This window comes from Drosophila sulfurigaster, chromosome X (genome assembly GCF_023558435.1).
Source record: "Drosophila sulfurigaster albostrigata strain 15112-1811.04 chromosome X, ASM2355843v2, whole genome shotgun sequence".
NCBI classification, from domain to species: Eukaryota; Metazoa; Arthropoda; class Insecta; order Diptera; family Drosophilidae; genus Drosophila; species Drosophila sulfurigaster.
In genome coordinates this window covers 1373695-1495880 of record NC_084885.1, presented here as the reverse complement: position 1 = coordinate 1495880, position 122186 = coordinate 1373695, and the positions used below count along the sequence as shown (strand labels likewise).

Sequence of the window (122186 nt, the reverse complement as noted above, 5' to 3'; positions counted from 1 at the left end):
AAGTTCGAGGTTAATTGTTTGATTTTCTAACAAACTCAAAAACAATGCCAGCGACGACGAACGACAAAAATCATAATAATAAAAGCCGAAAAACAAAAATAAATAATTTTTGAGGCCAATCTCATGAGAGGTGAGCCGAAGCCAAAGCTATGTACCTGATGATGAAACAAGGCGACGACCCACAGGAAATGTTTCTTCTGTTTTCTGTTACAAATATCTCGAGCCGCGTTTCCGGACTGATCTTCGGGCTCTTCTTCATTCATTGTAACCGGGACTGTTCAACTGCTCAAATGGTCAACTCGAATTTATGGCCTACAAGACGCAAATTCATTTCACACTAATTGTTTGTCTCTCTCTCTCTTTCATTCTCTCTCTCTCGTTGACAGTTTATTCGAGCTTTGGTTACTCATCAACGATTTCCATTCCATTCACTTCAATTTGATTCATTCATATCACAACAGAAATATTAACAAAATTGCAATTATCCAATTGATTATTATGTTCATCGATATTCAATAACAAAGCATGGACATGATCGCTTCAAGAGGTTGTTGCTTCGCAATTTTGTGACGTCAGCAAAGCTCAAATCTTAAATCCCTAGTTCTAGTTCTCTAGTTCTTTTTATTTTGTTTCATTTTCTCTGTCAAAAGTAAAACTGATATATTTTACTTATAATTTGCACGAATATCAAAAGAAATTATTATTATTCAAAATATTCCAAATTTTGACAAATTTACAACTTTTTTATAATAACTTATATTTATTTGGATGTTAAATAACATTGGTTAATTTTCATTTTAAATGGAACCCATAATCTTTAATTCCAATTTGATCTTTCCAGATTAAACTAAAATAATTTTGGTATTCCTTACTATATATTTTACTATTTTTGCATATTTTAAAGATTTTTGAAAATAAAGAATTATACACATGTTTATTTTTTTAATATTATTTTTGATTCGATATTATATAAACTTGGTTTTCGTTAAATTATTTTTAAGGTAGTTTTAGATATTCCTTTACAATTTTAATAGACCACACATTTTTGAAATGTTTAAAATAATAAGAGTTCGTTTGTCTTTTGTTTGGCAAAAATATATCTGTATATATTTTTTGATGTATAATATTATAACGAGTACTTATTTATATTTGTTTGAATTGTGTTCTAATTCCATAATTTCGCTATCGATCGCGATACTCGCTCAAACTGCAAAGATCCAAAATAGTATTGGAAGTACGTGTGAAATCGTTGATGTTGATATCGGCTTAAGTTTCCACTATAGAGCATCGAAAACATCAAAAAATAAACTAAATCGATTATCAATTCATTGTTTAATTTTGTAATAAATTTAAAATTAGAAAATCTTTATTATTATTAATTTTATGGTTATGTAAATGTAAATTAACAAGCAATTTTTTTTATTATCTCTTTGATTTTTTTTGATTTAACACGAATATAAATTAAATTTTTAAACACTATTCTGGCTTCCATATAAGTCTTTTGATTTTTTTTATATTATTAATAGTAACAATAACTTAAAATTATAAGAATATACATATTCGTAGTTCTCTTTAGAATTTTTTTTGAGAATTTTGTTCATTAAAATTAGTAAATGCTTTGCAAAAATAAAATGTGACTCAGGCGATCTGATTTTATTCTGTTTCTTTTTCAACTTAGAATATTACTTTAGAATTGTAATTTTTTATTCTGGTTCTTTATCAGCTTCAAATATTAATTTGACTAATTGGGATAATTTTACATCAATTCAACACCGAATTTGCATACGCGATAATATGAACATCGATAAGTCGTTTGACATCGATATCAATAAAAATATCGGCTAAGAAAGCGACGCTCAATCTTTTTACCATCATTAATAAGTTTGCATAGTTCTGCGGTGGAGTTGCGACGCAATTCAGTGCGGTAGATTCGCCAAAAAGTGATTGTGAAATAATATTGTGAAATTAGATCCTTGCAAGACGAGTTGTTTACGCAAATTGACAGGTAAGTCAAATGACAAGAATCTTCGCATAAACCTTATTCACATCTTAACTCAATAAACAAAAATGTTGGTGTTCCAATTTGTGTACAATTTCTGCGGCGTAGTTGCATTCTGGCGCCACGTGGAAAATTTTTTTTGAGAAAGCAAATGGGAATTAAGACATTCTAGGAATTAAGTAACCATCAATGAAATTTCAAATGGTAGAGATTTTGAAAAAAGAACAATCAAGTTTAATTAGAAGAAATACAATTTAAATCAGTGTTTTCGTAAAATAAATTTGTGTACAATAAGTTTTAACACATTTGCTACACTGTTCGGCGTCTTTGCATTCTGGCGCCATGTAGAAATTTTTTTGAGAGAGCAAATGGGAATTAAGACATTCTAGGAATTAAGTGTCAATCGAAGAGATTTGAAATGATGGAGATTTTGAAAAAGGAAGAATCAAGTTTAAATATGACGAATATAAATTAAAGCAAAGTGTTTTCGTTGAAATAAGTTTCATTACATTTGCTCCACTGTGCGGCGTCGTTGAGTTTTGACGCCATGTGACGCATTTGTTATTTGTGAGAAAAACAAATGTGAATCGATGAGATTTGAACGAAGAACTAATCAAGTTTAGCTGTCAGGAATGTATTATACTATACTATACTATACTATACTATACTATACTATACTATACTATACTATATATGTATATGTATTTTCTTTGTAATATTTATGCTTCCGTTTTGGGTTCTCAGAGTGTTTGTTGGCCAGTTGAACGCCCACTGAATGGCGCCACAAATTACAAAGGCGTCGTGTGCTGTGTAACAGAGTCCGATCTCAGTTTTCGTCTTACAACTGCAACTGCAATCGCAATCCTAGTCTGAGTTTCAGTCTGAGTCTCAGTAGTTGTGCCTTGTCTCCTGTCAGCATTTGCTAGCCACGTGCGCAATGTGAGAGAGAAAGAGAGAGGGAAGCGGTAGAAGGTGTTGTTGTTGTTGTTGTAGTTGGTGGTGGCTTCCTGTCGCCAATTTGCTAAACGGTCACCGCGGATTGCATTAAGATGGGGCAGAGGATGGGGCACCCAAAAAGGCGACGAATACTCGATAGGTGGACGACAAGCTGATCAAACAGTTCAGAGCTGTTTTGCATAAAACCCAACCGAAGAGAGAGTCAAATGCCAATCGCCAAAGAGAAGCGAGTCCATTGGTTATCCAATTGTCTACGAGTCAAAGAACAAAACTAAGAAAAGTGAAGAAATTTGTAAATATTTAAGTCATATTTGCTGTTTTGCTGTTCAAATTGCGCAGCTTCGATTTACATTATTGAGAAATTTTCAGGGATGCAATTAAAATCGATTCGATTGTTTGTTCAACTTTTGATGTAACTCTAGCCAAATTTTTATTTATTTTTTTCATACTTTGCACTTCATAATTACATTTTATTTGCACTTGGCAATCGATTATTTTATTTTATTTATTTCTTATTGAACTATGATTTAGAGTTTATAATAATGTTTGATCTTTTTATTTGATTCTTTAGCTCAATTTTGATTTATAGTTAACAATGATGAATTGAATTCATGATTACATTTTATTTGCACTTGACAATCGCTTCATTTTATTTATTTTTGACTCTTTAATTCAATTATGATTTAGAGTTAGTAATAATGTTTGATGTTTCTTATCGTTTCTTTAACTTAATTTTGATTTATAGTTAATAATAAGCAGTTTTGTGAAAGAATTTGAATTGTTCGAATTTGCTGATCGTTCAGTTGAAGATGCCCTTTATCTTTGGTGTAGGGTATTTCTGGTTGCTTGTTGCTGCTTTTGTGAATGACTTGACAATGTATTCGTGAGTGTGAGTGTGAGTGCGATTCGCGAGTGCGAGTGTGAGTGTGTGTATTCTGTTTTCTTGAGTTGCAATGCAGTGAAGTCCAGACTGTGGCTAGTTTGTTGCTTCGGATTGTTTATTTTAGTTGGCTTTATGGTTATGGATGCAGATACAGATACACAAACACACACACACATACGTACAGTAGCCGAAAACAGAGACAGAGACCAAAAAGTTTACAGCAGCAAACAGCAGAGTTGTTGGTGCTCAGTGGCTGCCACTGGTTGCAGCAGAGAGTAGCAACAACAGTAGCAATGGATTTGCATGTAGTACATGAAAACCGTGATCTCCAATTTGTTGTTGTTCAAGTGGAGAGGAGTGTGGCATATATGTGTGTGTGTGTGTCTGTGTATGTGTGTGTGCAGTCGATTCGAGTCGAGTTAAGTCGCATCGCATCGCATCGCGTTGCCAGAAACGAATTGAAACGCTTACAGGGCCTGATCTTGGATTCCCGCCGTACTTGGGCTACATGCCAAAAAGTTTGTAACATTATTTTAAGGTGCCGGCTTCGGGTCTGAGCTGAGCTGAGCTAAGCTGAGTTGCAGCAGCAGCAGCTTCGTTGCAAGTTGTCAAGCTTGCCATGGCAAATTTGCGATCAAGCGACAACAACAGTGACAACATGAGCCAGTGACGACCGCTGTCCAATCTCTCCTCCTCCCCTTCCTCCCCCGTTGCTTTGAGCAAGCTGTGAACTGCAAGCAAGCTCAGCTCAGCTCAGTTCAGTTCAGTTCTGCAGCCTTCTTGGGTTTCAACGCTGTACATCACGTTGCCTTGTATCGACCCAAGTGCAACACGGACTCTGCACGCAGACTCAGCTCTCTTCTTCTGTCTCTCTCTCTCTGTCTTTGTCTCTGTCTCTGCCTTTGTCGCCAAATCCAAGTGCACATCTTTGTGACTTTGTCTTGGACTCGAACTCGGTCTGTGACTGTGACTTGACTCCCTATAGCGAGTCAGCAGCAGCATCAGCATCAGCAACGGGGCCGAACTTTATTGACCATATTGATTGCTGCTGTATTGATCGCTTGTTGCTGATAAACAACAAATGGCCGGGGCATGCAGCAGCACACACAGTTGGATGCTTCACACACTGATGTTGCATGCACCTTTCGCTCTTTGCTTTATGATGATGAGCTGCAGTCTTCTCCATGAATTTCACGCGTGTTTCCACGCCAAGTGCTTAACGCGATCAGCGGGATTATATTAAGTATGGAAATATATAATAAAACAGTATTATTCTTCCTTTGAAGTGCTTTATTCGTTTGCCAACATAATTTACAACAATTATATAACAAATGATAACTATAGAAACATAAATATAGAAGTTAGTAGACTAAAGATTATTTCTTCTTATTATTATTATAGTAATTATTATTAGTGTTACAAAATAATTAAATAAATACTAAATTATACCAAAGACAATATTTGGTATATCGACATTATAATACATTTAAAATACACCACAGAGTAATAAGTATAATAAATGCTCTGAAATTTACTCTCTTTGTATTATTTTTGTATATTCAAATATATATATCATATAAATAATACTTCTTGTAATAAATATTTCAGACATCAGTTATTTCATAATGCATTCAATGCTAATTGGAGCAGTTTTTTAGCGGAAGAATTTTTGAATGTGGTTCAATTTGAAAAAGGCAGCTTTATGACAATCAATGGTATATACGAGATCAATTTAGTGTCTGACTTCAATAATAAACTTGCAAATCGTATAAATATTTATGAAAAATTCAAAATTGTCTGAAGAAAAAGTTGGCAATAGTTTTTTAAACTTGGCATTAAAGAAGCTTGATAATAGACTACATTTTTGTTTATTTCTTTTATTAATTATTACAATAAATAATAATAAATTCTTTAAAGCTTTACAACTGCCGCTATTTGGTAACATTATGTAAAAGATAAGCACACAAAGCTTTCATTATTATTGAACACAATTATCAAAAATTATTCTATTTTTAACAAAAAACCTTTGACTTCTAACATTTCCTGACAAACAGATCTTAACGCATTTTAGTTTGGGGCGTGTTTTGAAAAATCGTGATATATATTTTTCAAAGATTTATTTTTATTAACAAAGTATCATAAAATTAAAGAAAAAGGGAAAAATATCTTACTAGCTTTATTACTTTAGTTAAATATCATTTAAATTTTTTAAGGAATACAAAATCGTGATTTGTTTTTATAAAAATATAATAAAATGAAAGAAAAATGCGTTTATATCATACTACTTCATTAATTTAGTTAAATATTTTAATTTGAAGATATATTTTTCAAAGATTTGTTTCTATAAACAAAGTATTGTAAAAGTAAAGAAAAAGGGAAAATATCTTACTAACTTAATTACTTTAGCTCAATATTTTTAATCGAAGATATCTTTGTCAAATAATAATAATTCTTTCAAAAGTATTTCTACATATTTTATTACTCTAAAAAGGTGATCCGATGTTGAAGATCGATAGGGTTTTGGAATCGTTTCGGCATGCCGAAGTAGCTCGTAAAAGTGATCGTAAAATCGAGAACGTGTAAACGAACGTTGTTGTTGCTAGTGACCAGGCCCACAAAACAGCGGGTGGTTGTCTCTGTTGTCTCTTTTGGCTGCCGGTTGCCGGTTGCTAGTTGCCAGCTTCGTTGCCTGCTGTCTGATGTCTGATGTCGGTTGTCTGGTGGCTGTGTTTTTGGTCGAGGGGCACGTTTGCATATTCATAATTTTGAGTTGGATTTATCAATTGCTCATCTCAGTCATGAAAACGCATAAACATTTCAAAGTGCCTGGCGCGGGTCAATAATTTGACATGAACGAAACAATACGCAGATACAGCTGCTCAGAGAGAGAGAGAGAGATGCTCAAAGAGATACAGAAGAGGCTGCCTCAACTCAACTCAGCTCAACTCAGCTCTTCTCAGCCTTGCTCCATTCGATGAAGTGTGAATAATTGAAAGTTTGCAACCCGGGGGCGTAGAGCCCCTGAAGCTGAAGACTGCAGAAGACGAGGACCTAAGCGTGAGGTGAAGGCTGTGAAGACTGAGGTTAAGGCTGAAGCTAAAACTGAAGCTGAAGCTGAAGCTGCCTCAAAGTTGTCTACAAACAACAGGCAAGCAAACACTAGACTCTGGGCATCGTCTAGCGCTGAAGAGGCGCACGAAGATCAAGAGCAACACAGCAGCAGGTAGCTCAAGAGAGAGACAGAGAGAGAGAGAGATGAGAGAAAGGCTGGGAGACCAGAGGTAAACTATCTCCAAGTGCCCTTTCGCATAGAATTCAATTTCGTTGTAGTCGCCCACACAGACAAAAGTAAGAGAGGGAGATTTGCCCTCAGCCTTAGCCTCAGCCCACGCCCACATGTAGAGGACTTGTTGTTGCATTTGATTTTTAGCCATGGCCATAAAATGTTCGCAGTTGCCTCTGCCTCAGCCTGTTGCCTGCTGCCTGCCACGTTGGCAATTTTGTAATTAATTTATTGCCCCAGGCGGCATCAAGAAATTGTCGCAAACTCTCGCGACGTGTCAAAACTATTTTTAATTGGAATGCCCGAGACTTTTGTCCGTCTATCTGTCTGTCTGTCCGTCCGTCTGTCTGTCTGTCCGTCCGTCTGTCTGTCTGTCTTGTCTGACCTGAGCCAAGTGCAGCAGCAGCAGAAGAAAGTGAAAGATCTGCAAGTGATCGTAAAGTTGGCAAGATCAAAGTGCTTTTTGAGTGCTTTCGTTTCTATTTTCTGCGCTTTAATTGATACTTCTTTTTTGTTGTTGCACACACACACACACACAGCAATGTTGCAGCACCGTTGTGTCTGCCGCCTTGCAGCTTGCAGCATGCAGCTTGCAGCATGTAGTATATGACTAATGCACCACTCAATAGACACTAAAGATGCATTACGATCTCCGGGGCTGAGCGAATTGCATTTTAATGCAAATTTGGTGTCAACGCAATATCGACCATGACAGGCAGCGCCAGGCGGCGATCAACGACGCTCTTTTCCAGTTTTGCAGTTTTGCTGCTTGCTCTTCGGTTGCATGCCCCACAACAAGCGCAACGCAACGCAATGCAACGCTCACGCACTCACTGTAGATCGCTTTTTTTTCGTAAGTGGCAACTGTGGCAACTTTGCTTTGCCAACTGCTTGGTGTTAAAGTGACTGATTAAGTTCTGCGTTCTGCGTTCTGCGTTGTTCGTTGTTCGTTGTTGTTGCTGTTGTCGAGACTCTCGTTGTTGCTCTGGCTGCCGCTGCCGCTGCTGCTGACGCTAAACGAATTATACGCTTACGTAGGTGGCAGACACTCAGGCAGGCAACCAAGCAGACACTGCACAGCCAGCCCCTCGCCCCTCTTCCCCCTCTCTGGCTTGCTTCGCTCCTTTGCAGTCGCATAATCATATAGAACCAAATGAATTGAGACGCGCCACAGAGTTATAAATATTGTCGCCTGGTTGGGGCGTTAGTCGCATCTCAGTTCCTTGCATTTTCTTTCTCTTTCTCTTTCCCACTCCCTATCTCGCCCTCTCTCCCTCTTCTCCCTCTGTGCCTGTCTGTCTGTGTGGGCGTCACGCTTCATGCAGGCCCACTTGCATGCCACAAAATCGAAGCATACACCAACTTACAAGGCCCACAAATTGAATCGCAATTTCTGTTTTGCTAAATACCAAAAGTTGTGCCTGCTTTTTGCAATCGATCTTATGTGATGTGGAATCATTTCTAAAGTTCTCTTTCCACTTTAAATCTAACTCTCGATCATCAATGGAACAATGCTACATCGCTACTCATTATCACTGTACCAAATTAAATGAAAGATACTAAAATACACCGAAGGTTAACTTTGGTATAAAGCAGAAATATACCAGATTGTTAAGCAAAGCAAAGACCCGACTACCGAAAGTCTGTCTTTTGCAATCGATCTTATGTGATGTGGAATCATTTCTAAAGTTCTCTTTTCACTTTAAATCTAGCTCTCGATCACCAATGCAAAATTAAAACACGAAAGCTACATCGCTACTCATTTTTACTGTACCAAATGAAAAATACTAAAATACACCTAAGGTTTACTTTGGTATATGAACATAGTACGAAATATACCAGATTGTTAAGCAAAGCAAAGACCCGACTTGCATTTAAGTGATCTTGAATTATTAAAGAAGTTCTCAAACATTTGACTTGTAATTTAACTCTTGATCACCTTACAATATACCAAATTAATATATCCAAAAATATTAAAATATACCAAATGCTATAATTGACATAGTATATATTATATATACCAAGACCGACTGCCGTAAGTCGTTCCTGCATTTTGCCATCGATCTTAAGTGATGTGGAATAAACATTTTTGATTTTAAATGTGGCTCTCAATCGTCAATGAAAAATTCAAGCAAGAAAGCAACAATCGAGTGTACTTGATTTGATATAGTACGAAATATACTATATTGATTGTAAAGCAAAGCAACTAAGTTTCGACTGCAGCATACAAAATAATTTGTTAAATCACTTCTACAATTATTATGTGATCGCAACCAGATGTTAGTTATTATTGTTTAAACCAGAAATACCAAATGTTTGCATTTTGCCAACATCTTTTTATTTCTCTCTTCAAACTTTTAATATAGAAAATGGTAAATTTATAAAATAATCTTAATCGCTTATAAAATTCATCTATAGTGATCGCATTTTCAAACTTATTCAATTTACTTTTATTTGAAGCTGTTGATAAGCCAATAAGCTTATGATATAGTATTAAACAAAACTATAAACAAACATGAAAAGAAATATATGAATTGGTTTTATTCTTAGTAAAGCTGAATAAATTCAAAACTAAACAATAAAAGTTAAACTAACTGCAATAAGTCGACAAATTTTAGTGTTTTAAATTAGTTTGATTCTTAGCAAAAGAAATTCAAATTTATGTTATTAATTTTTATCCTATTCCTATAATTCTATTCTATTATCTTCCTAATAGTACGATCTAAATTTTATAAATGGTACTAATCACAAACAATTGAGTTTTCTAGTTTTAATATGGTTTTTCTTTTTATGTTCAACTACTTTATGTTTTATGCAAATAATTATTAAATTGTTTATATCTCTATTTCCACAGATATCGGAACTCTCTTTGAAAGGTAAGAAGCTAAGCCTTTATCATTTTTATATTTCACATAGTTCACATGGTTTATTGCTATATAAAATAATAATAATTACAAAGTATTTTATGTCAATAAAATAAATACTATCTCAGATCAAGAACTGCATGTAATATTCCTGTACTTTCGACTTACCATATTTTCGGATGACAACTAATAAAGTCATAAAGATTTGTTTTTGAAGATCCGGAGTCGATTTATGAGTTCCAACCGACCTCCGCGTGGTTTTTATGGCTTTCCCTGTCGCAGAAAGAACTCTTCAGCTACCGCGTTGCATAAGACTCAGTTTAGACTTGGACTAGTAGTTATTGTAGTTGGTTGGGTAGATAGGATCTCTTTGCCTCCGGGTGTAATTGAAACCTTTGCTACGTCGTCGGCTTTATGACGATCGTAAAACTATGGCCTTCGGCTACTGTCCGATTGTTGGGAATTCTTAAGAGGTGCTACCTGAATGGATCGGGCGGCTGTTTAATTGCCATTTTGTGAACTTCTTCGATTTGCTGGTCCATTCAGTGAAATGCAGTGCAGTTCGGTCATTGATGTTTATCGGTGAAAGTTTTACGACTTGTCGTTACGCTCGTTACGCCAGCCAAGCCCTCAAGTTTTACGGCTCTTTTTCGCCAGTTATCGAGTTTCGGAATCGCTCATTCACCTGACTTGGGCGTGAGAGCCGAATCCAAAGTGCGCAGCAAACCAATCGAATCCTATAAAAATATAGACATCAAAATATGTTGTCGCAACTCAAGGAGGAGGAATTTGCCGAAAGAGTTTTGTTAATTCTGTAGTTTCATCACTTTTATTATGAAGTAGTATGACTTAGAATTGAAGGGAAAGCATCTTATTTTTAATTCAATGAAGACTATTATTCTTTGATTATTAAAATAGTTATCTAATTATTTAAAATAATAGAATATCATTATAAAAAATGTAATTTTTAATGAAACCGAACCATTGTGGTAATATTCTTTCAAAATAAATAAGAAATACTAAAATATAAAAAAAAGACTAGTTCTTTAACAATTGATAGAAAAGTTGAACAACATTATCGCAATTAATCTTGTGAAAAAAATCTATATCTGGATTTCTTACATAATTTTAGCTGGTTCGTGATTTATTTTTATAAATAATATAATAAAATTAAAGAAAAGGCGGTTTATATCTTATTAACTTAATAAAGTTAGTTGAATATTTTTATTTAAAGATGGCTTTTTCAAATAATAATTCCTTCTAACGTATTTCAATGTAGAATCATTTCATTGCGAAAATCGGCTGATGCAGTTGATTTTTGGTTTGTGATAATATAGTGTATTTTATACATACTAAGTATAACCTTTGGTATATATGGGTATATTTCGGAACATATTAAGAATAATACCGCACTGTTTAGGGCAGTTCGACTGTAGCTTTCTTGTTTTTGCCTCATCTTAACGTACATCTATATGGAATCTTTTAATTGTATCCCTAGTTGATTATTTAAATACTGTTTTTATGTTTGCATATCTCACCTCTTAACATATTAATCGAGTCTTCATGGGTTTTATGCATTACTCCATTCACGATTTCAGGGCGAGCATTAAGTCGAATCTGCTGTGCTCTTAACTCTAACTCTTAGTCCTAACTTCCTTTCTTTTTCTTGTGGGCAGCTACTTAGCCCAACTTCTTTGGCCGCATCCTTGGCAGAGCTTACATCGTTAATCTATTGTCATCCCCAGTTCAAAAGGAATTGGCAGGCAAACGGTTTTCAATAGTTGGCATCCAATTTGGATTTTTATTGCTTCCTGTCGCTCGCCAGCTTCCTGTGCGACAAACCTCGTTCCTGTATTGTTCCCTCCCCAACCTGATTCCACCGCGATTGTATGCCAGTGCATTGGGTTGGGCTCCTCTCCACTCCACTCCACTCCACTCATCTGCTCTCTTTTCTTTCGTTTTTTATTATATTTTTTGTGCACTGCACTCGCATTTCAAAAGCGGGCGACTTAATCGAGCAAAATAAACCGTTTTCATATGCTCGAATTGAGGCAAACACGTCGCATTACACGGTGACAGAGGCGTGTTAGACAGCAAGGGCTGGAGAGGGGGGCGTGCTCTCCTGGGGGAATTACGTTCAGCATTTAACCAGAGGCCGGTTCAGGCTCCTCATCATCGTCATCGTCATCGTCTTCGTCAGCTTTGTTGTTATGTGCTGCTTTCTTCGCCTTTATTGCGTGTGCCGAAATGCGCGAAATCTCTCAAGTCTTTTCTTCTTCATCTTCTTTGTTGTTGCTGTTCTTGTTGTTGTTGTAGTGGTGTGTGAGCAGCCTTTGTCAAAGGATTATCGCTTGGCATATTTTGTTGTTGCTGCTGGCAGGATGAGCAGAGGCAACAGCTGAACCTTGGCTTGCTCTGCTTTTGCTCTGCTAATGAGCTGTGCATTGTGGATCGTTTTCTCTCTCTCTCTCTCTCTCTCTGCGTCTCTCTTTCGTGATGACTTTGACAGTGTGCAATATGCGTTGATTTTTTATGGCCTTCAATTTGAAGCTGGGTTGAAATGGAGTCAAAGTCGAAGTCGCAGTTGGAGTCGAACATCTTCCTCTCTCTCTTTCGCTCCGCTCTCTCTCTTCGTTGGACTCTCTTTTGGGCTTGCGCTGGTTCGGCTTCGTTTGGCGTGTTGATCTCAAAATGCAGATAATAATTATTTCAATATGTGTGACTGAGTTTGGCTGACGGACTGGCAGCAGCAACAGCAAAAAGGGAAGCAGAGAGTGTGTGTGTGTGTATGTGTGTGTGTGGTGGGGGGACGCAATGCCAATGGCATCGTTGTGTCTCTTCATGATCGTCATGATCATCATTATTATGCGAATGGATCAAAACCGTGAAGCCGCCAAGCAAATGTCTGCGTCTCAGTTCATTTTTTTGTTTTTGTTTTTGTTTTTGCATGTGCTTCTTTGGGGTTGTTGTTGTAGTTGTAGTTGTTCTTTTCGCTTAATCACTTGTAGAAAGAGAGAGAGAGCGAGAGCATCGGCTGGCGGCGGTTTTAAGTTGAAAATTGAATTTCTTAGAATTACAAAACCAAAAAACAACTACAGCAATAATATTAACAACAACGGCGAAACCGAAGAGCAATATCAACAAGCGCTCGCAGAGGAGGAAGAATTCAGTGCGTCGTTGGCATGGAAGCAGCAGTTGAAGTTGGCGAGTTGAGCGTTGAGCCAACCACCGCAAAGTTCTTCATCGGCTTCAGTTTTCACTTTTTGGACCAACGTTTCCCCCATCTTCTACTCCCTCCTCCTCCTCATCCTCCTCCTCCGCCCACGCAATCAACGACCTCAATGGGCTTCATTTCATTGCATTGCATTAATTTTGCCAATTAAAAAGTAAATAGAGCCTGCATCCTTAGCCATACAAACACACACACACACGCAGGCACAAGAAAAACAAACATGTATCCGCCCCCAAAGCTTCGCAGCTTCAGCTTCAGCTCTTTTCCCTTTATTATTCCCATTCCATATTCCATTGACTGGAACGCTACTTTTTGGGCGTGCAAAACTTTTCAATACAATTTAATCCAATCTGCACACACACACGCACACATCTGTTTTACAACTTCACATTTAGAGCAGCAGCTTCGTTCGTTGCCTGGGCGCCGCGTATGTCAATCACGTGGAGAGCAAGCGAACGTAGAAGAGACAGAGAGAGAGAGAGAGTGAAGTCCCGTTAAGAACTCTAGCTGGCAGGCCACACAAATCATTGCAATTCCCAGCGAAAAAGCACGGTGCACAGTGGTACCCATCATAAAATAAAATCTCTTGTGAAGTCAAAGCAGAAGACCACATAGATCGTTGACAATAATATTTTGTGAAGTTCAAGATAATTTTGTATATACATATATTATATACAGATATTGCATTTGAAATTTAAAGAGGTTTTATTTTACATTTTAGAAACTCTTTCTTCTAAATAATTGAATGATTGAACGTAAAATGAAATTGCTTGTGTAGTCAAAGCAAAAGATCACGCAGATCGTTAGCAAGAATATCCGCAAACTAGTTGGTCAAGTTTGAGATAATTAAAATGAAATTAAAAGCGCTTTCGTTTAGCATTCGAGAAACTCTTTATAAATACATGAATTATTTTAATTAAAAAATTACATACATTTTTTAAATTGGTAAACACTTGTATTCATTTTTATTATTTTGTTTTAGTTCGTTAGTGAATTTAAAAATAATTGAAGCAAATAAAAGTGTTTATTTAAAAACTAGATATAAGATTGCATAGGATTCCCTTATAAAGAAATTTGCGCAAACGAGTAAAGGAAAAGTTAATTTAAACTTACGTTTCTATAAAATATTTCAAATTAAATAAATTTATTATTGTTGCATTAAGTTAGTCTTTTAATAACATTTACAAATGATATTTGTTATTTTATTTGCTTATTGTAATAATTAGTGTGCAATATTTTAAGGGATTGTTATCCATCAGCCATAAATGCTAACATATTTATTTATATTATGCAAGAAATGTTGTGTACTTTCAAGACTTAGTATCATATATTTCATTTGAGTTCAGAAATGTGTCAACAATAGTTAAACAATATTTATTAATTGCGACTTTAACGAAAGTGTTTTGCAGATCTCTGTGAAATTGGTTGCATTATAAATATTAAAAGTAAGGATTTGGACAACTACTGTATAGAATTGGCAAGTAACTTTGCCTGCCATTTGCCCCACTGTGCGCACACAATTAAAACCGCAAGGCAATAAGAAGATGCGTTGCCAACGTCGTCGACGTTGTTGTCGTTGTCGTTGTTGTAGTCATTATTGGCGGTGTCAATACCTTCACAACGCCCCGCAAATTGCTTATGGCACACACACACACACACCACCTAAGCGAATGTGTGGGAGAATGAGCGAAAGAGAGAGAGAGAGAGAGGGAAGAGGAAAGAGCGCTTACACATGTCCCGTGCCCAGCAGGCCAAAGTGTTTTTGGGGCGTTCATTTTGCCGTTTGCCGCTTTCTGTTTTCTTTTCCTCTTTCTGCTGTTGTTGTTGTTTTTTTGTAGTTCTTGTTGTCGTTGGCGGCATTGACAAGCTGAACGATTGACGAGCTCAAAACTGACTGACTGACTGACAATCTTCTTGGGCGCCCAGTCGTAGCGTGGCGCAATTGTCTTAGCCGCCCAACTGCGTATCGCATATCGCACCTGATGATGGGATACGGGATGGTAGAAGGGGTGGGGTGGGTTGGATGGCCGTTGCTCTGCCACTCCGAGTGTGCCCCATTGTGGGGCGACCAACCATTCGTATAATTGTCGATGCGTTAAGGTAATTGTACACCTTGTACACCACATTCAAGCAAAGGCAAACGCAAAGGCAAAGGCAAGGCCGACCTATTTATACTAGACTATAAAATCCACTTTGCATCTCCGTCTCTGTCTTCGCCTTCGTTGTCGTTGTCGTTGTATCTCTCTATCTGTATCTATTATTTGTATCTGTATCTTTAGTTTTCGGTTTTCGGTTTTGTGGCTTTAGTTGAGCTTCTGTTCAATGCCGCGCATCGTTTTCTAAGTATTGCGATTGTCGTCGACATATTGACGGCACGCTCTGGCGCCTACAAGTGCCACGCCTCCCCTCCTCCTCCTCCCACTGAGGAAAAAGAGCATTTAAAATGTAGCCAATTTGGATTTTAGTCAGTCATCCGATGGAGTTTGGTTTTTGACTTTTAGTCTTTTAGTGTTTGGTCTGATTTGCTAGATTTGATTTCAGGAAATCTCTCACACACATGGACGAAAAGACAGAGAGAGAGAGAGAGACAGAGAGAGACTCATTCACCTGGCTGAATGGCTCGTTGCATTCGCATGCACATTCACAATCACAATCACATTCACATTCAGATTCGCATTCAGATTTCGGATTCGCATTTGCCTTTTGTGTGATTTGTTGCATTGTCTGAATGCCGTCCGTTTGTTGATGTCTTTTGTTACAATTGAAAAATTATAGCAATTAAATGCATTCTACATTGGTCTCTCCTCTCTCCCCCTCTGCAGCCCCCTCTCTTAGCTCTGTTCACGCTTATGGCTGTCAATTGATAGCCAAGGCTCAGATCGTTTAGTTGCGGGCCATGGTATTAAATTCTGTACATCTGCTTTTGTTAACCCTCTTCTCATAGATTTCATTTAGTTAAGGCTAATGATACCCGAGCACTGCATCTTTAACTACACACACACACACACACTCACATTTGATGTGCTTATTTTAGCTTTTAAACGGAATCAACTTCAATGCAATTTAACTATTTTCGAATATCATCTTACTTATCATTGCTGCTCTTCATATTTTAGTTAATCTACACATTTCATTTAAGTAAGCTATACAACGAAAAAGACAATTTCAAAACAATACGAATAGACCTATAAAAGTCCTTATAAAATATTCTCTATTGATTAGTTATTATTTTAAAGCAATAATGAAATATTAACAACTTATTCCCTATTTATTGACACGTTGATTTTACATTTATGATTAATGCAATTTTTATAATAAATCAGATTGTAATATTCGTGGCTTACAAATAAAGTTGCAAAATAATCGTTTAAAAATGTTCAAAATTTGGAATCTCGCAAATATTATGAATAGATAATTTATAAATGAATCCAGTATAATACTAACTAAATTTGTTATTCTAAAAAGATTAATGCAATATGAATATCAAATCATTTAAAAGATATAGAATTGTTTTTATTAAAAAACGATTTGCAAAAATGTTTTACAAATTTGCAATGGCCCAAATATTATTGATAGATTGAAGAGCGAGATATTTGTTATCATGAGGATGATCGCTGCAGTTGAATGCGGAATTGTCTGAAGAGGCACAAGATATCGCATCGTACTTATATGCTGAAGATATAACGTATATATATATATATATTGTATATATCAGGCAAGTCAAGGGTTTCTTTATTGCTGTTTGTAGTCTTATGCCTGTTTCGAATTATTTTTATATGCAGTCATCAACAGCTCATATATATTTTTATTGCCAACGCGCTCAGTGAGATATGCATCTGAAACAGAAACGAGTAAAAAACCGAACAAAAAAAAAAAAAAGGAACAGCAAGCGCAGCGGCTGCTGTTAAAGATGATCGCAATAATGATGTTGCAGATGATAATAATGACGACGATGATGATGATGATGATTGTGACTACTTCTACGTACAGATTTCCAATAAAAATTCTGTCTGTCTCTCGAGTTGCGATGCGATGCGATGCGAAGCGATGAGTTAAGTTGAGTTTAGAGTTAAGTCCGAGTTGAGTCTGAGCTCAGTATTTCATCTGTGTGTGCGTGTGTGAGCGAGATTTACACGTTGATATAAGAAATACACAAAAATAACAATAAAGCCAGGCAAAAGGCAGCAGCAGCAGCAGCAGCAACAAATGTTATGTGTATTAAAAACAAAATACAAAAAAAGGCAACAATGTGTGCCTTCGGTTGTCGATGGCCACATCAGTTAGTCACTCTCAATCTCCCTCTCTCTCTCTCATTCTGCCCCTCTCTCTCTCACTCTGTTCGCTCTCTTTCTCACAGAACCCCCGCACTCTGTTAAGGCTACCTTTCTCTGCCCTTTGGCCACATTGGGTGTAAAGATTTATTTCTTTATTTGGCAGCCACTTGGAGTTGACTCTTCACTCCCCGCTCCCCACTCCCCACTCCTCACGTTGCGATGTGTCTCTCTGTTTTATTACCAGGAAATTTGTATTTAATACGTTTTTTCCGCGTTTCTGTAGCGTTTCGGGTGCTCGCGCGACATTGTCGCCCTAACGCATTACAGTGGTAACGACAGCATTCAAATGAAATACGCTTCTTCTTCTTCATCTTCTTCTTGTTCTTCTGGTAAACCTGATATTGAACCCCACTGTAGAGAGGAGCCTGCAGTTTATCTGTGGCTTGGTTTATCTGTGCGGCCATCGACACGTGAGACAAGTGGGTCGCTCAACTTACAAAATAGTTGTGCCAACTGACTGGTAGCTAAACTTCGTAGAATCGAAATCAATCAGTTCGCAGAAGACCCCAAAGAAACAAACTATACTAAAGAGATTCCCTCCTCCTCCTATTAAGTGGCTGTAAAAAAGTTAGGAAGTCGAGAATCATTAAACAATGATTAATACTTACAAAGATTTCATTCCGCTGAACTTCAGCTAGAGATACACAAAAACAGATTGAGAGCATTTAGCAGAATTGAAAGTTCGTTTGTAGAAACAAACAGAGCGACGACATTATCGGCAACATGCTTTAAGTAGCTTTTAAGCTTGCTTGATTAATGACCGCAGAGCTTTTAGCAGCTTTATAAAACGTATTCTAGATTTCTATTCGCTTTTTGCAAAGAAATGTGGGTTATAGATATCAATGGTAATCGATCATGCATTAAGTAGCTTTTAAGCTTGCTAGATTAATTTCCACTGAGCTTTTAGCAGCTTTTTTAATAGATTTCGTTTTGATATTAAATGTGAGTAAACGGTTATAGTTTACTTGAAAGTCAATGGTAAATCGTACATGCTTTAAGCAGCTTTTAAGTTTGCTTGATTAGTTGCTACAGAGCTTTTAGCAGCTGCATAAAAAGTATTCTAGATTTCTTTTCGCTTTTTGCAATGAAATGTGGTTTAAAGTGTTATTGAAATCAATGGTAATTGATCATGCTTATCTAAATATCTTTTAAGCTTGCTAGATTAATTGCCACGGAGCTTTTAATAGATTTCGTTTTGATATTAAATGTGGATAAAGGGTTATATTGTACTTGAAAGTCAATGGTAAATCGAACATGGTTTAAGCAGCTTTAAAGTTTGCCGATTATTTGCTACAGAGCCTTTAGCAGCTTTATAAAAAGTAGTATTATCGATTTCCTTTCGCTTTTTGGATAAAAGATTATATTGTTCTTGAAAGTTAATGTCAAATCGATCATAATTTAAAAAGCTTTACAAGCTTGCTTAATTAATTGCTGCGGAGCTTTTAACAGCTTTTGAACAAATTATTGTAAATTTCTCTTCCTTATTGCAATGAAATGTAGGTAAAGGGTTATATTTTACTTGAAAGTCAACTTAAATGGAGTTAACTTCAACTTCGATTTGCTATTAAATCGAAGTTGAAGTTTACTTTTACGGCCTTAATCCGTCATTCAGCGAAAAGCACTTAGCTTGTCGTTTGCATTTGCAACGCTTTCAGCTTGAGGGCTTTGAAGCATTTGCCGCCCCCGCGAATGCTATCGAAATGCAGCAGGTCCGTTGATAATTAAAAGGAAAGGGTCAGCCAGAGGGGAAGTAGCGGTGGATGGCGAAGGGGAAGAGGAAGAGGAAGGCAGCCCCATCGATCAGTTGAAATTAATAAAATACTCAATAAATGCGCTCGAGAAGAAAGCTCATAAAAACGTGTGCAAACAATCGATCAATCAGCAATTTGACAGGCGCGCAAATCTCTGCAAAAGCGGGACAGACTGACTGGGAGAGTGGTAAAGAGAGAGCGAGAGAGAGAGAGAGAGAGAGAGAGAGAGAGGAACTGGCTGACAAGCAGTTGGCCTGCTGTTTGCTACCAATCTTTGAGTCAAACTTCAAAACAATTACACAGCAACATTTCGAAGCAAGGAGAAGCCGAAGCTGAATCTGAATCTGAATCTGAAGTTGTGCCACTGGCAGAGCGGCATGCAAAAGATACACAGATTGTGAATGCGTATCTTGAAGATACAACAAGGCAGCGAGAGTGGTGAGTGGTGAGTGGTGAGAGGGGGGAGCAGACAGACAGATAACTGCCACTGTACGTCTGCTGACTGCTGGCTGTTGATTCAAGCGATTAATCGATAACAAATAAAAACATTTCGACAACTACTTCCAAAGAACAATCTCCAGACCAAGTCTCAGTCTCAGTCTCTGTCTCTCTATCTCTCGCTCTCTCTCTTTCTCGCTCTGAGGCTGTCAACAAGTCGACATTGTGTGTATGAGTGGCGTGGTACGCATAAATGCCATGGAAATTTTCTTTTTAATCAATTATGAGTATTAAGCAAAGGGGCAAAACTCTCCTCTGAGCACTAACTTCACTTCTTCTGTCCAAAGGGGCAGCAGCAAACGGGTACGTGTATTCATTTCGATTCGTACGAGTGCGCGTATGAGTATTCATACGAGTATTTATGTATTTTGTATTTGTATTGGGATTCAGATTCGGATTCGGATTCGGGTTCGGGTTCGGGTGACGCGGCAGAGAGATAAAAATCGCAAAAATTCTTTATTGAATGCTGTAGATGCCAACGCCAGGCGGTCATACACACACACACACACACTCACACACACACACATGTGTGTGCTGGTGTGTGTGTACAAGTGTAATCTGCGTGCCTCTAAGCATGTGAAGTAGCACTTTGTCTGCGCCTCAAGTTGAAGTAGCTGTGGCAGCCACTGGTCGAGGTGCCCTTACCCAAAGTCAGCCTACCTCCTTCTCTTCTCTCTCTCTCTCTCTCTCTCTCTTTCACTCTAGGCTGCTCTACAAGCAGCAGATTTTACCACATGCCATCGACTGTGACTTCAGTTTGAGCCGGCAGCAATAACACTTTGCAGGCGCTACCGCCAGAAAATCCAGAAACCTAGACTTTGGAAGCTTTCGCCTTAAAATCACATTTATAATTACTGAGGATTGATTTTTATTTTTGAAAACAATCGAAATAAGTCTCCAAATAAAGAATCATAATTTAAAAACAAACTAAGGAATAGGTATAGAATAGAATATAGAATAGCTATAGAATGGTATATTTTGATTGTTGTAGTAATAACAATAATAACAATAACAAGGTTATAATATAACCTTCGGTATATTTCAGTGTTTAATTGTGTGTTAATTCGGTATATTTAAAATGTTGTAGTATATCGATATACCAGTTATAAATTTCGGCAGTATACTAATTAGGTATATTTTATGTTATATTTTATCGATATACCAAATATGACCTTTTGCATACATATTTCAATTTTTTTCCTCTGTATTAATTTGGTATATTTTAAGTGTTATAGTAACCTTCAGATATAAACTTCGGTATATTTAAACACTTTTTCTTGTGTATTAATATGATGTGTTTAGTATTTGGCATTCGTCATATTTCAGTATTTTCCCTGCGTATATTTGATATATATTGATATACCAGATATAACCTTCGGTATATTTCAGTATTTTTACTTTGCATCAATTTGGTATATTTTGAATATTTTGCACTAGTATGTCGATATTCCAAATGTTTCTTTATTCATTATCAATTATTTTCCCCACACATGATTTCATCTTTAGCTTGGCTTCATTAAGCAGCGATATTTGGTCAAATGTTTCTTTTAGTATTTTGTAATAGTATATTATATTTAAAGAATATCTTTGCACTAGTAAGTTTATATACCAAATGTTTCTTTATTGATTATTCATATTCCCCACACATGATTTCATCTTTAGTTCAGCTTCGGTAAGAAGCGAATATGCCACATTTGGTGGCGCGTAGGGTAGCATAATCAAACAAATCATAATCGGTGGATGGGCAACAGTAGACAGTAGCTGAATATGCTTCAAACGGTCGACAGTTTGTCTGTCAAATTGACATTACACGTTGCGTCGGGGGCAGCACAGATGGCGGGGGCAGCAACAGCAACAGCAGCAGTGGCAGCAACAGTGGCAGTGGCAGTGCAGTGGCAGTGGCAAAACGGCAGTGGCAATGTCAAGTGCAGCGACGTCGACGGTGGCGATGGCAGCGCCCAACAAGTTGCATTTACATGACACTTCTGGCAGGCGCAGGTTGAGACTGAGCCGCAGAGATTTCGAGTCAGCATCAGCATCAGCATCAGAGTGAGGCTCACAAGGAAGCGAGTTGAGCAGGCGTAGGTTGCACCCGGACTTGCTGCAAGCTGCAAGTTGCACTGACTGATGCGCCGACTGCGACTGCTGTTTGGCTTCTGTTTGCGGCACTGACTCAGCAAATTGCAACTGCTGAAACTGAAGCAGGACGGAGTTGCTGCCTGCAACAGCGGCTTCGATTTTCTGCTTGGCTTCTTCGCCTGCGCCTTCGCATTCGCCTTCGCCTTCGCCTGTGCAACCTGTTGGCAACTCATTAAATAATGCCGATGACTGGACAAATTTTCAGCTATACTACAAGTATATACATATGCATATGAATATATATTCTCTTTTTCTGCCGCTGTTGCTGCTGCTGCTGTTGCTTAAATGAAAAGTGATTAAACATGCCACAGTCGCAGTCGCAGTTGCAGGGACGAGGCTGAAGCTGAAGCCGAAGCTGAAGCTGAGATTTATAATCCTCGTTGTGCAGTGAAATTGCATTTGGTTTTGCTGGTCAACGTTGGCGTTATAATTCTACTCGACTCACTCCCTTCCTCCTTCCTCCTTCCTCCATGGCTGCTGATTCCGACTCCGACTCCGAGTCGGACTCTCTGCCAAAGTGACACTTGTAGAGATGTTCTTAATGCGCCAAAGTGCCACTTGTCGTCTGTTGACGCACCTCGTCGTCGTCGTCGTCCTCAGTCCTCAGTTCTCAGTCAGCTTCATCCATCCACCTCCTGCGCCTTCTGGGCGGCTGTCCTCGCCGCCAGATCGAACGAAGCCTTTGTGTCTTGCACAAAATTTTGTTAAATCAGCGCTAAATCAGTACTAAAAGCCCAGCAGAGAGAACTCTCCGACTGCGACTCCGACTGCGACTCCGACTGCGACTCTGACTTTGACTCTGACTGTGAACCACAGAGAAGCTCCAGCAGTTGTCTGTTGTCTGTTGATTTCAGTTCTAATTGCTGGCCAACGCATAATTTGTCATATGCCAAATTAATAAACGACTCGCAATCGGACTCGGACTCGGACTTCGCTTGCACCTCAAAAGGCATTTTCAGGCTCAGGCTAAAACTCTTCCTTCTGCCTCTTCTTTGCTTTTCTTTTTATTTTTTGGTCTCTGCACAGTAGCAGCTGATTTGGCTTCAAGTTGGCAGCAGACTGAGCGCTGATTGAGTGTCTGCTGCCTTCTGATGTCTGTGGCAACGTGTGGGCAGCATCTGGTCACATTATGTGGCATCCTCAACTTGCGTCTTTCTGCTTAAGATTGAACATTATTTCGCATCAATTGCAAGCATGCAATTGCAATTGTGCATAAAATATTGGCAAAAGTGACGGAAGATCTAGAACTAAATTAATTTCAAATTGTATGGTATATTAGTTTAGTTTTGGTATTTTTGTTAGTATATTATAGTATATCCCGTAGATGAACTCCGTTATGCTATGTTAAAGTTACTGTGCACAAACCACATGAAGTAGTAACAAAAATCGAATAAAAGACGAATTACTTCATTAAAATATCGTCATATACTAGAAAGTGATTTCGATGTATTTGATATTTTAGATTCTGTTATTCTGTCATAAAGCTATGGAGACTATAGTTTCCCGAAGAAATTCAATTACTCAAATTAACCAAATAGAACACTCAGCTACAGAAGAATCAAATACCAAATAAATATACATACCAAAATGTACTTAACTATACCATTCATAATATACCATAGAGTATAAAATATGTGTTATAATTAAACAAATTTATTTTATTGAATAATCGTATTGTTAATAAGTATAACATTCACTTTATTTAGTTTTTATCATAATACCATCAACGAGTACTTTTAATATAATTTCTACTAAGTAATTTCCAGAAGATTAGAAGCCAAAATTCGTATTACAAAAAATTAAATAATTAAAAACGCCGAAGTGAAGAACGCAGGACTTTAGTTACAAAAGTAAATAAGTAAGAAAATTAATGTAAAATAAGAAAATGATAAAAGTAAAGTAAATTTACTAGAAAATATAATGAAAGGTAACTTGATATTATTGGTCTATGAGATACAAATTTTTGTCAGCACTAAATAGCGAATTTTTGCAAGATCAATGCATAACCGTTGTGCAGTATTGCTCCTAAAATACCAAATACCAAATAAAGTTGCCAAAAATACTAAAATATACTATTACGTGCACTATATACCATAAAGTACAAAATATATACCAGATGATCAACTAAACCAATTTAATACAAAGTAATGCAACTAAAGAAAATTTTAGTACATATCAATACAAAGTCAGCGATCTTTTGAGACTGAGATTACTTCATATTATTAAACTATACGATACAAATATGTCAGCACTGAAGAGCAACTTGTTGCATAACCGTTGCGCAGTGTTATTTTTAAAATACAATATACCAAGAATACTGAAATATACTATTATGTTTCCAATATACCATAGAGTACAAAATTCATTGATCCATGAGAGACAAATTAGTCAGCACTATCTAGGTGTGTCCACATTTGCCGCCATTGTGAGAAATTGCGAAGAGAGAGATAGAGAGATAGGGAGGGAGGGGGAAGCGGCAATAACTGCTTCCAATCACCGAACATTTAATAAATCTTAAAAAGGGGCGTTCTCAAAAGTGCGAAAAACGCTGAGCTGAGCTGAGCTGAGCTGAGCACTGGGGCCCGACCACAATGACAATTCTAGTAGAACGACGACGAAGACGACGATGGAGACGACGACAACTCCTCTTAATTGCAGCTAGTTGTTATAGTTGTTGTTCTTGTAATGATGGCCAAAGCGGCCGGGCAACTTTTTAAGTTGTTGTTGTTCGTAGTTGTTGGTGTATTTTTTTGCGCTTGGCTACTTAATTTATTTGTCACCGAACCCAACCGAACCGAACCGAAGCGCAAATGAAGTTCGAAAAAAAAGCAAACATGCAAACTGTGAAGAGCAAATAGGAACAACAATAGCAATAACTACGGAATCGTTTGAAATTATACAAGACGATAATGAACGCGATGTGGAGGAAGAGGAAAAATGTGTATGAAGACCCCTCAACACTGATGAAGATGATGACGATGATGAAGAAGCAGACAGAAGTACATACTACGTACGTAAGCAGAAGGCACAAAAAAAAAAAAACAGCAGACGAAGACAAACAGCAAAAACGCTCAAGAAATAATTACAAATTAAAATGAAACGCGAATGGTTGTAGGCAGGGGCGGGGCCCCGACTGCACAGGGTGGAGGGCGGCAGAGACCGGGGACGGGGGGTAGGCAAAAGTATTATAAAAATAGCAGCGATGGCTTCGACTTCGACTTCGGCTTCGACTGCGACTTCGACTGACGACGATGGCCACGCATGCGCAAAGATTTGTCATAATTGATAAACGACAACAGCTGCCACAACAGCAACAGCAACAGCAACAGCAACAACATTTAAGGCTACATATGCCACATATGACAAGTCAGTCAAACGACTTCGATGCAGACAGACCTCATCAGAAGACCCCACAGACCAAGTGCGAGAGCCATTGGTAATGGCAATGACAGTGAAACGCCTCGATGGGCAGACAAATCGAAGCAGAAGCAACAAAGTGAGGCGAGTGGCGTCAAAGCTGTCGAAGATCTCAGTTCTCTGCCAATGACATTAGCTTGGACTGAGAAGAACATTACTAAGAAAGAGTTTTATCAAGCTTAGTTCGAAATACAGTAAAACTTTATAAAATGCGAGCAAAATTGAAGCTAGTAAATCAGAAATCAACATTACAATAAGAAATTCATGGAAAATATAATTCAACTTTAATGCTTTTTTTCCTGGAAAAGTGCTATGAAGAATGCGTAAGAATTAATATAATTTATGCACTTTATGCTCATATATTTCAATGACACTAGCTTACTTTACAAACGTCCTCGCGCCTTGCGATTAATCTGAGAAAAACATTACAAAAAGGAATTCAAGTTCAATAATTCTTCTAGGGATCGCTATGATTTAATTACAATAAAACAACACAAACTTGTACTTTAGAGAATAATCAGAAAATTACAAAAAGGAATCGTTCTAACTAAACTGTAAAGCTTCTAGGCTTTTCAAAGCTTCTTTTATATTCATGAAACTTACAACGCCACCAGTTTAGTAATTAACTAAGAAAAATTTAAAGCTTTTGATTAAATAATAATAATAAGATAAATATGATTACTAAATAAAATTCAATGAATATTTATCGATATAGCGTGATTACATAATCAGCCAAAGGTGAAGTGTGCTTTTATGCGTTCTAAAGATCTTATCCCAATAAAGTTATCTATCATGTCAGCAAAAGCTGATGAATCCTTTCACATGTGCTTTAAAAGCTTTCGCCTACAAAGATTATTTTAATTTATTCATTAAAAAAATAATCAAGTTATTGAAATAGTAGTAAGCTTTATTTTTATTTAATTAATTGAGCTACATTACTCTAAAGATTAAAAGCGAGAGTTGAAAACTTAAGCGAGAGTTGAAAACTTAAGAAGATATTAAAATACAGTGTAATTCATATTAAACAAGTAAGAAAATTACAACTGAGTGTGCTCGACTTTGAGATACCCGCTATTGCTAGTAAAAGCAAAACAGAGCGTTATTAATTTCAAAATATACCAGATTAATATACCGCAAAAATACTTAAAACATACCACATGCCATATTTGGTATTTTGACATATTCATACATTCTACATATACCAACAGGTGTATAATATACCAGATTTAAGCACCACAAAATACTAAAAATATACCAAATGCTATATTTGGTATTTCGATGTAGTAATACATTATACATACATATATATATATCGACGGGTGTAAAATATACTAGATTGATATATCGCAATAATACTGAAAATATACCAAAGTCTACATTTGGTAAAGAATAATTAGCATTCGATAAAGCGAATATGTTTAATTAATATTATTGGGAAATCTTATGAAGAAACATAATTGCATTGAAGTCACTTCTTACTTATTGCAATTTTAATTGTAACACAATTAATAAAACGTTTTAATTCGATTTGCGCTAGAGCTGCAAATGGGCTTTGCTAAGTTTACTTGCATCGGGTCTAACAAATCGATTTGTTAAGAAATATTTGAGATATTTTCGCGTTTTCTTTTTTGTTGCTCTGCCAGGTGGCAATGACAATGACAGCGACAACTCTCAATCTGTTTGGTGTGATTCAAGCAATGCAACTCGCCTCAAAGTTGGAGTTGGAGATGTTGGTGCTCAAGTGCAAGTCGTCCAACTGTGACAACGATGACGCCAAATTGGCAGCGTTTCTTACGAAACGTGAGAACCAATTGCTATGTATGGTCATTACAAGCCGTCCACAGTTTTGTCCAACTAACTGCCTCGATTGGGTGCTGTTTGCCTTGCGTTGGTTAGAGCGAGAGATGGCCCATAAATATTTTAATGATGATTACATTTTAAAAACGGAAAGAGTAGGAGATGGAGATGGAGATGGAGAGGGAGATGGAGAGAGAAGCTACGTTAAGATCGAATGAAAATCACAGTGAGCCAGCCCAGCCGATCAAATGAAGAAGATTCCACTCTACTCCACAGAACTGGAGTTTTGGCCTGGGATAAGAACGTGGACTGCGACTGCGACTCTGCGACCTGATGAGCTACTACACAAGTACAACGCGACACTGACGACATATTTGGAATTACATTGACAGGCCAAGTTGAAACTAAAAGCGATAATTATTGCCGGATCTTTAATTCTGTTGCGCCAAAGTGTTGGCGATCGTGTCGCGCGCAAAAGCTCAAAAGAAATCGCAGCACTTGTGGCTGTGGCAGCTGTGTTTGTTGCAGCTGATCGACTCGACTCGACTCGACTCAACTCGACTTCGTTCACGTCTTTGGCGTCTTGCCAATGTAATTTCAATAATTTTATCTGCTGGTGCGCGCGCCAGGCTCTGATTCGATTGGCAAAAGCTTGACTCGGACTCGGAGTTGGACTCTGACTCTGACTCTGACTGTGACTACGGTGGGTCAGCAGCAGCAGCAGCAGCAGCGGTGACAGATCAAAGCCTTCTTGGCTGGGCGACGAATGAGTCGGCAAAGATCAGTGATCACCTGCCTTTTTGCGGAGAGTGGGACAAGTGATGTTGCTCAATGCTGCTGCTCCAGATGTTTAGCTGCACTTTGGCGGCAAAGCTGCGAGAGAGCGATCGCAATCGGAGACGAAGTCGGAGACTGAGACGGAGACTGAGACAGACACACATAACGCAATCATCAACATCAGAGCCAACGTCATCAGCCGCTGGACGCTGGAGTTCAGCTCCTTGCTGCTGATTGTCTCCTTGGAGCACTGCCAATTACTCGGCAGCATTGTTGACATACCTTTTGCCATTTGCATCGTTTTCGTATTGATTTGTTTAAGTTGCCACGCACACGCAGCCACAAAGCCACGAACCCAATCAGCGCAAATTTTGGCCCCAAAAAGCCGCACAAAACATTCAACAATACGTTTTGTGAGCTACAACACACAACTCACGCATTTTTCTCCCACGGACCTCAAGCGTGTGAATGAGAAAATTCACCATTGAGTTGAGTATGTCAAAAATCTATCGAATCTTCGAACCGATCATTGAACTGAACCAAACTGGACGGACGGACAGCAGGATTCGCCGACGATTGATTCACACCTTTGCTGTAGGTCAGTTATCGACCCAGTTTACGTGCGGATATTTCGATGCCTTGGCCTTGGCATTTAGTCGATAAAACATTGATTGCTGTTCATTTGCTGATTATAGTTTTTGTGAGTTTTTGTTTCTCCATTTGCACAATGGAATTATAGTTGTTTTGTTTTCATTTGTTTTGCTTTCTCATGCTACATGCTAATTATGACATCCAGTTGGCCGTGTGACAAAACTTGATTTCGCTTTCTTATTTCACGTATCATTTAAATGGGAATCAAATAAGATTCGTTGTTCGTTGCACGCAACATTCTATTTTTACCCTTTTCCATTTTGCATTTTCCATTTTCCATTTTGTGTACCTAGCAATTATGGCATGTGAGTTGACACACGATGAAACTGCGTAAATAGATTTGTAAAATACATTTTATGTATAATCCAATTAAAAGAAGAAAACACAACTCTTCATTCTGTATTTTCAATGATGATTTTGTATATAATTAAAACCAATAATGATTTCATCGTTTTCAAATGTTGATCGTCCTTAATAAATGTTAATTTCTCATTTTTAATATAATAAATTGATCTTCATTAACTTTCTTCACTACTTCATTTAAATGAATTTCTACATCTTAATTATTTAATTAATTGTTATAATACTAATATAATAAAATGTTAATCCAATTATTTGCACTATTTATTCTACATCTTATGACCATTTTCATTACTATTATTTCTTAGCGTTCAATAAAATATAATCTCATTGTTGTAGATTTCGACATCTTTTCTATTTTCTTTTCATAAATAAAAGTGATTTATTTGTCTTAAGCAATATTAATATATTGAGGTTCTCTCAACTCTTTTCTTTCATACATCGACTACCGAATACTCTATACAACGCATAGAGAATTGTAGCCAGGGCAATATTAGTGAATTTAAAGTGAAACTGAGGCACTCCCTCAATTTTATAGGAAGCATTAAATAGCCAGGTCGTAAATTGTGTTATGGTCGTATTTATTGAGTTATTTATGGCGATTAAGTGAGAAAGCCATCAATGTCAACATCAAGTAATTGAACGGAATTTGAAGTTCAAGGTAGCCCTTAATACGGGCACACTTAAAATGCGATTCGACGCGATCCACAGTCACAATCACAATCGCGATCGCGATCACAATCGCTGTTTGCTCTTTGCAGTGTTTGCTATCGCCGTCGAGGTGGAGCAGCTGGACATGATGTTAATGGAAATTCGACACGCCCGGTCCCAAATCCAATTCGACAACTTTTTCCCACAGCAATTGGCAAAGTAACTGCCGAATAACTGGGCTACGAGTAAAGTACTAATGTAAGTGCGACTAGTACAGTGATACCTCACTTGTCAAACGCTTTTATTGCGATCATTATGTGGAACTGTTTCAAACAAAATGCGAACTAAGTCCTTTAATCGGAATGCAATATCTTGTGATGAACAAAAGCATCAGAAAATGTCAGATGCGGTGTAATATAGAAGAATATTATGTGTGCTGTGGTGTCTTAGACCAATGCTTGTTAAGATAATTTCAGAAAAATTTAAATACATATCTGAAAATCCTTTTTTTTATTATATATAATTACACTCGAATGTCGTCGATTGTCAGATACACTCTGGATATTTTTAATAAAAGCATAAGAGTACGAAATTTTCGTATTTTGTCGTTAAATAGTTAATTGTATAGTTTAGTATTTTGTCGACATATATTTGGCATATTTTATAGATAATACGGATTCTTTTCAGTAGTTGGTATATTTTAAAGATAATACTGAATCATTAAAATATACTAAATACGTTTGCCGGAAGAATACCAAAATATACAAGTAACTAAAAATATTAAAATATGCAAATAACATATCGATAGATATGTGACTTATTAAAAATATACCAAAAAATATACAACCAACTATATATCAATAAAATATTAAAATATGCAAATAAACAAACGGACAAAATACTCTTATATACCAAAACCTATATTTGGTATATCAATATACCACACATGGTATATTAGAAATATACTAAACAAAATAAACAAATAACTATGAATAGACAAAATACTAAAATATACCAAAAACTATATTTGGCATATCGGTATACCATATATGACATTATAGAAATATACCAGATTATCAACCAAACCAAGTCATTTATACATTTCTTCAGTTATTGTAAATACTCTAATATTTATGGTTTTTTAAGTTTTTAATTTGCGTTGAAAAATGTAAGTTTTCCAGCTTTTCTAAAATACAAAATTCCTGCAAAGAGAGTTTTCACTGTACTTCAAATATCGCAGCATATGGCATTGTCGGTAAGAAGGGTGGAGGGGGGCTCCCTATTACGACGGGGCGCAGTCGGAGAGTCAGAGGAGATTCAGGCAAAACATCAGTCGAAGATCATTTGGAATTCCATTCGCGTTTCGGTTCAAACATAAAATAAATAAAAATCAGTACAATTCGAAGAGTTGTCGTTGCCTTTGAGCTTTTGCGACAATCACTCACGCGTTGTTGTGGTTCCGTCTACGTCTCTTCGCTCTCGCTCTCTCTCTCTCTCTCTCTCTCTCGCTCTTTTTCGCTCTCTTTCTCCCTTTGGCTTGTGGTGCGCCAATCGGCAATCGTCTTTGACGCTGTCGCCCGTTCGTTAAACGTTAAACGTTCTGCGTATTGAAATTAAATTTGTGTCGCTCGACACGATGACTTATTCAATTATTCGATAACACGTGATTGAATTATTGAAATGGAAATAAGTGACTTTAACTCAAACCTGACTGCACCGCACCTCAACTTTGCTTGCATCTCTTTATCGATGCGACAGCAAATGATTGGCAACCCTTGACCCGAATGTCAAACTCTTTTATTAAGTTGATCATAATAAGTAGAATGTAAATCTCTATTTATTGTAGAAATGGATAAAAAACAGTATTTGGGGGAATCGAAGAACAGCTTCAAAGACGATCAAGATATAATACCGGATGAGGAGAACACATCGCGTCGCAGTGGAATGCGCTTCTCGACAGTTCAGGAATTTCTGGACAGCCTAAACACGGCCACCACAGCAGTTGAAGCAGTCAAGGGTCTGCAGAAGATGAATCTCGTCTGCTATCACAAGTGTATGCAGGGACACATGAACGATAACGACGAGGGCAAAGGTGATGCCGAGTCGAAGCGGCAGAGCAATGAAGCCCAAGTAGATGATCCCGAAAACTGAACTCGCAATTATTCCAAATAGTACATTATTTTACGCCAGTCGGTGGTAAAAAATTGACTAAAGAGAAGAAAAGTGTGTTGTTTTTTTTTTAATTAATCAACAGAATCAACATACAAAGCATCAATCTTTGTATTTTGTGTCTTAACATGCAATTTTTCAAGTAAAGACTTTATTTAAAATTATTGTATTCAAGTGTCATCTACGGATAAACAAAATTATACTGTATGAATTTGAAATTATAAATTGTGTGTACTAAAGTCTTTTTTTTTTTTAATAATAATGTGTCTATCAAAATAATTTATACTGTAAGAAGTTGAAATTATTAAATTTAACAACTGGACTTTTTTTTTTTTTTTTGGTATTTTTGTTCCATACTTTAATGGTTTTATATAAATACTGATATATACTTATTATCAAATCTTTTGTATTACTTACCACAAAATAAAAGTTTTGTTTCTAAAAGTGTTTCAAGTTGAAAATTTTAATGTTTTTAAGTTGAAAGCTGCATTCGACAATTCAACTAGTCTTGGAATATACTAAATGAATAAACCATTAAAAATACCGAAGCTTATTTTGAGTATTTAATGGATATATTATCTCATTCAAAATATACCAGATTGTTCACCAAACTAAAACCTTAAATTGAAAAAAGTGGAATAGCAATTATTATATTATATTATCATCTAGGCTTTAATTCTTTCTAATTATAACAACACATTTATTGCAAATATGAAATATATAAAAAGTTGAATTTCATTGTTTTTTAAGAAGAACTTGTGTTAGACGCATTAGTTAAAAAGAGTAAAAAGAGACAAAAGAGAGTGAGTAAGAGGAGAGGTAGAATTGATGTGACATCTCTTTGGCTGTCGTGTTCACAATTTCCCGTACTTGATCCCCGCCTTTAGGGGTCACCCTTGCCGTTGCGGTTAACTTGGCCAAGAGAGTCACAAATTTTGCAGGCAAGTTGAAACTTTGGATTTCCAACTTTGAGCTGTCAATTGCCAAGTTTGACAGCTCATTTTGCATAATTGTGTGGCGTACGACAAGAGCATACAAATTTATTATTGAACTCAATTTTTTATGCTTTGATTTATGATTACCATTTAACCCCCCCCCACTCACCTTTCCACCCATCACTTCTGGACGGCCAAATGAATGACTTTTTGTGCGCGTTTTGCCACGGTGAAAGGGGAAGGGAAGCGAATGGAGCGACAGAGGAAGGGGCAGGGGCAGGGGCAAGCAATGGGCTTGGGTTTGGGTTTGGGTTGGGCGGCGTAACATTCGGAACGTTTTAAGATCAAAAATGCTAATTGAGCTGTTTATCGATTTGTCAACAACAACAACAACAATAATAACAGCGAGAACAGGCCACAAAAAACTCGAACAATGGCCACATTAACAGCAACAACTTGTTGTTGTTGGTGTCGATTGCTGTGTTGTTGTTGTTGTTGGTGGAGCACTTGGAGCACTTTTGACGGCGCTCCTGTTCATTTAACGCTCTCCTCAACTTTTATTGACTATTAAAATTGTGTCAAAATGTGTTTGAAATTTTTTATTGTTAATTATTCGAGAAGCGCGCGTTATGTGGAACCAATCAAAATAATGCTCGAAACACGCCAATGGCCCAGAATTTATATACTATAATATTGTTTGTACAACAAAGCAAAGCAATACGACAAAAGAATGAAAAACAACAAAAAAAAAAACAACAAAAAACACATGTGTATCGATCTGAGAGGAGAGATAATGAAATGTCATTGGTTTTTAATTCATGTGGAAGTGAGTTGAATGTTGAATGTGGAATTACAAATTTAGTTAATGCTTGAAAAGCGGAAAATCAATTAAGCAAGACTCCAATTGAATCATTTGAGAAATAATTCCGAAAATGATTCAATACAAAAGTTATTTCAATTGAAAGTTCAATTCATATATTATTGAATTAGTTTTTATTCGTTTTGTTGTTATCTTTCTTATTATACACAATCTTTGAGATCATTGATCTTGACAGTTAAGCTCACATAGTGATTAAAGTATTCACTTAGTTTATGATCGCTGCTGATCTTTGAAAGTTCAGTTCACATTTAACTAACAAGCAACTATGTATGGGAAAGCATTTGGGATCAATGATCTTTGATAATGGATCGCAATCAGAGTTTGCTCTTTGATCTTAATAGCGACAAAGTCTATAAACACTAAAGTATCTATTTGCAAATTGAATTATACAAATGTGTGTTGTGAGAAGCTTTTGCTTTACAAATAAAACTGAAAGCAATTTGTTCAAATTAATTTCAAATGGGGGAGAATGTTTGTGAAATATTTGAAAGTTTATATAATAGAGTTTATGAATAATTTTCTAGGAATTTGAATGTTGCCAAGTTAATGAGCTGCAACTAATCATGTATTTGATCCATCAATGGATCTTCTCTTCTTTTCTTTTTCTAGGCAACCAAGCAAGTTCTCAAGGCACTGATAATTATTTCGATACTAAGAAAACAGAAGCGATCGACATCGACGGCACAATTAAGACCAGAGCTGCTGAGTAAGTCACTGGGGATCTACAACAGCAGAAAATACGAAAATTAACAGCAAAAAAAAGAAGCGATCTACCTTATATACTAAACTCAGTCCCCAGTCCCCAGTCCCATCTCATCCCGTTCCGTCTCCGTCTCCGCCCCGCCCCGCCCCGTGTGTTTCAACTCCGCCCGTCAAGAAGCAACAAAGCGTGAAGGCAAAATGCCAAATGCCAAAATGAAATGAAATCAAAATCGAAAACTTTTAAATGAATAGACATGCAGATCGGACACGCCACAAGAATTCCACAAAAAGAAGGAAAACAAAACAGAGAATGCTAAGAGAAGACAGAGACAAGAACCGAAAGACGGGGAGGAAACAGTGAGCCAAGTTTGAATAATGAGGCACTGGGGGTAAAACTGATTTACTACGTGGCCGGATCGCGAATACGCTGAACTGACTGACTGTCAGATAAAAAGACAGCCAGACAGACGGAGAGACAGCGAGACAGTCAGAAGAACTCTGACTGACATTTGATTATTGGCTTCCAATTTGTTGCAGATGTGTCTTGCTCGATTTTTTCTTTCTTTCATTTTCTTTTTGCTTTTGTTTTGTGCTTTTTGCAAATTGCGTGCCAGGCAGTCAGTCGAAGCTAAAGTCGAAGCTGAATCCGAAGCTGAAGCTGAGGCTGAGGCCGCAATCACGGCGCGCAAATTGTGGCAAAATGTGGCCAAAGCAGCAGCGAACAGAAGTCAAATTGTGGCCAACATGGAAATTAGTGGAGCTCTCGTCCATTTGGTTGCTGCCTGATCGAAGCTGCAACAACAACAACAACAACAACAACAGCAACATCAACAACAGCAGCAGCCGTGATCTCGATTTGAAACTTGTGGCGGCTGCAACTTCGACTTCGACTTTGACTTCGACTGTGGCTTGCTACAAATCGGCGGCAGGAAAGGAGTTATTAAAGTCTTGGCGCTTGTGCCAGACAAAGACAGCAGCACCGCAGAATGAAAGAGACGCACAGAAAGAGAGAGCGAGAGGGAGCTGCGTTTAATGAAGGCAGTTCAATCGATTTGCGCTCTCTCTCTCTCTCTCTCACTCCGCGCGGTGGCTGCAACTCGTGGCCGTGCCATGCCACCGCCTGTCAAGTCAAGTCTCGACCAGTCCTCGGCACAATTTCAGTTGCTGTGGCTGCTGCTGCTGGCTCTGTGGCAACATTTTCGATCTGTCTGTCAGTCAGCTGCCATTTTTTTGCTTGGGCCACAGGTTCGCATTGCTTTTGGGCCCAGAGAGTAGCCAACCAGCCAAGAGCCACAGAGCCAAAGAGCTAGTCAGCCAACCAATTGATTGACATTGCCCACAACGCCCTTTTCTTAGCCTTAGCCACATACTATATAAAGTAAAGTATGCCGTAGTAGTATGTAGGTAGTTGCTGTTGTTGTTATTGTTGTTGTTGTAGTAGAGCAAGTACACCAACACGAGCAGAGTTTCAGTTTCAGTTAACTGGGCGGACCATGGCCCATTGGGCAGCATTTTTATACCCGCTACCTACATATAGGCTAGAAGGGTATTATAATTTTGTGGAATTTCAGGAAATGTATGTAACAGGCGGAAGAAGGAATCTCCGACCTCATAAAGTATATACATTCTTGATCAGCGAGATGATATAGCCCTGTCCGTTTGTCTGTCTGTCCGTCTTTTCGCATGAACACCTAGATCTCTGAGATATTGATTTTGAAGCTAGACTTTCGAATTTGGGTACATAAAATAATACTGTTTATGATTACAAAATGTTGAATTTACTTATGAAATTCTTTTGTATGATAAAAAACGTCTACTTACTACAGTTCTTAGTAGCTTTGGCTAACAATCTTGTATATTTCGACCTCTGTGGTATATTTTAAATGGAGTAATACATCGACATACCGAATATAACATTTGGTATATCTTTAGTATTTTTGTGGTATATTAATTTGGTATATTTTTATTCTGCTTTGATTGACAATCCGGTATTTTTGTACTATATACTATATTTTGATTGTAGTACTACTTAATATACACAATTTGGCACGTGGTATTTTTTTTTAAGTTTTTTGACGGTGCATTTATATCATTCGGTATATTTTAGTATTTTTGTGATATACTCATTTGGTATATTTTTAGACAATCTGATATATTTTACACCATTTTAAATGTAGTACTACTTGAATATACCAAACATAGCATCCGGAAAATTGTTTAGTATTTTGGCGGTGCATTTATTTTGTATATTTTTCGACCGACAATCGGGTACAATTTTGTACGCTTTAGTAAATTTTGAATGATGTTTTATCTGAATATACCAAATATAACATTTGGTATTTTTGCAGAATATTAATTTTTAGCAAATTTTGAACGATGTAATACCAAATATAACATGTGTTATATTTTGGTATTTTTTCAGTATACTAATTTGGTATACTTCAAGAATAATAGCACACTGTTTTGCTGTTATTCACGATGGGTAGCGGGTATTTCACAGCCGAGCATACTCGTTTGTAGCTTCTTTACTTGTTTTACTATATTATTTTTTGTGGCGGGCACAACTGTACCACCGGAAATGTGTAAAGCGAGCCATTCATGAGCTTCTTGTGAATTATGCTTAAACAACTACAAATTATACAACAATACTCGTAATTAATTAAGCCAAGCAAGAGGCTAGCAGTCAACCAGTCAACCAGTTGCCACTTCATTCAAGAAAACACACAGGCACTAAAAAGCTGAGAATGACGACAAAAACAGTTAGCAGGCAGCACAGCTTGCCACAGAGGGGAGTAGTTGGGGTGGACAACAAGACTAAATATATATTTACCTGTACTCGTCGTCGCATATATGAGTGCTCATAACTGAAGACGACCCAAACCCAAATCCAAACTCAAACCCAAGAAAAAAAAAAAACACAAAAATTATATTAACAAGACTGAAACTGAAGACAAAGAGTCGTTGAGCGGTCAAAGCCGTGTAATTATGAAATTCAAAGAAATGAAGCATATTAAAAAATGTTATAGATACTCGCATTCATGCGAGTACTCACACTCACACTAACACTCACATTCACACTCGCACTTATTCATTTGATGCCTGTTGTAAGTAAATTAGCATGGGAGTCCATTGATGCGCAGCCAACAAAGTTAACTTCGACTGCGACCTTCTTAGCCAACAAAACAAATTTACAAGTGTGTCAGGGCATTTGTCGATCTCGATCTAGATACGCAAAGGTTTATCCAAATTAGTAATTCAAATTTTATATCTATTAAAATGTTTTTTGAAAATCTTTCAATATTAGAAATCAATTCTTTCACAACAAGTGAGAAAAGTACAGTCGAGTGTGCTCTACCGTGAGATACCCGCTAGTCATTTTAAAGATAAGCAAAACAGTACAGTATTATTAAAAAATATACCAAATTAATATACCACAAAAATACTAGAATATACTAAATGTCATAATGGGTATATACACCATAGAGGTTAAATTATTCCAGATTGTCAGCTAAAGCTTCTAAAATACTGAAGTACTTTTTCCGATCGAAATCATATTCTCAGGAATGATAAATATCATAGCTATTATTGTCTATATCAAACATTTCTTTCTTTTTTATCATTTGAAGTTGTCTGTAGACTTACATATGTTGTAGTTAAATTCAAAAGCTATGGAAAGGAAATTGAAATCTCTCAATTATTAAAATGATTTTCCTTTTTCTCTTTTTAATTGCCTAGATGGTCCTTATCTTCCTAAATTTAAAATTCATATATTTTACTATTTAAATTTACATGCAAATATATTTATTTTGATGTTGAATCCAAAGCTATCGAAATAAAATTTAAATCTTTCAGTAATTGACACGATTCCCTTTTATTTTACTAGATTGCTGAGGTTTATCTAAATGAGTTGCAATTAATTTGACACTCGTCATTATTTTAGGTATACAATTTTCCACAGTAGCAATATAAATAAAATGCATAGAATTCATTCACGCATTTTTCAATAATTCAAATAATTTCTTTCATAAAAATCATTCTCAAATTTCATTGCTTCATATGAAAAAATGTTTGCCAATTCTGACTTCAAGCGTTTGTAAATTCGAATAGAATGTATAAATCGCCTTAATATATATTTCTCAATAAACTTTAATTCTAATAATTCTATTTGTTATTGTTTTTTCCGTTCAAACTTAGAAAATGCTATGAATAAATTCCAAAACTTATCAAACTTTTAATTAAATCAATAGTTTTTCAGAATCATTTTTAAAAGTTATTTGTTATTGTATTTTGTTAATGAATACTTTTTATATTTATAATACTTATACATAAATAAGATTCGTGACTAGCAATTTTTGAGTTTAAATTGATCATCAAAAAACCTAAAGCGATTTAGCAAAATTAAAGTGCCAAAATAATTGTTTATTTAAACGGCATGAGGTCGTTATTATAAGTTGAATATAGAGAATACATAATTGCTCGTAAATTATTCTAAAAGCTATACTGCATTCGAGTGCATTGAGCTCCTGAAAATAAATAAATATATTCTACGAGTATTTCCTTCAAATGATTCTAAACTTGAAAACCAGCGTTGACAGATTTATGGCGCTAAGAGTATATAAAATTCGTTTTCGTTTTCGCTTTGGCTTTGTTTTGTTTGATTTTGTATTTGTATTTGTGTTTGTATTTGTATTTTTGCATTGTCAAATCGGTTGACAAATTAATACACAAAACTGTGCTCTCTCAGAGTTTTGTGAGACTGTCAATTGGTTTTTCGGTTGTGTTTGATGTTGACCGACGCGTCGCCTGCGTTTGCCTGGACTTGAATTTCTAATGTGGAACCGCTTGCAGTTGCTGCCCCTCTTCACCCCTTTGAATTGGAATTGGAAGTGCTATAAAAACCTAAAACAGTAACAATTAACAACAACAAAAGAGAGCACAACAGCAACGACAATATAGAAACGCCATAATTTGATGGTCCGAGTATTTTCTCACCGTTGTTTTTTTTTCTTTCGTTTTCTTTCGTTTTTGGTGACTGAATGTTGTTACCTTATTTTACACTTTCCAGCGAATCGAGCACTAAAACTTTAATAACACACATGTCCGACGACACAGCACTAACATTATTACAATCATTTCGGTTTTGAGTTATGTCTTTATAAACTGGGAATTTCGGATTTCCACACTCAACTCAACTTTACTCAACCAGTTGCAACTTTTTCTATTTACAGGCACGTGAAGCCAACTGAAATATCTTTGAATCGACATCGATCCACAATCAAAAGGTGAGTCTTGGAATTTTCTATCATTAATTTTTGGTATTCTAATCAATCTTAACAATGAATTGAAGAAATATATATGTACATATTTTATCTAACTCATGTTTCCGCTTACATCTTACAATTGAGTAATACAACAAGTAAGAAAGCTGGGATCGAGATAACCGCTACCAATTTTTAATAAAAACAACACAATGCAGTATTATACTAAAAGTATACTGAATAAATATACTAAGCAACTAAAATATACCGAAGACTATATGCAGCGAAAAATATAAAAATGTCTGGTATATTACTTACTTCGGATATTTTGAATGTAATAGTATAGTATATCGATAAATAAACTATTCACTTACAATTAACTAATTGAAAAACTGAACTCAGATCTTTATACTACATTTATATTACCTGCTGAATTTTACACTTTCGCACTCATTAAAAAAATAATCTTGATTAGCTTCTTTCTTTTTGTTTTGATTGGCTTTAGAATTCCTGAAACAATTTTTTATGGGGGAAAGAAGGCTGCTGGTATATTCAGTACTAGATATATTTTGTATGTAATAGTAATAGTAGTATCGATATACCAAATATAGCCTTCGGTATATTTTTCTTCCTTTTCAATATGATCTGCTGACTTGCAACACTTTTGCATTCGATCAGGAATAATCTTTATTAGCGATTTGTTTTGTGCCATCAAATGAAGTTGAAGTTGAAAAGTTCTCATGGCTTCAATTGACCAATCAGTTTTAAGCCAAATATATTTTGCATTTTCCCAGGAAAAGCGCCGCGATCGCCACGATTCTAATTAAATTCTCAACGTATTTGTTGCTGTTGCTGTGCAAAATGCAATTTTTGATTGACATTTTACATTAAACGTACTCGTCGTCGTCGTTGTCGTTGTCGACTCGAGAGGCGTCGCAGAAGAGGCAGCAAAAATAAAACAGCAGATACGGAATATGTATAGAAATAGAGACAGAGAGAGATAGAAAGAGATGCACTGAGTGGATTGCAGAGCGTTGAAATTGATCAATTTCACATAATTTCAAGGCAAGTCGACGCGGTAATGCAAATCCGACAGCTGCGCCAGTGCGTTAGAAGCGCGCTTAGATGCAGATACACGTACTGAAAGATACACGGCGAGTCAGAGTCAGAGCCAAAGCCAAAGCTTATGATTGACAACAGTTGAATTGAGCTGCAGCCTTGCACTGTCTTGCATCCACCATACGCATCTTCCTGGTCTCTAGAGTGGACAGAAGACTGGACTGCAGTCTGAAGACTGGAGAGTGGAGACTGGTCTGGATGAGGCATTCTCATCGTAGCGCATCGCGATCCTCCAGTGCTGCGATCACATCCATCCGCACTGACAACTTGACGTGCTTTGGGCGCTTTAAACGTTTTGGTTTTGTCCGCTTCTTCTCTCTTCTCTCTTCTCTCTTGGCTCTCCACTCTCTTCTCTCTTTTTGGCTTGCAGGCTTTTAATTGCTCGCCGTCGTCTGCTGTATTTCTTCAGCTTCTTTCACAATTCTCATTGATCTTTTTCGAATGTGCGCAACTGTCGGATTTCTGCCTTGCCTGTCAGTGGATGTGGCCACAGCTCCAACTCCAACTCCAACTCTCCATCTCCTCCGACTTTGGCGTGGCATATCTTTGATTTGCTAATTAACGGTTTGTCGGTTGCGTTTGACATTTGAACATGAGTTCTTGACATTTGGCGCGCGGGAGTCGAACTCAAACTCAAAGTCGACTCTGCATTTCTGTCTTCGACTTCCACATTGACTTCGACTTCATCCTCGACTTCGACTTCATTTCAAGTTTTGACATTGACTTTAGTTTTTGCATTTTTCTCTTTTTGATCTGTTCCAAATCCCATCACAAAAATCTCATCATTGATCCATTTCTCAGCAATTGGCTGTCTCGAGTCAAACAACTTAAGCTGCGAAATATTTGGGACAACTTCGTTTTAGAGAATTAACGCTTTCATTTAAATTCAAATTCAAAGCACAAACATTGAAACAGAAAGTTAGCTACCAAATACTGATTTCAGCAAAAATTTAACACCAACTAAGTTGTTAATTTAAATAAACTTAAATTTAATAAATTAGAGAATAAGTTCTCTGTTAAAAAAGAATATATTTTTTGCTTTCTATTAGTTTTAAATTTTGTGTTGTTTATAAAAAAAAATAAATAGAATAAGTAAAATATATAATATAATTGAAATACAGAAAATATCTAAAATAAAGAATAATAAAATGATATAAAAAATAAATAAAGTAAATAACTGAAATAAATATAATAAATAAGTTGATAAAATAAATATAAAAAAAATAAAATATTACAAAATACAAGGAAAATAAATAAAAAAAATAAAATGAAAAAATAAAATAACTAAAATAAATTAATAAAAACAAGGTAAAATAAATATTTTATTTATGAATGAAATAAATGACAAAAAAACTAAAATAAACGCAATTGAATAAATTGAAATAAATAAACAAAGTAACATAATTTAAATAAATGAAATAACTAAATTGAATAATATTGAAATGATATACATACATACATATAAATAAATACAGAATAAATAAAATAAGTAAAAAATACAATAAATAAAATCTTGAACAGTAATTGTATGAAAAGGACTTTATACATAAATAAAATTTAAATGAAATAAAATAAAGAACAATATAACTAAAATATGTAAAATAAATACATAAATTGAAATAAGCAAGTAATTACTCGCATAGTATTATAAAAATAATAAAGTGCGATATTAATAAAATACATAGAAATTGATTGCATTTGTGATGGCGCCGGATTAAGCTGCCGATTAAAGGTCAATTAATTTTGATATGAGATTTTCAATAGAAGATGAATTATGTCTTGATCACTTCTCACCAACTTTTTCGTAGAACTTTCTTCAGAAATTGTCAATTGATTGGCAAAAATGCTGAGGGAAATTTCAGTTAAAGCTCTGCTGCCTTGAGTTGAGTTGAGGTGGATTATTAATGGAGCGAGAGAAGCGTCTGTCAAAGGCATAAAGGGAAATTCCAGAAAACGCGTTGTTAGTATGTTGTATGTTGTATGTTGTCTGTTGTTATGTGGCATTGGCTGCTGAGGCGTTGAAGAGGCCAATGTGGCATGCACCTCGACTGGCAATATTAATGATGATGTGGTGTTGATGTTAAGTGCAGTTTAATAAATGAATTGTCTCTCTCTCTCTCTCTCCCCCCTCTCTCTCTCTCTCTCTCTCTCTGTCGCTCATCGTTGCATGCGAAAAATGAGCTGAGTTGCACTTGCCAACTGTGTCCAGTGTCCACAGAGTCTGCTGTTGTCGGTTGTCGGTTGCCCACGAGGCTGTGTCTAATTCATCAACGGCTTGGTTCACTGGGCCTGCCTGCTTGCTGCTTGTAACGTTGCAACGTTGCAACTTCCTGCATTTGCATGTGCGAACCGAGTCAGAGTCAGAGTCGGAGACGGAGACGGAGACGGAGTCAATGCATTTTCAGTAATAGATGCTACGACTTTTTAGCGCATTTTTAACTACTTCATTTTGGCAGGCAGACACAGTGTGGCAAAGTCCATTTGCCCGTTGAGTTTGCCATGCCTCTGCACCACTGTGCAGAGTGTACTCAGTGCTCAGTGCTCAGTGCGGTGGCTGCCTCATTTGTCTGCTGCTTGGCGGCAACCTCAACTTGAGCCTCAGCTTTGGGCTGCATTGGCCTCATCGCTGGCAACTGGCAAGCCTATTTCTTACAACTTCTTCAAACAACTGCAACAACTGACGTATCATAAACAACAACAGCAACAGCAACAACAATTTGTGTGTTGCCAGTTCTCTCTCTCTCTCTCTCTGTCCCTGACTCGAACGAACCTTTTGGCAAAGTGCTTCGAATCTTGAGAGCAAGTCGCATCTAACAAGCCTAAGAAAAATGGGCCCAACGCCAAGTTTTGGCTAAAGCGCAAACACATTAAAAATGCTTCGCTTCTCCATGCTCCATGTCTCTCTCCTCTTACATTGTTGTTACTCGATTAGAGTACTCTACACTACGCTACTTCACACAACTCTCTACTCTACAGCCATCCATTCCCAGTCTCGAATTAGCTTTACTCTTAATTTTAATTAATGTATGACTAAGCTTTTAGTATTTTTTTTTGTATTTAAAACTTAAATTTTCGAAGTGCGTTAAATCGATTTAATCGCATTTGTTAATTTCTTCCTTACGTTTGAATTGAAGTATGATTAAGCTTTTAGTATTTTAGTATTTTTTTAGTATTTAAAGCTTTTAATTTATAAAATGCATTAAAAACATGTTCTATTAATTCATTCGCAATTGTTAATTATTACATTTAAATTAAAGTATTTTATTTTTATTTAGTATTTAAAATTTAAATTTGCGAAGTGCGTTTAATCGATTTATTCACATATTTATTGTTCATTTTTACATTACTTTTGAATTGAAATATGATTAAGCTTTTAGTATTTTTTAGTATTTAAAGCTTTAAATTTATGAAATGCATTAAAAACGTGTTCCATCGATTTATTCGCAAATGTTAATTATTACATTTTAATTAAATTATTTAATTTTTATTTAGTATTTAAAACTTAAATTCATGAAATTCATTAAAAATGTGTTATTGTGTGCAATTGTCAATTATTACATTACATTTTGTAGTTTAAAAAAAGACACAGCTAAGGAAACTCGATTTTACTACTATATTGTATTTCAAATTGAAAAGTTAATAATATATACCCTTAATTAAAAATGTATTGTTCTTTTATTCATTATCCTTACTAACTTATACATCATATAGTATTATTTCAATTTATTTAATGCCGAAATTTACGAATTCTTGCAATTCTTCGTAGATTGAAATTCCACTTGTGATAAAAATAAACTATTTACATTTATTAAAAAATAAAAAGGAATTGAGGTAAAAATTCATTCCTTTTTATTCAAAATACATTTTAGTTTATGTTCAATGTTAATTTGTTGTTCCTTTATTATTATTATTTATTAAAAGTCAAAATTTAGTGGAACTAATGCCAACATGTAAATAAAATTTAGTTAAATTCTTAATTCATTAAATCTTGAATTGACTTAATTTCTAATTGTGAAATGAGGGTTATTAAAAATAAAAAATTATATACATTCATGTATTCAAATTTATTTAAAATTAAAAAAAGAGTTAATATGCACATTACACACAAAAATGCATTAATTTTGAACATTTTTATTATCATTATACTTATTTTGTTGTGTAATTGTTAAAAGTAAAAATGTCCTTGAATTGGAGTTTTGTTTTTTTTTATAAAAATTAAACTGGAAATTCTTTGAATTCATTTATGTAAATGGTCACTTTTACAAATATGTTTCATCATTAAATTTATTTTTTGTATTTATAAATAAAGTCCAAGCAACAAATGAAAACTTTGTGAAAAATGCATAGCGAATTTTTCGTGGATTTTACATGAGCAAGTTTTTGGTTTTCTATAGGTAGAATATCTTAAGTTCGGTTTAAGCCAATTTGGTTAAAGCCTTCGACTTGTAGTTGATATTGTATGTGTGTGTGTGTGTGTGTGTGTGTGAGCTGTGTGTGTGTGTGTGAGCTGTGTAGCTCGAGGCCTCAAATGCACTTTGCAAAAAAGCATTTCCTCCAAACTTGTCTCGATTTTGGTGTGTGTTGTGCTGCGGGCTTTAGTGCGAAATAGTTGCAGCAGCAGCAGCAGCAGCAACAAAGATGAGGAGAAGGAAGAGGAGAAGGAGGGGGAGGAGAAGCATAGCTAGCTGTGCGATTTATCTTTGGGGGCTGGCAAGTTAATGTGGCAATTGTATGCTAAGCAGCAAGAGAGAAGCGAGCGAAGAAGAGAGTGAGAGAGGGGGGATTGGGGGCAGCAAGGGGAGAGATGGAGGCAGTTCCAAACGGTTTTCATGAATGAATTAGACGTCGGCCAAAGTTTGGTTCAAACGTCTGCTTCTGCTGTTGTTGTTGTTGCTGTGGCTGTTGATGTTGCTGGTGCGAAAGGGCAACAACTCAATTTACAGTTGCGGCGGACGCGGAATTCCATTGCCCACGGGGTGACCATTCCGAAAAGCAACAACAACACAAAAAAACACCAGCCAAATAAAATATGAAAAAGTACAAACGAAGAAATATAAATGTATTAAAGTATACATCTATCTCTCTCTCTATATATATATATATACGTATTCATCAGCTGCCAAGTGCAGACTTCAGGTCCAATTCCAGGTCTAAAAGTGAGTTCCCCTCTCTTTCCACTCCCCCTCGAAGCACAGTCCAATGCATCTCATGGGTGTGATTTTAATTTCATACACAAATGAACGCAAATCATTGCGGTGAGATGCTGGGATGTGATGTGGGTGGATGCTGACAACACACAGCAACAACTTCAGCGATGAAAAAATTACAAATAATTCCAAGAGCAACGAGAAAATAGCAATAACTCCCACGAAGATTAATAACACACACACACAGACAGAGACAAAAAAAGATAGAGAGAGAGAGAGAGAGAGAGACAGACAGTAGCACTCGCATGCTCGTAAATAAATAAGCAAAAAGAAAATACGAAATGCAAAATGCAAAAGAAATGAACAATAAGCGTCGAGTAGAAAATGAAATTTATGCATAAAGCCGCCAAAAAGCCAAAACAAGCACAAGAAATGTGACTAAAGAAGAAGCAAACACAAATAGGCGAATGGCCCATCAAAACGCGCAAATATAAAAGAAGCGATAAAGCAACAACAAAGCCGAATACAAAATTCCTCAAAGAGATGAACATTTCTTCATCTTCAAAATAAAAAAGTAATACATACACAGAGTTTCATCTTCTGTTTTGGCAAATTGTTTTGATCGCAGCAACAGCACAACAAAAAAATTCAAGCGCGACAAAATTAGTTAGAACTATGTCAAAAGTAATTTTAATACAAATTTGAAAAAGGTTTAAAATATATGCTTATATTCTTGATCAGATATATGATTATTAGTATTTCGATATACCAAATGCCTTTGGTATATTTGAGTATTCTGTTGGTATATACTTTTATTCACTTTAAGAATAGTATAATTCTTTTTATATCCGACATCTCTGATTATTCTTAATCACATACATATATGATTATTAGTATTTCGATATACCAAATAAATTTAGTATACTTTAATATTTTTTCAGCATATCAATTTATTTATTTTAAGAATAGTATTATTTCTTTATTTCCGATCCCATAAAGTAAATACATATGTATATTCTTGATCAGATATGTGATTACTCTAGTATTTTTATATACCAAATACCTTCGATATACTTTAGTATTTTTTTGGTATATACTTTTGTGTATTTTAAAAATAATAGCGTAGTGTTTTACTTAATTTTTGTTCATTGTTTTGTACTACATACTATGGAAAGATTAAATAATTTAAATGATCTAAATACTTAATTAATTTGTTGGTATATAATATTTTATATTGTATATTTAAAGAAAATAATACTTCGTTTATTTTACAAATTTTTTGTAATACTATTTAACCAATTGAAATTATAGAATAATTGTGATTATCAAAAGCAAATCCAATTCTTTGACTTTCCATTTTCACATCGGTAAAAATGTTGTCTGCTGCTCTTTACTCTATTTTGTTCCTCTAGCTTTTCTTCTGCTATTGGTGATAGTTTACGAAGTGTCAAATCATCTTGTGAAATGGCAAATGAGCAGACATTAAGATCAAGAAAAAGCTCTGAGAGGATGAAAGTGTTCTTATCTACTGAATCACAATGCTCTTAATTGAATCAATATTAATCTATTTGGTACTGTATTATGCTTGGTATTTCTTTTGCGAGTGCCTTCAAAGATTGCAACAACTTTTGTCCCATGCTAGCTGCTATTTAACACACATCCAATAAATAGCTGAGAATAGAAGACTCTTCAGAATTTGGGTGTAATTGAACAATAATTATGTCAGAATCTGAATTGTATAAAGAAATGTCGAATTACCGACTGAATTGTTACATAAATTTGAATTGAGAGAGGAGTGTAGTTTGTGCGATTTGAGGTTGAAAGACACAGTTAAAAAACTTCAGTGATTTAGGATAAATATTATCTAACAAAAACAAACAAAAAAAGAGTCTGTTCTTATTACCAATAATTTTCTTCTAAAGAGTGCGCAAATAACATTAAAATCTTAAAGTTTATAAGTCCAAGTTCTTATTAATAAAAGAATATTTTTTTTTATATTTTTAAGGCCTCAATTATTATTATAGAAAAATAAAATATTACAGTAAATGTATTTGTGATTAATCTAAATCTAGTATTTTATGTATCCACATTTTTATACCCGCTACCCAAAGGGTATAATGGTATTACAAGTTTGTACCTGTAAGAAATATATGTAACAGGCAGAAGGAGGCATCTCCGAATGTTGGTACAAATAATACCAACTATAGTTTTTATGATTCCCGAAAATTTTGTTGCGATCGAATATAATATTAGAAGTTATTAAAGAATTACTAAACGAGTCTCACTTGCTTTGGCTGACAATCTGGTATATTGTGGTGTATTTTGCATGCAGTAGAATATAAATATACCAAATAAATTCTTGGGTCTATTTCTGTCATTTTTGCGGTATATTGTTCGCATTATTTTATAATTAATACCTCACATTCGATATCCAACATTTTTAGCTTTCTTGCTTGCTTTAATAACTTGATCTTAAAGTGATTTTATTTAGAGAATATAACTTTCGAGTTAAATGCTCTTGACTTTAGCAACTGGTAGTCAGTGTAACTTGCCCGATGATTAACGATAGTCATGGTAGATATATTTCCATTAGGTTGAGCACAATGATTTGTTTGCAAAAATTTAAGTTCAACGTTTGTGCTACGCTGATGTCGATGTTTAATCAGTGAATGAATGATATTATACATTCTTGTATAGATTATACTTTCTATACCTATGCACACACACACACACACACTCGCATACTGACATCAAGGATCAATGGCACGTACCAGCAGTAAAGTTATTAAAGCCATAAGATACAGTCAAGCGGTTGGGCGGTTGGGTTTTTTCTTTCTTTTCGCTACTTCGGTGGTTGGGTTGTTGGCTTTGACAGTCAAAGCCTGTCGAGGCGTGCGTCCATATGCAAAATATATATATGCGACTTTATGAGTGCACGACAGATAGAGATAGAGACTGAATGAGAAAGAGAGAGAAAAAGGCGATACATTGACGCACCCTCCAAGCGACTTTAAACCCATCAAACCATTAACAGCAACGACAACAACAACAACAATGAGTACGATAGCTGTACTTCTGGCCAGGAACAGGCTGTGGCATATGAGTAAAAATTTGCGTATGAGTCAACATATACAACAACTGACGGTTATCTTTCAACCACCTCCAGGATCAGGAGCTAGAGCATTGCCACCACTCTCAGTTCTCTGTCGTCTGTCCCAGGTATTTGATGTACCCCTCCCACAATTGCTGTCCTCATATCTCTTCCCTGTTCCCTGTTGTCTACAGTTATAAAATATATATGAGCTGGGCGAACGACAAACGCTTTGCTTAAGAAAAATCGACATGGCGAACGTGGCGGAAACGTGTCACAAATTTAACGCCGTTGCGTTGGAATAAAACAAGCCAAAAGAAATGAAAAAAGAACAAAACAAAAATGTTGCCCACTTTTTTGGATTACCCCAAAAAAGCTAAGCCAGTCAGGCGCATGCCAAGGCAGGCAAATGGACCTCGTCGTATTGTGTGTGTGCCTGGATTAGCTTTTGATTCCAACTTATTTGCCACCCATATGCGGTAGGTCACAGTTACACCAGATCTATATCTCTTTCTGGTTTTGTTACTCTTCAACACAACTTTAAGCACAGCTCATTTCTTGAGATTGACAATGTGTTGTCAATATATTCTTCACATTATCAAAAGCATTGCCAGTGAAATGCAAAATAGTTCAAGTAATGATTTAAAAAAGTCAAATAGCAAATTGTTCAAGTAATGATTCAAAAATGGATTAATTTCAAAAAAAAAAAATATTGTCAATGGACTAAGGAATAGAGTGTGGAAGTATATAGATTTGTAGCATACTTTGAGGCTGCGTCCATTTCAGTCATCCTTTTTATACCCGATACTCGTATCCGTAGTGAAGATGTTGGAATTTGGTCCAACGATCAGATCGCAGTAGCACAAGTGAAAAGACAAGATTTCATTTCGTGGAAATTATATTAAACGTTTATTTGACAGTCAATTCATTTGCTGTGTTCTATTCTACTTAACGACTCAAGGCGAACTACTTCATTTCGCAATATTCAATGTATATGATGAAATTCAACACAACGATGCCATATCAATTTATGCTTAACTTAGAGTTACCAGATTATCATTTTGTTTCTTACATTAATTCGTTAATTTCAAACAGAAGAAATAAAAAAAAAAAGAATAGCAAGCATAGTTATAAAGCTAGATTTTTTGGTACATACAGTCTTAACTACCTTCTTTATGGTTACTAAAAATTTGGTTTCGCTTAGATAAATTATTTAGGAATAATCATGTATGGGTCTTAGTTGCTTTGTCTGACAATCTAGTATATTTTGTGCTCTATAATATGTTTGGAATGTAGTACTATATTTATATACGAAATAATTCTTTTGGTTTATTTGAATATACTTGCGGTGCGTAAATTTAGTATATTTTAAGAATACATTTTCCTTAAATAGCGAGGATCTCAGAGTCACGATCACTCGACTGTCCCTTTCTGACTTGTTTAGCTTATATATAATTCTAGTAAAAAATTGTACTAATAATATTCTGTTGTAGGAGTTATTTGAGGAATGATTTTGTCTGGCATAAAACGCCTACTAAGTGATTTGCATATTTCTTAGTTGCCAAGTGTCGCAAGTCCACAAATTAATAAGTGACTAGAATCGATAATTAATCCTTGCATATTTCTGTCTCCTTTCATTGCAGGTACGTTAATCGAGTTGATGTGACGACGAAATATTTTATTTAACAACAAATGCAAGTAGAAATTTATTTAAATTCACCTTATTGTTTGGCAAATATTTATTATATTTTGATCACTGATCGTTCGAAAAGAGTCGATTGAAATGAAAGTTTTTGTTTAAAAGGTCTTCACTTATTTATCGATCACTGGAATGTAATTTTATTGAATAGCTTGTATTAGATTAAGTTATTATTATTCTTGCTTATATTTATCGATCAGTGATCAATGCTAAAATATTATTGTAGCTCAATATGTTTACAAAAAGCTGGCTTGTAACTTATGAAATATGAAATCTCGAATTAGCAATATTATAGCAAAGTGTCATTTGCTTTCTGGATAATAAATATAAGAGTCAACCCCTAGTCGGCAGCTGACAGTGCACCCCTGAGCGCATAACTACCAAAGGGATTCGAATAAAACCATATATTGAAAATTCCAAAAAATGGTTTTTAACAAAAATGTTTACGCAGTCCTTCTGTTCTTGTTCTTGTTGTTGTTGAATATAAATATAAAATGAAATTAATGCGAACAGGTTGAGTTTGGGGAGTTGCCGCACACACACACACACACAGAGAGAGAGAGTTACTTCGGCTTCTGCTTCTGGTCTCTGCACATTAACGCCCGTAACGTAATTAAACAAAAATAATGGTCTCAATAATCACACAAAAACCGTAAAGTGCAGCACACAGACAACCAAACGAAACGAAACGACCAACAGACAGACAGACAGACAGACGGACAGACAGACAGACAGAGAGACCAAAAGGCCACACAACAACCCCCAACTCTTTCTATTTCGAGTCACATCTCAGAGTCATAGCTCAGTTGAGAATCTCTAGCAGTTTCAATTCCAGTTCCACTTTTCACCTCCCCTTCCCTTTCTCCTTCCCATTCCATTCCATTTCATGGCCATCCGCCCGTAACCCAAGCAAAACAGAAGCACCAATTGCCTAGGCGTCTAACCCTTTGGTTTTTTTTCTTTCGATTCCGTTTTCGTTTTCGGAGGAGTCACTAATTATTTGCATACCCTGTAACTATTTAACAGGAATTGACAGAGGAAGGGTTCAATGAAGTCAAAGTGGAAGCTGGCAGTATTGAATTTGAAGATAGAAAAACTAAGAGTTACTTTTTAGCAATAGCATATTATTCCTTTAAATGGCATTTACTTCGATTTCGATTAGGATTTCTTTATCGGGCATCAAAATTACACTTTTTACTTCCTCAAAATTGAATTTTTTAGACTTTTATTCGGAATAAAAGATATGTTGCATAAATTCATCACATAACATATAGTATGCTGGGCTCCAAAATTAAACTTAATACGTACTGAAAATTCACTTTGCATATTTCAATTTGTTGTAATGTTTCAAGTTTATTTAACAGAATATTATAAATCAACATATATTAAAATTGTTTATTCATTTCTGTTTTATTTCACTTGAGTAAAAAAGAGTTTCAACTTATTCAACTGAAAGTCATTTATATTAATTTTAATCAGGATTAATCTGAAAATTTATTTTTAATAACAGCATATAAAACAAATCATATTGATTTGATTCTTTTCAAATATTTTATTTTAATCATTTTAATTTTATTTTACGTCAATTAGAGGTCAGCGTCAGACTAAAAGTTATTTCCTTACAACACTTATCAATAAAAATATAAATTATTATTTTATTTTACTCAAATAAAGAATCTGTATCACAAATATAACTACGTATTTTATTTTCAGGTAAATCATTTATTTCTGTTTATTTCCTTACAGTTAAATATGAGCGTTAGATAAATATTTTATTGATTTTTGCATTCCATTGTTAGTTTAAATATTTTGTAATTTTAAAAAGTAAATGGTTATTCTATAAAATAGAGTAACTCGTAGTTCATTAAGTTCCAAACATGGAGTTGTAAGTGTTTTTGTTGCTTTTTCACAGCTGAAGAAGAAGTTCGCCTACTCCGCAACCACCTTTCCTCCCCAATCCCCCCCCTTTGGGCGCACACATGTATGCAGATTTATGAGTCGACTTCTTCTGAATCAAAAATCAATTAATGACAATAATTTTAAAATTAAAAGCATTCGGCGTTTTGCCTCCAACATGTGTGAAATTTAATGACTTTGAAGATATTTATGGAAATACTGCTCTTCCCCCTTCCGCTTCTCCCCTCTCTCTCTACCCATTTTACCCTTTATTTTCAGCATTATCCTGCTGCTCCTGCTCTTGTTGTTGTTGTTGTTGCGTCATTTCGTTTGCAATTATCGAGTATATTGCCCCACACTCTGCCCTCTGCCTCTGTCCCCCTCGAATGTGGCCATTTGCTTCGAGCTGGTACTCAACTTGTCACTGTGTGTGTGTGTGTGTGTGTGTGTGTGTGTGTCCTCCTGGGGTGCTCGAGGATGCCTTTTTGTTGTAATTAGATGAGCAGCAAAAGCAACAGCAACAGCGGCGGCAGCGAAAGGGTTTAATTACATTTTGAATAGAAAATTTATGAAACAAGTTTTTCGGTTTCTGTTCTGTTCAGCTTACAGTTTGGTTCGAGAGTTCGGTTCTGTTCTATTTTCAGTTCAGTTCAGTTCAGTTTAGTTCGGTTCGGTTCGGTTCGAGTTTGTTACGCTATGCCCCATTGTGGCCATGTGTGTTCTATCGCCCAACTGTCTACCTTCCTCCATATATCTCTCGCTCTCTCTCTCTCTCCCTCTTGTGATGCTCATCCTGCTCCTTCTCTGCCCCCTTTTATTGTTGCGTCTGTTTTTTGGCCATAATGGCTGGGACACGACGTACTTTGACGTTATGTGAATCAGACCACACATAAAATATGTGAACGGGACACAATGGCATTCAACTGAATAATTGACAAGCAAACCAAACTGTTTTTGCCTATCACGCGTGAGAGAGATAGATAGAGATAAAACGAGAAAGATAGAGTTCAGTTATAAGTCGCAGCTGCCTTAGCTAACAACTTGAATGAATATTATATTATCAATCGACTTATTTGCCAACAATTTATACAGCTGTGTTTATTATTTAGTATATATTTTAGTATATTTTGAATATATTGGTATATTAGTTAGTATATTTTAAATATTAGTATATCTTATAGTGTGGTTTACTTTTATTATATAATTTAGTATAATTTATTTAGTATAATATACCAATACATACACAGTATACTAAAACATACTAAAAGTAAATCACACTATAAGATGTTAATAATTAAAATATACTAATTCATATTGAAATGCACTCAAAATATACCACTACTATTGGTAGTAATATAGTATGTTAATTAAACACTGATATTTAAAATATAGTGATGTGTGAAAAAATATACTAAAATCAATACATATAGTATATTAGTCAGCATGTTTTGAATGTATCAGTATATTGGCTAGTATAAATTAAAAATATTTATTTATGTACTTATATTCTATATATGTATATTCAATCGCTTATACAACATGCATTTACTTATAAAGCTTATCCTCTATGAGTATTAAACTATATTGATGTACCAACGTGACTTATATTATTAGTATTAGACAAATTTGATGTATACATTAGATTATTCATGTTGTTATCGATTAACTGTGACATTAATATGAATTGCGTATGTTTACTCATTATCTTACAATCTGTCGCGTCGAAGATTTCATTGTTAGCACTCTAAGCAACTCACAAACATTATCTTCGAAAATTGAATATTGTATACTAAATGCATTTTGCTGTCTGCCTCTTATCTGATCTGTTGTAGATGTTTCCATATTACATGCATCACAATTATCATAACATCATTTTTAAAAAAAGATGATCTAGGTATTTTATCATTCATTCGTGTATGTTCTCGAACTAGATGCTACAACTATGAATCTATTCGAATTTGTCCCAGCTTCAATGTAACTGCTTTAGAGAAACACACACACACACTTCCACTTCCTCTTGCATACAAACACAAACACCCACACACACAGACACACATGCAGCGTTTTGCTGGCACTTTCAGGCAGCGCCTAAAAGTAGGCAACGCGCAATTTTGACAGACAGCCAAGCGGCAGCAGCTGTCGCAAATTGTCGATTTTGAATTTATGGCCCTTAGGCAAGCGCAAGCGACTGAAGAGAGAGAGAGAGAGAGGTCGCTGGCAAAAATTGTTAATTGATTTATGTTTATATTTGTGCAACATGTTGGTGCCACACGTTCGAGCCGCAACGCGACGCGATGCAACTCAGCGAAAACTCATCTCAATATTGGGCCAAGGCAAAGCGCTCGCGGTGTCATTTCGTTGGCATTCGGTGTTCGTGTTCGTGTTCATGTTCATGTTGTGGGTTCTGCAAACTCACCAAACAGATAACAAAAACAAAAACACGCCACCGCACGGCGCAACGTTAATTGAACAACATTCGGCAGACACACACGGGCCCAAAAGGAGACTGAGAATCGCAGCTCTGTTTCTGTTTCTGATTCTGGCTCGGGTTTGGGCTCAACTCAATTTCAATTTCAACGTTAGCGGCATATTTGCGTGTAATTATATCAAAAATTAATACACACACACATCAGCGGCATAAACACAAACTTTTGTCTTGCCACGCCCGCAGGCGAAAATTTGCAATGCGTTTTGCGGCCCTCGTTGCGAGGGTTGTCTCACTGCAATACCAGGGCTAACATTTTACCACGAGCGAGGGGAAAAGATGCGTCGTCGTCGATCGCCCGACGGCACTTTCAATACACAATATTTGTGTTTGTTTTTGCGCATAAAAATATGAAACATATTTTCCACACACACACACACACACACACACAAACAACAAAGGACGAGAATCAACACGCGCCACAACAATTGACGTTTCAATTTCGCCGCAATTTCGCCAATTTACAAAATCAACAAAATTGATGGCTCGAAAGTTGTTAAACAAACAACAAAATGGTTTGTGGCTTTGTGCGAAACACACACAAATTGTTTAAGCATTTGTTGGCAACATCATTTGGTTCTATCAATTGCTAAAAATAATGTTTTCTAATGAATTTTCTTTAGACTACTTCAATTTCAATAATGCTGAATATAATTGATTTATTCTTGTTCAAATAATTGTAGTATTATTATATTATATATTATATTATATAGTTCCTATATAAATCCATTATGTCTTATAATGATACTACAAATATACTAACATATACTCAGTATATGTTAGTATTATAAAATGATTGGAGAATGTTATTAGAATAATACCGCACTCTTTTGTTTTTATTGAAGAATGGTAATTTTATATTTCAGTATTTGTTTGGTATATATAGTATGGTGTATTTTCAGAATAATACCGCACTGTTTTGATTCATTAAAATGGACAGCAGGTAGTATTTTCGGTATATTTATTTGGTACATTTTCAGAAACATATCGCATTTTGCTATTATTAAAACTTGAGAGTTCTTTTTGGTCCATTTAAGTGTTTTGTCGGTATATTTATTTGGTATATTTTTGTATAATACCGCACTGTTTTGTTTTTCTTGCAAATTGGTAGCAGGTGGCTTTCTTCAGTATTTCTTTTTTTTTAATTTTGTTTATTAGTTCCGTATATTGTCAGAATAATACCGTACTGTTTTAATTTTATTTATCTTATTATAACTACTTACTTGAAATCAATTCATTTCATTCGAATTATTTCTTAATGTTAAATAAATATTTCCAAGTTATCGTAAAACAAAATTTGTGATTTTTAAATGTTAGTCTTTTTTATTTTATTTACTCCGTTCTGTCCATTTCCTTGGCATAATTGTCTGCAAAAATGTGTGAAATTGAGTGAGCTGTAATTGGTTTCTGAGCTGCGACTTACAAGCTCATAACATGTGTAAGGATTTGTGAGCTGTGAGGTGTGTGCGTGTGTGTGTGTGTGTGCGTGTGTGTGTGTGTGTGTTTTGTTTCATCTATCAAATAGAATCAATGCACAGAAGCAGCATCTCTCTTGGCCATAGTCAAAGTCAATTTAACTGGCAATTAATGCATGTTCGCTGTGAACCTCAACCTGAGTCTGAGCCTGAGTCCGTGTCCAACGAACGCCCCCAAGCAAAGAGCAAAGGCCAGAGTGGAGATGGAAGTGGAATGTTGACTGTGGCACATTCGATTCGTGGCCGAGAGTGGCAATCAGCAAGAACAACACCAATAAAGCCGCAACAACAACAGCAACAACAACAATGGCAACACACGTGAGATGAGACTGCCACGCCCTGACGCCCTGTCGCCATGTCGACACCTATTACCATTCATTGACTTTGGTCATGTCCCTGGGGTGTCATCTATGCAGGTCGCTTTGCTCTCGTTGTTGTTGCTGTTGCTGTTGCTGTTGTTGCTGCTGCTGCTGTGTTGTCTGTTGGTTGTTGGCCCACACTTTTGATTGCATTCTCACCGAATCCAACGACCGTTTGCTAATGTCCTTCGATAAAGCCGGCAAAATCAACACCAGCCTGTCCACACGGCCTTGTGAAATCTGCCTAACGGGGTATGTTTGTCTGTGTGTGTCTTCCCCCCCCCCCACTGTGTGTCTGTGTGTGTGTGTGTGTGTTATGGGATATGGATATGGCAATGGCCACGTTGTGTGCGCCTCCGTTTTCATTTGGTGTTTGATTGGATTTTCAATTATTCATTATTATTGGTTGCAATTTACCTGCTGTTGCTGTTCGTTCGCCTGCTCTTTTGGCTGCCCTTCGCAGCACTTTGGGATATTCAAAAGTGGCAACGCATTGATTGCGTGCCATCACCATCACCAACAGCAGCATCAGCGACAGCAACAGCGACAGCATCAGATTCAGCTTCCGTCAGATTGTCAGATTTGCATTCAGCAGCATTTTCCTCCAGTCTCATCAAATTCCAATTGCATCATTAAACGGAATTTTTAATCACTCACTTCAGCCATCACTTTTTGTCCGTTCAATTTGCATTTGCCTCTCCGAAAATTGATGGCGAAATAATCATCACATACAAATGTGTTTCGCCTAGTACGAGACATAGATCGATTTCAAAACGCGCTGATTTGATTTTTATTTTTCAAAAGCGCGCAGGTCAAAGCCGCTTTGCCGCTTGCCAAATTGCCTTCATCAAAATTGTTGGCATTTTGTTTTGTCATAAATTTCGACGAATCAAATTGAACCTGTTTTTTTTTGTGTGTTGTGTGTTTGTGTGCATAGTTCGCATAGTTTATAGCGAATTGCGGATAATTGGTTGGAGCGATAATCTGAGGAAATCAGAGACAAAATTGGAATTGCTAGAACTTAAGTGCTTTATTATTCAATTTAACTTTTTCTAATATGTTTTGTTGTCTACGCCCTTAAAGCACTCAAATTATATATTTGCCATTTACCATTTGTCGTTGCCGTTTGCGCTGTCATCGTCATCGTCATCGGCATCGGCATCGTCGTTGTCATCGTCATCGTCATCGGCATCGGCATCGCTCAGGGAACGACGACTAAAACGAGAGATCGAGCTATAAAGATAAATGCGAAACAAGCGAGCGGAGCCACCGACAAAGTGATTCTGTTTCTTTTTGTTTGTTGTTCTCGCTGCTGCTCAGATTTAGATTTTGTTGTTTTTGGCGGATTTTTATTGGCATTCGACTTGGAGCGGCGAGAGGCCAATTTGATTTTACGACCATTTCAGTTCATATGATATCATTTTGCATCGGATTTTGTATTCGGTTGCTCAAATACCCGAAATACAGATGCAGATAACAAACACACTCAAATACTTTGCTAAGAATGTTTGCACTAAATCAGTGCTCGACTACAACATACCCAGTAAAGGGCTGGTACAAATATTTCATAAATGTATTATTAGTCCTTTTCAATTTTGTACAAGCATAGCATTGTACAAATTCTCTGTTTATTATTAAATCATCGAGTTATTAAAATGTTTTTAAAGAAAAGGTTCCACATATTTAGTGTTATTCTCAGCCCACATTGAAGGCCAAACCATTCGAGAAGGAAAGCATTTGGCCGACAATTTGGTATATTTTATATATAAATAGTATATTTTTAGTTGCACTCAATCAAAATTCCAAAAGAATAAGAATAAAAGATTAAAGAATAAAAATATTTCAATATTTTTGTGGTATTTTAATTTGTTGTAATTTGGAAATAGTACAACACCTGGTATATTTTGCTCTATGGCATGTTTTGAATGGTATCAATATACCACAAACACAGTCTTTTGTATATTTCAGTCGGCAAATGTATTTTAGGAATAATACCGCATCTAGTATAATTTGCTTTCTATAGCAAAATTGTGAATGGTACTATAACAATATATAATAAGCACATCCTTTAGTATAATTCAGTATGTAAATTGCAGTATGTTAATTTGGTATATTTGCAAAATAATACTGCCCTTTTAGGGAGCACACTCGACTGAAGCTTTATTACTTGTTTGATTAAGGAACTAAAAGACTTTTGCTTAATCATACCTCTTTTGCAATGATGTTAAAATTACTGGGTATGCTAGCAGTTGACTGGCGGCTACTTGTCTTTTGTGTTCAGCGAGCGCGACAATAAATTAAGTCAAGTGTAGCGTTTAATTGATTTTACTGGTCTCAAACCACAACAACAAACCAAAAAAAAAAAAACAGAACAGAACAGAAACGATTCTAATCATAGATTAAATATCGTTAAAACAACACGCACACAAAGGGGGAGAGGGGGAAAGGGAGCTGGTAAGCAAGACGAAGCTCAAAGAACAACAGTGTGATTACAACAGAAGCAACAAACACCAAAGGGCCGCTTGACCAATAAAGTCAACAATCCAAATCAAACAGCCCCCCTCCTGAGAGAGTTCTCAAATTGAGCCTGAGCAAGAGCTCCCTTCTGGAATTGGGCAAACAAATTTGTAGCACAATGAGTTGTAGTTGTTGTTGTTGTTGTTGCTGCTGCTTCTGTTGTTTACCAATATGTAATCCTTAGAAACAACAAGACACGAAACAACAACTACGCCACGCACCCCTCCGAGCGTTGCTCGCTTTGAATTTCAATTGCCAACTTATTGTCAGACAGAGTCCAAAAAAGGGGGAATTGACTTGGACTTGGACTAACTTTAAGCTTGTGTAAATACTATTTTCTCTATTAATCTTTGGTTTTTGAACAACTAACTAAAGATCGCTATAATACATGTAGTATATTAAGTACAGTAGTCTATTCTGTATACCATATACTATATACATATAGTGTAAAATAATTTAAATATGTCTCGGATCGCTTTGAATTTCAATTGCCAACTTATTTGACTTCGACTAGCTTTAAATTTGTGTAAAAACTATTTTCTATATTTTTCCTTTTTTTAGTTCTCAGTTGAACTTTCAAACAACTTACAAAAAATCGTATAATATATATAGTATATTTGGTATATTATTGTATTCAGTATTCTATATGCTACATTTAGTTCAGTAGTACATTCTGTATGCTATATACTCTAATTAGTATAGTAGTATATTCTGTATACCATATACTATATGTTGTATAATATAATATAAATAAATGTCAGAACGCTTTAAATTTTAATTGCCAACTTAATTTTTGTTGACTGACTCTGAGCTTCTATAAATACTATTTTACATATTTTTATTTTATTCTTTTTTGTAAGACGTTATTTGGATTTTTGAACAACTAACAAAAAAATACCATTTAGTATACTTAGTATAGTATTATTTTGCAGACTAAATGTAGTATAAAATAATATAATTTTCTTTTATTTTAAATATGTTAGTGGGGTTTTTGAACAACTAACAAAAAAACTGGTATAGTTTATACAGTATGTTTCGTATAGCATTATATTCGGTGTACTAAATATGGTATAAAATAATATAAATTAATGTGGGAACGCTTTTAATTTGAATTGCCAACTTAATTGACTTTGACTAGCTTTAAACTTGTATAAATTCTATTTTCTATATAATTTTATTGCACTTTTGTGTTAGATAGGTTTTTAAACAACTAACAAAAAAAATCGGTATACTATATGCATATAGAATATAGTATAAAATAAAATAAATAAAAGTCGCGGCGAAACGGCGAAAAATGCCGTGTCGCTAACGAATCAAATAAATTTGTTGGTCAATTAAAAAACTGCAAAACGCGCACAATTTCCACATGTGTGGCAACAACTGAAACTGCAACAAGAACAACAACAACAACAACAACAAGAACAACAACAGTAGGAACTACTACACATAACCTCTCAGCGGCTGCAGCTGCCCCTGGTCAACGTCCTCCTTCCCCCCTTTAACGTGTACCCTGCACTTTAGCCGCTGATGCTGCTGATTTTTGCTCTAATGGCTGCCAACGCCAAATGAAAAGCGAAGCACACGGCACAAAAAAAAGAACAGAATGGTAAAAAATATATATGTAAAAAAAATTGCGTTACAAACCAATTTTTTTCGTCTGGTTTTTTGTAGAACATTTTCACGATTCTCACACGTTGTGACTTTTTTGTGACTAGCTTTTTGGCCAATTTTTTATGAGTTTTATGTACTATTTTTTCAAGCTGAACTTTGGCCGTAAACTAACTTTGTAGAATTTGATAGAGCCAGAGGGGCAACAGCTCCATAGATAGAGACAGCGAATAAGCGTGAGAGAGAGATGGAGAAAGAAAGCGCTTGGGTAGGGAGTTAGTTATTAGTCGGGTCTGCCACAAGGGTGAGTGAGCACGCAGAGGAATAGAGGAGGAGGAGGAGGAGGGGAAGGGGAAAAAACGCTAGCTCAACTCTTAAACCGAACCGAATTCAGTTGAAGCTACAAATGAAATGCTGCTCCCTAGAGCTAACCATATTAAATATCTGCGGCAACTCTGAAGAATAGCCCAGCTCGATAATTTATCAAGGTTTTTTTCGAACAAATATAATATAAGGAATGGCTTTCATTATGAAGAAGAGCAAAAGCATTTGCAGAGGAAACTCCATTCATTGTTAAAGCTAAAATCACAATTGAAATCAACTGTAATCTAAACTAATTTCAGCAAAATAAATGTAAAGAACTACGCGGAACTGCAATTTAAGTTTATTTATTTGGTTTCCATCAGAGAAAAATGTTAGATAGAAATAAAAAAAGTTGTTTTGATTGACAATCGGGCATATTTTGTATTCCTTGGTATATTTTGAATCCAATGGAATATTGATATACCAATAAAAGTTATTTCGCGCTATATTCGTTTGGTATATTGCAAGAATAATACTGATGTTTCTTGATCACATTCGTCTACAGCTTTTTTACAAATTATTCCTTTAGTGAATAGCTAATTTTGAATGTAACTTTCTTACAAATTAGCTATTCTTTAAATGACTAATTTTGAGGCTTAGATAGTTAAGTTTATTCGCTTTAAAGACCCAACCTAATGTTATGTACTTTTGCATCAATCCAATACATGGATAAATCAACGTTTGTTTTCCCATCGATTTATTAATACTAGCAAAAATATGTTTCGGTGTTTGAAATTGCTTTTTTAAAAGATCTTTTCCTTAATTCATCGATTTCTGTATAAATATGTGAATATTTTAAGAGTTTTTCGTTTACAATTACAATTTAAATTGTTATTGCCATTTTGTTAATTTATCTATTCATGCTCATTTTCTTGTCGCTATTTTTGTAGGATATTAAATATTTTATAGTATACTTTTGGTGTTATTTTCGATATTTTTCTCATTGGTTAATCAGAGTCCCGGTTGCAAGCAATATTTGTAAAAAAAAAAATCTGTATGCATATCACAAGAACTTTATAAACAACGCATTGATAAACTATTTTTTATTCTTAAAATAAAGTTCTAATTTAAATTAACAAAAATACTTAAAATAAAACAAAGCTATGTAAAGTTTCGACCAAATATGATCAAAACAGTTGGAAGTGGAGCACAAAGAGTAACTATTAGTAAGGCATCCCCATCGGTGTTTTCCCATGCAAAATTGACACCACTTTGCCATCCCTTGGGGGAAAAGAGTGTGGTAGAGTGAAAACTATATAAAAATTGAGAGCAATTTACGGTTGGCATTGTTCATTTTTGGGGGCAGCTCCCGGAAGTGACTGACCACCAGACTGAACACTGAACACTGAACGCTGAATGCTGTTTGCTGTATGCTGAATGCTGAATGTTCCTCGAGTCTCCCAATTATCCCCTTTCACGCTTCTCCCTATTTTTGCAGTTTCCCAATTTTCCGCAGCGAAAAACGACTGCCAATTTCATGGTACGCTTTGCACTTCTTGTTTCCTTCCTGTCTGCACCTCTTCCTCTCCATCTGCGTTTCGCTCTCTATTTGCTTCTCTTTCAGGGTTTTTTTCTTCGGGTGTTTTTTTTGTTAGCATTTGCTGCCCCTGTCTGGCTGTGGCAGCTCCCTCTCAGCCCGAGCTGATTGAAAAAGCTTTCTGCCTTGGCTACTGCGCCTGCTCGTGGCGTCTATCGATGGCCAATAGCCGAAATCCAATAACCAATAACCAATAAGTGGCCGATAATTAACTGGGCGTTCCCCATTTCTTGTCTTGTAGGGGTAGCTGACGAGCTGGCACATGAAGAGGGATATAAAGCTGGAGAAAGAAATCAAATTGAAATGCACATCTTTAACTGCAGCTACAACTGAACTCAACTGAACTGAACTGTTGGTTATATTCTGCAAACTATATTGGGACTATACATCATGTATGCCTGTGAGGCTGAACTCTTTGCGGCGATCGAGAAAATGGAAGCGCGATGGGACGCTCGGGAAAAAGAAACACGTGAAAAGGAGCAGAAGGCAGCCGCCGAGTTGAATCCAGATGCTAAACCGAAGCCACCTTCGGAACGCGAACTCTACGATATGGAGATAGAGAAAATTTGTAAAAATTTTCAAAAGCTGCTACCTAAACTGATGCCTGACCATTGCGATTGTAGTCCAGAGTTTCAAGAGATATTAAAGAAGGACGGGTACATGTGCTGTGCAGCAGCAGCAAAGGCAGCGGGCCTCGACGTTGGCGTCCCCGATCCCCCCAAACCCGACTCGGAAAGTCCCAAAGTTTCTCGTAAGTACATTTCTAGAATATCTCTCAGTAATCAATCACGTTTTTTTCTTCAATCTGCTAGCTCCACATGGGCTGGATGACTTATTCCACGAAAGCATGTATAAATATCATTTGCCGGAGCCTCCAAGGAAGCGTAAGAGCAATGAGTCGATTACCGAAGAGGAGGCAACTACAATCAAGTCAACTGGTGCTGTGCCCAAAACAACAATCAATCGAAGTGAGTTACCTGTCAAGCGGATCAACAAACAGGACGGCTGTTCATCGGAGCCTTTGAAAAGTAAGAGAAAGCGAGAGAAGGAAACTAAAAAGCTTTCAAATATTATATACTCAAAAAAATACAACAATATATAATATAATTTTAAAATGAAAACAAATATTTAATTTACTCCCTCCCAATTGCAGAGAAAGTGAAGAAAGAACACTCGGAGGGGAAAATTGTTCTCGAAATTGATCTCGACTGTGAATTTAGCATGGAGAACATTCAAAAGTTTCGCTCGAATACCGTGCGTGAGGATCCGTTCCCCTCAGGCATTTGCTTGACCAATCAAATAATGCTCACGAAGCAATTTCACATTCCTAAGCCGCTGCCGATGGGCAAGTCAAATAGAGCAATCGAAACTAGTTAAAGTTGCCTAATTCCTAATCTTCATCTTTTACAGTTGCCAATGCATTGGACATTAAGAAAATCGAACCGATGACTACGCTCAAGATCGATGACAATGTTGATCCTCAAGACGAGCAGCTGCCGGACTATTCGCAGTGTAAGACACCTCCCTGCACTCCCGCTAAGTTGCAGCCAGAGGAAGGCGAACCCCAAGACGAGGAGTCACCCGGCTATCCGGAGTGTGAGACACGTCCCTGCACTCCCTTTGAGTTGCAGCCAGAGGAAGGCGATCCTCAAGACGAGGAGTCACCCGGCTATTCGCAATGGGAGATACGTCCCTGCACTCCCTTTGAGTTGCAGCCAGAGGAAGGCGATCCTCAAGACGAGGAGTCACCCGGCTATTCGCAATGGGAGATACGTCCCTGCACTCCCTTTGAGTTGCAGCCAGAGGAAGGCGATCCTCAAGACGAGGAGTCACCCGGCTATCCGGAGTGTAAGACACGTCCCTGCACTCCCTTTGAGTTGCAGCCAGAGGAAGGCGATCCTCAAGACGAGGAATCACCCGGCTATTCGCAATGGGAGATACGTCCCTGCACTCCCTTTGAGTTGCAGCCAGAGGAAGGCGATCCTCAAGACGAGGAGTCACCCGGCTATTCGCAATGGGAGATACGTCCCGGTACTCCCTTTGAGTTGCAGCCAGAGGAAGGCGATCCTCAAGACGAGGAATCACCCGGCTATTCGCAATGGGAGATACGTCCCTGCACTCCCTTTGAGTTGCAGCCAGAGGAAGGCGATCCTCAAGACGAGGAGTCACCCGGCTATTCGCAATGGGAGACACGTCCCGGTACTCCCTTTGAGTTGCAGCCAGTTGAAGGCCAAGGCGAGGAGACGCTGCCTATGGGCAAGTTAAAAAAAAACAATCAAAACTAGCTAAAGTTACCTAATTCCTAATCTTCATCTATAGTAGTTGCCTATGCATTGGGCCTTAAGAAAAGCGGATCGATGCCTACGCTTAAGATCGATGACGATCATGATCCCCAAGTCGAGCAGTCACCCCGCTGTTCGCAGTGTAAGGCACCTCCCTGCACTCCCGTTAAGTGGCAGCCAGAGGAAGGCGAACCCCAAGACGAGGAGTCACCCGGCTATCCGGAGTGTAAGGCACCTCCCTGCACTCCCGCTAAGTTGCAGCCAGAGGAAGGCCAAGGCGAGGAGGCGCTGCCTATGGGCAAGTCAAAAAAAAAACAATCAAAACTAGCTAAAGTTACCTAATTCCTAATCTTCATATATAGCAGTTGCCTATGCATTGGGCCTTAAGAAAAGCGGATCGATGCCTACGCTTAAGATCGATGACGATCATGATCCTCAAGTCGAGGCACCTCCCTGCACTCCCGCTAAGTTGCAACCAGAGGAAGGCCAAGGCGAAGGCGGTTGGCTGTCTCCGCCTGTCGTCGTCGACGATGGCAGGCTCGATTTGCTGTCGTCGAGCATCCCAGAGCATAATGCCATTATCGAGAAGATGCTCGATAAAAACCCCGTTGGTCGCTTTTATTGGGATTAACGAAATTTGATAGTATAAAGGTTACATCGTCAAAGTAACTTTGACTAGTTTAATGGATTTTGATTTTTGTTTTCTCGCTGCCATTGGCAACATCCACATATTTTTGATTTCAATATTTTTTGGTTTTTGTCATTTTTAACGCACGTGGTAAGTGTTCAATCAATAGTCCACTAAATTCACAAACTAAACTTTTCCAATATGCAGACACATCAATATCTCATCTTATTTTGATCAACTATTTTCCCAATGACAATTCGCTGAATCATTTGTCGTCTGTTCGCCTGGAAAGAATTAATTTGATTTTAATTTGTTCGATGACTTCCCAGTTGTTGGATCTTCAAGTGAGTGCAATTTCGTTTTGTGTTTTATTATTTATAAATTGTCTTATTTTATTAAGCTATGAAATTATATAGTCTTGTTAATTCAGTTACAATTCACGATTTTTTTCCGATCAGATAAAAATTGTAGAAGTTATTTAAGAAAAACGTTTATGCAAAAAGAAAAAATGATTTATTATGTACTGCATGGTATATTTTTAATGTAGTACTATATGGATATACCAAATATCGGTTTCGGTATAGTTGACCATTGTTTGTGGTATATTCGGTATATTTTAGAATAATTCCGCACTGTTATCCTTTTACTAAAAATGGGTATCGTGTATCTTTCTTACTTGTTTTGATTTTTATGGCATATTTTCAATGTAATAGTATGTTGACATTAATTTGATTTTTGAATTCTCAGTTCATGTTAATTCATTCTTCTAGTGATTGATGTATTTTAGATATGCATTGATTACACAAAAAATAATTTAATTAGCTTAGTCTAAAAATATTGGTGTATTATAAATGCTATATTATTTTGTGCTGTATTTTGTTGAGCATTTGAAGTATGCATGAATTAAAGTTTAGAGACGGCATTTTGCAAATAAGTTAGTCAAGGTCATTAAGTGATTCTATAAATCTGCAGTTTCTATAATTGATTTAATAATATTTACATTCTTTTTCTTTCAGACTATCGTTAGATAAGGGATCGATGAAAATTCCCAATACATTTTAATATAAACAACATTTGCAGCATATCTATATATTTTGATAGTATTATGGTTACATCGCCAAAGTAATTTTGACTAGTTTAAGGGATTTTGATTGTTTTCTCGCTGCCATTGCAACAATATATATATATATATTTTTTTTTTTTCGTTTTTGTCATTATTAAAGCATTTGGTAAGTGTTCAATCAATAGTTCACTAATCAATCTATAGTCCACTAAATTCACCAACTAAACTTTTCCAATATGCAGACACATCACCATCTCATCATATTTTGATTAAATATTTTCCCAATGACAATTCGCTGAATCATTTGTCGTATGTTCGCCTGGAAAGAACATTCAGTTTAATTTGTTCGATGACTTCCCAGTTGTTGGATCTTCAAGTGAGTGTAATTTCAATTTGTGTTTTACATTTATAAATAGTCTTATAATATTAAGTTACTCCCAATGAAATTATATAATTTTTTGAATTCGATTACATTTTACCATTTGTTCCGTTCAGATAAAAATTGTACATGGTATTTAAGAAATAGGTTTATATGAAAAGAATTATTTATTATTATTTATTTATTCAAAATGGATAATTGTTTTGTTCTTTATGGTATATTTCCAATGGAATAATATATTGATATTTATTACTATTTACTTGAAGTGTCTTTTCTAATTTTTGAATTCTCAGTTCTTGTTTTTTTTATTATACTTATACTGACTGATGTATTTTAGATTATTATTTAATAAGCTTAGTCTGAAAATATTGTTGTATTATAAATTCTATATTATTATTTTGTATTGTATTTTGTTGAGCATTTAAAGTATGCATAAATAAAAAATAATTAAAATAGATTAAAGTTAAGTTTAAAAGCAGCATTTTTCAAATAAGTTAGTCAAGGTCAAGGTTAAGTGATTCTATAAATCTGCAAATTCCTATACTTCATTTAATAACCCCTTACATTCTTTTTCTTTCAGACTATCATTAGATAAGGGATAGACGAAAATTCCCCATACATTTTAAGGCAATTAAAATTTGCAGCATTTCTATATATTTTCTATTAAAAATCATTGTATTAATGAAGTCATATACAAACATTACCTCTTATGTAACTCTTTAAAAAAGCATTGTATGAATGAAATGAAAAATTCAGAAAAAACCTCATCATAAAACATTGTATGTTAATAAAATGAAAATTTAAAGTTGCTGAATATGAGAATTTATTTTATTTTCATGTTTCACAATGTTTTACAGTTTATTCAATGCTTCTATTTTAAGTGGCTTCTTATAATCGATTATGGAACCCCATTATTAACGATATTTCTATTTCTCAAATGTTGATAGTGCGTCATGATTAAGTGTTGTGTAGACTATGAATATTATCGTATAATAATTAAAGCAACTATAAATTAATAGTTTTTCAATTAGAATATCATCTAGAAATGACAAATTGAGTATGCTTTATAATCGATTTTCTAATCCCTTTTTTTTTTATCTATATTTTCATTTCTCAAGTGTTGAGAAGTGCATCACGATTAAGTGTTGTGTAGTGTATAAATATTACCATTTGAAATGAAGCGTTGCTTGGAGTATTCCATAAGAACTTTAAATTAGAAGTGAAGCCAGAAACGACAAATTGAAGACGCTTCATAATTGATTTTATTTTTATTGTTTTCTTTTATTTTCCAAATGTTGGATAGTGCTACAGAGTTTAGTGTTGTATAGGGTATAAATAACCAAATAAATAAATAGTTTTTCGATGGGAAGCTCATCTAGAAACGAGAAATTGAGGACAACTGTGTGGAATATTCGCATTTACCAATATACCAATTAAATTGCAAAGACGTTTACTTGACGCATCGCATCGCATCGCAAGTCAAATCAATTTAGGTTGGGAGATGCCACCGCCAAGGGAAATGCCAAAGTGGCAGATAAAAAACAACAATGACAAGATTGATATGCGGCAATGGCAAAAGCGGAGCATCAAATCAAAAAACAATTACGCGGCAAATGACATTATCAAATGTCAAATGTCATGTTTAGGAAAATGCTGTTGGAGCACTCCCCCTCCTATCTCCTCTCTCTACTCCTCATCACGTCTCCAGCGGAACCCTCTGCAAACCGAAAAAAAAACAGAAAACAAAACAAGCGACAAGAAAATGCAAAGCAGCAGCGCGACGTCAAATTTGTTCAAGGCAATTTTTCAATTCATTGAAGTGGAATCCATAGCACACAAGAATCAAGAATAACGAAAACGAAAAAAAAACAACAACAAAACAAAACAGACAAAAACGCGTCTGGAAATTCGAGCGGTTTTAGTCGCGAGCGAAACGCGTGCAATAAACTAAGCGCCACTTGACTTACGGCCCTCGACTCGCTTACAGCTCACCAAAGATAGAGATCCACGCAGGGAGCTGGGAGTTGGGGGGCAACCAATTGGCTACGAAAAAAAAGAAGAAAAACAAAATTGTATTTGTATTTTCACCCACCACTCGAATATTTGACCTCCAGCTCCTCCGACCCAATCCTAACCCCAACCACAGAGAAAACTGCCAGTCCGAAGAGTATCTGAAATCAAAATCTAGATTTTTGATTCCTTTATATACGCGCGTGTATTAATGCCTCCACCCTTACCACAACGACCACCGCATTTGAGGGCAGGGGCAGGGGCATGGTCAGGGGGCAGACTTGTTGTAGTTGTTGCTGTCGTTTGTTGGTTTATTCCTTGTTTGTTTGTTTGGCTTCCATTCTTTTGAATACGGTTTTCGGCTCGACTTTAAGCTTGTTGTTGTCTCTCCAGTAATCCTGCCTTTCAATGCGCTGCGTCCAACTTAAAGGCATCAACAGCAATAGCAACACGGCAACCTCCATAAATAAATATAGAAATTGAATCACTCCCGTTGCTACCTGGTGATAAGATTTGCCCAGTCATCGCATATTGGGGAATCAATCATCAATCAAACGCTTGCCACAGCCCTCAAAATAAAACTGAATGCATCAATATACCAATAGTTTTTGGTATCTTAACTTGGTATATTTAAAACTTAAAAATATATCAATATACCAATTGTAGTTTTCGGTATAACTTAGTATTTTTTGGTATATGAACATAGTATATTTCAAAACGTGAAAATATATCAAATATATTTTTTTGATATATTACGAAAAATACAAGCTTAACTCAAATTTAGAAACTATCAATGTAAAATAGTTCTCAAATTTCTCTTCATTCATTTTAAATCATACAAATTAAATATACATATATTAAGTACTTTTGTTTGAACTTACCTGTTAGTTCTTTTAAATTCAATAAACAGTAATTATATTGAAAATTTTTGTATGATTTTATGTATAATTTCAACGAGTGCAAGCTTAAAGTTGAAATTAGAAACTACCACAAATTCATAAAAATATATTTCCATCTCTTTAGTATTTAGAAATATCTTCTAATTGCCATGATTAAATAATAATTATATGACTAGCTTTTCTTATCACCTTTTGGACTTGTTTTTTCTTCGATTTTTAACGATGCTGTGAATTTGTTGCTTGTCTTATTATAGCTTGCCTGTTTACATCAGAAATGACACAATTATTATCGCCTTTGTAGTTTTTCTCAGGGTATTCTTTATTTCGAATAAAACTGGGGAAAAGTTTTACTGTCTTCCAGTTTCTTTTCAAATTTTATGGATAGAAAGTTCGCACTCGTTGTAAGCCTCGTCCTGTGATATTAAATATATGTCAAAAACAGGAATATATGAATAATAATGTTTAATAAAAATACATAAAAACAATTAAATGATATGCATTATCAGAATAGAGATAGAGATTGTTAGCCAAAGCAGCTCAATAGGGACTTTGCAGCAAACGTTTTTTGCCACACAAAAGTCTTTTTTCAATATCTTATATAATTTTGAGCTGATCGCAACCAAATTATGAGAAATCGTCAATATTGTAGGTATTATTGTATGGACCAAAAATAAGAATAAACTGCATTATTTTCATTTGAACATTATGCAGCAAATGCAGCTGCATATTACGCAGCAGTCAGCAGGTTGAGCTGTGATAGATCGAGTTTGATTTTGGTTTAAAAACGAACATCCGGTTGCTGTTGTTGTTGTTTTAGATGAAGGTACATGCTTAGCTGTATGAGGATGTTTATCCTTTGCTACTTTCATATTCATGCAGCATATTAAAATAGCAAACGCCTGCTGCCCCGGCACGTAGTCGGAACCGGTGCTGAAGCTGAAACCAGATATGGAGTTGGAGTTGGAGTCGTTGCTCGACGGGACCTGTCGACCCAGGATTGAGGATTGTGGATTCAGGATGCAGGATGTAGGATACAGAAGTCGGGTTCCGGGACCCTTAACTCGAAATGTTTTGCGACTGCATGCATGTGACATAATAAATATTAATGACAACTGACCGACAGCATTGCCATAGATCCCCGCGCCCAGTGGGTGGGCGGCATGTATGCCAAATGAAGAGAGAGAGAGAGAGAGAGCCCAAGAGAGGAGTGAGAGGAGGTGGATAGATGGATTGCCTTAGTGGTAGGTGGTGGTGGGTTGACGTTCACGTTCACGTATACGTATACGTTGACGTTGACACACATTCGACATGTGACAGATAAATTATGGCAATTGGATGAATGCCGCCACACCTCTTTCCAACATCATGCAATTTTGCTTTGGCTATGAGATCATTTTTCATTTTCATTTCATTCATTGTCTTCTCTCATTCTTTTCGCCATTGGCTCAGCTCGCTTCTCCTTGTTTGTTTTCCCTTTTGCGTGCGGAGGCGGAGGCGGCTGTGTGACATATGTGTGTAGTCCACGACTAATGGCAGTCAAGCTTACCATTGAAGAAGGACCTTTGCCCGTGCCCATGCCCTTAATAGTTTTCAGTTCGCCAATGATACTAATGACCGAGCTGGCACTCAACTCAACGCAAATAAATTACAATAATCATTTATTGTTCAATAAGCCCCTTTGCCCCAAAATCGACACATTTGCTAAGTGCACATTCCATTCTGTCATTCTCTTATGGCATCACAACGTATTGACATTGTATTGCTTTTGTCGTCTGATAAATATAATTGCCAAAGGTCTCTCTGGACACCATCAAAGTGAAGAGCTCAACACGTCCAACTGACAACTATAATGATTCAATTGAATTTTTCATTTATTACGCAAAGCACAGAAGGAAATTAACAAACAAAAACAGTTAGAGAATGCTTTAATATATCAGAAATTATAATTTCCACCAACTGAATACACTATTTTTTACTTCTACATTTTAAGTATTATACCATAAATAATATTCTATGCTTTTAACGCTCAATAAATCTTATATATAAATTTCCTATTTTCATCAACTTGCATTCAGTATAATAATGACAGTATTTTTGACACCTGCAGTCTAAGTAGAAGTTATGTATTAATGAAATACTTGATATGGAAAAAAAGGCTGCTGCTGACGGGCTTTCGTTGCTTCGGTTAGCAATGAAGGATATTTGAAACTCTTTGGTATATTTCAAACGTAAAAGTACATCTACATATATACTAAGTATTGCTTTCGGTATAGTTTAGTATTTTTGTATAAACCAAATACAGTTTTCTTTATTATTTAGTATTTCTTCTTATATTAACCTGGTATATTTCAAACGTAAAATATGTATATTGTGCGATATATTTTTTTAATATTTTGGAACACAAATTTGTAGTACTTAACGAGTAAAATTATGTCAATATACTAAATATATTTTTCGGCATAATTTTGCATTTTGGTATATTAATTTGGTATATTTTTAAATTAAATCAATATATCGAATACAGTTGTTGATACAATTTAGTATTATTTATATACCAAACACAGTTTTCAATCAAATCAAGTATTTTTTTGGTATATTAACCTAATATAATTAAAACGTGAAATATATTAAAAAAAAAGATATATACTTTTTGGTATAATTTAATATTCTATTATATAAATTTGGTATACTTCAAATGTAACATTATATCAAATGTAACATTATATCGATATACCAAATATTATATATTTTTTGGTATAACTTAGTATATTTGGCATATGAATCTCGTATATTTCAAACATAAATATAAACCGAATATAGTTTTCGGTACAATGCAGTATTTTTTAATATAGTAATGTAGTATAATCAAATATTGTTTTCAGAATAATTTAGTATTATTTGGTATACTTCACGAATATGCATTACCATTACTTATTGCTTTTATCTCACAGTCAAGTACACTCCAATGTAGCTGTTTTTTATGTTTACTTCTTTAACTTCATCTACTTGCATTTTCCACTTTCTAAAATCAATATTTTTAATAACAAAACATTTTTAAGTTAAGTAACATTCAACTACATTCATACATTAATCATTAATTTCAAACCAAAATATATTTGAAAATCTCTTATTTTCATCTATATGCTAAGTATTTCTATGACTGAATTCCAATAATCCTTTCGATTTAACTGCTAAAAAAACAGAGCTAATAAGTAGTAGTAGTAAGAGATATACGAGTGGCTATACTAACACATCCTTGAGGCAGGACATTGGCCATGTCGTCGACGAATCGAATGTTTGATCTATTACTCGCATCGAAATCATAATCGTAATAAATATGAAGCATGCCATATGCAATACCTAATGTCTGAGGGCGCGTGGGTGGGGGTGGGGTTGGGTTTTGGGGTAGGGGTGTGGCAATATGTTGGCTGTGTGTCTGTTGCTCTTTGATCACTAACTAAGTCTAAGTACCTGGCGAACGGACCACGCCCAATTCCGCTTGGCCGCTAGGCATCGGCCCCTGATGACACCAGGCTCGCACAATGGGCTCATTAGGCGTTTAATGGAATACGTAATGCTAGAGTCCAGTTGATAAAGTGCCCAGTGGGTCGATGGGTGGCTCTTCGGTGGAATTCGGTGGTTGATACACCAAACTCAGACCGAACTCGAACTTGTATGCCGGCAAAAACTAACAAACTAATCCAATATTTTTATTACGAAATGCCATTAAGGGTCATTGAATATTGTGGCATAATAAATAAATGGCCTGGCTCAAACACACACACACACAATCGCACACCCACACACACAGACAGAGAGTGAGAGTTACATATGAGAAACGATTGCGATGCCTGCGCCTGGGTTATAATCCCAGCTATCAACGGCATCATTATTCAAAGACGGATTTACGCGACGATACACCAAAACTCTCCTCTAAAAGTGTGTGTGTCCATGTGTGTGTGTGTGTGTGTGTGTGTGTGTGTGTGTGTGGTGAGTGTGCGGTGGTGTGGTGGTGTGGGCAACTGACTCACATACATCAAAGCGCCTTAACTCCCCGACCGATGTGACGGACTACTCAAAAAAGCGATTTTTTGTGCTCATCTTCCTCCTCCATATGCAGGTTGAACCGAACCGAACCGAATTACTGTCTGCGGAGTAGAATATGCTTAGATCTTTATTAATATAATTGCATAAATTACATATATATATGTTAAATACAATTCTAAGTAAGTACACCTGCTTAACTCTTAATAAAACTAAAACTAAACTAAATTCAACAATTCTTCCACAAAAATTAAAAAAAAGGCGTCTAACATAACAATTTAACTTCTATTATATTACGAAATTACTAAATTATGTACAACAAACTTGTTTTTAGAATATTTATTATAATATTATTATAATAAATATATATTTATTTCTATGTAAACTATATAAATTATATGTTTATAAATACGATAAGACAGTTTAACCACTATATTATACTCTATTATTGACATCGTGTTCAATAGTCGCTATTTTATTTTATTTCCTTTAGTATTATGTAATGTTGGATATAGAGATAACCTTTGATTTTTTAATATATGGGATGAGTAATTTTCTTTGATTTCGCTTAAAAAATACTGCTTCCTGCTGACGACTGACTTTGTAACAAATGAACGCTGCTGCTGTTAGTATTCTACATTTTACGACGATGATGATCTACTTTGCAAGGCTGTTGGTTTATTTTTGAAAAGAGCTGCCACTTTAGCAATTTAGTTACTATCTCTAGTAACTTTTTGAAAAGTGTGCAATTTTGTTCTTTTTTTATTGACGTCAGTCCCAAATCTACCAATTTTGATTTTTTTTATTACCAATTTAAGAACATTTTTTAGTTTTATTTAGCATACGCATATATTTTAAATATTTTTAAGCTAATGTTTGAACTAATCCCGATTAATAATAGTTAACAAGTATATCGGTGTATGTACAGTGTACATTATAGTTACATATTTAAATCAGTGGTTTGATTATGTAAACAATTTGAAGTGTTTAGTCACTGTTTAGTTTGGGTAATTCTAGTTATGATTGATGTTTCGAAATGCCAAAAACCAAAGTTTTCAAACGCGAAATGGAAATGGAAATCCAACCGGATTGCTTTCAGATGTATTAGTTGCGATTAATTCCCAAAATTCCAAAGACCACTTTATTGTAATGTCAATATATTAAAAGGGATTTGGATTTGTGTCTGATTTATATTTAGGCTTTACTTTAGAAAAAAAAGTTAAATTTTAATTATTCCAAAAAAATAAGATAAATTTGCATGCAGTTTATGATAGAATTAATATAGTATATAGTCTATATCTCAGAGACTATAAAAGATAGAGACATAATTTTTTATCGACAGCATTTGTTATGTTTGCACGCAGATCAAGTTTGTTTCAAATTTTTGCCACGCCCACTTCCGCTCTCGCAAATCAACAAAAATCGAATAATAAGCGTAATTTTAGAGCTAGAGTCGAATTTCTGTATATACAATAATAACTATAATAATTGCGATCAGATAGAAATTGTCGAAGTTATTAAAGAAATACTTTCTATGTTTATGCTTTGACTGACAATCTTGTATATTTTGCGCTCTATAGTATATCTTGAATGTACCACATCAATATACCAAATATACAACTTGAAATGTTTTTTAGTTATTTGTGGTATATTGTTTTGGTTTTGCTTTTACTCGAATGGGTAGCGGGTAACTCACAGTCGAGCACACTCGACTGTAGCTTTCTTTCTTGTTTCTTTCACGGCAGCACTGCTTCTGTCGACTTATGATATTGATAGTTTGCTGCCTATCGATACCTATAAGGTCTATCGACTAACCTTCACCTTTGTTACATACACAGGTAAGAAAAGCATTTTGTGACCTTTGAAAAACTTTGGAGCTGCAGTTGTGGCGCAGAGTTTTCAACGAAATGTGGCGCAATCAGTCCTGTTCACACCCAGCAAATGACACTGATACTTGCAACCTGTGGAAGGGGAGAGGGGCAGGAACCGACGCGGCCAACGTGCGCTTAATTAGTCCGTTTTGTTTAAAATGATTTTGATGACGACGACGACGACGATGATGATGATGATGATGATGATGATGATGATGATGATGAAGCTGACCTCTACAGCGAGTCGTGCTCCAATCGCTACCCCTAGCAGAACACTCGAGTTGCCCCTTCCCCCATACCCCATGCCCCATGCCCCAAGCCCTCTCGTCACAGCGATGCCATTTTTTGTGTGGCACTTCCTGCAGGTCCTTGTTGGAAACCTGCCTTGTTTGCCAGCAATTCAATTTGCTGCTTTGCTGCCATGCACGTTATGTTCTCATCATTTTTTCCATTCATTTTGTTGTATTTTTTGCAGCCACACCCATTGCTTTCTCAGGCGAGTGTGTTTGCGTATGTTAATCGAAATGTTTGGCGTGGGCCTGGGCGTGGGCGTGGCACAGCCCCCGTCAGCAACGTGCATACATGTATATCCATGCTGTTTTTTTCCTGCTCCTGCTCTTGCTCCCTTGCACATGTAACGCGGCTTTGTTGAACATTAAATGGAGGTTAATACCTGGCAGCACGTTCACAATTGCGATGAGGCGCGAGACGCGGTCAAGTGCAGCAGCAGCAGCAGCGAAGGGCTGCTGCCACATCCTGTATGAGAGGGAGGAGGGGGTGTTAAGGATATGCCTGCTGGATTGTTTGTCCATCTGCATGTTGCACACCCACACACACACATACACACACATGCACGCAGTGGGGCAGCTAATGTTATTGCCACCACATTTGATTGTTTGGCCGCAGCTGCCGCGGCTGTTGTTGCTGCCACAGACGTGGAGCATTGATGTCCGCGAGGCAGGACAATCGCGACTCGACTCAATTGTTGTTGCAAATAGCCAAGTGATTTTACGGTTAATTGATTTTAAAGCGATTTCGCTTAAATGTTATCTGCCCTTGTTATTGCTTCCCCCATCGACTGACTCCTCAGCACTGTTGTGTTTTGTTGTGTGTGGCATGTTGCATACGTCAGTCAGTCAGTCAGTGAGTCAGTTAGTCGCCGCCCCCATAACATTTAATACGCTCTTTTTTTTAGTTGGTTACTTTGTGCACACCTTATTTCTGCTGATCCAGCTTATAAGCATCATGTATTCATGATACTTTTTTGCCTATGATTTTGTATATAATACTCGGAATTTGTTTTGTATATAATCCTAAATAATTTATAATATATGAGATCAGATCAGCACAAATACAATCAATCAATACAAATAAAAGTAAATACGATATGATATTTTTGTATCTTTAAATAAAATACTATTCAACTTTGGCTTTGAAGCAGATTTTGTTTCTGTTAAGTTTAATAGTAAAATATTTTTATTATGCTTTTGATTGCGAGTTTTCAAACAGTATTTAAAGAAGAAGAATTTCTTTCGAGCAGCACAACATATAAGGATACGTTTTATTCAATATATGAGATCAGATCAGTAGTTACATAAGATCAGTAACATAAAACTTTATATTTATGTCGGGTAATTAAAAATAAAACAAAAAAGATATAAAATAAAAATTATTGGACTTCTTGAAATGGTTTTCTTTTTCTGATAAATTTAAACAGCTTCACATATTCAAGCTGCTCTTTATTGCGATTTTTCATATTCCTTTTGAACAGCTAAATAGAATATAAAATATATATTTTCTCACAATTTCAAAACTAAATGTTTGAGATAAGCGTTGCAAGTTAGATCATTAAAAATATAATTATATATAAAAAGACTAAGTTAAAACTTTATTCTTAAACTAATAGTTGCAGTTGTTGAATTTAAAATTAAAGTAAATTCGAGAGTATAATTTGTAACTTTTAGTAAAACATTATTCGACTTTTTAAAATGGTTTTACTTGCTGATAAAGCTAATCAGCTTAATGTATTCATTATGCTTTTTATTGCGATTTTTCATATGGTCTTGAAAATAAAAATGATTTTTTTTTAGACAGCTCAACATATCAGAATACCTTTTGCATATAATAATACTAAATAATAATAAAAAATATGTACATATTTTTCATACTTTCAAGTTTAATGCTTGAGAAGAGAGTTACAAGTTGGTTATTTTTAGAAAATACATTATTTTTAAAATAATTATTTGCCAAATATAGTCATCGGTAAGTTTTAGTATTTTTTACTGTTTTCCCTTATTTGAAAAGGGTATTTCACAGTTGAGCACACTTAACTGGAACTTTCTTTACACGTTTGCTTTAAATATTGAATTGAAATTTTACTCTTCTTGCTGAAAGGTTTAATAAATAGAGATTTGTTCAATGTGAAGCTGTTTCTTTTACATGTTGCAGCAATTGATAAGTTTTGGGGTAAAGTTTGCCGAAATTGTTTCATATCGACCACAAAAACATTTGAACAAGACCAATTACTGCTGTCCAGGATTGTCCTTTTCCCCCCTTCTAATGTTTCCCCTGCTTGCTGGGATCCCAAAAATTGCACTCGTGTGTTCATTAAAACAATAAAAACAGCACACGCACAATGTGAATGAGAGCGAGAGAGAGTGAGAGAGAGAGAGAGAGAGAGAGTGAGAGTTGGGTAGGTAAACCGAAGCCTAATTATGATTTTTCCAACTGACAATGGTCAAGTCGTAGTTTTGGTTATATTGGGTTATGGGATTTTTGCTCTTGGGGTTGCTATGCAGTAACTCCATTTCTCTATTTCCATTTCCATCTCTCCATCTCTCCATCGTCCAGTGTCCAGTGTCCAGTGTCCAGTGTCCAGTGTCCAGCTCTATCTCTATCTGTGCGTAACGCTGCGTAATTACACAACATTTTTACTTAGACATTTCTCGTTTGGCTATTTGGCCATTGGTTTTACGAGCGTATTGCACTTTTGTGGCCATCCAACATACAACAACATCACAACTAACATTCATGCTCAGTTGCCAAGCCAAGCCAAGCCAAGCAGCAACCCCCGACAATAACGGAAAGAGATGCCGCTAAAACTGAAACTGAAACTGAAACGAAAACCGAACCCGAACAGATCCTTAGCCTGGCACCTGTGCTTACTCCTGACAATACCCATATCTGGAAATCTCTCTCTCTCTCTCTCTTTCGCTTTACTCTCTGATGGTCGTCTGTCGTCTGTCAGGCATTATTAGCAGCTTGCGTGCAAAAGCATTTATGAAATTCTCATCCCCCACTCTTCGTTGTGGTCCATTCTTGGTCGCCAGTGTCCACTGTCAGTCACTCCCTATATCGCTATCTCACTCTCCTTGACTGCTGCTCGCTCGCTCGTTTAACATTTATGAGGCGACGCAAAATGATACGAAAACGTTTCGTCATAAACTTCAATAATCGTAAATATAGATTTCTCCCTGGCCAAAGGCCTCTGGCATCATCGTTGTTACAGTTCCCCCAGCTCAGCTCTGTTCCTGTTCCTCTGTTCCCCTTCATCCCCTCCCCCTTACGTTTGCTACGTTTGCTGTTCCCATTATTCGTCCACGTTGAAATTAATAGTTTTAGGCTTTCGCCTTCGCTTTCGTTTTCGTTTACGTTCACGGTAACGTTTTCGGCTTCTTCGCTTTCTTTTGCCTCTCGCCTCGCCTCGCCTCGCCTCGCCTCGCCTCGCATTTCATTTTCATGTTTTCATGCTGCCTGGTCAGTTATATTGCTACTTACTTCCCCTCCCTGGCATTGCCACCCTTCCACCTTACGTAATGCACATTTATGTCCATGTCTCGGCTCGACCACTGCCAACATTTTTATCGTTTCGTCAATGTCATAAATTCTGATCTAGTAGCTGAAATTGAACTTAATGCGATGCTTCCACAACTGACACACATATAAAGACTTCTCTATAGAACACATATCGTATATTGCAAGTCTCAGTTTCTTACTTCTTCTTCATCTTCATCTTCTACTTCTTCAAATATTCCTCAAAATTGGAGCGTATTCTTTTCCTTAGAGGCTAAGTTCAAAATTTCCATTCAATAACTAATTGTACTTTGCCTTTATGAAGATTTCCTTAATTTACAAATAATATATTATTTATAATAGAATGTAGAATTTAATAAATACTGGAAAAAAACCATTATTTAACTTAAATAAACAGTGTCAAAAAGAAACTTATAGCTTTAAATATAATATAACAAATTATAATTTATACTTAATTTCCCTAATAGAATGGTTTATGACATCCTTAAACTTATATACATATTTATGAAAAAGGTTACCTAAAATTAAATGCTTAAGTAAAGTAAAAGTAAAAAACTAGTACTTTGCAATACAAATATATTCATTTAAATATTCATTTGTTTATCTTGTAAACTGTTCTATAAATTAATAAAATAACAATGAGTAAATACAAAGTAGATCGGCTTTAAATTTAAAATAAATTAAATTAATATACCGCAACAATACCAAAAATATACCAAATGCTATACATGGTATATTTATAAAATATTACATTTAAAATATTTCAGAGTGCAAAACAGTGCTGATTTTTTTAATACACCAAAATAATATACTACGAATTCTAATTTCTGCTTTATAAATATACTATTACATTCAAAATATACTAAATTTTTTACCCGATTAAACTTGTTCATAAATTACTTCATCGGGTATTAACACAAAATAAATATATATACATATCTCATTTACAATTTATAAAATGTTTAGCAAACATTATGGCAAAAATGATTATTCTAAATTCAATAAATTGTGGGATTACAAAAAAAGATTACTAGTAAAAATTGTTTACATTTATTAGCTATAATTCTTATTACTAATTCTTCTTCATCACACGTTCTACATTCAATCAAATTATGATTTCATAAATAAATATTTTATTAATCTGAAACATGACAAATTCAACTTTTCGCTTAATTGCTTAATTAGATTTGCTAATCGATGATGTGAAAGCGATAAATTAAAATGAGCTTTGCTTGATGGATGGCGTAGCCGATGGCAGAGAAAACGAATGAACACCCTCGGAGCATTTGGCATATTTGGCATTGGGCTGGTTATTTATGTGGCAATTAGCATGCTGCATGCCCCAATGTGGCACTAGACGAGCAACATTTTAATGACCATTCAAAGCGCATTTCGTTGTTGGCACTTTTCTTTTATTTATTTATATACAAGTTAGTCGAATACCGATTTGTTTGCTTTTGCCATTCAGATTGCCATTGCAATTGGTATTTGCTATTGTTATGGAGCTGGCCAATGCTTATCAAGATGTTTGGCCGCCGGTTCTAATTGATAGGACGGGCACGCCCATCGAGCACCAGAGTGCCGCCCACCGAGGCAGCGTTCGATATTCGCGTGCTCATAATTTGCGTTGCGACTGAAACCCAAAAACCAAAGGCCACAGCTCGATAGTTCTCAACTGTTAAACTACTTAGTTGTCGACTAACAAATACCCTGGAAGTTAAGACTGGCAAATACATATGTGGAATAAGGAAATGTTCAAAGGTTAGTATTTAATATTAGAATGGTTTTATCAATACAGAGACTGGCAAATGAATTGAATGTGGAGTAAGGAAATGTTGGAAAGTTAGTATTTAATATTCGAATGATATTTTACATAGATTAACTTAAAGAGTCCTTTATCAAAAAAATAGACTGGCAAATGCATTGATAAGTAAACGTTGGAAAGTTAGTATTTAATATTAGAATGGTATATTTAATACAGAGACTGGCAAATGAATTGAATGTGGAGTAAGGAAATGTTGGAAAGTTAGTATTTAATATTCGAATGATATTTTACATAGATTAACTTAAAGAGTCCTTTATCAAAAAAAGAGACTGGCAAATGTATTGATAAGTGAAAGTTGGAAAGTTAGTATTTAATATTAGAATAGTATATTTGATAGACAAAGTAAAGAAGGAAAAATGTAAAGCTAATATTTAATATTAGAATGATAATCTTAAAATATTAAACTTGAAAGATATTTATCGTAAAAAACGTGTTATTTTTATAATAGCTATTATAGATTTATGAACCAAAAAAATGAATAAAAAACCAAAAATCAGTCACCTAATTAACAAATTATGTTAAGAGCCATTTTTTGTATATATTAAAAATGTATAAAACATATATTAATAACAGAACGAAGCTGTCTTCATATATTTAAATATTTTCATTAAAGTTCGGGTTAACTTTATGTTTTAGTCGCCTAATTTAGTGAGAGAACAACATTTAAGATAAATTTATAATAATTGTAGTCAAAATATGAAGCAGTCTTCTTCACACAGACAACCCTACTCACGAATTGAAAGTTGCGTGGTATTTCGAATAAAATCTACAAACACATTGTGTGCTAAACTATTAAATCAACTTGCCTATAGACGGGGGCTGGAGAGGATGGAGATGAACTGGCGCCGAGCGTAACCGGGCTCCAACTCCAACTCGGACTCTGATTCCGATTCCGACTCGGACTCGGACTTGAGAAGGGGTGGAGAGGTTGGGGGTGGCGATTTGCACACAATTTCTTGGTAGTTGTTGGCGTGTCGATCGCTCATAATTCGCAGCCATGCGACATGCAAGCAAACAAAATCGAAAATTCAGCACGAACATTATCGATAAAATTGCCATTAAGTTGAGTTTGTGAACTTTCGCCCCGAAAACATTCCAGCAGCGGCTTTTCTTATCGATAGTTTGCATCGCGCGTCGCGTCGCGTCGCGTCGCACCAAAAAACCAAAACCAAACGCAACTCGCAACTCGCAACTCGATTTGGATGATGAATGACGAGCGATTAAACGGCCTAGATAGCCACGCTATAACCACCCCGATGGACGGGGCGGGGGGAGTGGGGGACAGAGGAAACCCCTCCCCCCTCTTTGCGATGTGGATATGGGCCAACAAACTAACCAACTAACTAACCCAACTCAGTTAGCTGGCAAATTAAGGGTTAAACTCTGATTTCAAAACATTCCCCTATTCGAGGGGAGCAAGTGCAATTTCCCCCTCTTACCTTGCTTCTCCTGATAGCGCATATCTTGATCCGATACACAACAATATTTGCATAAATGCAGCAATAATAACACAGCATAAAATACTTCTAGGAATCTCAATGCCCTATGAATCACTTTGAGTTGAGCGGGGAATGAAGAAAACTCTTAAAATTTTGACTACCGAATTCAGATGGGAAATATGTAAGTTGGATTGATAATATTAAAAAGTTTATAAGAAAAAATAAATTATATAAAATATAAAAATATATTAATGTATTCTATGTTTACAAATACAAATTAAACATTTAGGCTGAGTAGATACCTCTTAAAATGTTTTTTAAGCAATTGAAACGGGAAATGGGTTCTTTAAGTTGAATTGAACAATTTGAAAATGTTTATAAATAAAAGAAAAGAAAAAACTAAAAGAAACTATCCAATAAGTTTGGTTTTTTTACTTAAATTAAAATAATAAATAATCAAATTGATGATATTATCTTCCTAAAACAAAAATTTCAGAAGAAAGTTAATTTGCAAAAATTTTAAAAAATATATTTTATGTAAAAAATAAAATAACATACTGAAAACAAGTAAGAAAGCTACAGTTGAGTGTGCTCAAATAGTGGGTTGTTATTTTTAAAATATTTCAAATTAATATACTAAAAAATACTAAATTATTCCGTGAGCTCTATTATGTATATCGAGATACTATTATACTTGTATTTAAAATTAGTTATTTGAAACTCAAAAATTGTGAAAAATTAATTGAGAAATTGATTCAAACTACAAATTAAAAAGAGTTTTTAATTAAAAAAAGAATAAATATATGTAGATTTCTAACTTTTGTATACAAACATACACATACGAGTATCAATCAATCAATCTAATAACCAATTCAGAATTTAAGAGGATGTGGTTGAGCGTAGAAAGAAGGAGAAAAATCTTAAAATGATATCAAAGAAATTTTAATGGGAAATATTTCTAAATTAAAATTGAGATATGTAATTATAAAAATCTAGTAAAACATATAAATTACACATAGAATACAGAGAGAAAGCTTCAAAAATGTTAATTAAGAAATTGAGATAGGAAATATTTTAGATTAACAATTGTATTACAAATGAAAATCACATATGGTAAAATGATTAAATATTATGAAGTGCATTTAAATTACAAATTTAATAAAGTTATAAAGTCATACAAAAGTACAAAGTTTTCTAATTATTTTAGGACATGCATTAAGATTTCTTGATTAAACTCTTATCATATCGATAATGAATTCAAAGGATATACGGATCTCTGCACTGAAAAAAAGACCAAGTTCCAAAATCAAGAGCATTCGTCTTAAAAATTGTGTTCTTGAAATAAGACCACTTTGAACAACAACAAATTCTTTAAATTAAGCACATAAGTCGAACAAAAATTCTAGATTTAGGTTACAAAATTCTGTAATCCATAGAAATTGTTGTAACATTGTTACCTAGCTGTTGCGAATCATTCTCAATTGCAAATGCTGCGGGAATCTATAATAAATATTTATATTAGAAAAAGTGATCAACGTACAAATGAATAAGTTAAAGCGCTAATTAAATCATAAAATGGAAAAAAATAATTTGTATAAAAAAATAAAACAATGAAATATAATATGATATTTTTCTTATCTTATAACAAGATTATTGGTCTAAAAACTTCTTGTTATTAATATGAAATTGGATCTTATACTAAATGTTCTTGAAATCAAGATGTGTTTTCTACCATTATGATTTTCATGTTCTTGACGTATGTACTTTTGAGACCAAAATCCTTTGTATTTAGACCAAAATCATGATTTTAGAACTTTATTTTTCTGTATAGACGATAGACTACACCCTTTCTTATTAATTGGATATTGAATTCAAATGATAGACAGATTTCTGCGATCGATTGCTAATGAGTATGTAGTATCTAAGCCGTCAATCATTCTTAAATGATGTGGTTATTGAAATTTTTGGTTTTTATAGTTGAGTTGAGTGAGTTGTGTGGAAATCGGGTCAATTGCGCTTAAAGATATTGACTGCTTGTGTCGTGCTTGTATGTGGATAAACTTATTGTGTATTTCCATGACATTTTCCATTGCGAATAACACTATTAAATGGATTTACGTGCGCCACGCAATCTGCATACATAAAATCCTTGATATGCTTCGTCCGATATACAACTATACAACTCGACCCGCCTTTTGCCCAGCGCCTGAAACTATGCAATGTGGCACACACACACAAAAAAAAAAAATATAATACGAGCGGAAAAAATTCATAAAGCATCTAACCACATGCTGGAAAGAGGAAATCAACTCGACTCAACTCAACTCAAGTGGTTGGGTGGTGCGCCAATAATTCAATTCAATCATGCAAAGTGCCCCCCGTTCAAAGAGTGGAAAGAATGGAGGCGAAGTACTATGACGAAATTTCAAAAGCTGAGCAAATGAAGTCATTTGCATGCATGACAATTGTTATTGCATATACATATATACTATATATAATTCTTTTTCATTTTTTTTTTTTTTTTTTGGCGCACGCGCTAATACTAAAATTGACAAAATGCCGTCGAACAGAAGTCTCATAAAAACAGCGAATTTCCCATTTCCTCCCCCTCTCCCTCGTTCTTGTTCCTCTTCCCTAGGCGAACAGACTCACAAATCGAACTACCCTTTTTTATAAGCAGAAAAGTCTGTGGCTGAAATTTATGCCCCGCGGCGGCATAAAAAACTATAAACGTCTATAAAAAAGGGCAATAAAAATGAATTGGCGACAAAAGCCGGATATATGAAAATATGTTAGCCAAATATCCATATATCCAAAATATGAACAAAGCAAAGAAAAAAACTCGTAACGAAAGAAATATTTGCATAAATATTTTGTTGATGTTTTTGAGTGTGTTTTAAGGAACAATTACTCTACATTACTCAATGAGTTGTGAAATGCAAATGTTGCAAACAAAGTATTTGAAAATAAAGTAGTAAAATGAATCGAATGTTAAATTTATTAACAACATATGTAATTGAATATCAAGAAGAGGTAAATTAATGTTTTTAAACCTATAAAGTGAAAGGAATCACAAAACTTCAGGAGAGATTTTAATTGAATACGAAATATAGCACATTATACTTTTTTAATTCCAATAAGGTTTATGAAACATTAAGCAATATTTATTTAGCTATTAAATAAAACTCATATATTGACAAAATTGTTTAAAGGATAACTAAACTAATTTAAGCAATATATCAAATTAATATACCCCAAAAATACTAATACGATGGCAATATTTGGTATATTTAAATGATACTACATATGAAATATACCAAAGAATATAACATATACGAGATTGAATATATTTTTGGTATTAATAATATACCGCAATAATACTAATATATAAGAACGAAAATAATTGGTATATTGATATACTTCTACATTCGAAATATACCAATGAGTCCAAAATAAACTATATTCGGTATATTTTTAGTACATCTACGGTATATTAATTTAGTATATTTTATAATTAAGACTGAACTGTTTTACTTTTTCGGGTCGCAGATGCTTTTTTATCCCTTCTATAAACATTTGCTGTAGGCACAAAGCTACTTGCGAAATAATTGGAATATTAAAAATATAAATAAATAAATTTTAAGTTAAATGAATATATTAGTCTAATTGTTCGAAGATAAATGCAATTAAAAATGTGAAATCATTAAATTTTTGTATTTGGTAAAAGAATAATTTGAAGGATAGATGGATTAATGCATGTATATTATAATAGCTCACTTTTTGCATGCGAATGTTTAATGTTAGTTCTAAGAACACAAAAATGATTCCGCATGGTCATTAGCATTAGCGACAAATCGAACTCGTTTCGGTTCGTTTGGGTTTCAGTTTGAGTTTGAGTGGAGCAGGCCTATGACAGGACTCAACACGCCCAGAGGTGCAGTCGATGTCCGCCTGATGTTGCCTTTGACATTTGATGAATTACGCGTACCAAAAACAACAACAACAACAACAACAACAATGGCAACAGCAACAAGGGCAACAATTGTCAACTATCTAATTAGACTGGGGACACTTTTTTATTGCACCAAAGTCGCCCTTTTTCCTATTTTTTCCCTGTATTTTTTTCATTTTTTTGAGGTGTGTCCTGGCGCCTTTTTCACACCATGCGATCCACATGGTGTTAGCTGCTGTTGCTGTTGCTGTGGCTGCTTTTCTTTCTAATTAATTAATTAGCTTGATGACAAAATAAACGCGCTGCGCTCCGAGTCGCTGATGAGCGCTGACGAATCAAAAAAAAAAACAACAAACAAAAAAAGAACACATAAATAAGGAAAAACAAAATGAAAAATTACAATAGAAACGAGAGTAAAAATCAATAGTTCGCTTCCCTTTCCCACTCCTCGACTCTTGCCATTAGCCGTTTATCATTTGCGGCTCATAACTTTGTGCAATATGCAGAAGCAACAACAACAATAGCTGAGACACCCCCATGACAGCAGCCCCCCCTCCTAGTCCGCATTCCCCATTCCCATCCCTTGCCACAGCAGCATGTGAAAATGCAAAGCTGTCAATGAGTTATGTTTGGCGCTATCATAAAATTTGACAGTGCTGGCAGGGGGCTTTGCTTCAGTTTGGTTCGGTTTGCAAGTTTCTCCATATGCAAATATATTTCGGGCTCTGTTCAGTCTTCTTCTTCTTTCCTCCACGTATGCTATACAAAAGCAGCCCCAAGGGGATGCATGACGCGTGGGAGGAAGCCATAGATGAAGACAACGACGACGACGACGACGACGACGAAGACAACAGACGCTGAGCGGGGGTGGCAAGCGGAAGCGGAAGCAAACATTTAACAAAGTCGTGGCAAATACGAAATCGAAAGGATTGACTCCAAGAGTGAGTGTGTTTATCGAGGGAAAGTGCTGGCAGCTGAGCCGCTTAACAGATATAAATCAGTGACGTCAGTTAAGCCTGATGGAAGGCAACAAAAAAAAATGAAAGAATATCAAAAAACTCTGAACACTGATTGCGCAACATATGCCAAGATACGACATTATTAGTTACATATATTCCACATACATATATGTAAATTTCTATATTCATTTTAAAAAGCATTGTAAATATCTGTAATGTCAGCTTTGAATTTAATATACAGTATTTCCATTATTTTTGAATTCCAATGAGATGAAGCTTTTCTTGTTTTTTTATATTAAAAAACTGTCTACAAATATTGCCTGAATATAACAAACAGTTAAGTTCATATTTGTTGTACTTAATCGTTGTAAATAAGTATTATTTTCATGAGCTACTTTGCGGGTAGTTCGATAACCTAACATATTCGAGAGTTTATTGAATAACACAAAATACAAAATATGAGAATAACTTTAAAATAAGTTAATAACACAATTTGTTTTATACATTTACATCAATTTATACTTTAAATTTATCTTTTAACTGAAAAATCTACATAACATAAAAAAACCTTACCATGACTAATAGAAAATGAAAAACAAGTGAGAAAATATACCAACGTATTGCACCAAAATAATGATAATATACCAATATTATATGTAAAATATACAATGAAGTGGAAAATATACCAGATTGTCGACCAATGCAGTCTATGTATATACCAAATTAATATACCACAAATATATTTAAAAATATAATATCAAAATCTACATTTGGTATATAATATTAGTATTGTATTACATGTAAAATATACAATTGCCTACAAAATTTACAAGATTGTCAACCAAAGCAGTTTAAAAATGTACCAAATTAATATACCAAAACACTGAAAATTTACCATAGAATATACTTGGTATATTGATATAGTATTACATGTAAAATATACAATGGAGTGGAAAATATACCAGATTGTCGACCAAGACAGTCTATAAGTATACCAAATTAATATACCACAAATATCTTAAATATATATCAAAAGCTACATTTGGTATATTAGTATTGTATTACATATAAAATATACCATTGACTGCAAAATATACCAGATTGTTAGCCAAAGCAATTAAGACCTGTAATAAGGAGGCGAGTTTGTCCATACAAAATTATTTCTTATATTGAGAAATGGGCTAACTTCGAACACAAGATAGGAATCCCAAAGCATACAGTAAAAATTTTAAAGAAGTGGATTGCAGAACAACATTTTAAATTGATGCATGGTCATGTGCAATATCCTGACTTAAAGCCAATTGAAAATATAAAACGAGGCAGCTTCATCTCGAATGGACAACCTTTGAAAGCGGGTTCAACTCGAATGAAAATGGATTCGAAAACAATATTATTTAAAAATTGTTAGATTGTTAAAATTGCCATACCACTTAAATAATTAATTTCCAATAAATGTTTTTTAGACAAAATATATTTTATTACTTCAGTTATTAAAACTTTGTGAAACGTGCAAAATTAATTAAATTACGTTTTATTTTTTCGTTTTTACTTTATAACACTTTGAATTCTTCTTAATCTTCATTTTGCTTTGCCTAGAATATATATTAAATAATATGATAAGAATAAAACAAAAGATAATTTTGGGTTTACTTGTGTGATTTTGATTTTATGGGTGACGAAAGTTAGAATCGTGAAGATACACTCAATTTTACTGGCCACTATTTCATCTTATATTCAACAGGTGATTGCTGCAAGCGTTGCAACTTAGCAAAGCCACACACAACAATTAGAGCAAGAACAACAAAACCGAAAAACAACACGCAAAAACATATAAACTCACACACACACACACACACACACACACAAACACACACACAGGCTCACTTTGCAAATCGCCATTTCGATTGCAGTCGAACAAAGCCCCAACAAGTACTACGAGTATATGCAACAATAAAATTTAAATGGTGCAGCATGCAACTAAGAACTACATTGTGTCCATGTGTGTATGTGTGAGTATGTGTATGTGTGTGTGTCTGCTGTCCGTTTACATATTTAGCAATTTTCGCACTTATTTTTGAGTATTATCGAAAAAGTTTTCCCATCATCGAAACAAAAACGGCAATTGGCAAAGCAACGCACGTTGTTGCTACGTGTGTCAGTTGAGTTTGAATCCATACACACACACACACACCAACACACACACACACACACACACACATGCTCACATGTGGACTGCAATTCACACATTTTGTGGAAAGTGTTGTTGCTGCGAGGGCAAATAATAAAGCAAAAACATATTAAAATGTTTATTGGCAAATTTTTGAAAAGTGCTTTGGCAATTTTCACGTGCGCTTTGTAATTATTATTGTTGTTGTCTGCACATTTGCATTATTGCAGCACGACTGCGATTATATGGTAAGCATGCTTCATTATCACAATAATTTCATGGCGTATCCCATAAACTGTATTCTGTGACACTGGATAATGATTATTATTCAAGTTATTGAATAAGAAAATTGAAGAGAACGGAACTCAATTGTGAGTATTACAATTATTATATATATATATTATTGTTATTATTATATATATATATATATATATATTATATATATTATTATTATTATTATATATATATTATATATATATTATTATATTATTATTATTATTATTATATATTATTATTATTATTATTATATATTATTATTATTATTATTATTATTATTATTATTATTATTATTATTATTATTATTATTATTATTATTATTATTATTATTATTATTATTATTATTATTATTATTATTATTATTATTATTATTATTATTATTATTATTATTATTATTATTATTATTATTATTATTATTATTATTATTATTATTATTATTATTATAGTTATAGCACTCCCATTAACTCTCACTCATCTTAAATAATATCAATTACATTGTATTTTAAAAGATTTTAATATTATTTTTACCCATGAGCATCTTGAAATTACATATTATATCATTTTAAGCTCTTACTATTCTTATGTTATTATTTATTGTATTATTAAAACTTTTATTAAAATCAGTTCACAAAGTTTATATTATTTTCAACTTCTATTTTCTCATTTATCATTTTAACTTTATATGTATTTTGAACTCAAAAAAAGGAGAAAAAATATAACAAAATGAGTTCGGAAGTCTGAGAATCTTTGTTAATCTTAATACTTTCCGCGCTGACAATTAGCACCTGGGCCAACACTTGATGTCTGTTCTGTTTGTAAGCCGCCCGAGTAATGTTTTGTTTTCTGTTTGGCCAACTGTTCATTTTACTGTCGGGCTTTGCGTAGAGGGGAATCCAATTGTAAATTGAGATTGCCATTGTCAGTCAGGTCGCTTTAACGCCTTAATTAGCCCTGGAGCCACACCAGCGATCAGCGAAACACCACCAACCACCGCATCAACATCAGCATCAGCAACAGCATCAGCAAACACCACATTCAGTTTCACCTCCACCTGCAATGGCAAACATATAGAGAATACAACAATATTCTATTCAAAAAGCAGCTCAAACCAGCCCAGCGAATTACCAATGAACTTTTTTTAAACACATTTTTTATCCATATTATCAAACGACAAGCATTTGAGCTGCGCAATCTGCGACTAGGCGATGCTCTTTCGTTTGGTTTTGACTACAAAATATTAAACTAAAATTATACTCAAAATGCTTGAGACATAGCTTACACGTTGCTATAGACAATTTAAAATTCTTCTTATTATTAAAAATTAATACATAAAATAATAATTCTTTAGAAAACCTTTTTAATTTAATTCTTTCTTAAAACGATTTTTAGTTAATTGTTGTTATTTAATTTAAGATATTTTTGAAAACATTTTCAATTCAATTTAATTTTATATCTTAGATTATATAAGAAATAATATAAGAATTCTTTTGCAAAGCTCTTCAATTTAATTCTTTCTTTAAAAGATTTCTTGGTTATTATTTTGAATAATTTTTCAATGTCAACAAAGTAGAAACTTTTTATTTATTATAGAAATATTTTTGAAAACCTTTTTTAAATTATCCAAATTTTTTGTTAAGTTCGAAATTATAAATAATTTTTCATTAAATTATATTTCATCAAAACAGAATTTATTTTAATTTCTGAATATTTTTTTTCGCAACACATTTATTAAAAATTCAAATTTTGCCAAAAAATTTGCATCTCAAAAATGTATTTAATATATCATCAGTTTTTATTTTCAAGAAGCGTATTTAGGTCGACTTGTAATTTTCATAAAAAAATTCCCAAAAATTACCGAAAAAATATTCATTTCGTTTTTCTGATAATTTTTGTGCTTAGCTCTCGTGTCTGTTGTTGCTGTCGTTGTTGTTGGTGTCATTGTTGTTGTTGTTGTTGTTAATTTATAAAAAACGCTTAAGGCTGGCCAAGGGGCTTGGAGGCGTGGGCAAAGGTGAGGCCAAGTGTCGCTCTCGGGGTGGAGGCAAATGAATCAGGGAAGGAGAAGCTGAAGTTGAAGCTAAAGCGGATGCTGATGTTGATGGTGGTGTCGCCGATGGTCGATGGTCGATGCTGTGCTGTGCTGTGCTGTGGTGCAGTGCGGTGGTGGTGGCTTTTATGAGTGTGCCCGGCAAAAAACTTCAAACGAGATAAATACAATTTCCATTAGGCTTCGCGGAAAATCCCTCGAACCACATTCATACTTTTCTCATGTTTTTTTTTTTGGTGTTTTTTCTGCTGTTTTTACACAAAAATTTTGTTGTTGTTGTGCTGCTGCTTTTTGGTTCGTATTGATTTTAGGGCTTTTTCACAGTTGTTGGCCAAGAGTCCCCCTCTCCGTTCTCCTTCTCCTCCTCCCCTCCGGCTGGCATCTTCCTCGTCTGTTTTACGTTAATTTTTTAATTGTAAATATTGCCTAGGGTCGCATTTTTCATCTGCTGCCTCGCATATACTATATACCCATAAGGTTCATAATTTCTTGCCCACATCGAGTCCACCTTCCCCCTCCTCTAGCATTCTCTCTCTCTCTCCACTTTGTTTACATAATTTGTACGTTACAACGCGTACACGAAACATTTTTTGGGCTACTTTCGCTGGCATTTTTTTAATAGATTTTCTTGCGTTTTTTTTTTTTGTGTCTTTTCCTTTTCTGCTCTCTCTGCGGTGGGAAATGTGCACAGTTGCTGTGGACAGGATGGAAGGAGTCTGGGTTCAGCTTGATTAGGTCCACAGTTGTGAGTTCAATTAAATTTTACACTTAGCATTGCATTTGTAGCCCCGCAGCGGATCTTCTCGGTAAGTGGAAAATGGAAAGTGGGGGAAATGGCTGAGCTAATCATTTCGGAAATAGAAATCTGAAGAAGCATGTTAACAGAGAAAGAGAAAGAGAAAGAGAAAGAGAAAGAGAAAGAGAGAGGAGTGAGGAGAGTTTCTGTGCTCTGCTCGATTATTTTTATGTTGATTGCCATTTTTATGACTGCGCTCGCTAATTGCAAACTATTGGCCCCCAAATGCCAAGCACACACACACACACACACACACACACACACACACACACACACACACACTCTCTCTCTCTACACACACGCAGCTCCAACATTATTATATAATAAACTAGGGTTATGGCAACGGACGCCTATCTGCAGTTCCGTTAAGTATTAGAACTTATGACAGCCCCAGCAATTTGTGCCAAACGAGCAGAGCAACCAACGAACAAAAAAATATATATAAGAGAGACTGAAAGAGCCGAGAAACGATTGCAAACAAATAAAATGCGATGCGTGAGACTTTCTTTCTGTGAGTGGCAGACACAAAACACAACACAACACAACGCAACACAGCAGAGAGCACAGGAAACGGACTAAACGAGAACTTAACTGGGGAGCATCAATGTTGTAAATCCTTGAATTTATAGATTTCCTCCCTCCACTCCTCCTCTCTCTCACTGAACACAACTTTTCTTCCGTTTCCATAACAGGCTCAAGACAACGCGACTCGACTCTGGCATCGATGCCAGCATATTGGAGCAGTTGTCTCGTACATAAACAATAATGAAAATAAAAAAAAACCATAGAGCAGAAGTCATATGAATTGCTCTGAGTGCGTGTGTTTGTTTCCGACAACAGCAGCAGAAGCAGCCGGGACATTAAATGAGTTTAGTATTTTCATATGCCAAATGAATTCCCTGCGATTTTCCAGTATTCAGCTGCACTGCGAAAAACTTATTATTAATTGTTATTATTAATATTTATAAAGTCAAAATCAAAGAAATCAATTTTAAATACAAATCAAGATCTTAAATTAATCCCGTTTCTGTTCACAATTTTTACAGAATGAGGCATTCTTAAGTCTTAAACGACTGCTCAAAATGACAAAATTAAAACGAAATTTGTAAATCACATTTGAAAATAGCCAGCACTAAATATAAATAAGTAATAATAATAAATAACAAATTACATTAAATGACTTCTGTTATATGTATAATTGATGCGTATTTAATTTAAAAACAAGTAAGAAAGCTAGAGTCGATTGTGCTCGACTGTGAAATACCCGCTTCCCAAATAAAACCAAAATATTATTCTTAAAATATACCAAATTAATATAAATAAAAATATCAAAAATATACATAAGGCTATATTTGGTATATATAAAAATAGTATATTCAAAATATGCCAGATTGCCATCCAAAGAAGCTAAAACAAAAATGTTGAAGTCGGCATAATTTGCCATAATGAAGTATTTTAACTTCTACAATTTTCATCATTTCTAAGGAATCATAAATACTATGCATAGTTATTATTGTCTGTGTGTCTACTTACAAAATTACGGATATTCGGTTATAAAAACACGCTTCAAATTATGCGGACATGCATCAAGAACAAAGTCATTTAATTTTTCTCTTAGGGTACTTTATGTCATTGTTATTGAAACACTATTTTAAAGGATTCTACTTATTGTAAGTGTTGCGCCTTGTCATCATTATTGACATTCTTGTCATCTTTGTTTTTCGATGAAAGGCTTCTACATAAACTAATTATATTTGGATTGAATTACACATTTGAAGTTGGCATAAACAATAATAATAATAATCTGTCAGGTTCATAAATTAGTGAATAGATAAAAATTGTGTGAAATAATTTGGTATGTCAAAAAAAACCGCTGCAAATGCTTTGGTTGACAATCTGGTATATTTTGTACACTATGGTATATATTGTTTGTATTAGTATATATTTTCGACTATTTCGGCTATTTTCAAACCAGCTACCCATAGGGTAGAATGGTATTGTAACTTTGTATATTTGTAGTATTTTTACGGTGTATTAATTCGGTATATTTTAAAATTAACACCGCACTGTTTTGAATTGGTTATTTATACAAAATGGGTAGCGGGTATCTTAGAGTCGTGCACACTCGTCTGTAGATTTCTTACTTGCTTGATGTATTAATTTGGTATATTTTCAGAATAATACCGCATTTTCCTTATTTTATTTTCCTTAAATTTAATAGCGGGTATTTTGAAGTCCCGGACACTCGACTACAGTTTGCTAGCTTGATTCTCATTGATAGAATTCTTTATTTTTCCAGCAGCAATTTTGCACTTCTTGTATTCATTATGATTTGGATGGAAATACTTATTTTTAATGTTTATTTTTGACTGCTTTTTGTAAATCATTTTATTGTACTTTATTTTAATATCCTTCTTAGTTGTCATTTAATTTTTTTAAAGCTTCATTCATTTTTCTTCGACTGGTTATTTCACTTTTATTTCAATATTTTGTTCAGCCTATCTTCGCGAGTTTCTTCACCAGTTTCTTCCCTAAGCAGTGTCCACGCTTCTCAAGGCAGCGGCCGCACATGTGAAGGTCAAGTTATATAAAGGAAAAGGCGCTTCTCTTGATCAGAGAGGCTGGAGGATGGAGGATGGGTTTGGGGTGGTTCGAAGCATTGTCGTTGTCGCTTTTTTGGCTAATGAAAAAGAAATAAAAGTGTCGAGTGCATTATTGCCCACACATGTATGTATGTGTGTCTCTCTGTCTGTGTGGGTGTGTGTGTGTGTGTGTGTGTGTGATACTCCCTGGTAATTGTTGAAACCATTTTAGTACTAGCGGCAACTGCCTGTCGTCCAGCGCGTGTTACGTGCCATGTCCTTGTCCTCGTCCTGTTTCTGTTTCTGTCTTCGTATAACTTCGCTCTCACCTCCTCTCCCCCCCCTATCTCAATGTCCTAGCTGTGCCCCGTCCCTGGCGGCTATTATTTTGCACTTACTATAACATGCACATAAATATTTTTGCCTGGTCCAGCGTCTGTGGCTATTTTATTGATACTAACGCACACACACACAGAGACACATACTCGTGAGTTGGGCCATAAAAGGAGCTGAGCCTCTTCCCCAACTCAATTCGCTGTCATTGCCTTCTCTGTATGTGTGTGTGTGTGTGTTTGTGTGATGTTTTTATTGTCGCCTCTCCGGCGAATCTCTGTCAAGAAGCAATAATCATCAATTCTGATTTTTTGGCAAGACTTCTTCGTCTTCTTCTTCTTTTTCTTCATCGTCCTCGTCGTCTTTTCGACATCCCCATTGATGCCGCCGCGCGACAATTTGATTTCAAATTGATTATTATTTATGCCATTTTATGTCAGCCATTTGCCATTTGCCATTTGCCACTCCCCTCTTTCCGCCCCTGCTAATTGTGTTCGCCCATTGCATAGCTTTCAGTTACAATGTTTTCTCTTAAAATCATATATTGATGCTTCTCAATGCTCGCTATGAATTATTATTTACATTTTTATAACGCTAACAGAGTGTAATTATGAGTTATACTGACGATAAGTAGAACCTTTGTAATAAAGTTATTGAACAAAATATGTTATATATCAATTGCATATATATGTTAGATATCGTTGATAACATTATATTATTAATTAGTATACAAATTAAGGAATATAAACCACGTCTACTCCAAATCATATATTAAAAGGAAAAAACAAATAAGAAAGGTGAACTCAAGTGTGTAAGATATCCAAAAATATTCTTAAAAAATATACCGAATGCTAGATTTGGTATTTCGATATTGTAGTGTACAAAATCTAACAGACTGTCAGCCAAACAAATAAAACCTGATTGCAGTAGGGGTTTTTTGCAATGATTTGCCATGAATAACTTTGACAGAATTTACCTGATTATAACCAAATATAAATACTGTAGTTATTATTATTCGTATCAATAAATTAGATCTACAGTCGAGTAGATGTTACCTACTAACAATAAAACCATAGTTTGAAAATAGCCCTAAAATATGTCAAATGTGATATTTGGCATATCGATATTGTACAACTTTCAAAAAATGTCAGATTGTCAGTTAAATTAACTAAGTAAAGCAACCGATTGCATTAGGCGTTTTTTGCCATTCAAAAGTATTTCTTAAATAACTTTGACAGACTTAAGCTGACCACAACCAATTATAAATATTGTAATTATTATTGTATATACTGAAAAACGCGGCAGTAGCTTTAAAATTATACTTGGCTATTCGATTTTTTTCGATTTACAAGGGCAAAAGTGGGCGTGGCAAAAAATAAAGCTAACTTGTTCTGCTACCCATTTTGAATAACAACTAAGCTTTGTGGTATTATTATCAAAATATACTAAACATTATTTGGTATATTGAGTAATAATACATTCAAAATAAACCATAGAGTACAAAATATTTCATATTGCCACTGAAAGCTATTAAGACTCGTAGTAAGAATAGAGTGTTATATCTCTATCTCTTATAGTCTCTGAGATAGACGGACGGACGGACGGACGGACGGACAGACGGACAGATGGACATGCCTTTATCGTCGCGTCTGTTGACGCTGATAAAGATTTTCAATCGATTGTGGTATTGTCTTTATAATATACCAAATGAATATACGAAAAAATCTTTTGAATGTACCGAAAGCTATATTTGTTATAACAATCTACTAAAACACTCAAAATATACCATAAAGTACCAAATACACCAGATTCCAAACTTGTCATAAGGACTGTAGTTATTACTGTAAATACCGAAAATAGCTTTCAAGTTGTGTTAGTTAATTTGTTGATTTGATAACTTGATTTGATTAAACATCAGCTTTAAATTACCATGATTATTAATTCATAGTTGATGTCAAAAATGATTGTGTACAAGTATTTCAACAGTTTCTTAAATATAACAATCGAAGTCAATATTTATATTAATTAATTTATTACAGAATCCTTTCTTCTAGAAATTTTAATTAAATAAATTAAAAGCATATAAATTTACAAAAGAATAAATTTATTGTTCATATCTCTTTTGTTACTTTTCGTACAAAGATTCGAAAATATATTGAGATTGTTAAAGAGCTAATATAAAAAGTCCGCTGTTGATTTTGATGTATTGCCAACCGACAAGAGACGCTTTTTATTTCATTTAAAATGCGACGGCGACAAAAAACTGGTTCAGATTGAAGTTCGAGTTAAAGTTGAGCTTGAAATCCAGGTTGTGTCTGAGGTTGCGGCTGAGGCTGAAGTTAGTCGCCCACCTACGCGATGTGACGTTGAGTTAAATTACTTAATTTTAATTTCTCGTAGGCGCTGCTTAATCAGCAACTATTAATGCTGCACTTTACTTATTTACGAGCTCCAAATGACTTCCATTGAGTCGAAGAAGTCCGAGATGGACTAAGGCTGTGTTGTGTTGTGTTGTGTTGTGTTGTCTGAAGCGTGGGCGTTTCTCTTGGCTCCTGTGCTGTGATGAGTCAGATTTGTAATTCAAGTTTTAAATTCTTCGCTTTTCTGTTACTCAATTGAAAAACTCTCTCTCCTCGCAACCTGATTCCAGTTCCAAACATATATCAAGCCATCATCAGCATTCATCAGACTTGTCTGTCTGTCTGTCTGTCCGTCCTTGAGGGGATGCTGTCGTTGCTGTTGTTGTTGCCCACAGTTTGTCACACTTAATTAAAGAAAATTTTAAGCACTTTAGATGTCAATTTGTGCCCACTTTTCGACGCGGCCAATGCGATGACAGTTGCCAGTTTCCAGCAAACTGAACCGAAGGCAAATGGACACCGGCCAACAACAACAACAACAACAACGAAAAAAAAGAAAACGAGAGTCGAAAAAAATTGACTGAGCACAAAAAAAAAAAACGAAAGAAAGAAACGGTTTAATTAAGTTGAAACCCTTTCGTGCGTACCAAGTCCGCTCTCTCCCCTCGCCACCAACGTTTTTCCTTCAAGTGGCTCAAGTGGCCAAGCAAAGAGCCGACGGCGAGTCACTTGGGTCGCACCCGTTGCCCCAATTCACCCCCTTTCCTCCTTTCCCCCTTTCCTCCCTCCCTTCATGCATCTTTGCATCTTCCACACAGCTGCGGGCGAACTGGGCGTGGCTTGTGTATTAATTTCCCAAGGTGTTTGCCATGCCAAGCTGTTCCACTTCTAATATAACAAAACAGAAAAAAAGCGAAAAAAAACAGAAAAAAATCAGCGTAATTAAAAATCAAATGATTTTTCTTGCCCCCTCCCCACCATCACGTTGTCCCTCAACGACGACAGAAAATATCTTCATTAATTTTGGTCAGCCTTTTGCTGCTGCTGCTGCTGCATCTGCTGGTGGGACTGATTTTTTTGTTCCTTTCTCGGGTGGTTTTTCCCCCATTCACAATTGAATGAATGCAGCACAATTTTTAACTCATTAATTGGTGTGGGCAAACCCTTTTCATTATTTTCGTTCGCCTTTCGCTTGCCGCATTTGGCGGCATCCTGCGCCAAAAAATACAACAACAACAAAAAAACGGAAAAAATAGCAGAAGGCCGAAAAAATGTCCTGAATAGCAAGAGCCAAGTGATTTATTTGTTTAATCCTTTTCATTTCAAAGCGATTTGTTCAGTCTCTCAGTGTTGCTACTTCAAATGTTGCTGATTAGAAATGAAAAAGACGTCGATGAAAGGCAACAAGACGACTTACAAAAAAATCAACTAAATGAGGAAAAACGAAAGGAAAAGTTTGCCAAAGTATTCTCTTGCCACTTGAGAAGCTTTCATCGAGACAAGCAGCTCAATTAGATTCACAAGTCAAGACTCGAGTGTCATTCATTGCCAAAGTTGGCTTAATTGATGCGCTAACTCTGATCTATGAATTGACGACAGCAGCAATCGATGCTAAAAAGTTAATTTGCCTTTTCGCTATGCAAATGTTCTATTTAATGAACGAAAATTGATTGCCTTAGTATTTAGTATTTAGTATATTATGTTTAGTATTTAGTATCTTGTATTTATGGTTTAGTGTTTAGTATTTAATATTTAATATTTAGTATTTACTATTTTTGCATTTAGCATTTAGCATTTAGCATTTATCATTCAGTATTTAGTATTTAGAATTTAGCATTTAGCATTCAGTATTTAGTGTTTAATATTTAATATTTAATATTTAATATTTAATATTTAATATTTAATATTTAATATTTAATATTTAATATTTAATATTTAATATAACAAGAAAAAGTGAATAAGATAATTCTTACATTACCTAACAAAGCTTATCTCATCTAATATTTAATATTTAATATTTAATATTTAATATTTAATATTTAATATTTAATATTTAATATTTAATATTTAATATTTAATATTTAATATTTAATATTTAATATTTAATATTTAATATTTAATATTTAATATTTAATATTTAATATTTAATATTTAATATTTAATATTTAATATTTAATATTTAATATTTAATATTTAATATTTAATATTTAATATTTAATATTTAATATTTAATATTTAATATTTAATATTTAATATTTAATATTTAATATTTAATATTTAATATTTAATATTTAATATTTAATATTTAATATTTAATATTTAATATTTAATATTTAATATTTAATATTTAATATTTAATATTTAATATTTAATATTTAATATTTAATATTTAATATTTAATATTTAATATTTAATATTTAATATTTAATATTTAATATTTAATATTTAATATTTAATATTTAATATTTAATATTTAATATTTAATATTTAATATTTAATATTTAATATTTAATATTTAATATTTAATATTTAATATTTAATATTTAATATTTAATATTTAATATTTAATATTTAATATTTAATATTTAATGTATTTATTTACTAAAGCTAACATTTTAGTGACTTTATTTAGAATACTATTTAATATAACAAGAAAAAGTGAATAAGATAATTCTTACATTACCTAACAAAGCTTATCTCATCTCACATATATTATATAAATCAACTTGTTAATCGAAGCTTCTCTTCACACTTGAGCATTTTTGCAGTCAGACGAAGAGCTCAATTAGATGGCAAAGAAAAAGACAAGACAAGGAGCTCAATTAGATCTAAGACTAAAGAGTTTCCCGTAAGGAGCTTAATTGATTCGTTAACTTTGATCGTTGATCGCAGATCGCTGATGACTGTCGTCTCACTTTTTCTCTCTCTCTCTCTGTCTCTCTCTACCTCTCTTGCTCTGAATCGACAAGGTCTGATCGCTGAGGATCGCTGACCGATCCAATGTCTGGCAACTTGTTTAGCTGATTTTAATCCGCATTCGATACGGTAACAATTTTTACCTCATCACCCCGACTACCAATCAAGGGCCACTCAGGGAGGAAGGCGGGAGGCGAGTTGTGGAGCTTTTGACACTCGCATAACTTCCGATTTAATCCCAGCGCGTGAACCGTCGTCGATCCATCCACTGCTTCTTCTTCAGCTTCTTCGGTCTTCAGTCTTCAGTCTTCTCTCTCCTCGCTCTTGGCAATCGTCTGAGTTATGCGCTTCTGTGCGTTGTCGTATTTTGTAAGCTTTTACGCGCCGGCTACCACAGATCAGACAGATCTTACTCTTCTTCTTCATCTTCATCGTTTGGTTGGCGATCTCTCGCTCACTCAGAGACTCGTCGTCAGCGTCGTTGAAGCGATAAAAGATCAATTTAGTTGCGCTACAGTCGCTGATTTAAATCCGATCATTGCACGACGATTTGATGCAAACTGAAACATGCACATGGAATTTGCAATTATCGAACATCAAAGGCGACTGTTTCCCTCTCTTCGTGCTTCTCTTCCCTTCATCACTCTTCTCAATTCTTCTTCAGTCTCAGTCTCAGGGAGCAGGCACAACAGCAAAAAATCGCCAGCTGTTGTTGTCGCTGTTTTTTTCGCTATGGCTTTGAACGTGTTTGTGATCAGCTTGCAGACAGATTTCTGACTTATTAAAAGACGCGACGTTGACTTAAGTGAGAGCAGAAAGAGTTGTGAGCAGACTTGAGTATTCGCCTAGCTCAATAGCAGGCAATTCTTACATTGCTATCAAAATGCTTAAATCATCCGATTGCGTTCTCATTCTTGTCGATTTCAACTAAGCTAGATTTAATTGAATTGTTTTTCATTTTATATGTGAAGTTTCTTGTGTTTTAGAAAAAGAATCTGAGAAAGAAGTTATTTTGGTTGAAATAGACAAAAGATGTATCCTAATGTAAGAAGTTGTATTGGAAATACTTTTGTAGGGGCAAAAACGCCCCTAGGGATCATAGTTACTTTGCCTGACAATCTGGTATATTTTGCACTCAATGGTATATTTTGAATATGGCACTATATCTATATAACAAGTATAGATTTTGGTATACTTTTAGTATTTAGTGGTATATTAATTTGGTATATTTTAAAATGAATACCACACTTTTTTTTACTTTTATTCAGAATGGGTAGGCGGTACATCACAGGCGAGCATACTTGCTTTAATATAATATTATTCATGCATTTATTTCTTATTATTAACACATTATTTTTGTCATTATTGTATCTTGTAAAGGCATAAAATATAATATATATTTGAATAAATTATTAATTAAAATACGCAAAAGAGTTGTTTATTTTCAATTGATATTTAATTGTATCCTTGTCAACACATGATTTCTATTTATTATTGTTTATTTCTTCAAGTGAATACTAAAGTACAAAGTGCAAAGCCAAAGCAAAATGTTAAAGGCAAATTAATATTCATTTTATGGCAAACGTATTTATTATACACGATCAATATGTAAATAAGGTATATTTCAGTAAAACTGAAAAATCAGGTTAAAGTGATATGTTATTCACTTAATTTAGGAAGAACATTTTTAAGATTGTTCTATTAGGCAGCTTGGAATGAACGCCAAAAGAGGAAGTCTGAAAGTATATGCATGTGTAGTAAGAGTGCCCAAAACTATCACATCAATCTGATTCCTGAATGCATTATACGAGAAGATTGAAATTTTGGTTACACTTTTTATCTTATTTCACTCACTTGTTTTAATACCAAGGCATAAATATATATTTAAGTAATGGAATAATATTAACTAACTAATAGGTTAGGTTAAATTGGTGGACCCCAAGGGAACACAGAGAATAGACTAATGGAGGTTCGTTGCTATATCTGCGTTCGATGGCTTTGTCTCAAAAGTCGCATAGTATGAATGCATTTTTGGCAAAAGAATCCATGGAACGTCACGAAAGATACAAAGATACTCAAGTGTTGTCTTAACTCCAGACTCTTTACATTTCTTGCACTATAGGCAAAAAGACACTTTTTTGGCATTATTAATAGTTTTAAAGATATAAATATAAAAGTATATGTATATGTACAGTCTGGCGACATAATTTTCAAAACCATGACTGAATAATATGATAAGTTTAGGTATTAGAAAATAATGGTAGAGTTTCGGATATATTTGTTTTTCTCGTCCCCACCTTACCATAAGGTTACATTTTTTTCTACAATTATGTTTTTAAATATTTTAATGTAATATATTTACAAAATTATTACTAATTCACAAAAAAAAAAGTTAAACTTGATAATATGAAAAAAAAAAAAATGAAAACTATGAAAATATTCGACTTTTTGAATACTCGTATATAGCACTGATCACTTTTCGTAATGCCGCAAGATCAGTCATCAGACAGTGACCAGTAAAAATACCAAGCATTAGGTGAAAGTCTTTTCTTGAAAGCTGTGCTAAAATGTGTTTATATCAAATTGGATCTCTTCAAACAATAGTATGACTTGAGAAAGCCGATCGATCTCGATCGATCGATCGATTGACCAGTCGCCACTCTCTGGAGGAGGCAAGTAGCCTGTGGGTAATCAGTGTGTTGCACAAGTTGGTTAAACGATTTGAAATCAGAGTCGAGACATCGCAGTAATAAATCAGGTTTAGGCAGCCGACGAGGAGTGGCAACAACTGCCGTCTGTTGTGGCATGCAGCAAGCAAGGTAAGGTGGCAAGGTGGCAGGAACAGAGTTTGGGGTTAAGCGCTGTGCTCGAAAAATCAAATAGCAAAGAACTACAAATTACATGCCAAAATGCACTTCAATACAAAGCACTTGGGTAAACAGAAAGACAGCGCAGCAGACACAAACGACGGCATACATGTGTGTGTGTGTGTGTGTGTGTGTGTGTAGCAAGGACTCGGGCACACCTGTGGCCCTCACACACACAGAGAGAGAGAGAGAGAAAAGAGAGAGACACATTGACGATGTAAACCTTAAGGTATTTGCGATAATTGCACTTTGCTGTTGCTGAAGCAGCGTGGGGCATGAAGCTTGGAGCTTGGCTCGGGGCTTTGGGCTTGGAGGCGTGGCAATGCCAGAAGGACCTGCCGAAAAGAGTTGCCCGTTTTGCCGCTTGTCTGTTGTTCCCTGCACCTCTTCTCTCTCTCTCTGACTTTCTTTCAGCTTTGAGTGGCTCTGGCAGCCACGTCGCAGCTTCCTCCTCGTCGTCGTCGTTTGTGCGTTGCGCAAGATAAACAAAAGACAACAACTCTATATATCAGCACACTCACACACACACACACACACACACACACACTTGTACAGTTGGCAGTCTAGCACACGTCTTTGGCAGGCGTTTCAACTGGCCCCGCCCACCGCCCCCCCTGCGTTCTAACATATTCTTTGGCAAACTCAAACTACTCACTGCACTTTCTACAACTGTCAGCTGTGTCGAGTACAGTGAACGCTGACTAAATGCGCTGCATAAACAGTGAAAGCTAACTGTGTATTTATCTTAATTAGATTGTCTGTCGAATGTTTCATATTTATTGCGAAATTTCAATGCGAACTGATTCGATTTTCGTTTTTCTGTCTGTGAGTTTTCACTGTGCTTTGCCACTTAAGTAATTCAAATCATGCTAATTGCATTTTATTTGTTTTGTTGCGCAGATTTTAAGTTTTTAATTACAAACAAAAGGTTGTCCCCCTCCCCCTCTCACTCCCCCCTCCCACTCACTCCCTGCCTCTTTCACCTAATCCCTACTGACAATTTCACATATTGCCACAATCTGTCATTTCGACAACTTATGAATATTGTGCTACTCATTGAAATGATGACGGGGAATGTGAATGTAATGCTGCGATTCAGATGGGTTAAACATACATAAATATACTACTACAGTGAAAATATACCATTGAATTCAAAATTTACCAGAATGTCAATTGAAGCAACGGAACAGTGCAGTAGTAAAAGCTATATTTGGTATATCGATATATAGTATTACGCTGCGTTATTATTTTAGACATAAACCAAATTAATATACCAGAATAATAATAACATAATATTCCTATGAATATATTTGGTATATCTATATAGTATTACATTCAATATATTCCAGAGAGTATAAAAGCAAATCAGTGTGATATTATTTAAAAAAAAATATACCAAATTTATTTATCTAAAATTAATAAAATATACCCAAGACTATATTTGCTATATAGATATACTATTAAATTAAAATTATGTAATTAAGTACATAATATACCAGATTTTCAAGCAAATCAAATAACCAACAATTTGTAATATGTTTTACAGTCTGGAGACATAATTTGAATAATGTGATAAGTTTAGTTTTCTCAGTTTAAGCTGATCATATAAGTAGTTAAACAAACGACGGTCATTATTCTAATTTGTGTAAAGCTGTATTATACTACTATTTCATCTGGATTTATTTCGATTTCACACTATTCTATGTTGCAATTCTTATTTTATATATGATATATGTCTATTTTAATTTTAATCTATTATATATAGTTCAATTTAAGTGACAAAGTATTCTAAGTTACTTGGTTGCCGTATTAAGATTTCTAGTTGAGAGTTCATTTTATTTCACCAAAAATAAACTTATAACTGGGATTGATTAAGTTTTATTTTTTGAACACATGTAATGTAAATTATGCAAGTTATTTTCGATTTCTGTCAATGTAGAGATATATAGAGAGAGACACGTTGAGTTCATCACGCTCATCATATTCAATGGATGCTCAATAGACTCCAGCCAGCTAACTGCTGATTCTGTTTTCTGTTTTCTGTCGCTGTTGCTGGACGACATCTGTTGCTGTGGTTGTTGCTGTGGCTTCCCAAATATGTATGTGTACCATAGTAATGGCCACTGGATGGGCCTGTGGCTCAGCTATCGTCCTCATCCTTATCCTCATCGTCATCGTCATCGTCGTTGTCATTGGTATATCGCGTCATATGGCGCAAGGGGCAAATACACGCGTGTGTTTAAGTCCGATTCGGTGTTTGGAGTCTGAATCGGAGCTGGAGATGGAAATGGAAATGGAAATGGAGCTAAAGTCGCACTGCGATGCTGAGGCTGCCTTTTGGCTTTCATTAAACGCAAATTTATGCCTTTACTTAAATGTCAAATATTGCAAATGTCAAACGCTGAGCCCAGGGCCGAGATGGGTCCCGGCAGACAATGCTGCCGCCTCTCTCTCTCCGCCCTCCTCTCTGAGCTCGCTCCGTTCAGGTTCAGGATACTCTCGCATCGAGCTAGCATATGGTGCATGTGGTGGCCACCATCAGGTCCTTCTATGCAATAGCAAACGCTGAAAGCTGAGTCGGTTTTTATGCGTTGTTCGTTTTGTAATTAAACGACGCACTTGCTTGGATTTCCTTGTTGTCCAGGCTAAACACATGAGCGGCCAACTCACTCACTGCCAACTGTCCCAATACACTGTCCGCAAGAAGTATGCTTATTTATATGCATATTTTTAAAATGTACGAACATGTACAAATAATAGTTTTCAAAATGTTTCGGTTAATCGTAAATATGTCGCTTTACCATTAGATTTTGAATCGGGCTCAAATAGTAGTAATAGTATATAATAGCAAATGTTTGAAATTTATAGTATATCGATATACCAAATATATTAATCGGTACTTTATTTAGTATTTTATGGTATATTAATGTGGCCAAATTTTAGAATAATACTGCACTGTTTCGTTGCGTTGACTAACAATCTGGTATATTTTACACTATATCGTATATTTTAAAAGTATTAGTATATCGAAATAGCAAAAACAAATTTAGCATCTTTTTTAATTAGGTTTATTTTTGGAACATCACAGTTTTTTGGATTTCTATTTATTTTTAATGCAAAATTTATTGATACATAAAATATAGTTTTCGTTATATTTTAGTATTTTTTGGTATATTCATTTTGAATATTTTTAGAATAGTGACACACTGTTTCGTTGACAATCTGGTATTAAATTGTAGTATTTTTTTCCATATACCAAATATAGTCTTGTTTTGTTTTTATTTTCTTTTCTATATTTGTATATTTAATAATTTTTATTATACATTTTCTCATAAATGAAATTAAGCACTACAAATTATTAAATTATTTGATTTATTTATGTACTAATGTTGCACATTAATTAAAAAGTGAAGGTCGCTAAAAGTATACTTTTAGAATTTTTTTTCGTCCGCATCAGCCGAATAAATTAATGAGTAAAGTCTACATTTTTAACTTTCTTTTAGTATACATTAAGTAAATGTTTAATTAAATATCTAGTATTTTTTTAATATGCTTTGAAGTTGTATTCGAGCAACTGACTTTCTGTGTGATGGGAGCAAAAATTGAATTGTGGAATTTGCGAAACCAAAGGCAACCGTTAAGTGAGCAGTTTGTAGTTTGTAGTTTGTATCTCTGGCAATAATAATGCCCCAAGCTCAATTGAAATCAGTCAGGCTATGAATATATTTGGTTTGCTGGTGCCCCAAGACCAAGAGCTGGACATTTTGTCAATGCATTGACCCAACATGTATCCTGTGGTCAAAGTTGGCGTTTGACATTTATGCCGGATGTCAAGCGGACCGGCCGGCGTCTGCTGCTGTCTGAAGAAGTTGTCATTGTTGGAGCCGAGAGAGAAAGAGAGGGCGAGAGCGACAGCGAGAGGGAGAGTGAGAGCGCGACCATTGTCATAAGCAGGAGCATCCATTTGTGCTTGTTATTGTCACTTTGTTTTGTTGTTTGCCTTTCTCTCATTTTTCTCTCATTTTGCTGCAAAACTTTGCTTTCGAAACTATCGATACTCGAAGCTCGAGGGTTTGAGACTCTGACTCGGACTCGGGTTCAACCTTTTTTGGTCATTTCAGTTTGACTGAAACTATTCATTTGCGTTCAAGTCCGAGATCGAGTCTCAGTCCCATTCCCATTCCCATTCCCATTCCCATTCAGCAAATGCACCCCGGAGGGCATTTTCATTTTGTTATTTGTGTATTTGACATTTTGCTTAAGTGTTGCTGACTTTTGGTCAGTTTTTCACTCCCCAAACTTCACTCCCCCTCTTTTCTAACTGACCCAAGGCCATTGTTGTTGAGCTCTGTGTGTTTTGTTTATTTGTTTGCCCAACGCTTCTTCGCTTTTTTCCATGTTTTTGGGGGTTTGGGGCTCTTAATTAAAGTTTACTCAAGTCTTTTTGTTGCTCTGCCTTCTGTTTGCGTATAATGAACCATTTGTTTGCTGATGAGCTGTCTCTCATGTATTTTGAAAAGAGGTTTAGGCTTCGATTGCTCAATATCAAAGTTGATATAGTTAGCACTAAATTGTATTGCGAGCCAAACTAAATGAGATGGATAACAAATGAAACTGTCTTGAATTTCAAGAGTGAAATAAGAATATAGTCTTTTCAAGAATGAAAGAGGAACATAATAATCTTCAAGTTCAATTAAGAACATGTCAAGAACGTGTCGAAATCATGTTTGTTTTTCAATCTAAAATTCTTTTTTTCTGGTCTCAAAATCAAGATTTCCAATCTCGTTTTCAATCAACATTTTGTTCTCTCTGTGTCGATTAAAATAACTAGTAACAGATTAACCGATTAATAGTAATAATCTTATGATTACCAAACATCCGAAAGGAAGCCTAAGAAATTAACTTTTAAGCGTTTTATTTATTATATATAAGGTTGTCAAAAAAGTCTTTTATTGAATTTTCAATTGCTCATAAAATTGGTTATAATAATGCGATGCGCCATTTTGTTCGATGACGCGTTCCCAATATAATAATATATAATAATTTAATAAGACAAACTTTCCACACATCTAACCAACTTTGCATCCACACATTATTGTAATTTATTCAATATTAATTGTGAGAAATGGACGGAGCTTTCACTGAGTCAACCGCCTGTCAAAGAAACTTTTCCAGCTGATTGTTTTCCATGCATTTTGCTTAGAGTTTCTTTTCCTGTTTTTTTTCGTTGTTCCCTTCACCATTTCTCCACGTTTTTTAAGGCCTCAAAAGAGCAGCACGTAGTGAATCACTTAACTTGATTCCGTGTGCGGTTTGGGAGGAAGCAGAAGGAGAAGGAGACGGAGACGGAGAAGGAGCAAGCAGCTCGTTCGATGATGGGCGATGACCAAGGATGCGAAGCGATTATAAGGGAAGGAGAGACGACGAGAGACATTGAGAAGACACTGAGCACTGAGGGACAATGGGAACGTCGAGTGAAAATAATTTGCAGTTATTCGAAGCAAACACGCAAATGCCCTCGAATCAATTGTCCAATTGGGTCGACGGGTCGATTGTTCAGATTGTAAACCAAGCAAAAAAAAAGAACAACGGCAAACAAAAAATGAGTTCAAATTGAAATGAAAGGCGCAGCGTGCAAGGCATCGCAAATGAGTGTCGGGAATTCCCCCCCCTCTCTGTGTGTATGTGTGTGTGGGTGTGTGTGTGTGTGGGTGGGTGCGTACCACCGTCGTGCGGTTGTAACGTTTCACTTTCACTTTCACTTCAGCTGCAACTTGCGCCCTTTCCTCAGCCCCTAGACTCGCAATTATGGCTGTTGTGGGGCGGGCTTTTAGAGGTTGCGGGGGGAGTGGAGGGTTGCACATTGTTTGGCCGTTGTGTTGGTCAACTTGTGGCACGTGTCCTAATTTTGATTTCTTTTCCTTTTTTCGTTGTTGTTGTTGTTGTTGTTATTGCTCTGCTTTCTTTGCTGCTCTTTTTTCTTTCGCCATCCCCAAGCCACAGCGAACATAAATAATTTGTTGCATACTTTCAGGCGGCACATGAATTCAGTGCGTTTTTTAGCCTCGTTCTCGATGTCATTTGTAAATGGCATGTTATCAATTTTCAAGATGATTGAATCAAGTGATTTGTGTGCGTGTCAAACAGTCGCTGCCAATGGGCAGAGGGCAGAGGGCAGAGGGCAGAGGGCAACTTCCCTTCCTTGAAGTCCATTTACTTAGCATCTGGTATGTGACTCCGCTTCAGCTTCAGTTTCAGCTTCAGCTCCAGCTTCTTTAGCTTCTCGTGTGTCCACGTGTCCAGCTGAATGTCCGGGGCACCTTTTGAAGTTGAAGCTGCAATCGCAGCGCAGTTTTTGTGTTAGCTTTTGGGCTTCCCTCTGATTATTAATATGAAAGCGAGTCGCTAGCATCTGTTTGCTCGACCGTCTTGGGATGCTTCCTGCTGCTGCTTATTAAGAGATTATCAATTTCTTTGATGCGCTAATACATCACACAAACAACGAGTGTGTCTAGCCCTAAGACTCTGTGTATTCAAGATGATATCTCGTGGTTACAACCGACAGAGAGAGAGAGAGAGAGAGAGAAGAGTATTAGCAGGCAGCTGAGCACAATCAGCTTAAAGAAACCATTTTACATATATTAAAGCCTGCCTTCAATATTCATCGATAGACATTCAATGTTTTATTGTTCGTTCTTAATGATTTATTAAGTGAAGAGCTTGTACAACTTAATAAGTACCTTAAGAAATAGTAAATGAAAATTAAAACAAACGTCAATTTAAAATTTCAGGATTACATAGTATAAGTATAAATAGTAAAGTATAGTAATACACTTATTATATTTATTGAATTATAAAATCATTTATTGTTATGTACATATGTATTATATTAGGCATAAGGTCTCACTGACGCCTTATCCTTTTGACAAAACATAGCCTAGCTTAAGACACTACAAAGGTCTAGCTGGAAGTAACATAGGCAACAGCGTCTTTAAAACCTGCCACTATATCAGCTTGTGTCTCTTCCAATTTACCCATCTACAGTTTTTGACCAAAAGTGAGAAGCTTGTCCAGCTAAGATATGTACTTTGCTTGCGTCGTCTGTTCCAAGAAAAACGCTCTCTAGCTATATTTCTGGGTTATTCATTAGCAACCTCTTTAATGTAATGTTTAGGGATTAGCAATGTTTTACTGATAGTTATTAATAATACTTTGCTCAAATGTAGCATTAAAAAAAGCAAAAATATAAATACAAATATCAAATTCGAGCAGATATACAGTAATAAATAATAAAAAAAACTAACATTAAAACTAACAAAATAAATAAAAAACAATCAAATCTGCAATGAAATGAATATAAGGAAGAAACCTATAAATATGGATTGCTTATTTGCTTATGTAATTGGCATTATTTATTAATTATATAATATATTAATAATCACCATTATATTATATTAAGGAATAATGCTTATTATATACACTTCCAATCATTCTAGGTTCGATATATTCTAAATTGAAAAATAGTTTAATTATACTGGCGACCCTGAAGGTAGAAGGGGAATTAGAACTTTGTACGTCCAAGCAGAAGGAGGCATCTCCGTTCCTATAAAGTATATACATACATATATTCTTGATCAAAGTCAACAACCGAGGCGGTATAGCTATGTCTATCTGTCTGTCTGTCCGTCCGTTCGTATGAGCACCCAAATCTCAGAGACTATAAAAGATCATTTTTTCGATAGCTCTTGCACGCAGATCAAATTTGTTTTAAATGTTTGCCACGCCCACTTCCTCCTTTGCAAATGGACAATAATTGAACAACAAGCATAATTTTGAGGCAAGAGTTGCGAATTTTGGAACATACAATAATAACGCACAGAATAATTCCAGTAAATTTGGTTGCCATCAGATAAAAATAGTAGTTATTAAAGAAATACTTTTGTATGAGAATATTATATATTGTATACTCTATGGTATATTTTGAATATAGCAAGTAATGTTTGATTTAGATTTGTTATATTTTGAATGCGGTAATATATCAATATACCAAATACACCATTACCAATACCATATCATATGTTAAGTATATATTGTGGTATATTAAGTTGGTATATTTTAAAATTAATACCACATCTTAACGTCGAGCACACTCGACTGTTGCTTTCTTACTTGATTTTCTTCTCTTTGCCATAGAAAATTATGAAATTGTTATTATTAATGTGTTCAAGTTAAATTTTGTACAATTGATAAAAGTTTACATATAAGAAAAAGATAATAAATTGATTTCTATATTGAAATCTTGAAATACTGAACAACGATCATTACAAATAGTACTAGTTATATTCACTTCAAATGCAAGTCGATGCGATTGCAGTAAAAGATTTTGGAGGGAGGTAGAAGAGGGATGGCAGTTCTTTATAGGCAAGTGGCAGTTGCATATACAATATACAATAAATTGGGGGCGTGGGAATGGAGTTGGAGTTGGTGTTGGAGTTGGTGTTGGCGTTTGCTGCCACGCGAAATGAGAAAACTTTTCGACCACAACATCGACGCAAGAAACACAACGAAACACACAGAGAGAGTTGAATGGCGGGGGATGGGGAAGGAAAGGGGAGAAAGGCAATGAAAGGGAAGTGTAGAGTCGAGTTCGCGGTGCTTAAAACTACAATGCAAAAGCAAATAGAACGCGGCATGTGCCTTGGCCTGACTGTTGCCTGCCCCGTGTGTCGCTTGCCGCTTGCCGCATGCCGCATGCCCCACAAACAATAGTGCCTGGCATTGTCTGGCCGCAAAAGATTGCTGCTAGAAATTTATAGTTTCAATAATGTGAAGCAGAGTTCGCTACATGTTGCAGCTATTTGTCTGCCACACACACACACACACACACAGAGATTCACATATAAATATTTATATATATGTATGTATGTATTAAGTTTCGTGCTCATGTGTATTTTCAATTTACGCGTCCATAACTTCAAGTTTTGCAAGTTTTGCATGCCCCTTCCCCCACCCACTCTGCACCTGCCTCACTCGTTGCTCGTTGCTCGCTGCTCTTCAGTATCGAACACTTGAGCAACAGACTCCCAGTTGGAGACTCGCCGTTGTCTGAGAATCCTTTTTGGGCTCAAGCATTTGCCGTTTCCGCAATTACAAAACTTGCACAAAAATAACAAAACACTCGCGTTGCGCGTTCCGCGTTGCGTGTTGCGCGTTGCGCGTTGAGAGCGCGCCACATGTGCAGCAGTTCGCTCCACTCGAGTTGTTGTTGTTCTCTGCGATGATGCCTCCGCCTTTCGTCCTTCGTTCTTCGTCCTTCGTGTGTGTGCGGGGCAAAACACTTTGCCGCGCATTTTTGCAGCGCACATTTTAATTTCTTAATGCAAAAAGGGCACAAAGTAGGCTGCAGCAACACCCACAGCCACATCTTTGAGCTTCTTTTACTCCTTCTTCTTCTGCTTATTCAGATTGCCACAGAGAGTCAAACAAACAGACCCTTGCAACATCAGCAACAGCAGTGGCAACGAGGCCGAGAAGCTTGGCCTACAATCGCTGCCAAGCAGCAAAGCTATCAAAATTTCTCAAGCACAATTGGTTAATCCGAAATTTTGAACCAACTATAAACGAATATTTTCAAATATTAAACTAACTTAAATGAAATTAATCTTTTTAAGAGATCTTTATTTATTCTTTTATTCATTTATTATATGTTAAAAGTTCTCTTCTCTCAAAATATCGCTAAGTCCCAATCCTTTGGTATTAGTTTACGAAATTTCGTAATCTGATATTTATCTTAACCAACAATAAACGAATATTTTCAAATATTTAACCAACTTAAATGAAATTCATTTTTTAATCAGATATTTTGAACAAACTACAAACGAACATTTTAAAATATTAAACCAACTTAAATGAAATTGACTTTTTAGAGAACTTTAAAACAAAATCCTTATTTATTCTTTTATTCATTCATTATCTGTTCAACCCTCTAATCCTTTGATATTTCAGGAATCACGCCTTTCCATGTAAAGAGATATTCACATATAAAGAGATGTACTATATAAAAGTTTGATGCTTTGATTCGATATCTTATTTCAGTTTATTTCTTATTTTCCTAGCACTGCACTTGGTTTATTATATTTATATTATATTATTTATTTTATAATATAGAACTTAGGTTACCATATTACATAGCACCAAACAAAATGTTTAATAGGGAAATAGTTTTTTGCTTATAGTATAGCAAATGAATTGAGATCGAGAATCGAATCGATTTTTCGATAAAGATTTCCATAACATAAAGTTAAGGAATAATTCACGCTGATAATATTGTTCTCCATTTAAGATTTTAAACATTAATGAAATATTTTCGAGATTGTAAAATAATTTTGGAGGCAACAGCAATAATTAAATTTAAAAAATAGCTACATTTTTTGAAACTCTTATTTGCGAAGGATATTGCATTAAGTCTATTTGTGCATTTTTTGTTATTAGCTGTGCAAACCAATTTCATTTGAATTTGCTTTTAATCCTCTTGTTTATAGTTTGTTATTGTGTTTAATTACAAATAATTATAGAAAAGACAATTTCCTTAGCTTGTAAATTTTTTCCAATTATACTATATAAAAGACTGATGCAGTTGCATTGGTTGGTATATTTTGTACTTTGTGGTATATTTTGAATGTATTAGTATATCGATATGCATAGCCTTCGGTATGTTTTATTATACCCGCTACCCATAGGGTAGAAGGGTATTATATTATGATATATACAATAAAGGTATTATACAATATTATGATATATACAATAATAACTATAGTATTTATGATTGCTGAAAATTTGGTTGCGATCAGATAAAAATTGTCGAAGTTATTAAAGAAATACTTTTGTATGGGCAAAAACGCCTTCTATGTATGTGTTGTATGTATGCGTATACGTATATACATGCTCGCCTCTATATTTGTATCTGTATGCGAAAGGCACTGCGATAGCTCTATTGGTAGAGTGCAAGCATAATAGTGTTGTGTTAGTCGGGGGACTCGGGTTCGAGCCCGCTCGGGGTACAAACTTTTTTTAAATCGTATTTACAACAATTATAAATAAAAATTGTGGATTTTATTAAAGAAATATAGCAAAACCGCCAGCTATGTATGTATGCGTATACGTATATACATGCTCGTCTATATTAGCATCTGTATGCATAGGGGGCTCTTAAGCAATGCGATAGCTCAAGTGGTAGAGTGCAAGCCCAGCATGTTGTGGTGTCCGGGTTCGAACCCGCTCGAAGTACAAACTTTTTTTTTTTCTTTAAATCCCGATCGAAAATATATGCATATTTATTTTTAATATTTTGAGATTTTTACCGTAATATTTTGCTTTTATTTAAAATGAGTAGCGGGTATTTCACAGTCGAGCACACTCGACTGTAGCGTTCTTACTTGTTTATATACGAATTTGGTTTATATCTAATTCCTTGATTCTTATTTGAACATATTAGATGTGGTATATCGACGAGACCTCCGAATATTGCAGTAATTTGTGGTCTGTTAATTTAGTATATTTTGAGAATGTGGTTTTATTGAAAATCAGTAAGGGATATATTTCACATTCATCTGAGTTTTTCTTACTCGCTTTAGTCTTAGAATAGTTCCCATTAGAGTTGTGCTAGCTATGTAGCAAAATAAAACGACGAGCCAAAATTAAATCATAGTTATTGAAAGGTATTTGACAATGCAAATGAATTGAGATATGAATAGTCATTGCTTAAGAGCTCTAACACAGCAAGACAATAAATGACGACATCATAAATTGCGCACTTAAAATACAAGCACAAAGTTGCCCCAAAAAAAGAAGACAACGGCATTTGTCGGTGTCTTGTTGGAGCATTTCACAATTTGCATATCAATTGTCGAGTGGAAAGCAGAAATAGATTAAAAATTCGACACTAATAGGGAAAATTAAGTTAAGCGTTGGAACGCGCGTTGCCATCGCCATCTCCATCGTCAAGTTATCATCAGAGCGATGGTCGGCAATCTTTCGCCATCAGAGCCACCGCCTCGGCCACCGCCACCGCCACCGCCACCGCGATTCCCCGTTTCCGTATCCGCCCTGATTCGGTGATTTGCATGCTTCATTAGCGGCGCCCAAAAGTGGACGGCTCAGAATTAAAAATAATGTTAATTGCAAAGACTCTGCGAGCAAAGCGTTCATCCATAATCAATTTCAGCCGCTGGCCACGCACACGCCCACTTCCCCCCTCTAAAAAAAGAATACAAAATAAAATAAGAGAAAAAAATTGAATAAAAAATATGACATAAAATTTTTCATTTCCTTGGGAAAAGTGCGTTAAAATCGAGTCCGTGAGTTCGTGAGTCCGTCTGCAATTCCCAATGGACAATTCCCCCGACAACGCGCATCGCGTCGAACTTTGGCAATGAAGTAGAAAATGAAGTGACGCCCCGACATGCCACGCCTATAGCTAAGCGCTCCCCCGCAACGCCTCGCCCCACCCCGCAACGCCCCGTTCGACTGAATGTATTCATCAATGCAACACATTTGCATATTTCGAGCGTAAAAATTAATCACTAATTTTAATACGAAGCGCTGCCGCTTCGAGAGAAGGAGAGCAGAGAAGGGGAGAGAGAGGGGAGAAGGGGAGACGGTGTCCCAAGTCGAGGGCTCCTTAAACTTGTTAAGTGGGCAACACTAATGTAGCAATTTCAAAATTGATGTTGTTCTTGTTGTGGCCCAACGAAAAAAAAGGAAGAAAAAAGCAGAAAGAGAGAAAGAGCGAGAGCAAGAGAGAGTGAGAGAGATGTTGCTACCCCTCGCCTTGCTCTCAAAATATAAGGTAAACAAATTGCGCGATGAGGCGATGTCATTTATAAGGCCGAAGATGGAGAACTGAAGAGCTGAAGCTGAAGCTGAGCCAACGACGAGGCCAGCCAAAGATATTTCCTGTTTCCTTTTGCACTCTGCTACGGGCATCGGATAATAGAGCGGGAGGACGAGAAGGAGGCAGATGAAGCAAAAAAAAAAAAGAAATATAATAATAAAAAATAAATAAATGGAAAATGAGAAAAAACAGCGTCGCGGCTACATAAAAATGGCCACTAGTGATACAACAAGACAGAGTTCAACTGACAGCGAAACAGAAAGAGAGAGAGAGAGAGAGAGAGAGATGTAGAGAGATGTAGAGAGAGGTGGAACAAGATTGAAAAGAAAATGGGAAAAACGCAGAAATTGTCTATCGAAATACTCGGCATATTTTACCTGCAGCGTTTTGATAGCGTCTGAGAGCTGCTCCATTAAAACTAATGGGAAATTTGCTATAATTTGATTTCGACATCTGGCCACCGGGGTTTTCATGGTCGTTTGTGAGGGAGGGGAAGGGGGGTTTAAGGGGAACGGCGATATTAAAATTTTTGCATTACAAAGCTTAATCAGTGCATAGTAAGTGCATTGCATTCACTTATTAATTTTATTTAATTTAAAATTGAAACGCAAATACTAAAGATTTGAAAAATGCATAAATCAGTTGTTGCTTACACATGATGCTAATTATACGTACATATGTATGAACATACGAACTTCCTTCTTTTTTTTTACATAGCAAAAATCAAAATCTATTTCAGCTCGATAGTGCACAACAACATTCATCGATGCAAATGCAAATGAGAATACGAATTACATAGCACAGTTTGCATACGAGTGCGAGGGAGTGGGCGATAGTCGATTACCAAGCAAGCTTTCGTTGATCTTGTCTATCGCATATGCTCCGTGTGTGTACTACATTTTTGAGGGTGGTTTTCTGTTTTTGCTCCGGCCAAAGAGAGTGCATGGGAGAGAGAGAGAGAGAAAGAGTGCAGTGCGACCTCTAAATGATCACATACATACGTATAGCAGAATGCGTTGGTTCTACCAAAATAATTATTAAAAATGTTTTCACAATATATGGTCTCACACCTCTTTACTAGAGACTCTTTATACCCAATACCGTTGGGTAACGGGGGGTCATAGAGTTGAGCACACGTGACTGTAGCCTTCTTGTTTTTTTATGTTCTTGAATGATCAGCCTAAAAGTATGCAATATTTCGTTCTCCAATTACAAATTAGTATTTTTATTTGTTCGCCTGTTGCAATTCTCAAGTGGTTCTGGACGCGAGGGTACAAGTTGGACATTAAAATCCAATCCAATTGTGGTCGAGGTCGAGTCGCTACCATCGAGTTTGCAACTCGGGTGCGAGACTCTCGCCACATGTTCGCTTTAGTGCAGGAATCGTTCGTCGACAGTTCTCACGGCATTAGGGGCATTCTGTCCGGGATGCGTGTGTTTGCTAATCGGCGTTCGAAAGCTGCCATCTTTTTGGACGACCCGGATGTCATCTGCATGCCGATTGAGTCGCTCATTTGGAAGATTTGGCTTAATCCGTCGATATGTCGAGTCCAGGCTGACAAGATTGGAGACTATCCTTAACGGAGCCAGGATCATCAGATTCAAATCGGCTATCTCCATCACTTCCTTCTTGAGGATATAGGGCAGATATTGAATATCGTATACAAGAATCTCTGTATCTTGTATATCCGAGTCGCTGGCCAAATAGCGGAAGCAGCCTTTGACCACAGTCATTAGTTCGGTGCTCGTGAACACGTTCAAGGGATCATTAGGATTATCAGTGACTTGGCAGCCACGCAAGTACTGCTGGATTTCTGAGCAAACATTCTCGAACGCAAGGATCACCAAAGAGATGACTACACGACAACGCTACTGAGCGATGATTGGAAGTATTCAAAGAATCATATGGAACAACAACCACTCAATTCCAAACGCTCTACTATAGGAAAAAAGTCAATTTTTTTGACATAAAATCAAATTATTTTTAAAAATAAAATATATTTTCTGAATTTACATACCCTTATTAGCCAAGAACCGTTATCTAAGATTTTTTACTAACAACACTATAATGCTGATAAACGAACAAAGTCAGCTGTTCGATTGACTTTGTAGTGTGCTTAAATTAGTGAAAAATCTTTGCAAACTTTCACTGTTTATTTTGTGGTGCAACAAATTGATTTATTATTTCTGATTGTGGCAAATCGTAGCAAAGGTATTTATAAATGTATCTTAGATTACATGCTTTGATTATTATGACTTGTTGTCCAACTGTGAACTGTTTTTGTTTGTGTTCCGTGGTGCATAACTTATAAAAGGCACAACGTTGCAAAAAAGGTAAAAACGCAAAGTTATTACCAAATGTATCCTTAAAAAAATGACTTATGTCCAGCAACTTATGAGCTCCCACACGCTGCACTTCTCGAAGTTTAGGAGAAAAACGGGCGCTCGGAAGATGCTCTAAGAAGCTACATACAAATACAACTTTACGGCGAGCAATTTGATGAAACTTTAAATCAGCAAATATCAACCAAAATTAAATGTTTCATTGGTTATATTAAAAAAACATTTGCCAAAATGCTACCGTAAAATGGACCAATTTAAGAAAAAACACTCTTTGTGGCTAGCCGGCAATATGAGTTTAAGCGTTTGTGCTCAAAATATGTCATCGAATAAACGAGGTCGTCCAAAAATGAATTATGAGGATGCTGGCGTAAGGCTCATAAGAAAATTAGCATCTGAACTTGCAGAAGAAAATAACAATTCAAGTTCTCTTTTACTCCACGCTGCCACCATTTCGGTAAGAAAATCTAATGAAAATAACAGGCATTTTGTTTTAAAAGCGGCAGAGGTTATCTATCTTTTTTGAGGAGCCAATATTGAATGAAAAGGACAAAGGTACCTCCGTAAGCTCGTCCGAAGATGAATCCGATTACGATAATGAAAGTGATTGTTTGGAAATATATTTAGAGAAAGAGGAATCTGATTAAACTGTACATTAATTATAATAAAAATATAAAAATCAAAAAAAAATTATAAGAGGCTTGCAGCAATTTTACAAATTTAATTTATTGGTGGGGGTGGATGAATGAAGGCAATGGTCCGATTCAAAAAGCAACAAAATCCGAAATTAAACATTAATCTTAATAGTATATATAACAAATTTCAAGTTGTTATCTTTACAACTAGAGTTTATGCCAAAAAAAAATCGACTTTTTCCCATAGTGCGCTCCACGAAAACCTTTATTTGCCGCTCCTTCTGCAAGCATATGTTGTCTCCAAGATCCAGCTTCTGGCACATCTCATTTATCTCTCGTAAATGAATTTCTTCTTGGCATTTAATAGTGTCCTGTAATTGCTGTCGCATTGAATGTAATCAGAATTTTCACAAACGCGGAAGACATCTTGCTCCAACTTATGGTATATAACATCCTGAGCCTCCAGTTCCTTTCGAAGCTTATTCATTTCTTGTAAATGTAGCTCTTCATTTTCCTTAAGATGATAAAGTAACTGTTTGCACATTTCTATATATTCTGGATTCTCATATACTTGGGATATTTGCTGCTCCAACTGATGACATATGTATAACATCTTTTTGGCATGTGAAATGTACGGACCGCGCTGCTGCGCATTCATATTACTTCAAATGCCTCCGCATCGTGACACAGCTTGGGGCCACGTCCTTCTTCGTGGTTGCGCCAATCCTGAACGAATGTCATTAAACCATTCTTTTTTTGGGGCAATTTTCAACTATGTAAATCTTTTTACAAATCAACACTTTAGTGACACGAAGTTTACAAGAAATTAGTTTACCTAAGTAGAATTTTAAAGCAAATGACAAGGTCGCTACCTTTCCTCATAATAAGAAAGCACAACAAGTTAAAATGAATATAACAGAACAAACACTATTTTCAGTTTCTTACAAACTAACAATTCATTTTTTTCTTATAAACTAAATTTTCATTTAAGGATCTTTTGAGATCAAATTAAATCTTTATTTGTGTTCAAAAATGAGAGAATATTTACGTTGTTTTCGGTATATCTATCACTCTCATCAGAAATCGAATCATTCACCTGATTTTTGCACGGCTGCGAATTAACCGACTGATAGACAACAGGTCGAATGCGCATTTTTATCGCTTTGGTAGCACTTTTCTGCTGTTCCCGTTTCCTTTTGCTATTCAAGTTCTTGCTGCTGGATAAGCGTTCGTCCTTCATGTTGTTTAATATATTGACAGACTCCAACAAATGCGAAAATTGCTCTTCATCATTCTCATCTTTAGTGTCATCATAGTCGCAATCCGCGTTGTTTTCGGTCACACACCTTTCATACAATGCATACATATGTTCTGGAATCGAATTCCAAACACATTTACACATTTCCCCAGTGAAACCATCCATGCCGGGCGACTTTTCTCGACTTTAACCTCTTAAAAGCCGCCCCCAATTCAGCTTCCCGGAGCGGTTCAACAAGTTCCTCCACATGTAGTGGAACCTCCTGTCTCTCCTCTCGCGGGAAGAACACATTCAACAAAGCATTCATACAATCATTCCATGCCGTTAGCTGAAGGCCTCCGACATGCAAGTTGCCTAAACTAAGTGCCCTGCCTTTCCCTCTCGCTATTTGATAAACACGACCCCAGGGATCATGCTTATTGCGATCTACAAATTCACGCCTTCCCTTACCTGCATTATTCTATCGACTAGAGACACAGCCCCATTTCGCCGCATTTCGCCACTTCGCCATTTAAGTTCAGCTTAGGCGTCATCGAGTAATGTATTGAAGTCTAAGTTTTCGGGTTTTTACCTCCTAATTAGGATAAATGTTTTAAAAGAGAATTTATCAAAATTGCAAATAAATTCATATTTAAATATTGATATGAATTCAAAATGTTTAAACAGTCAATAGACAAAAGCGATTGAAATATGTAAAATCTTGTGTATATACACACCTCT

General features: G+C 35.4%; 1 protein-coding gene and 1 long non-coding RNA gene across 5 annotated transcripts; one reads left to right on the top strand and one right to left on the bottom strand.

Annotated features, from left to right (window-relative positions):
- The first annotated feature begins 1875 nt into the window (after window positions 1-1875).
- Window positions 1876-67991, top strand: LOC133848685 (uncharacterized). The gene is made up of 13 exons (XM_062284340.1): window positions 1876-2005; window positions 9977-9998; window positions 34187-34283; window positions 39508-39561; window positions 63075-63584; window positions 63646-63861; window positions 63987-64178; window positions 64244-65089; window positions 65478-65893; window positions 65951-66087; window positions 66760-66976; window positions 67049-67182; window positions 67766-67991. Exons 5-9 carry the CDS (start codon window positions 63224-63226, stop codon window positions 65744-65746), a joined length of 1884 nt encoding a protein of 627 aa, XP_062140324.1. The 5' UTR covers window positions 1876-2005; window positions 9977-9998; window positions 34187-34283; window positions 39508-39561; window positions 63075-63223; the 3' UTR covers window positions 65747-65893; window positions 65951-66087; window positions 66760-66976; window positions 67049-67182; window positions 67766-67991.
- On the bottom strand, window positions 65148-65696 carry LOC133848686 (uncharacterized). 4 transcript variants are annotated; one of them, XR_009895286.1, is made up of 2 exons: window positions 65565-65696; window positions 65148-65266 (listed from the first exon to the last, which is right to left on the bottom strand). It is a non-coding gene; the product is annotated as an uncharacterized LOC133848686 (long non-coding RNA). The 4 variants fall into 4 exon arrangements; XR_009895287.1 differs by having other exon boundaries at window positions 65148-65275; window positions 65565-65670; XR_009895288.1 differs by lacking the exon at window positions 65565-65696 and adding an exon at window positions 65351-65413.
- Window positions 67992-122186: the final 54195 nt, after the last annotated feature.

What these genes read in the sequence shown, in the direction of transcription:
- LOC133848685 (XM_062284340.1), top strand. Translation starts at nt 63,224, where the DNA reads ATGTATGCCTGTGAGGCTGAACTCTTTGCGGCGATCGAGAAAATGGAA. An exon ending in GGAAAGTCCCAAAGTTTCTC is followed by an intron (nt 63,585 to 63,645) that starts GTAAGTACATTT and finishes TCAATCTGCTAG; the next exon opens with CTCCACATGGGCTGGATGAC. An exon ending in TCCTAAGCCGCTGCCGATGG is followed by an intron (nt 64,179 to 64,243) that starts GCAAGTCAAATA and finishes CATCTTTTACAG; the next exon opens with TTGCCAATGCATTGGACATT.